The sequence below is a fragment of the Entelurus aequoreus genome, linkage group LG10, assembly GCF_033978785.1.
Source record: "Entelurus aequoreus isolate RoL-2023_Sb linkage group LG10, RoL_Eaeq_v1.1, whole genome shotgun sequence".
Lineage (NCBI taxonomy): Eukaryota > Metazoa > Chordata > Actinopteri > Syngnathiformes > Syngnathidae > Entelurus > Entelurus aequoreus.
Window position 1 is genome coordinate 28,624,041 of NC_084740.1, and position 137,500 is coordinate 28,761,540.

General features: G+C 38.2%; 3 protein-coding genes and 1 long non-coding RNA gene across 8 annotated transcripts in view; all 4 read left to right on the top strand.

Annotated features, from left to right (window-relative positions):
* The first annotated feature begins 42,505 nt into the window (after window positions 1–42,505).
* LOC133658440 (splicing factor 3B subunit 4-like) lies at window positions 42,506–69,563 on the top strand. 3 transcript variants are annotated; one of them, XM_062060492.1, is made up of 10 exons: window positions 42,511–42,708; window positions 46,209–46,371; window positions 54,478–54,544; window positions 54,630–54,708; window positions 59,161–59,326; window positions 63,846–63,912; window positions 63,991–64,069; window positions 66,865–67,031; window positions 67,106–67,143; window positions 67,212–69,563. In XM_062060492.1, exons 1-8 carry the CDS (start codon window positions 42,616–42,618, stop codon window positions 67,027–67,029), a joined length of 879 nt encoding a protein of 292 aa, XP_061916476.1. In that variant the 5' UTR covers window positions 42,511–42,615; the 3' UTR covers window positions 67,030–67,031; window positions 67,106–67,143; window positions 67,212–69,563. The 3 variants fall into 3 exon arrangements, with proteins under 3 accessions (XP_061916477.1, XP_061916476.1, XP_061916475.1); XM_062060493.1 differs by lacking the exon at window positions 67,212–69,563 and having other exon boundaries at window positions 42,506–42,672; window positions 66,865–67,187; XM_062060491.1 differs by lacking the exon at window positions 67,212–69,563 and having other exon boundaries at window positions 42,512–42,708; window positions 66,865–67,184.
* Window positions 69,564–69,682: 119 nt separating this feature from the next.
* On the top strand, window positions 69,683–83,500 carry LOC133658441 (RNA-binding protein 7-like). Of its 3 annotated transcripts, none has more exons than XM_062060495.1 (5): window positions 69,683–69,922; window positions 70,150–70,312; window positions 76,652–76,718; window positions 76,804–76,882; window positions 82,816–83,500. In XM_062060495.1, exons 1-5 carry the CDS (start codon window positions 69,830–69,832, stop codon window positions 83,101–83,103), a joined length of 690 nt encoding a protein of 229 aa, XP_061916479.1. In that variant the 5' UTR covers window positions 69,683–69,829; the 3' UTR covers window positions 83,104–83,500. The 3 variants fall into 3 exon arrangements, with proteins under 3 accessions (XP_061916479.1, XP_061916481.1, XP_061916478.1); XM_062060497.1 differs by having other exon boundaries at window positions 82,819–83,500; XM_062060494.1 differs by having other exon boundaries at window positions 69,687–69,922; window positions 82,798–83,500.
* Window positions 83,501–87,228: 3,728 nt separating this feature from the next.
* Window positions 87,229–107,588, top strand: barx2 (BARX homeobox 2). The gene is made up of 4 exons (XM_062062098.1): window positions 87,229–87,863; window positions 94,990–95,296; window positions 102,865–102,949; window positions 104,828–107,588. Exons 1-4 carry the CDS (start codon window positions 87,677–87,679, stop codon window positions 105,107–105,109), a joined length of 861 nt encoding a protein of 286 aa, XP_061918082.1. The 5' UTR covers window positions 87,229–87,676; the 3' UTR covers window positions 105,110–107,588.
* A 20,313-nt stretch (window positions 107,589–127,901) lies between these two features.
* Window positions 127,902–137,500, top strand: part of LOC133658445 (uncharacterized) — a 383,871-nt gene continuing 374,272 nt past the window's right edge. The window contains exon 1 of the long non-coding RNA XR_009827464.1: window positions 127,902–128,018. This is a non-coding gene — a long non-coding RNA (uncharacterized LOC133658445). The remainder of the gene's footprint in view (window positions 128,019–137,500) is intronic.

Consider the following 137,500-nt stretch of genomic DNA (forward strand, 5'->3'; position numbering starts at 1 on the left):
AAATATTCTTGATAAGCGTCCCATATTCGCGCCTCTTATTGGAGATGTGTAATGAATGAAAATAGGAGGAGAGGATGATTATGTTGATGCTTCCCCATTGGGAGAGGATGCCAAGCTAATGACATGGACAACACGAAGGACATGGTGGTGATAACAGGACAATTACCCACTGATGCCGCCAAGTCCGTCATTAAGATCTGAGCTGTCGGTGGTGCCGATCCATGTCAGTATTGCTAATAAGAGTGCCCCACAGCGGAGCACTTAATGGCTCTCCTTCTTAAATATTGTATGAATGTGGTTCCACATGGGTCGTTATTTTTAGCAGTAATTGGAATTACATTGAAAACACATTGAAAACACATTGTTACGGTTTGTACAGGGGAAGAAGACGGTACAGACAACCGGGACGTTGTTTAACTCGTATAATAATATATAAATAATAAATGAAGTGTGTAAATAATCCAAACTATGTGTGTGGTGTGCGACTATGTGTGGAAATTAACTGTAGTGTGTTACCAGAAGTGTTGAGCGAGAGGCGGAAGTCCAAGAGGGGCAGGCTGGCTCGGAGGTCCGTGAGAACAGGCAGGAATTTGGGGGCAATAGCGAGGCGTCAAAGTCCTTTTCCAGGTGGGAGGTCGAGATCCAAAAGGGGCAGCCAAAGAACTCGAGGGAAACACAGGGAGACGAGACACACTGCTCGTAATGCGGGAAAGGAGGAATGCTGCTGGATCGACAAGGAAACACGAGACAAATGAACACGACGGGAAAGGAACACAAAGAGTTTGAGTTTGAGTTTTGAGTTTATTTCGAACATGCAAGCATACAACATGATACATCACAATTTCCAGTTTCTTTTCAACATGTTCGAAAAGGAGTAGGAAGAAGCAGAGCTTATTTAATCCTACCCCCTTTCTTTACATAACAGTTGCAAAACTTTTTGTTCACTTCCTGTTCACAATTTTTTCACAATAAACTCCATAAGTAATCACAATAAAAATAAATAAATAAATAATAGTAAGAATTTAATAATAATAATTGGTGAAGTAAGTCATATTTCATATGATGAGATAAGTAAGATTACTTTAAGAATGAATGAATGGATGGATGAAATAAATTGAGAATGTTTGTCATGGTTCTTCTTCTTTGTACTTTGTAAACACTTTCAGTTTGAAGAGTTTCTTGAAGTGGATCATATTAGTACATTGTTTGATTGCTTTGCTTAATCCATTCCATACTTTAATTCCACATACTGATATACTGAAGGTCTTAAGTGTTGTACGTGCAAAAAAATGTTTTAAATTACGTTTTTCTCTAAGATTATATTCCTCCTCTTTTTTTGAGAAGAATTGTTGTATATTCTTGGGTAGCAGGTTATAGTTTGCTTTGTGCATAATTTTAGCTGTTTGCAAATTCACTATGTCGTGGAATTTCAGTATTTTTGATTCAATAAATAAAGGGTTTGTATGTTCTCTATATCCAACATTATGTATTATTCTAACTGATCTTTTTTGTAACACCGTTAATGAATGAAGTGTACTTTTGTAATTATTTCCCCATATTTCTACACAGTAGCTCAGATATGGTAACACTAGTGAGCAGTAGAGAATATGAAGGGATTTTTGGTCTAGAACATGTTTTGCTTTATTCATTATTGACGTGTTTCTTGCAACTTTATGTTGTATATTTTTTACGTGAGATTTCCAGTTCAATTTATCATCAATCATTATACCTAGAAATTTGGTTTCGTTTACTCTTTCAATTTCTATTCCGTCTATTTGTATTGAAGAGAGAGCATAGAGCTTGAATGACGGCTTACTGTAGGGTAGGGGTGTCCAAACTTTTTCCACTGAGGGCCGCACACTGAAAAATCAAAGCATGCGGGGGCCATTTTGATATTTTTTCATTTTCAAAACCAATACAATATACACTTTTTTTTTTTTTTTTACCTTAGGGGCTCCCGCGAGTTAGGTCCTAGGGAGGCAGAAGGGTTTCAGTCTTAAAACGGGTTTAAAACAAGTTATATATATTTTTTTTTTATTAAACGCTTGAATCTCTAATTCAACTTCAGGTGAAAATATATATACACACACAAACACACACACATTTCATGAGCTTTTTGTCAAAACCCTATTTTTGGGGGCAAAAATAAAAAATATAATATTTTTCCCAAAAATATTTTCAATGTGGAATATTTGATGTGAAGTAATTGGATCCCTAACTAGGTCAATAATTAATAGCAACATTGATTTGAATTTATTATTATTATTTAATTTTTTTTAGCAAAGACAGGTGTTTTTTAATTTCACTAAAATTCTTAGGGATCCAAAAGTGCCCCACTCATGTTTACATTCAACGCTTAAATCTCTCTATCAGCTTCAGATAATATATAGTGTAATGTAGTAGAATTTCTGACCTTTTGACCTATATTTCTTGTCTTTTAAGAATGTCCGCTCATTTTCAATACTCTTGTATTTTTGTGCCATTGAATGGACCAGTTGTGGGACAAAAGTGAATATTAAGTCGTGCCAACCTGTCTATAGAATGTGTTGACTGTCTACAGAATTCGAGTTGTTATGGAACAGATAGGAAAAGCAAAACAAGACATTGACGCATTTGATAAGGAACGATGACGCACAACAGACATAAAAAATGGGAGAAGACCGGAACTCGGGGGTGATTTTGGCTTGTGTGTGTCTTGTTGGCTCCGGAGTAACTTGTGGTTTGTCTGCACGACCAACTCAATTCAACCTGCACTTCTGATAATGGGTAAATACATTTGTTGTACTAAACTACTTTTGTTGCCTGCTTAAGCTTCGGACAATCCACTACAGTAATTAGCTTAGTTTGTTTATAATAACAATTTATATATTAATCAACGTTTTTTTTTTTGTTTTTTTCATGTTTTGTATGTCCTTTTTGTCCTTAAATCGGTCAATAATTCACAGCAACGGTGATTTTGATTAATTATTTTTTTGTGAGAAATTGTAAAAACAAATTGTGTTATTGAAGTCAACATTGCAAAGTTTTCCTCGTTGCGTTTCACCTATTTGCTCTTTTATTCCACTTTTTAATGTTTTTTAAAACATTTTTTCAGTATTTTTAGAATCATGTGCCGCGGGCCGGTAAAACATTAGCTGCGGGCCGCAAATGGCCCCCGGGCCACACTTTGGACACCCCTGCTGAAGGGGAACAGATCGCTACGTTCTGGCCCAGGATAGCAGGTTGTGCTGGCTTAAGAAGGCAGGTCTTCTCATCAGTGACAGGTGTGTTGATCGCTGATTGATGATTGAATGCAGCCGCTTGCTGCAGCCGGAGTGGAGCGCGCCGACGCGCTCTTGGCATAGATGAATGCGCACTGGTGTGCGCTCGGGCGGTGACACACGTTGTGTTATTATTGATTCGTGGGATTCATGAATTAATGCAATTAGTGTACTTGAACAAATCCTTCCTGAATATATACAGTAGAGTAGTGGGGTCCGAGGGCCATATGTTTGGAATTTGCCATTATATTCTTACCAGTGACGTAGCAGGAAGCGGCTAGGAATACGTTCGCAGTAAAATTCCATCTAAAGTGCCCTGTCATTCATCAATTGACATTTTACACGCAATTATTTTATGCGAATGGGGCACCCAATGGATTGTTGGGCCCTTTCCTGTTTATAATGTTGTTGCTGGTTGTGTTGGAATGAAAACAAAAAAACAATTTACAGGCATAAAATGGATAGAATCTACCACTTCCAGCTTGATGTGTTCAGGGTAGAAATCAAGGTTCCAGTTATAACCTGAGCTTTGTGGGCGTACGTGCATGCCCACCAGATTAAAATAATATGCTAATGCTGCACTGTAAGATGAAAGGTGAAACACTTTATCATAATTACAGTGTCAAGAGACGGAGGGGTTCACGAGTGCAGTAAATTGATTACGGTTTTAAAAAAAAAGCCATCTCAGTGGGGAAAACAGCAGGATGCAGTTGTAAAGTGACTATACTTCTTGTAACGTCACGTTCTGGTCATTAGGCATTTCCATATCCAAACACACCAGATGACTCGTTACCCCTCCAAAATCTGTTAAAAATATTTAAAATTGAACCATTAAAAACACCTACCGGGGCCATTAAGAAGCCAATTTGTAGAAGAAAAAAAAAGAATCCTGTCAGATAGACGTCAACTCCAGAAAAAAAACACACACAATTAATATTTAACCAAGTGATGAAAAGAAACTATCCTAACAAGTATGCCTTTGGGCACTGTAAAACCCTCATTAGTAAAACTGAAGTGAATAATAAAATATGCATTCGTCCCTGAGTGCAACGCTGCCCTGCAGGGTGAAAAAGTCAAAGGATATTTATTAGATTAAACCAAAGATGATCATATGCAAGAGTCTGCTTTCATAAGAATTTAATGCAAACTCGCGTAAAAAAAGATTTGATCTGTAATAATGGAACATACACACACATTTTGCTTTAAAGGCCTACTGAAATGATTTTTTTTTTATTTAAACGGGGATCGCAGATCCATTCTATGTGTCATACTTGATCATTTCGCGATATTGCCATATTTTTGCTGAAAGGATTTAGTATAGAACAACGACGATAAAGTTTGCAACTTTTGGTCTCTGATAAAAAAAAGCATTGCCCCTACCGGAAGTAGCGTGACGACACCGGAGGAAGGGCTGCTCACATCTGCACATTGTTTACACCAGCAGCGAGAGAGATTCGGACCGAGAAAGCGACGATTACCCCATTAATTTCAGCGAGGATGAAAGATTTGTGGATGAGGAACGTGAAAGTGAAGGACTAGCGTGCAGTGCAGAACGTATCTTTTTTCGCTCTGGCCGTAACTTAGGTACAAGGGCTCATTGGATTCCACAGTCTCTTCTTTTTCTATTGTGGATCACGGATTTGTATTTTAAACCACCTCGGATACTATATCTTCTTGAAAATGAGAGTCGAGAACGCGAAATGGACATTCACAGTGACTTTTATCTCCACGACAATACATCGGCGAAGCTCTTTTGCTACTGAGCTAACGTGATATCATCGGGCTTAACTGCATATAGAAACAAAACAAATAAGTCCCTGACTGGAAGGATAGACAGAAGATCAACAATACTACCAAACTCTGGACATGTAACTACACGGTTAATGCTTTCCAGCTTGGCGAAGCCTAGCAATGCTGTTGCTAACGACACCATTGAAGCTAACTTAGCTACGGAACCTCGACAGAGCTATGCTAAAAACATTAGCTCTGCACCTACGCCAGCTCTCATCTGCTCATCACGACCCATGCTCACCTGCGTTCCAGCGATCGACGGTACGACGAAGGACTTCACCCGATCACCGATGCGGTTGGCGGCCCGGAGACGGAGGAAGTCAAGGTGAGGTCGTTCGGCTAGCGCGTCTGCTATCCTCAAAGTCCTCCTGGTTGTGTTGCTACAGCCAGCCGCTAATACACCGATCCCACCTACAACTTTCTTCTTTGCAGTCTCCATTGTTCATTAAACAAATTGCAAAAGATTCACCAACACAGATGTCCAGAATACTGTGGAATTTTGAGATGAAAACAGAGCTTTTTGTATTGGATTCAATGGGCTCCGAATACTTCCGCTTCAACCGTTGACGTCACGCGCAAACGTCATCATATCGAAACGTTTTCAGCCGGAAGTTTGCCGGGAAATTTAAAATTGCACTTTATAAGTTAACCCGGCCGTATTGGCATGTGTTGCAATGTTAAGATTTCATCATTGATATCTAAACTATCAGACTGCGTGGTCGGTAGTGGTGGGTTTCAGTAGGCCTTTAAGTCGGGAGCTAAAAAACATTTGAATTTGGTTAAGCTGAAGCAACAGGGTTTAATAGATTGTCTTCTATATTTAGTTCTTCAGTCACGTGTGTTCAACGTTGGTGGCAATAATATAATTTAAAATATTTTATTCAGTATATGCATGATCAGGACTTTAAACATACTGTATGTATTTTCTTTTGGAAGTTCTGTGTTGTTTGTCTTTTTTTTTTTACAGACAATCAAACTCCTATTATTATCACAATATGAAACCACAAAGTCGGATTGAGTGGAATCTTTTTTCACAGTTTAATGTGCTACTATATATATTAGGGTTGTACGGTATACCTGTATTAGTACAGTACCGCGATACTAATGAATTATATTCGGTACTATACAGCCTCTGAAAAGTACCGCAAAAGTAAGTTTCTTACAAGTATCATCCCTGCAGGACGAGGAAGAGCTAAACATGTTTCACTACACACCGTAGGTCATCGGCTTCACAATGTAAACAAACATTATTGGTGGATCTACACCTGACATCTACTGTACAGGAGCATATCGAATTGAAACTATTATGATTACATCAATATTTTTTGGCATCACATCTTCTTTCGTTTAAAAAAAATGGATGTTATGTTTATAAACTCAGGAAATATTTCCCTGGACACATGAGGACTTTGAATATGACCAATATATGATCCTGTAACTACTTGGTATCGGACTGATACCCAAATGTGTGGTATCATTCAAAACTAATGTAAAGTATCAAACAAGAGAAGAATAAATGATTATTTCATTTTAACAGAAGAACTACTCCTTGCGTCGTTTGAGGTGGGCGGGGTTGGGGGGGGGGCGGGGTTTGGTGGTAGCTGGTGTGTATATTGGTAATACAAAGCACACGCTACCTTTTTTTAATCACATCCACGGGAGCTCGCATTCTCGTTGCCTCTCCTTCGACAAATGGACAAAGTTTTTCGTTAAGTGGAATCACAGCTGACCTGGACATTCGAAAGTTCTCTTGCCGTCTGAGAAGTGTTGTATCCCAAATAGCGTCTGTCTAGTACAGGGGTCACCAACGCGGTGCCCGCGGGCACCAGGTCGCCCGTAAGGACCATATGAGTTACCCGCGGGCCTGTTCTAAAAAAAAAAAAAAAATTAAAAAAAAAAAATTTAATTTTTTTTTTTTTTTTTTTTTTTTTTTAAATTAAATCTACATAGAAAAAACACAAGATACACTTTCAATCAGTGCATCAACCCAAACAACCTTCCCCATGCACACTCATCCACACCCACTCACACAAAAGGGGTTATTTCTTTCTGCTACCAATATTCTGGTTCCCACAACATAGACAACACATCTGCAAGGGACACAGTCCCTGAAGCACACGTGATTGTATAGGCTGCTGGTCCACTAACATTTTCATTAATTACTATTTTTTATGTAATTATTTTTATATTGTTTTACTTTCTTTTTTAGCCAAGAAAATGTTTTTTATTTATTTATCTTATTTTATTTTATTTTTAAAAAAAGGGCCTTATCTTCAACAGACCAGATTGTCAATGATATTAGATTTGTTTAAAGGGTTTTTTAAACCAGGCCCAGTCCAGGTAATGTCCAAGTCGGACTCAGCAACACACACCTTCATTCATGTACACAGAAAAAAATTAGGGAACACAACAGATTGCATATAATTTATAAACAAAATTACATTTTCAAAATAAGCATTTATGTACAGTCCAGATTATGTCCAGGTCACTCAAATTAGGGAACACAACAACATATATCATATAATCTATAAACATAATTATACTTTCAAAATAAGCCTTTGAGGACTTCTCATCTTTTTTTTAATGTTTTTTGGCATTATTATCGTTTTCAACCATGTAACTTTCTAAAGTTAGAAAATACTGAATAAATGTTTTAAAGAAAGTAATACTAAGTGAATATCTGTTTTTGGCCTTAAAAATAAACATTTTACCGAGTACTATAATTAAATTTACTAAATCATGATTGTCAATGAACTAAATAACATAAACCACATTAAGCTTCATAAACAAAACAATCCTTAAACACATTGTTTCAACTTCCACCCAAAACAAAGACACAATATGACAATACCAAAACAAATGCAGGGTGGATTCAGTCTCCTGACAACAAAATCGGCAATCATCTGACTCTGTCATATTCCATAATTTTAACATTTTCCCTGTGGGTAAGAAGTTATAAATAATGTTAATTTGAAAATAACGATTTTGCACATCGATAGTGGTTTTATAGATTAGTTTGAATATGGCATCCCATGGCAACGGGCAGTCAAAAAAGTCCTCCCATTTTCCATTAGTGTTGTATGAGGCAGCCTTCAAAGATTTCTTTATTAAATAAAAATTATATATTTTTCTATTTATTTTAGTTCCTTTTTGCCAACTACAATTTCTTATTAGAGGTTTACAAACTAATAATTTAGTAGTTCCATAATTAATTATTTGTTTCCATCTTTTCCCAATTACTCCAGTTAGTTGATAAAATGAAAAGCTTGAGCAAGCATCAACATACATAGCTCTAAATTCATCATACTTCATAATTTTACCATTCTCATTGATAATGTCATTGACAAAAATGATTCCTCTTTCAAACATATTTTTCCAAAAGAAAGGCTTTCCATCTATTACAATATTAGAGTTCATCCATATTAACTGCTGCAAAATATCGTCTCTTTTTTCTGGCACATAAAATTGAAAACACCACTATGAGTGGATTGTTTCCTTTATGAAACCCGCCATGTTTCCCAGGAGACTCTCTGGGAGGGGATCACTTGTAAAAAAGGATACAATTTATTTTGATACAGTACATGTTTTTTGTCCAACAGGACATTTGTGTACCACTCAATGTTTAAATACATCTTTGGAACAATTGATGCTTTTAAAGACAGACACATAGCTTCAAGGTTGAGAAGTTTCAGGCCCCCATATTCATACTCTTTGTACAAAACCTTTCTTTTAATCTTTTCTGGTTTGCCGTTCCAGACAAAATCGAAGACCCTCCGCTCATAAATCTTAAAAAAGTTTTGTGATGGAGCTGGTAATGACAAAAACAAATAAATAAATTGAGGAATAATTAACGAGTTGGCAATAGACATTTTACCATACAAGGTTAGGGATTTCCCTTTCCATAATTGCATAATTTTGTCCAGCTTTCTTAGTCGATTATCATAATTTACTGAGCCTAGATCTTCCAGATTTTTTGGGACAACAACACCAAGTATGTTAACTGGTCCATCTGTCCACAAAACAGGCACTTTGCATTCCATTCGAAAGGACGTTCCCTTTAGATTTCCTATCCTTAACATTTTACATTTATCATAATTAAGCTTAAGGCCAGATTGCTGTGAAAATATGTCCAAAAGATTAAGAAGGTTCCGCAAACAATGAGGAAAAATCTCATCTTTGTGAATCAGCCTTTTCTGACATGAACTTCATCAAGAACAAACACAGAACACGCCTCACTGATGCACATCTGCAAGACTCACTCAGAGTTGCAGTGTCAAGTTACACACCAGAGTACAACACACTAGTTAACAGTGTGCAATGCCAGGCTTCCCACTAACTGACAAAGAAACAGATAACAGATTTGGTGTCCAGTTCAAAGTGTGACATGATTTAAAAATTTGAGAGTTTACTTTTGTATTTTACATGAGTTATTATTTGTACAAACATGGTGCAAAGTAATTCATGATTTGTTAAACAATGTTAGTGGCTAGCTAGTTAAAATGGGATATTGTGATTTCACAAGACTGTCTTAGAAGTGATCATTTGAAAATGTTCAATTTGAAAAATGTGCACTTAGAGAAAATATAAAAATTAAGTGTTGCATATTGATATATATGTTTCTATATTTATTTATTGTGAGAAATCATTAAGATGATCAGTGTTTCCACAAAGATAAATATCATTAATTATTAATAATAACAGAGTTAAAGGTCAATTGAGCAAATTGGCTACTTCTGGCAATTTATTTAAGTGTGTATCTAACTGGTAGCCCTTTGCATTAATCAGTACCCAAGAAGTAGCCCTTGGTTTCAAAAAGGTTGGTGACCCCTGGTCTAGTAGATGAAGGAGAAACACGGGCATGTCTGGATGACTGGCCTCCATATTTCCAGTGGTTAGCTCCGAGTTATGAAACCGCTTTATTATGAAGCTGGCTGTGGCGTGTTCTTTCTGACGTCACTTCCTCTCCGAATTCAGTTTGTAAACAATCAATGAGTCCATACAAAGCTAAGAGCCGTAGATTCAAGAAATAGGCGGTGCACTTACCCGTGTAAAAAATTGTCCAATGTGGGGGACCTTAAACGATGATTTAGTGTGGCCGAAACGGGGCTTAGGCTAAACAATTATTCGTTTAATGAGTTATCCGGCTTAATGTAGACAGTGTCTAAGACTTAATCGTGCATATGACAACTGGTTTAGCATCAGCATTGTTGACTAAATGGTAATTTAGTGTAGTGGTATCGCTTGGTTGGTAGAGTGGCCGTGCCAGCAACTTGAGGGTTCCAGGTTCGATCCCCGCTTCCGCCATCCTAGTCACTGCCGATGTGTCCTTGGGCAAGAGACTTTACCCACCTGCTCCCAGTGCCACCCTCACCGGTTTAAATGTAACTTAGATATTGGGTTTTCACTATGTAAAAGTGCTTTGAGTCACTAGAGAAAAGCGCTATATAAATATAATTCACTTCACTAATTCAATTCAATTAGCTGCTGTTGTGTACAGTCACTGGGCTGCTGTGTGGTAAATCGCGATACAGATCTGCTTGTGGGTGGTCTCCTGGGTGCGCGGCGTGTTTATCTCTCTGAGGCATCATTATGGAATCAAAACATTGAAGTTGTTATAGTAAAAAAGTGTCATGTCTGTGTGATCATGTTTTGTTTTGGTTATGTTTGGTTTGGTTTTTGGACCCTTTGTGCACTCTTGTTTGTTTTGTTTCCATGACAACCCATTAGTTTTCACCTGTCCTCATGTCACGCACCTGTCTCACGTATTGCACTCGCGCACCTCTCACTAATCATGTCACTATTATTTAAGCTTCCAGTTGCCAGGCTGTCTTCCTGGCGACATCACTCTGCTTCATGTCATGTTTATGGTTTCATGCTTAGTTCACACTGCTTGTTTCATAGTCCATGCTGCCCTGTTCACGTCATCGCAAGTAAGTTTTGTTTATTAATGCCACAGTTAGTGTCTTTTGTTTTTGTCCATAGTTCTGCCTTTGTGCTGGTTTTTGTTTTTATAGCCAAGTTTTGTACTTCCGCTCTTGTGCGCGCCTTTTGTTTATTCCTTTTATTAGTGTTAAAATAAAGATGTCATTACCTTCACGCCATGTCCGGTCCAAGTTCACTTGCATCTCGGGAAAACAACCACCCCATAGTCCACGTACTGACAAAAAGTAAAAAATACATAATCTAGTTCATGTATGATCTATTAATGAAGTCATACATCATTATAAAAACGGCGTATCTTTCTCCTTCTGCTCTAGTGGGCCACTGTATTTCCATCAAACGCTGTGCTTGACACCCTCTTGACCTGCCTTATGAATAAGGAATTGATTTGCGATTAGCCCCTCGTCATTAAAATCTCCAGCTGGCCGTTGGATCTGCTGAATTCCAATCCCTCCCTGTCCGTTTGTATGTTTTGTCTTTCCCGCCTGACCTACTCAGTGGCCTAGGGGTTAGAGTGTCCGCCCTGAGATCGGTAGGTCGTGAGTTCAAACCCCCGGCCGAGTCATACCAAAGACTATAAAAATGGGACTCATTACCTCCCTGCTTGGCACTCAGCATCAAGTGTTGGAATTGGGGTTTAAATCACCAAAAAATGATTCCCGGGTGCGGCACCGCTGCTGCTCACTGCTCCCCTCACCTCCCAGGGGGTGAACAAGGGGATGGGACAGAGGACAAATTTCACCACACCTAGTGTGTGTGTGACAACCATTGGTACTTTAACTTTAACTGATGATATGCACTCACTCTCTACGACTTAAAGGCCATTCTTTGTGAATCACAAAAAGCAAAATAATCAATCATTGTTATTATTATTATTATTTTGCTGCAGCGCAAGAGCACAATGCATTTAGTGAAAGCATGTGTTCGGGCCACACGCTTTGCACACAGGTATGATTTATGGAACGATGCCTTATGTCGCCCCTCTCATCCCTGTGTATATCCACTCGCATAATTACAAGCAGCAGCGTTTTCCGCTTTTGAACCTCGGGCCGGCGTACGATTTATTTACTTTCTGACATATTTTAAATAGAAAGCATCAAAGCACAAAGTAACCTTGGTGAATCATCCGGGTGCAGTTATGGCATTGTCACGTTGAGGGAAAACATGTTGGGGGGTTTGCTAATTTATCACCTTTTCTCACGCCGGCGTCGAAGTCACAGTTAAGAGCGCAATGTTTTTATTGACCATATCATTGTGAAATATGATCGGTATGAAAATGTAATGACTAGTTGTTAGGTTTTTTTATATCTTCCTAAAAATTCTGGGCCCCCCTATCCCACCCTAAACCCAACGCTGCAACCCAATAAACACACTTGGTATGTTTACAGTCGGAAGGTAATTCATATGGTCCATTTGTTTCGGTTTACCTGACACATGAGACGTGACAAATGGGGGTGGGGGGAGAGTGTTGGATGTATTAAAATGTGTTTTGTGGCAATTCCAAATTTGACCACAGCGTCAGTTGGTATGTAGAGTGGCGCTTTTCATCATTTTCAGCAGACTGCATTTAAAAATGATGAATCCCCCTCCTTCCTCTCACACTAGATCCACTCAGTAATGGGTGTACATAAACTAAAAAACTAACTATTGCATGGATTTGGTTGAAACAAGCTTTTTAAAACATGTAAACATGTTAATTAGTTTTTTGACTTTTTAAAGAGGGGTCTAATTTATCTAGAACATATCTAAATAAACCCCCGAAATAATTTGGTGTTGTTAAAAAAGAAAAAGTGACAGCAAATTATTTGTATGAGTGGCTAAATATTATTTTGAATAGTCACACAATATGTCGTTACTCACCTAAATATTATTGTAAATGTGTCGAGTTTCCCTTTACTTCCGAGTGCAAAGTAAATATTATCTGATACTCACAGGATTATAATCAGTGGATAATGTGATTCATAAAAATATTATTACTATTTGTATTATTATTATGATTACGTTATTATTAGTGCATCTCCTGGTAGTGTCTTTAAATACGAGTGACGCCTCTGTTTCTATCTTTGATCGAGGGTCCTTGAACGCACCACAGTTCTGTGCAATTGGATGCAAAACTGAAACGTATGCATAACTTTCTACATATTGTAATGGCAGAGAAAAATATTCAAACTTTACAAAAGACCCCATCTGCAGTGGAAATTTTTGAATATGCATAACAGGGTTATCATTTATTTTTTAAACGTGTAACTCTGACAAAAAAAATAGATTAGAAACAAATAAGTTATATACTTTTGCATGTTTTGCTTACATTTGTTGGGGGGATAACCCTGTTTTAATGTCACTTTTGTTCAATTTTTCCTCAATGCAGTCTCCTGTCTATGGGTGGCCTGGAGTGGTGCCACCCCTAGAATCTAATAAGCCACCTCAGGTGCCACCCCACTCAGAGGCGGAAACATTTAAAGCAGTATTTTTTCAAACTGTGGTACAAATACTTCTCAGGCTCTATCTAGTAGTACAGTTTAATGTGTTTAATTCAGGGGTTCCCCAAAGTACAGCCCACAGATTGTCCCAAGTTTACTTTTAAAACATGAAATAGAATATTCTGTTGCCAAAATGTTGGAGAGGATAACAACAAATAATATTGACCACACCCTTTACACAGTCTAGTGTTGCACAGACTTATTATATAGGTACTAAATTGGATAACCTTTCAAACTCAGGGTCCATATAATCAGAACATTAAAACATGTGATACGAAAACACACAACTTTTATCCGGTGCACAGTGCGCGGGAAATCTTAATTTGTGCGCACATATACGGGTGGCAGGCATTCTTTTCCGATTGATGATGACCGATGATGAGCAGCTGCAGGTTCCAGACGTCCGTGGTCCTTCACTAAACCCAAGTCATTTTAGTTGCAACATATTTTTTTACAAATGCGTGTTTAAAGTGTTTAGCTGCCAACACAAGAACAGGCGCATTCATCTGTTTGGAACGTTATCTCAGTCCCACCATCTTTTGTTATTCCACTGTGATTTTAGTTTTACTCAGGTCAGGTAATTTATTTGTGTGGACATACTCTTAATGGCCGACTGAAATGATTTTTTTTTTATTTAAACGAGGATAGCAGATCCATTCTATGTGTCATACTTGATCATTTTGCGATATTGCCATATTTTTGCTGAAAGGATTTAGTAGAGAACATCGACGATAAAGTTCGCAACTTTTGGTCGCTGATAAAAAAAGCCTTGCCTGTACTGGAAGTAGCGTGACGTCGCAGGTTGAAAGGCTCCTCACATTTCCCCATTGTTTACACCAGCAGCGAGAGCGATTCGGACCGAGAAAGTAATGATTACCCCATTCGTGGATGAGGAATGTGAGAGTGAAGGCCTAGAGTGCAGTGCAGAGCTATGATAAAAACAATAGCGCTCCACCTACGCCAGCCCTCATCTGCTCATCAACACCCGTGCGCACCTGCGTTCCAGCGATCGACGGCGCGACGAAGGACTTCACCCGACCATCCGTGCGGTCGGCGGCTAGCGTCGGATAGCGCGTCTGCTATCCAACTCAAAGTCCTCCTGGTTGTGTTGGTGTAGCCGGCCGCTAATACACCGATCCCACCTACAACTTTCTTCTTTGCAGTCTTAATTGTTCATTAAACAAATTGCAAAAGATTCACCAACACTGATGTCCAGAATACTGTGGAATTTTGCGATGAAAACAGAGCTGTTTGTATTGGATACAATGGTGTACCAATACTTCCGGTTCAACCATTGACGTCACGCGCAAACGTCATCATATCGAAACGTTTACAGCCGGAAGTTTGCCGGGAAATTTAAAATTGCACTTCATAAGTTAACCCGGCCGTATTGGCATGTGTTGCAATGTTAAGATTTCATCATTAATATATAAACTATCAGACTGCGTGGTCGGTAGTAGTGGCTTTCAGTAGGCCTTTAAAGGCACACTGTGTAATATTTTAAATTATTCTGTTGCCAGCAATGTAAATAGTGTGTTTGAATGAGGACCTAATCGGTTTAAATGTCAATAAATGTTTATGAATAATACACTTTTACTTTATTAAAGAGGAAATTTGGCATACTGTATTTGTATTTTGCACCAACTGTTGCAAGTTGTCCGACGTACTGTAATAGCTCAGGTCTTTGCAATATTGTTTCATGTCAGCAATTGTCTTACAAGAAGAGGCTCCATACTGGGTAGTGGTAATTGTGGTAAACTACTGGAGTAGCTACAGCTGCTCCTGTGGTAGACTGACTGTTTGTTAGGTGCCACCCCTGCAGAACTAAGTGCCACCCCTGGGAAAAAAAATCTGTTCCGTGTTACCATATGTGTCATACATCAATGTCATCAATATGCTCCCTTCTGTTCAGCATTCCATCGACAGTATCTCCTCGATAACGTATGAACCTCAACCTTTCGTAGCCACAGGGACGTGAACCTTGCCCCGCCCCTCCCTCCCCTACCCCATCACTTCTAGATCACCAGACAGAATATAAAATGAATATTTCATAGGGCTTCAACATCCGTCAGTTAAATTTATGTAGACATCCTGCCAATAAACGGCGGAAAGATTGATGAAATATGATGTGCCCGGGTGCAGCGTGAAGCAGCTGGTATAGACCGTGTTGATACAAGCGCTATTTTTGGAGGAATCGGCGGCGCTTTTAATCTGGCGGGGCAGCGAACTGTGCCATATAAGAGTGTGGTGCAGGAAAATGTCACGTGTAAGCACTTGTGTCTTATGGCGTATAGGGACGTTTCTTTTTGTCAGAGTTACACATTTCAGGGAGGACATAGTTCTGTGACGCAAAACAAAAATGTCCACTCCAGTGGACGATGGCTCTTAGGAGGATAAACCTGTGTTATACAACCTTTAATGGGTCCAAGAGCCCAAGAAAGCTACTGGAACAACAGGGAGGTGCTCGAGTGTTGCATTTGACAAGACTGAGTAGTACAACATTTGATGGCGTTATAGTGGCTTGCTCATATTATATTGGATTTTTTCCTATTCTGGTGAAACAAAATTGTCTCTCTTAAATTTATTTGAGAAGTTCGAGCACCTCAAAAGACACATTCGCATCAGGTGAAAGGAAAAGCACGCAGAGCGAGAGACATGTCATTCGTTACACTGCAAAAAGTCAGCGTTCAAAAACAAGAATAAAGAATACAAAAAATTAAGGGTATTTTACTTGAACTAAGGAAAATTATTTGCCAATAGAACAAAAAAATTTGGCTTGTCAAGACTTTCCAAAACAAGTCAAATTAGCTAACCTCAATGAACCCAAAATACCTTAAAATAAGAATATTGTCACTAATAACAAGTGCACTTTTCTTGATAGAAAGAAAAAATATGACACCTTTTTTCTCAATATGTTGAAAAATATTCTTAGATTAAGTAAATGCTAGGGCCATTATCTTGACATAATGATATGCGCTCGGCATTACATTTCTTGAAACCAGCAAACTTATACTAAAAACTAGTTTATTGTTCTTAATGGAAAGGCAACAAGGCAACCGCTTGTTACTCTCGGGGTCTACTAGCCGCTCAGGCAAATCATATTGTCTAAAAATGCATTTTTCCATCGACAACAAGTGTGTGCTCTTTCAGTCAATTAGTGTGCAAGGAATATATATATGTGTATATATATCAGTGGCGTGCGGTGAGGTTAATGTCTGGTGAGGCACGACTGCATCATCACAGTCAGATTTACAAACATATGAACCTGCAGTGCAGGTGTACCTAATGTTGTGTCCCTGCGGTCGTTCGCGGCTCCTGCAGCGCGAGCATTGTTGTTTTTGCACTTTTTGGCTTCTTGTTAAGTTACTTTTTTTGGGTGGATTCGGTCTTGCACGTGGAGGGTTTGGGTGTGGGCTTTGGTTGGTGTGGCCGCGGTGCTCCCGTCGGGCGCTGCATTCTGCGGCGGAGGCTTGGCACCAGGAGGCGGGGTTATGAGACGAGCCTCACACAGTGTGTCTCCGCAGCAGATGTATGAATGCTCAGCACTAAAAATACGCTACACACATACAGTTGTTGACAAAATACACTGTACATTATATACCTCAGCTAACTAAACTATGGAAATGTATAGTATAATTCATATAGCAATACGCTCTCACTGCACAGCAGGCCAGCAGTTAGCCGAGTCGCAATCCATGTTGAGGCACAACGCAGTGACGTGCTTCAACTGGCTGCTGATCACTGCACCATCTCTTCTCAGTATTTGAACGGCAAATGTGAAAATAAAAATAAAAATAATCTAAAACTGGTGAAGTTAAATGGAAAATAACTTTAGTATAATCACTGGATACATATAACAATTTCATTTAATTTTTTTTTTTTTTTTTCTTTCCATGATGTCAGGTGAGGCCCCGCCTCCCCTGCCTCTAGTGACTGCACGCCACTGAGATATATATATATATATATATATATATATATATATATATATATATATATATATATATATATATATATATATATATAAATACAGCCCGGCCCCCAGCCAAATTTTTCTTTATTGTAATTTTGAAGAATTCATCTGAATGTGCATGAACTATTTCTGTTTAAAATAATCTCACATGCGAAATTTTTAAATATTAACTGTCCGTTTACTGTACTGTGCCAACTGTACTACTATATGAGTACGTATTTGCTCTTGTTTCATTGAAAATAAAACAGCAAAGTCCATTTGGCTGTCATCTGTTTTAATTATGAGACACAATTGTGCCAGTCATGATTTTTTTTGTTCATGCTTGATATAAGAAATTATTACTTTGAAAAAGCAGTTTTTTACTTGTGAGTGTTAATGACACAGCTTTGCAAAAGTTGATATTCTAGTTTCAAGCATGTTTTGCTCAATATAAGTCATAAAATCTCAGCTACAAGCTGTAATATCTTACTGAGATGATTAGTACCAAAACCCTTAAAAAAAGTAAAACACTCTAACATAAAATCTGCTTAGTGAGAAGAATTATCTTATCAGACAGAAAATAAGCAAATATCACCCTTATTTGAGATATTTAATCTTACTTAGACTTCAGTCTTGGCAGTGTATACACTACCGTTCAAAAGTTTGGGGTCACCCAAACAATTTTGTGGAATAGCCTTCATTTCTAAGAACAAGAATAGACTGTCGAGTTTCAGATGAAAGTTCTCTTTTTCTGGCCATTTTGAGCATTAAATTGACCCCACAAATGTGATGCTCCAGAAACTCAATCTGCGCAAAGGAAGGTCAGTTTTGTAGCTTCTGTAACGAGCTAAACTGTTTTCAGATGTGTGAACATGACTGCACAAGGGTTTTCTAATCATCAATTAGCCTTCTGAACCAATGAGCAAACACATTGTACCATTAGTACACTGGAGTGATACTTGCTGGAAATGGGCCTCTATACACCTATGTAGATATTGCACCAAAAACCAGACATTTGCAGCTAGAATAGTCATTTATCACATTAGCAATGTATAGAGTGTATTTCTTTAAAGTTAAGACTAGTTTAAAGTTATCTTCATTGAAAAGTACAGTGCTTTTCCTTCAAAAATAAGGACATTTCAGTGTGACCCCAAACTTTTGAACGTTAGTGTACACTGAACACAGTCCAGGTGGGGGAGAGTAGGCTCAGTTCGGAGGGGGGGGCGAGCAGTGTTCAGTTAGAAGAAAGGAGACCTTGATGGAAGGCACCTGGCTGCTTGGACAATAATATAATGAAGGAGTCGATGGTTTTAAAGGAGTAGAAAGAAGGTGGACGAGATACAGTTCACGGCGACCTGGTCAGAGTGTGCTTTCACTAACAGAATATGTTTTTGTCAGCAACATAAACTTTCGGAATGAGACTTAGTGAATATAAAAAAAATGTTGCTACACTCAGCATGAATAAAGCAAGAACAATACAATTGTAAAACATACAATGGTATATCATGTTATACGATGGCATATAAATGTTTTCCAACACAATATTATGATTATGTTCTACATTTAAAAAAACACTTCCTGTGGTCGACGTAACAATTAATGGATGTTCTTTGGTCAACATTTTGCATTGATCATGTTTTACAGACCATCTTCAAGCCCGTTTTGTGACCGGGTCTTATTTATGAATTAGAAATGGCAACAGCGGATGATGCATGTGCTGCATCCAGTCTGCCCCAAAACAAGAGGACCGAGAGAAAAAAAAAAGCTCTGTGGAAGAGGTCAGTAATTACACCTGTACCCAAAAAGTATTTTGCTAAAGACAACAATGATGTTCGCCCTGTAGCCTTGACCTCGATAATTGTGAAATGTTTTGATAAGTGCAGTCCGTGTTAGATGCATGTCAGTTGGCCTACAAACATAAACAATGCTGTTTTATGCATGTTGCACTTTGTTTCCAAGCATCTGAAAGAGCTTATTCTCACATTTTATTCATGGATTTGCTTTTAGAAAAATTGAAAGACTTTAATGTCAACGCTACCCTGATTAAATGGTTTTATTCTGTTTTGACTAGTGAAGTGAAGTGAAGGTTAATCATATGCTGTCAGACATCAAAGACTGTCATACAAGTGTTCCACAGGGCTTTGTACTTCCGCCCATCCATTTTACACTTTACACTAATGACTGCAGGAAAGTACATCCTAATAATGATATTTTTAAATTTGCAGATGACACAGTAGTTGTAAGTCCTCTGCATAAGTACTCTTTGACATACCACAATGAGATCCAGACCTTCATTAGCTGGTGTGATAAAAACCATCTCATTTTAACTGTGGCAACAACAAAAGAGATGATTTTTGACCCAACTCAGGTGACGACACTTAAAGACCAGACTATCAATCAGGTGACAACTTATAACTATCTAGGGGTCCATGTTGATAACCTCCTTAGCTGGAAATTGCATATTGATAATTTGTTACAACTGAGGCTGTATGGTGTTAACAATCAGGTCATGCTCATTTTCTACAAAGGTTATTTTAGAGAGCCTAATCAGATACGGAATTACAGCATGGTTTGGCAACCTAACGGTACAACTAAAAAAACAATTGGCTAACATGCGCGAAGATAGTTGGTATGAAACATTACGAGTCCATAGATCATTTGTATAACTAGTCAGTTATGACACAAGCTACAAACATCTCTTCAGATTCCACTCACCCACTGGCAGAGTTTTACAATGCTCCTGTTGATGTTCATTTTTAATATATCAGAGGAGGAAATGAATAATCAAATCATATTACAGGATATTAATGTAATTTACTTGTTTTCCTCAACTGATTAACTGTACATATGTACAGTCATCTTCTTCATCATCTTCAACAAAAAGTGTGAATTTAGACTAATTTCATTAATAACACCTTAAGTTAGAAGGGAATACATTATTTCAGCATATTTATGTGCGCCCAGAAGATGTGTCCCCAGTTATAAGTACAACATGAGATGTACAGATTATCAAAACAATGGACTAGGGGATAAGTGTCACAGGTTACATCAACATCATCTTTGACAATCAAGGCATGTAACAATCCACATTGTGTATCACTATTATAAGCAGTGTAAGTACGTAGTGTCCAAATACGAAAGTGTTGACACACGGCACATAGCTAAGCCCCCTCTGTTGTACAAAGAATTGCTATTGCGACATCCAGTGGACACATTTAGAACAGCAGTTTCTTTCATTCAAAATTACAGCTTATTTTTATACTTGGCAAACTTATTTTACGGGACCGATTAAACCTGTCGGTCCCGTACTTTTGACACCCCTGGATTAAAGAAAAGAAGACAAACAAAGTTCTGACATGATCCAGTTTAAGAAACTCACAGTGTTTACAAAGTACAAAGAAGAAGAATCATTACAGACATTTGGAACTTACCGTATTTTCCGGACCTTAGGGCACACTGGATTATAAAGCGCACTGCCGATGAATGTTCTATTTTTTATCTTTTTTCATATTTAAGGCGCACCGGATTATAGGGCGCATTAAAGGAGTCATATTATTTTTTTATTATTATTCTAAATGGAAAACACTTCCTTGTGGTCTACATAATGGTGGTTCTTTGGTCAAAATGTTGCATAGATTATGTTTTACAGATCATCTTCAAGCCGCTTTCGGACAGTCGCTTCAGGATGCGCCGTTTTGTGGGCGGTCTTATTTACGTGGCTCACCTTCGGCAGCGTCTTCTCCCCATCATCTTTGTTGTAGCGGTGTAGCGTGCAAGGACGGGTGTGGAAGAAGTGTCAAAAGATGGAGCTAACTGTTTTAATGACATTCAGACTTTACTTCAATCAATAACAGAGCAGCATCTCCTCATCTGGAAATAACAACAAGGCCGGAAATGTGTCCCGTGAAAAACCGTCCGATCGGAACTCTAATAACTAAAGTTCCTTGGGTGAATAATGAAAACTCACTACACCGGTATGTTTTAGCGCTTTCATGGCGAGTTTACTGACAGATATAAGTAATAACTTTACACTATTCTATATTAGAAATGGCAACAGCGGAGGATGAATGTCACATAACAAGAAGACAGACAAAAAGAAGAAGCTTATCGACTGCCCCACGGCACATTCTAAAAATATGATGAAAAAAAAATAAAAAACATAAAAAGTGGTATAAAAGAGCAAACAGGTGAAATGTAACAAGTAAATGTTGAATTATTTACTCTAATAACACAAAGCTGCCTGGCAGGCAGTTGCTTTCTTTAAAAAATAATAATTAATCAAAATCAATGTCATTATGAATTATTGACCTATTCAAGGCTCCAACTACGTCACATTCAATATTCCACTTTGAGATATTTTGGGGGGAAAATGTTGCATATTTTTTGGTTGCCTAAAACGAACAAACAAAAAACATAAACAACAATAAAACTTATAATTAATGGATAGATCTGAAGTTGATCTTGAGACTATTGTGGTAAAAGTTTTAAAAAATGTTGGATTTATTTTTTTAAACTTTACTGAGCAGTACCCTTTTAGATCCCCAATAATTTTAGTGGGACTTTTTTTTTTTTTTAAGTGTCATTGCTCAAAAAAAAAAAAGAATTAAAATCAATGTTGTTATGAGTTATTGACCTTTTTAAGACTCCAATTATTATTTTTCCATAAAAAAACACGGTTTTCCTTGACAAAAATGGCATACAACTTAAATCTTTAAAAGCGTTATATTGACAGATAGACCTAATGTGGATCTAGAGATTTAAACCTTGAATAATAATAATAATAATAATACTAAATAATGACACATTTGTAATATTTTTTTTTACCAAAACCTTTTGGGGTCCCCGGGATCAAGTCTGAGTGGAGGCCTAAATGTATCTTTTTTATACATATATTGTATTGGTTTTTAAAATAAAAAATATCAAAATGGCCCCAGCTTGTTTTGACTTTTCAGTGTGTGGCCCTCAGTAGAAAAAGTTTGGACACCCCTGGTGTAAGGGGTAGGATTCAATGAGCATACTTCTTTTGCTCCTTTTCGAACATGTTGAAAAGAGAAACTGACAATTGTGACATATGTTGTAACTGTATGCATGTTGGAAATAAACTTAAACCATAAACTTTAATAACATGTAAGAAATTGACAAAAAAATTCATAAAATCACTGGCTGATTCAATGTTGTTTAAAAAAAAATTGCCTAACAAACTTTTATCGCAATTTTTCGCAAATTCATTATTTTTTAGTAGGACAGAGGAGCTCGAGCGTAAACTTCTGGTTCTCAGGAGGATATACAATGAATGATTGTTTTCCACATCAATGTTAATGTTTTGTTTTTATTATGGTGGTCACATTGTAAGGTTGCAAATGAGCAGATGAGCAGAGGGCGTTCTCATCTGGCGACTTTGCGTGCGGAGCCAATATTTGCATGTGGAGGAATTGGCACAACATCCTGTGATCAGCTGATTACCATAGTGATGAGAAGCTTCAAAGGCAAGCGCGTTCTTCTTCTTCTGGAGTTGAGCTCCGAGTTATAGGTTATGAGCTGCAGTGTTGGCTGTCTCTGCGGGCCTGTTCCTGCTCAGCAGCAGGAATATGGGACACTCCACTGTTGATTAGAACGAAGAGTGCTGGGTGTGTGTGTGTGTTTGAGGAGGGGGGAAAAGGCTCACTTTCTTTCGAGCTGGTGAAAAAATGGCGAGGCAGTGTGTTTTGACAGAGCTCATTATCTACTCTGGAGGTATTTGGGCTGTTTAAGAAACGGCCAAGAAAAAGAGGGCAGTCGATAAGGAAACAAATAAATAAATAAGAGTCGGTGTCGGAACATCCATAAGAGATTGGAGATTTGCGATGAGATGAGCATTGTGCTGTGAGGAACCATTTCCTAATTAGTTCTCAGGGACAGTCATTTCCCCTTCCGTCCCCATAAAACAAGCTCCATATCCGGATCCTTCGCACATGCATCAGGGATGAGCGTGGTCATCAGAAATGTGCTGACACCTGCACTTCTGGAGGCAGTTGATGGGGTCGAAGTAATATGGGAAGTGGTGTAGGGACAGTTCTTTTATAGGTTTCATTCCGTCACGTGACCTTTCGAACGGAAGTAAACGAAGTGGTGGGCCACCAAGACAAACATGGCTACTGTGCAGCAAGCAGAGTGTGAACTCTCTGAGTACTGTTGCGTCAGACCAGTCTTCCTCTCAGGGAATAAAAGTCCCTGGTCAATCCCAAGTTATTTCGGATGACATACTGTATGTATGTGGCGTCAGGGGATTACTAACTCATCCCCTGTTAACTGCACTTTTTGGGGAATTTTGCCTATCGTTCACAATCATTATGAAAGACATGACGGTGGATGCATTCTTTTTAATGCATTTTAAATATTAAATAAATGTAATCAAAAGTCAGCTTACAATGGAGCTTATGAGAGGCGCTCTACTCTGCCTATAAAGCCCTTAAAAAACACCCAAACACCTCCATTAAGGTTGTATATACATGATGTAAGTATATATGTAATGTAGTAACATGCACATTAATAATAACATTTAATATTTACATATTTTGATCATTTTAAGCATACGCAGCGCATTCATTTCAAAATCACATCACAACGTTCACTTTTTTTTTTCCAACTGATTATTACTCACTGCAGACTTTATGAGAGCCAACAAACATAATAATACATCACTTACTGTACAATGTCTGATGTCATTAGAAAGCCGACTACTACGATGTTCATATATTCCCATTTAGATGAAGAACGATTTATAATCCTGCCCAAAAAATATTTTTGTGTCGTTGTCGCCATTTCTAGGCTTAAATTGGCTGTCAAATTGTAACAACTTGTCTGAATACACTAACGTTCAAAAGTTTGGGGTCACATTGAAATGTCCTTATTTTTTAAGGAAAAGCACTGTACTTTTCAATGAAGATAACTTCAAACTAGTCTTAACTTTAAAGAAATACACTCTATACATTGCTAATGTGGTAAATGACTATTCTAGCTGCAAATGTCTGGTTTTGGTGCAATATCTACATAGGTGTATAGAGGCCCATTTTCAGCAACTATCACTCCAGTGTTCTAATGGTACAATGTGTTTGCTCATTGGCTCAGAAGGCTAATTGATGATTAGAAAACCCTTGTGCAATCATGTTCACACATCTGAAAACAGTTTAGCTCGTTACAGAAGCTACAAACCTGACCTTCCTTTGCGCGGATTGAGTTTCTGGAGCATCACATTTGTGGGGTCAATTAAACGCTCAAAATGGCCAGAAAAAGAGAACTTTCATCTGAAACTCGACAGTCTATTCTTGTTCTTAGAAATGAAGGCTATTCCACAAAATTGATTGGGTGACCCCAAACTTTTGAACGGTAGTGTATTTCGTCGCCCTTTTACTATCCAGGTGAGAGGCATGATTTATGAGTGTTTTTCAAATTTTTTTGAGCCAAGAAACATTTTTTGCGTTGAAAAAATCCAGAGGCACACCACCAGCAGAAATCATTAAAAAACTAAACTCAGTTGACAATAAAAAGTCCTTGTCGCAATTGTTGGATATGACTTTAAACCATAACCAAGCATGCATCACTATAGCTCTTCTCTCAAAGTAGGTGTACTGTCACCACCTGTCACATCATGCCGTGACTTATTTTGAGTTGTATGCTGTTTTCCTGTCTGTAGTGTTTTAGTTATTGTCTTGCGCTCCTATTTTGGTGGCTTTTTCTCATTTTTTGGTATTTTCCTGTAGCAGTTTCATGTCTTCCTTTGAGCGATATTTCCCACATCTACTTTGTTTTAGCAATCAAGACTATTTAAGTTGTTTTTATCCTTCTTTGTGGGGACATTGTTGATTGTCATGTCATGTTCGGATGTACATTGTGGACGCCATCTTTGCTCCACAGTAAATCTTTGCTGTCGTCCAGCATTCTGTTTTTGTTTACTTTGTAGCCAGTTCAGTTTTAGTTTCGTTCTGCATAGCCTTCCCTAAGCTTCAATGCCTTTTCTTAGGGGCACTCACCTTTTGTTTATATTTGGTTTAAGCAATAAGTACTTTTTACCTGCACACTGCCTCCCGCTGTTTCCGACATCTACAAAGCAATTAGCTACCTGCTGCCACCTACTGATATGGAATAGTATTACACGGTTACTCTGCCGAGCTCTAGACAGCACCGACACTCAACAACAACACATAATTTGCAGACTATAATTACTAGTTTGCAAAAAATATTTTTAACACAAATAGGTGAAATTAGATCATCTCCCACGGCACACCAGACTGTAGTGTGCCGCGGCACAGTGGTTGAAAAACACTGATCTAGAATATAGTTTGTCGGGCAAGGAAACGAGGGAGCAGCTAATCAATTGATCATGTCAACATTGACACACAAGCTCTTGATCACGTCACCGCTATAAATAGTTTGTCTGCGTTAGCGCTTATAACAACAATATCACTAATACTTGGTTAATATTCAAGTCACGAAATGTAATTTGAGTTTTGTTGGCGCTTTTTGAATGTTTTTTTATTGGATTTTATGTGCGCATTAGAGGACTTCCCATTGGCTCCGCTGTAAGCGGACTTTTATATACTTTTATTTATGAGTTAGAATGCATTAAAAAAATACATCCGTTGTCATGTCTTTTATAATGACAGTGAACGATAGGCAAAATTCCAAAAGAAGTGCAGTTCCCCTTTAATGTTTGTCACCTTGCTTAAAAACAATCTTAAGTTGAATTTCTGGAGTCTTTTGTTGTTGGTATGAAGAACGCTACCGCTATACTGTAGCAAGAGGGTACATTTCTCCTTATATGCGTGAGAGGGGAAAGCATGCAAAACGCGAGAGCGCAGCTGGAAATGAACATAAAGTCGCTACGCGTCAACATGGCGACAGCCCTGATATCGAGATAACAAGCAAATGGGGTGATCCCTGCCGGCAGAGATGGCTGTGGCAGCGATCAACTCTTGTCTATTTGTGCCTGTGAGAGGGAGTCACTTCAACACACATGTCAGGATTACACAAAGTGTGGAGGAACTGATAGCAAGGACTTTTTCTATGTGTCCAAAGTAAGAACACAGAGGACTGCATAAGAAAAATGAAAAAAATCAAGGGGCCTATTGACTATTTGGGATCATTTTAACATGCCAAAAACAATCCAATATACAACAATGCATACTTGTATTATCAGTTTTATTCTTATTAACTATAACTGTCAAGAATTGTTTTAAATGACAGATTCATTCATTATGATCTGTAATTAATTGAATTAATCTATTTCTATTCTCATCTTAAAATGCTCCGAAAAACCCTGAACTTGAGGTACTTGACCTTGTGGTTATAGTGGTTGGTCGTGAGTTCAAACCCCGGCCGAGTCATACCAAAGACTATAAAAATGGGACCTATTGTCTCCCTGCTTGGCACTCAGCATCAAGGGTTGGAATTGGGGCTTAAATCACCAAATGATTCCTGAGCGTGGCCACCGCTGCTGCTCACTGCTCCCCTCACCTCCCAGGGGGTGAACATGGGGATGGGTCAAATGCAGAGGATAATTTCACCACACCTAGTGTGTGTGTGACTAACGTTGGAACTTTAACTTTTAACTTTTATTCAAATAGAATTATAACAAAAAAAGTGTCATTTCCTGTTTGTCTTTGTTGTGGTTTTCCTGTGTTTGAGGTTCTGTTTCTATTTCTGCACTCCCTTCATTGTGTTCCTTTGGTTACCATGGAGCGCTGCTTATTTTAACCTGCCTCTGGTCGGCTATCAGGAGTTTCACCTGCTCCTGATCACTAATCAGAGAGCTTTAAATGCGAGCGTCACCCTGCCTTACGTGACCGTTTGCGTTCTTGATAGAGTCATGCGAATATTTGATTTTGTTTCTACACTGAGACTCCCAGGATGCCTTCCTGTGTGCATTCCCTGCGTCATACTATCTTTTTCCAAGGATTTAAAAATCATCCTTACCCGCACGTTGCACCTTGCCTGTTCTTCTGCCTCGTGGGATCACAACACCCATCCCGACGCGACCAGAACGCGACAAAAAAGGGGCTTCATGAACTAATTTACTGTTTTCAACAGACTTGAACAGATGCAGTCTATTTTATCTACTCCAAGGAAACATCAAAAAACAGTACCATATTTTCCGGACTCTAAGGCACACTTAAAATCCTTTTTTTTTTCTCAAAACTCGACGGTGCACCTCATAACCCGGTGCGCCTGATGTAAGGAATAAGTTTGGTTGAGCTTACCCACCTCGAAGCAATTTTATTAAGTACATGGTGTAATGATGAGTGTGACCAGTAGATGGCAGTCAAACATAAGAGATAAGTGTAGGCTGCATTGTTTGATGTACTCCAACATACGAGTTTAAGTTTATTTCGAACATGCATACAGTTACAGCAGGATATGTCACAGTTGTCAGTTTCTCTTTTCAACATGTTCGAAAAGGAGCAAAAGAAGTAGGCTTATTTAATCCTACCCCTTTTACATTTCATAGCAATTACTAACAAATCATATTCATTTCCTCTTCTTAATTTTTACACAATTTACTCCATAAGTAATAAAATTCTAAAAAAAAAAAAAGTATGTTGTATTTCACAATAGTGAGATGAATAAGATTATCTCATTTTCAGTACTGTATTTTCCGGACTATAAGGCACACTTAAAATACTTTTTCTCCCCCTCAAAACTCGACAGTTCACCTTTTTACCCAGTGCGCCTAATGTACGGAATAATTCTGGTTTTGCTTACCGACCTCGAAGCAATTTTATTTGGTACATGGTGTAATGATAAGTGTGACCAGTAGATGGCAGTCAAACATAAGAGATGCGTGTAGACTGCACTATGATGGCAATATGACTGAAGTAAACAACACCAACATTTTATATGTTCCATTGAAAATATAGAACATTACACACAGCGCTCAAAAATCTATCAAAATGTTTTAGTACGACTTTGGTAAGCTATGAAGCCTTACCGCATACATACAAGTATTATTATGATGTGTGTATAAGGTAAGACATATTATCTGGCGTTTAGTTTCGTAATGGGGACGGCGTGGCGAAGTTGGTAGAGTGGCCGTGCCAGCAATCGGAGGGTTGCTGGTTACTGGGGTTCAATCCCCACCTTCTACCATCCTAGTCACGTCCGTTGTGTCCTTGGGCAAGACACTTCACCCTTGCTCCTGATGGCTGCTGGTTAGCGCCTTGCATGGCAGCTCCCGCCATCAGTGTGTGAATGTGTGTGTGAATGGGTGAATGTGGAAATACTGTCAAAGCGCTTTGAGTACCTTGAAGGTAGAAAAGCGCTATACAAGTATAACCCATTTATCATTTATCATTTAATATTATGCAAAAGCAACTTTTCTTACCTTCTGGTACCTGCTGATCTGTATTTGGGATCTGCATAATTATCGCGGTACTATACTAATACCGGTATACCGTACAACCCTACTCCTGAGTCTCATTTGCAAGTAAGCATTCATTTCAGTTTATCCTCAGCGTGTTGCTGTTGTCAAAATGTAGTCTTTGCCATTAAGTTGAATGTGCCAGTCTTGCCTTTTAACAGCTGTAAATATTGTACTTAATACACAATGGATATTTGATTGTTACGTGCATATTTGTTGTAGTTTTGAATACTACCTTTGGAGGTGTTGAAATAACCAAATAAAATCACTAGTGCTAGTCAGTAGCATGTATATGGCATATCCAATGCAAATTAGCATCAAGCCAGCACATTTTGGAAAGGGGAGCCATACTTTTTAGTGCTTCCTTCAAACGTGCTTGCATTGTTGGCATGGACAATTGCAACATTACCCAGAGGCAGTCTGCTACGAATAAGCCTGTTTCCCCTCTAAATATTTAAACCGGTGTTGATTCTGCAACTGGACGTGACGTCACGTGCAACAAAAGTACTGAAATAGGATGGTTTTATTCTACATTTGTACTGAGTAATAAGGACAGATTTAGGTCGGTGCTTATAAAAGTATCAACGTTGGTACCCGGTATTGCTCTTCTCAACGAGCATCGGGTGTTGCTCTCCCCCCGCTCCCATCTGAAGCCATTACTGTAGGCATGCATTTCCTGTTTTTTACTTACTTTTTGTCTCTCTCATGTTATTCTTCTTGGCCAATTATGCAAATTACACAATGAAGCCATTCAGATTACTGTCCTGTGGGAAACCACTGCGTCGGTATTTACATGTAATTCTTGTGTATTGAATGAATAAGTGATTCGAGACAACTTCCAAGTCTGAGTTATGCCAAACTTTATAGCAATACGGGTCTGCATGAAATCTTGCCCAATCATCATGCCGTGGGAATTAATGGGCATGAATCAAGGAAGGCCAGCGTCAGGGTTGTTGTATGTGGGAGCCGAGAGCAAGGGTGGGTGTCGGTCAAGGAGAAGGAAGTGTCTAGCCACCAGTCAATCATTTCACAGGATCAACAAACGCTCCGGGCCTGAGGTCAGAACTGCAATTGTTTGGTGAATGTCTATGAGTGTGTGTGTGTGTGTGTGTGTGTGTGTGTGCGTGTGTGTGTGTGTGTGTGTGTGTGTGTGTGTGTGTGTGTGTGTGTGTGTGTGTGTGTGTGTGTGTGTGTGTGTGTGTGTGTGTGTGTGTGTGTGTGTGTGTGTGTGTGTGTGTGTGTAACCTATTTACTATATGTGGGCCTATTCTCCTTGTAATGTCCACCGACCGAGCCCTTGAGCATTGCCCCAATTTGATCCTGTTTTCTTCCACTGGTAATTAAAAGAATGAAATGGAATGGAATCAAATATGTGCTCCTGTAAGATTTGTTCCTGTAATGATGCTAAATAACACACCGCTGTTCCAGATGATTTTTTTTTTGTTTCTTTCTGCGAATGCTATCAATTAGTGCAATGTCATTCTGATTGACCACTACTTATTTCCACTGATTAAACACATTGAGTGGGCCTTGTTTAGATTGTCAATAAAAGGTTGCACCTTCACTTCTTATCCCTTGTGCAACCGTAAGATTGAGTAGACACACTTATTATTAGGATCCAAAAGTGGTCTGCTCTTAAAAGTGTCATAAGTCAACAATATTTTTTTGTTCTACTTTCAGTGTTTGAAATATTTTAAGAACTTCAGATATAAAGTTTTTATAATATTTTTTCTATGTTCTATGGCCTTTTTTTATTTAAAAAAAACAACTTTTTTTATACTTAGAAAATGCAAAATATGCAATATTCCATAAAACATGTCGCAGAATGAAATCTTTGAGGTTGAGTAATTACAGCCTTGAATAGGGGCCTTCAGGTTGCTGGCACGGCCGCTCTCCCAACTGCGACTCCCCCAAAATTGTGTTTTTTTCCAAATTCAAGACAAAGTTATGTTTTTTTTTACTGGTGCACAAAATGAACCATGCATGAGCATCACCTTGTTCAGAGAACAAAACCAACACAGTGCATGAACTCACAACAAATTACACACCTGCAAATCAGCTGGAAAATTAGAGGGAACATTGTTTGGGGGGTACCCATAACACGCCGCTAGGAAGAAGGTTTTTTTTACACGATGAGTCGGGTGTGTCATGACCTCCGCGGTGTAGGCTCCGCCGAATCCCTGAGGCCGACTCACCGAACCCCTAGAGTTTGATCGAACCCAGGTTAAGAGCCACTGATATATATATATATATATATATATATATATATATATATATATATATATATATATATATATATATATATATATATATATATATATATATATATATATATATATATATACCGTAATTTCCGGACTATAAGCCGCTACTTTTTCCCCTCGTTCTGGTCCCTGCGGCTTATACAAGGGTGCGGCTTATTTACGGCCTGTTCTTCTCCGACACCGACGAAGAGGATTTCGGTGGTTTTAGTACGCAGGAGGAAGACGATGACACAATGATTAAAGACTGACTTTTCATATACCGGTAGGCTGGTTATTTTGATAACGTACAGGCGAGCACTTTGTATTACTTTGCACCGTTGTATTATTTGTACTCTGCACGAATGCTGTTCGCCATGTCAAAGATGTGAAAGTTTGATTGAACGATTGAAAGATTTATTGTTAATAAATGGGACGCTTTGCGTTCCCAAACAGTCATCTCTGTCCCGACAATCCCCTCCGTGGTAGCAGGAACCCCTATATACTACGCTAATTACACATCAAAACCCTGCGGCTTATAGTCGGGTGCGGCTTATATATGGAGCAATCTGTATTTTCCCCTGAATTTAGCTGGTGCGGCTTATAGTCAGGTGCGGCTTATAGTCCGGAAATTACGGTGTATATATATATATATATATATATATATATATACACACAATTATCTACTTGTCTCTGTATCAAAATTAATGTTGTCAAGAAATCTTTACCTATTCATTGGTACCGGTACCAAAATGTATTTCGAAACGTTTCAGTACTTTTCTAAATAAAGGGGACCACAAAAAATTGCATTATTGGTTTTATTTTAACAATAAATCTTAGAGTACATTAAACATATGTTTCTTATTGCAAGTTTGTCCTTAAATAAAATAGTGAACATACTAGACAACTTGTCTTTTAGTAGTAAGTAAACAAACAAAGGCTCCTAATTTAGTCTGCTGACGTATGCAGTAACATATTGTGTCATTTTCCATTGTATTATTTTGTCAACATTATTAAGGACAGGTGGTAGAAAAAATCCCCTGAAGAGCAGGGAAACCTGCAAAACAGGCTTGTAGGGATGAAATAGCCTCTGTGTTTTTTCCTGACATTAACGTATATATATATATATATATATATATATATATATATATATATATATATATATATATATATATATATATATATATATATATACAATTTTATATATAACTGCCCAACATTGTTTTTTTTGCATTTCAGCAGTTTAATGGCAGTTTCACTAGTTTACACTCCTCAAAACTCTTAGAGCTATACTCATGATTTTATGGCGCTATCTGGTTGTCAGGGGGCACAATTACACCAAAACAATGTTTTCTTGTTTTTCAATTGGCAAGAATGAGATTAATTAGGTATTCATGGGGGGGGGGCATTAATATACCAGGATTATAGCCTGTCAAAAGAATAGTAGTTGGGAGTCAAAAGGGTCGGACTAGTTCCTAAGAGAAAGGGTGTATTTTTTTTATGTTTATATCCTATTCTAACGATGCTGCAATTAAAAGCACAATTCAATTTTGTGAATAAAAGAACTGTTGAACTCCCTGGTGACATTTCAGACCACTAACCTTCAAACAGAACAATCATAGCATATAAGGAACACATGTAAAGTTCGTTTTGGCGCCATAGGGATGCACAAGTCTACTCAAGTCTTTGATGATAGACGATAGCAGTGGTGGGTCGTCAGGGCCAGCGAGGTCTTCTCTGCTGGCCTAACATAACCACAAATCATGATCATAATTAAAGACTGAAGTAATTTTGGTAACACTTTAGTATGGGGAACATAATCACCATTAATTAGTTGCTTATTAAAGTAACAAAGACATATAAGGGTCGGGGTTAGGGTTAGGGTTACTAATAAGCAATAATTCTGAGGTTATTGAGGGAAGACTCTTTGTTAATGGCTTACTGGTTGTATAATAAGGCCATGCAGAATAAGGCATTAATAAGTACTTAATATTGACTAAATAACAGCCAATATGTTCCTAATTTGCATGTTAATAAGAAGCTAAGGAATGGTGACTATGTGCTCTCCATACTAAAGTGTTACCATAATTTTTTATTTACTTTCCCAAAATATCAAAAAGTATTCATATTCTCTTTATGTCATATTATGCTCCTTCCAGTGCTGTTGTTTTTAGGATAGAGTTTTTATCCAACCAGAATTCAGCAAGCTTATGTTGCCCTGCTGTATGAAATCTGCCCGGGGCCTTCAGAATCAACAATGCAGGCGTTTGTGCACTGTAAGTGATCGGGGACATACAGTTGATAGACAGTTGCGATAGCCAATCATACCACAAGTTGTTGTCAGTAAGGCCTTCTAGAAGGCCTCGCGTTGAACGTGACATTTACGCGTCCTGTGATTGGATACTCACGTGTCACTCCCAAGTGAGTATCCAATCACAAGTTGCGATTTGCGAAAACAGGAAGTGGCACTGGAGCCATACCTGGCTAGCAAAGAAATCACCGGTACTCACTTTTTGGACCCACAAAGAAGGAGAGCAAAATGTTGATTAGGTGGCAGATATATATTTGGAAGGCCATTTTCAAGAAGGATATGACTAGATCTTGTGAGACGAGGTCGGCCGACCACGGAAGTGAGCTAAGCTGTCCCGGTGGTGAACTGGTTTGCTCGCCACTTCCACTCAAATCAACCAACTACGAGCGGTACCACTGGCTTATACGACCTCAGATGGGTTCTACAAATTGTAAGTTCAAATATTTTATTTCTTTATTATATTTAATTTTTTACAATTATTTGAATTGTGACAGCACCACGTAAGATATGTTTTCGTTGCTGATGCAAGTTTATTGATTTTTAAATGCGGAGAAAAATAGACCGTTTTGTACACTGTTGAGGCGATTAAATGGCCAGTAGTGCACCAACCATGGTCATGTGGTGACATAAAGTATGGTAATTTGAGAGGTTTTTATTGAAGTAGGACATCACTGAAGGCCTAGGTGGGAAACGCACGGCCCGCCACTGGACGATAGACATATGTATTGATAGAGTAAAACCTTGTGGAGGAGGCAGTGCGATGGTGTGAGGTGACATCGCCACGATGGGAAAAATAACGCTTGTCATCAACCTCAAAGCCAACAGATATCGATAACATGATTCTGTAACATTTGGTCGACTCATGGTTGAGTCATGTGGAATGCCATCCCACAGCAGTGTGGGACCAGGATAACAGGGCTTTTTCCTCGTTATTGATAGGACTTTGGATCAAAGCACAAAAAGATAAAAAGAATCAAGATGCAACCTTTTAATCAAATTTGAATAATAGGATATTGAGCCTGATTTGTTGGATTTAAAGATTCCTTTTTTATTTATAAATGAAATTGTAATAGGGTATTTGGTGGGTAAATTTTGAAATGTATTGTATTGTGCTGTATTTTGTATATTATATGATTATGTATATTTTAACTGTAGGTCCCTGTCCATAAGCTGTGTGCTTCAAGGGATGACCTTTTTGCAGAACGGACTTTGATATTAACAAAAGAAACAATAATGAAATACAAAACTATGTATGTCTGTAAATAAATAATAATAAAGAACATCTTACTAGAGTGCTGTCAAATATATTTAATCAGAATAATCACACCTTTGGATTTGAATTAATCACAAGTTATTACTCGCTTGCATCATTCAAAATAACTAAAAAAAGAGCCCAATATTTGGACAAAACTGCAATTTTATTCTCATAATGTCTTACATTAACATTTTTAACTGTTTTACTTGAACACACTACATTTATTCGCTCAAAACTTGCAAAAAGTTGTATCTATAATTTAGACTTAGTCTTAGACTTAGACAAACTTTATTGACCCACAAGGGAAATTGTTCCACACAGTAGCTCAGTTTCAAAGGATGGAAAGGATAATGCAGGTATTAAGTAGACTAAAAATGTACCATAGTAGCAATATAAAATATAACATATGTGTAATATTTTCATATTATATATACAGTATATAATAAATACTGATATATTATATTATTATATTGTATTATATTTTTATATAACATATACAATATATAACAAATCCCAAGTACCATGTACAATATTACAGTATGTGTAACAGATGCAGCAAAAAAAAAAAAAAAGGGCAGCATACCGTATTTTTCGGAATATAAGTCACAGTTTTTTTCATAGTTTGGCCGGGGGTGCGACTTATACTCAGGAGCGACTTATGTGTGAAATTATTAACACATTACCGTAAAATATCAAATAATATTATTTTGCTCATTCACGTAAGAGACTAGACGTATAAGATTTCATGGGATTTAGCAATTAGGAGTGACAGACTGTTTGGTAAACGTATAGCATGTTCTATATGTTATAGTTATTTGAATGACTCTTACCATAATATGTTACGTTAAAATACCAGGCACGTTCTCAGTTGGTTATTTATGCGTCATATAACGTATACTTATTCAGCCTGTTGTTCACTATTCTTTATTTATTTTAAATTGCCTTTCAAATGTCTATTCTTGGTGTTGGGTTTTATCAAATAAATTTCCCCCAAAAATGCGACTTGTACTCCAGTGCGACTTATATGTTCTTGTCCTTCTTTATTATGCATTTTCGGCCGGTGCGACTTATACTCCGGAGCGACTTATACTCCGAAAAATACGGTAAATTAGAGAGTAGATCCAGCAGAAAATATACATTATAAACAAAGAGAGGTAGCTATCATAGAAGCGGTCAGGTAATAGACAGATATATAATATATAATACCGTCAGGCTTTATTTTGAAGTGAAATTTGTCAGTGAGCACAACAATCGGAGTCTCCTCACCCATCCTTGCACTGTTGTATGCACTGACCTGATCACGGACTGTATGCAGTAAAACCCCACAGCCTTTTAGGTGGCATGTACAGTAAAAATAAATGACTGCGATATTTTTAGTGATTAATCCCATTTTGACAGCCCTAATTTCTGCATATGAATATTAAAAGGAGAAGTGATTTTCCCTGAACTGAGCAATTGTTTCACAAACACTGTACCCAAATATACAAAAGTATCAGTAGACCAATGCTGCCATCTACTGTTTATGACATTTTACACTGATTCATGCTGTATTTTGGGAGTAAACCGTTAAAATGTCCATATTTTTGGTATTTCACTGTATCATCAAACATGTTGTGCTTTGAACAGCAAATGAAGCATGTCACATTAAATTATGATCACAAAAAAACAGGCGAGGAAAATACATTAGGGGCTCCTATGGGCTGCAGAGACCACCGACAAATTGAAGCACTTCATCACCGTGTGCTGCGTTTGGGCTTTGTTGTTATGCTTTAACAACAGATTGCATTGCAGCCATGTGCAGCACTTTAAACACTTTGTCAGCAGCACACGTTTGCTCTCTGATGGGATATTCCATCAATTAAGCTGAAATTGTTCAAATATTTGCAATATGCAACCCCCCCGTATCGCCTGCAGGCCCCCAGGCATGAAGAATGAGTAAAATCATTACGGTTTGAAGGGATTAAAGGAATATGGAAGACACAGAAGCCCATCTAATTATGGCGGAAGGAGCTAAGCCTCTCATGGCGCTTAGTTGACCTCCACTGTAAGCAACGACAGAAACACCAGGAGCCGTTGGTTCCAGGCACTTGAGCCTCTGACAAAAATCAGCCACCGTGTTTAAAAAGGGAGAAGGGGAAAAAAAAGAAAAGCCTTATCAGTGAGCAGCAGCCAGGCTGTCAACATAATTGGAAATAATAAGAGTGGACATGCTAAATGTTTTTTTACTGTCACAAACTCATGATGTTGGGATCCTCTTCACTGTACAATTTGACCAAATATGCACCCATGCAATTATTTTTCTTACACTTCCATGCTATTATTTAGCTCCTTAAATCGGGTTGACTTGAAATTTTCGCACACAGCTCAACGCACTCTACCAAACATCCATTGGAAATTTTCAAGGGGTTTTGCTGTCTCACCACCAATTTGATGCACACTTTTAGGGGACTGGCAAACACAAAAACATGGCCGCCATCAAGCAGGGGAACTTGCAGGAATAGGACAATAATTGTCCTTACGTCATTGACCATTCATCTAATAGAGCAGTGTTTTTCAATCACTGTGCTGCGACACTCGTGAGATAGAGTCTGGTGTGTCGTGGGAGATTATGTAGGTTCACCTATTTGGGGTAAAAACAATTTTTGCAAACAAGTAATTATAGTCTGCAAATAATGTGCCATTGTTGAGTGTCTGTACTGTCTAGAGCAGTGTTTTTCAACCACTGTGCCGCCGTGAGATATTGTCTTGTGTGCCGTGGGAAATTATGCAACTTCTCCTAATTGGTCCAAAAAATATATTTTGCAAATCAATAATTATAATCAGCAAATACTGTGCCGTTCCTAATTGGTCTAAAAAATATATTTTGCAAATCAACAATTATAATCAGCAAATACTGTGCCGTTCCTTAGTGTCCGTGCTGTGTAGAACTCGGCTGTAGAACTGTGATCCCAATATGTAGACCACAGCGTGCAGGTAAAAAGGTATGTAACGCTTAAACCAAAAATGAACAAAAGGGAAAGGAAAAGGCAATGAAGCATAGGGATGGCTATGTAAAACGACAGTAAAACTGAACTGGCTACAAAGTAAACAGAAACAGAATGCTGGACGACAGCAAAAACTTGCAGCGTGTGGAGCAGAGACGGCGTCCACAAAGTACATCCGTACATGACTTGGCAAGCAACAATGTCCACACAAAGAAAGATAGCAACAACGTAAATGGCCTTGCTTGCTAACACAAAGCAGATGCGGGGAATAGCGCTCAAAGGAAGACATGAAACTGCTACAGGAAAACACCAAAATAACAGCACAAGACAAGTCCTAAGCACTACACACAGGAAAACACCAACAAACTCAAAATAAGGCACAAGGAGGACCTGGTGGAGTTTCATTTTTTAACGTTTTCTGCTGGTAGTGTCCCTCTGTATTTTTAGATGAAAAAAATGTGCTTGCCTCAAAAAAGGTTGAAAAACTCTGGTCTAGAGTTCAGCAGAGTAACCATGTTATACTCTTCCATATCAGTAGGTGGCAGCAGGTAGCTAATTGCTTTATAGATGTCGGGAACATGGTTTGTCGTGATCACAATATGCGGGAGGCAGCATGCAGGTGAAAAGGTATCTAATGCTTAAACCAAAAATAAACAAAAGGTGAGTGCCCCTAAGAAAAGGCATTGAAGCTTAGGGAACGAAACTAAAACTGAACTGGCTACAAAGTAAACAAATACAAAATGCTGGACGACAGCAAAGACTTACAGCGTGTGGACCAAAGACGGCGTCCACAAAGTACATCCGAACATGACATGATAATCAACAATGTCCCCACAAAGAAGGATAGCAACAACTTAAATATTCTTGATTGCCAAAACAAAGCAGGTGCGGGGAATAGCGCTCAAGGAAGACATGAAACTGCTACAGGAAAATACCAACAAAACAGGATAAGTCACCAAAATAGGAGCGCAAGACAAGAACTAAAACACTACACACAGGAAAACAGCAAAAAAGTCAAAATAAGTCATGCCATGATGTGACAGGTGGTGACAGTACACCTACTTTGAGACAAGAGCTATATTGATGCATGCTTGGTTATGGTTTGACGTCATACACAACAATTGCGACAACGACTTTTTATTGTCTTCTTAGTTTCATTTTTTAACGATTTCTACTGGTGGTGTGCCTCCGGATTTTTTCAATGCAAAAAATGTGCCTTGGCTCAAAAAAGGTTGAAAAACACTGTAATAGAGTAATTATACAACTTTGGGGATATAAACAAAACCCAGAAAGTTAATTTATGTTCATGGCCATCTTTTACCCTCCAAGATAAATCATAAACAAAAATACAATTAATGTCGTTGCTTTGCTTGTCTATATTTAATGTCTCTACTTTAACGTAAAAAAATATTAGTAAATTATTAATTGTCATTTCTTTATTACATGTTTTATTTTATTTGTTTCCTTAGTTTAGGCCGGGGGTCAGCAACCCGTGGCTCTAGAGCTGTATGCGGCTCTTTAGCGCCGCCCTAGTGGCTCCTTGGACCTCTTTCAGAGATGTGTGAAAATGGAAAAAGATGAAGAAAAAAATATATGTTTGGTTTTATTATATTTTATGTATAGTAGAACAAACATGACACAAACCTTCCTAATTGTTAGAAATCCCACTGTTTATGTTATACATGATTCACTGATGAGAGTATTTGGCAAGCACCGTTTTGTCCTACTAATTTCAGCGATCCTTGAACTCATCGTTGTTTGTTTACATGTACAACTTTCTCCGATGCTGCCACAGAAAGACGTGTTTTATGCCACTCCTTCTTTGTCTCATTTTGTCCACCATACTTTTTATGCTGTGCGTGAATGCACAAAGGTGAGCTTTGTTGATTTTATTGATTTGCTGAAGTGCTTATCAGGCATATTTGGCCAATCCATGACTGCAAGCTAATCGGTGCTAACATGCTATTTAGGCTAGCTGTATGTACATATTGCATCAGTATGCCTCGTTTGTAGGTATATTTGAGCTCAATTGATTTCCTTTACTTATGTCCTCTGTGTATTTAATTTATATTTGCATGTCTCATGACACATTATCTGTATGTAATATTGGCTGCATTTCTGATAGTTGTTTGTGTGCCATGTTGTTCCAGACCACAGCAAACGTTACCCAGCTCGCAAAGACTGTAATAAATCCTTTAGAAGAAGACAGCCTGCCTTTTCCTTAAACTTGGACACAAACATCTATACCTCTGGCCATTCTGAGCCAGTAATTTCCAGAAGTAATCTCATCATGTGAGAAGCCTCCACTTTACTAATGATTTCCAATGTTAAATGGTAAAATGGTAAATGGGTTAAACTTGAATAGCGCTTTTCTACCTTCAAGGTACTCAAAGCGCTTTGACACTATTTCCACATTCACCCAATCACACACACCTTCACACACTGATGTCGGGAGCTGCCATGCAAGGCCCTAACCACGGCCCATCAGGAGCAAGGGTGAAGTGTCTTGCTCAAGGACACAACGGAAGTGACGAGTTTGGTAGAAGGTGGGGATTGAACCAGGAACCCTCAGGTTGCTGGCACAGCCACTCTCCCAACTGCGCCACGCCATCCCCATGTTGCAAAAATGTGTAGAATAAAAATTAAAATACAACATTTCTGTCAACAAAGATTTGCGTCAACCTTTGATAGTAGGCTGATATAGCTAATATAGACACTTACATCATGCGTTGCCTTCCTTATAACACGTACAGTATATAAGGCTTTTCATTTTTTGTGGCTCCAGACAGATTTTTGTTTTTGTATTTGTGGTCCAATATGACTCTTTCAACATTTTGGGTTGCCGACCCCTGGTTTAGGCGTATGTTGTTTTATTATTGATGTAGCATATTTTATTTTATACCAGTAGTTTTAAAATGAACTAATAATTATTTTTTATTATGTTATTCTAATATGTCACTGGTAATGTACTAACTCGTGTTCACGCTCACGTTCACATTTTAGTTGTTTATTGTTAATATTTTTAGTCAATCGTTAGTAACCAGCTCAGTGGCCTATAGTGGTTAGACTGGGAGGTTGTGAATTCAAACCCCAGGCCGAGTCATACGGGACGGGGTGGCGTAGTGGGTAGAGCAACTGTGCCAGAAACCTGAGGGTTGCAGGTTCGCTCCCCGCCTCTTACCATCCAAAAATCACTGCCGTTGTGTCCTTGGGCAGGACACTTCACCCTTTGCCCCCGGTGCCGCTCACACCGGTGAAATGAATGATGAATGACAGGTGGTGGTCGGAGGGGCCGTAGGAGCAAATTGCAGCCATGCTTCCGTCAGTCTACCCCAGGGCAGCTGTGGCTATGAAAGTAGCTTACCACCACCAGGTGTGAATGATTGATGGGTTCAGGAAAACATGTTAAGTGACTTTGGGTACTTAGAAAAGTGCTATATAAATCCCAGGTATTATTATTATTATTATTATACCAAAGACTACAAAAAATGGGACCCATTGCCTCCCTGCTTGGCACTCAGCATCAAGGGTTGGAATTGGAGGTTAAATCACCAAATGATTCCCGGGCGCGGCCACCGCTGCTGCTCACTGCTCCCCTCACCTCCCAGGGGGTGGAACAAGTGGATGGGTCAAATGCAGAGGTTAATTTCACCACCTAGTGTGTGCGTGTGACTATCAGTGGGACTTTAACTTTAACTTTTTAATTATTGTTTACATTGAACAAAGAGAACACAGTCCATCAATCCATCCATTTTCTACCGCTTGTCCCTTTTGGGGTTGCGGGGGGTGCTGGAGCCTATCGGGCGGAAGTCTACCAGGTCAAATTGTTTGTGTTAAACATACATGGCCAATAAAACTGATTTAAAATGAGAAAAAAAAAACATACCATAAAACAGTGTTTTTCAACCACTGTGCCGCGGCACGATACAGCCTGGTGTGCCGTGGGAGATTATCTAATTTCACCAATTTAGGTTAAAAATATTTTTTGCAAACCAGTAATTATAGTCTGCAAATTATGTGTTGTTGTTGAGTGTTCTGTGCTGTCTAGAGCTCGGCAGAGTAACCGTGTAATACTCTTCCATATCAGTAGGTGGCAGCCGGTAGCTAATTGCTTTGTAGATGTCAGAAACAGTGGGAGGCAGTGTGCAGGTAAAAAGGTATCTAATGCTTAAACCAAAAATAAACAAAAGGTGAGTGCCCCTAAGAAAAGGCATTGAAGCTTAGGGAAGGCTATGCAGAACGAAACCAAAACTGAACTGGCTACAAAGTAAACAACAACAAAATGCTGGACGACTGCAAAGACTTACTGTGGAGCAAAGACGGCGTCCACAATGTACATCCGAACATGACATGACAATCAACAATGTCCCCACAAAGAAGGATACCAACAACTTAAATAGTCTTGTCTGCTAAAACAAAGCAGGTGCGGGGAATAGCGTTCAAGGAAGACATGAAACTGCTACAGGAAAACACCAACAAAACAGGATAAGTCACCAAAATAGGAGCGCAAGACAAGAACTAAAACACTACACACAGGAAAACAGAAAATAACTCAAAATAAATCACAGTGTGATGTGACAGGTGGTGACAGTACACCTACTTTGAGAAAAGAGCTATATTGATGCATGGTTGGTTATGGTTTAAAGTCATATTCAACAATTGGGACAACAACTTTTTACTGTCAACTGAGTTTCGTTTTTTATGAAAAAATGTGCCTTGGCTCAAAAAAGGTTGAAAAACACTGCCATAAAACATACATACGTTTTAAAATACATTTCCAGAAAATCTTCTTTTGTGCCGCTAGATGGCAGTAACACCGGGTCTAAAACGGATGCCACTGCCGTAAAGCAACAAAAACCCCGCCCTTGTTTTGTTTGAATTGAAAGCATCACGACGCGTAGTTATGACGTCACGGGCCTAGCCAGGGTTTTTTTTTTTTTATCAGAGTAAAGCTCGTGCGAGCATCGCCGTGGAAAACAAATCTGCTAGACGTGACAAAAAAAAGACATAAAAATGGGGATCGAAGCGGAAGCTGAACGAACGCTTTTTATCAGGAACTTGGATGCACGGGTGACAGAGGAGCTTTTATTCGAACTGTTCTTGCAGGTGATGTTGTCTTTCGGGATAGCATAGCACGGCAGTAGCACGTGCTATTTTGATTGATTGAAACTTTTATTAGTAGATTGCACAGTACAGTACATATTCCGTACAATTGACCACTAAATGGTAACACCCAAATACGTTTTTCAACTTGTTTAAGTCGGGGTCCACTTAAATTGATTCATGATACAGATATGGGGCGGCGTGGCGAAGTTGGTAGAGTGGCCGTGCTAGCAATCGGAGAGTTGCTGGTTACTGGGGTTCAATCCCCACCTTCTACCATCCTAGACACTTCACCCTTGCTCCTGATGGCTGCTGGTTAGCGCCTTGCATGGCAGCTCCCACCATCAGTGTGTGAATGGGTGAATGTGGGAAAACTGACAAAGCGCTTTGAGTACCTTGAAGGTAGAAAAGCGCTATACAAGTACAACCCATTTATCATTTATTTATTTATATATACTATCAGATATATACTATCATCATAATACAGTCATCACACAAGATAATCATCAGAGTATATACATTGAATTATTTACAATCCGGGGTGTGGAATGTGGAGGTTGGGGGGGGGGGGGGGTTAGGTTTGGTTGTTATCATCACTTCAGTCATCAACAATTGAGAACAGAGAAATGGACATTGAAACAGTGTAGGTCTGACTTGGTAGGATATGTACAGCAAGTAGTGGACATAGAGAGAGAGCATAAGAAAAAGTATCTACATTTGATTATTTACAATCCGGGGAGGGTGTTAGTTTAGGGTTGAAGTTGCCTGGAGGTGTACTTTTATTGCGGTTTTGAAGGAGGATAGAGATGCCCCTTCTTTTACACCTGTTGGGAGTGCATTCCACATTGATGTGGCATAAAAAGAGAATGAGTTAAGACCTTTGTTAGATCGGAATCTGGGTTTAACGTGGTTAGTGGAGCTCCCCCTAAGGAAGTAGTTTGACATGTACTTCGGTATCAGGGAGGTGTAGCGGATTTTATAGTCTAGGCTCAGTGCAAGTTGTTTTACTCTGTCCTCCACCCTGAGCCAGCCCACTTTGGAGAAGTGGGTAGGAGTGAGGTGTGATCTGGGGTGGAGGTGTAAAAGTAATCTGACTAGCTTGTTCTGCGATGTTTGGAGTTTAGATTTGAGGGTTTTGGAGGTGCTAGGGTACCAGGAGGTGCATGCGTAATCGAAAAAGGGTTGAACGAGAGTTCCCGCTAGAATCCTCATGGTGCTTTTGTTGACCAGAGCGGAGATTCTATAGAGAAATCTCGTTCGTTGGTTGACCTTTTTGATTACCTTGGTTGCCATATTATCACAGGAAAGATTAGCCTCTAGAATGGAACCTAGGGAGGTGACCTCATCTTTCCTGGTGATAACAATGTCACCCACTTTTATAGTGAATTCATTGACTTTCTTAAGGTTGATGTGGGACCCAAACAGGATGGATTCCGTTTTACCCAAGTGTATAGATAGCTTGTTGTCAGCGAGCCAGGTGCCTGTTCTACACTGAGGATTTTCTCCACCTGTGACTTGTCCTTGTCTGATACCAGCAGGGCCGAGTCATCCGCAAACAAAAACAATTCACAGTCGCATGCTGATGAAAAGTCGTTTATGTATATTAGGAACTGTAAAGGCCCTAATATGCCGCCTTGGGGGACTCCACAGCTTACTGAGAGGGGGGGCGGTGCCGTTCACCTGTTCCCTCCCCTCCAAGTAAGATTGCATCCAGCTCGATGAGGTTTTGTCAAATCCGATTGCTCTGAGCTTATCCAACAGTATAACGTGGTTAACGGTGTCAAAGGCCCTCTGAAGGTCCAGCATGACCATGCCGCAGTATTTGCCCGCGTCCACCTCATGTTTGATGTGGTCGGTCAGATAGAGAAGGCATGTGTCAGTGGAGTGGTTAGTTCTGAAGCCGGATTGGAATTTGTACATGAGTTTATTAGTAGCAAGGTAACTATCGACCTGTTCATAAACTATTTTCTCCATTACTTTCGAAATGGAACTGAGAATAGAAACAGGTCGGTAGTTGCCAGGTTCCAATTTGCTTCCTTTTTTAAAGAGGGGAGTTACTCTTGCTATCTTAAAATCTTTTGGTACTTGGCCTTGTGAAATTGAGAGGTTTATTATGTGCGAGATGATTGGGGCAATGATGGAGGCAGAGTCCTTGAGAAATCTGGAGGGGATATTGTCGAGGCCGGTGGCCTTGTTTGGGTGGAGCGCGCTCAATTTTTTAAGCACCTCATCAGCCGAGACCATTTCTAATTTGAAATCGTTGTTGGATACTCCTAGCTTTCTGTAGAAGGCTTAAATGTGTTCTACACCAAAGCGACCAGAGTGGTGGGACAGCTTGTTGACAAGAGTTGCGGCTATGCTGGTGAAAAAGGTGTTAAGTCTGCTTGCTACCTCCATTTTGTCTGTAACGAGGGAGTCACCCTCCTTGATGCTTATGTTGGTGAGTCTGGTTTTAAGTTTCTGGCTGCAACCGGGAAGCTGGTTGTTGAGGATTTTCCAGAGCTCACGTGGCTTTTTTGTGTTTTCCTCTATTTTGTCGCAAATGTAATTTTTATTTAAGGATTTAGTCAGGTTGGTTGTCTTGTTTCTTAATTTATTGCATTGTTTTTTGAGAGTTGATAGGAGTGATTTGAGGTTATTATTGGGTTGTTTATCTACTTCAGTTTTACACTTTTGGTATTCTGAGTATTTTCTGTCTCTGTCTTTTATGGCAGCTAAAAGGTCCGGATTCATCCATGGTTCAGAACGGGCTTTGATCCTGACTGTTCTCACGGGAGCCATGTCATTTAGTATCTTTAGGAACGCTGTTTTGAAGCGATCCCAAGCAACATCGACCAGGTTGCTCGTGAGCACAGGGGACCAGTCCCATTCATCTAATTTTAAGTTGAAATTGTCACTTGTATTTTTTAAGGGATCTGGATTGGGCTGTTATGTGGCCATTGGCTTTGGGTTTAGCAATTTTGCGGGTGCAGAAGGTTAGATAGTGGTCGCTAAGACCACAGATCATGACCCCACTATTTTTTATTTTAGGCCGGTCTGAAGTGAGAATGAGATTTATGGTTGACTGGGTGGAATCACACACCCTTGTAGGTAGTGCTATTAGCTGGGAAAGACCGTGTAGATGACAAAACTTGCTGTAGGACCTGAAGACAGGCGCATCTCTGCGTTGAATATCTGTGTTCAGATCTCCAGTTATAATTTTCTCCACGTTATCTGCCCCAGCCAAGCACTCCTCAAGAGCCCCATAGAAATCACTCTGATTAGGGGGTCTATAAACAGTCCCTATCAGTACCGGCTTAGCGTTTTTAAATTTGATTTTCGCCCACACACGCTAACTCTTAGCATCACTGGACAGCGTAAATAAACACACTCAAACGTAACAGTAGAGTTATTATCCAATCATGCATATAACATTTAGTGGCAACATGTGTATTTGTGTAAGCTAACGAGCGGTATACATGCATAATACATGCGTACAGCCTTTAACCAGCTTCTCTCAGCAGGCAGGACCTCTGATCAAAACAAAGATCCCTAAAGACATGGATGGCAAGCAGAAGACTTTCGGTTTCGCTGTGTACAAAGACGAAGCGTCGGTGCCCTACGCCTTGCAGCTGTTTAACGGCTCGTCGTTGTTCGGAAGAACCATATATGTGCACTTCCGCTCAGGTAAGGCTTATAAACTATATCATTTGTTGTAGATGTGACGTCTTTAGGCTGCTCTTTTGGGCCATTGAACACATCACCTTGGTTTTTTTTCCAATTGCATCTACACGTTTGTTGAATTCGGTAACAGTGTGAACGTATTAGGACAGTAGGCAGGTGCGCCCTATTAAGATGCTAATTAAGGAGCAGGACTTTCTCTCTCAGCAGTGCCTTGAACGCATCACAATGGCAGACCACGGCAGTGTGCAACTCTTCTCCACTCACTGACAGTACAGGATCCATTAGCGTTCACTAGCAGCCTTAGGCCCCGTTTAAGGTTATCCAGGGTAAATCCCACCTAACCTTATCCGTGTCCACACACAACAACGCCACCGTTTAAGACCCCCTACGTCCGCCGGCGCATTGCGAGCAAATACGCATGCACGGAAAATGCGCACGTCATAGTCACTTCCAGTGTTGCTTTGTGTGCAAGTTCTTAAATTTACCTTATCTGAACAATATACAGTGTTGTGGTATTTCAATTAACTGGAATCCAGTGTGCTGTGGGGCCCTATTGTAGTGAATCACACCTGAGCCATCATAAATTAATCAAATCTTTATTAGACAGGTAAACAATGTGATAAAGAACATTTTACGTCAATCAATCTAGGGATCTGGATATCTGGTCAGGACACTCCTCACTCTTTTGCCTTCACATTCATTGTCCATTCGTTTTTTGGTGACTTTATATACTCTGGACCTAGACGTTGAGTCTGCGACATACATGGCGGACAATAACTGATACAGTCTGCTTTGCCAGTCCAAAAGCATTCGCCGTTTTCCGTCTTCACTCGACGGCCAGGTAATACAAAGAACATGCTACCTTTTTTATCACATCCACGGGAGCCCGCATTATCGGTGACTCTCCTTCGACTAATGGACAAAGTTTTTCAGTAAGTAGAATCACAGCTGACCTGGACATTGCAAAGTTCTCTTGCCGTCTGAGAAGTGTTGTATCCTAAATAGCTGCAATCACTTTCTCTTAAGGTATTCATGTGTGATTTCCACAAGCGTCTGTACATGTAGAAGAAGGAGAAACACGGGCATGTCTGGATGACTCGCCTCCATATTTCCAGTGGTTAGCTCCGAGTTACAAAACCGCGTTCTTTCTGACGTCACTTCCTGTGTGTGGCGCAGTCTTTCTGGCGTCATTTCCTCTCCGAACTCAGTTTGTAAACGATCAATGAGTCCATTCAAAGCTAAGTGCTGGAGATACAAGAAATACACGGCGCACTTACCCGTGTAAAAATTTGTCCGAGGACCTTAAACAATGGTTTAGTGGGGCTGTAAAGGGACTTAGGCTAAATAATTATTCGTTTAAGGGGTTAAATGACTTAGTGTAGACATAGCCTAAGCAGTAGGGCTGCACGATTTTGAGAAAAAAAAGTAATTGCGGTTTTTCTCTGCAAAATTGCGATTCGATTTGCGATTTTCTAATTGTATTCATAAAAATGCATTATTAAACTGCGAAAAATAACGACTGAAGGAATACATGTTACTTTTAGACTGTAAACATATTATTTTAAGGTGCCACAGAACATTTTACAATAATTTACTTTCATAAATATTTGACTTTCTGCCGACAGACGCAGGGCTTTTGTCTACACCAGGGGTGTCAAACTCATTTTAGCTCAGGGGCCGCATGGAAGAAATTCTGTGGACACGCGGGCGGACTATTAAAATCATGGCATTAAAACTAAAAAATAAAGACCACTTCAGATTGTTTTCTTTGTCTTACTTTGGCCAAAAATAGAACAAACACATTCTGAAAATTTTACAATATAAATATAGAAAAAACTACCGGCAGTGTTAACGTTTAGATCTATGAAGGAAAGAAGAAAGTGAATGAATATTTATAACTGAATACATTTACATATGCATAAAAATTAGTTTTCTTTTGTATTATTTTTTAAATGAATTAAGTAACGTTTATGACAACCTTTTTCCAAAACACAATATAGAATGTGAGATTAACAGAATAATGCATACATTTATCATTTGTTTTCAAAACGGTTACAAAAAAGTGGGACCCCAAAAATTTACTGTGGGACCCCATTTTTATGACTTGATGGGGTCTCTGGGACCCCATTTTGAAAATTCCTAGCGCCAACACTGAAAGAGTATTGGTGCGTGTAAAACAGCAGCAGGCGGCTGTGGCCTGCGGGTCGGTTCTAATACTAATCATATATCATCCTGGGGGCCATAGATAATTCATTCCGGCCCGCGGGCCTTGACTTTGACACCACTGATCTACAAAGATACAAAGAATTACTATAGCGACATCCAGTGGACACATTTAGAACAGCTGTTTCTTCCATTCTAAAATTTCAGGTTGATTTTTATACTTAGCAAACTCATCCTGCGGGCCAGATAAAACCTGTTCGCCGGCCTGATCCAGCCCTCGGGCCATACGTTTGTCACGTTTGCTCTTAAACTGAATAGATAATCTATACAGACTATATTGTCTATAATGTAATCATAGTATATGATTATTTTAGTAATGAAGCAAGTAACTATTTAAAAGGATATACACTTTTATTTCTCACTACTGTATAATTGTTTACTGTTGGACTGTAATCAGAAGCTACATAACTTTATCCTAAATATAAAATAAAATGGGACTAATTTCTGTAAGCAAAAATTTAACTGAAATAAATATTGAAAATCTAAGAGTGCATTTTTTTCCCAGTTGAAAAAACTAGTTCGGACGTTGTCTTTTTGTTTATTGCCAGCACGTGATCACAGCATTCTCGTTCATGTTGATTGGCTAATAATGCACATTTGATTTGAAGCTCGACATTTTTGTCGTCATATTTTTATCTTTCCAATTTGTGTTACTTTGCAGCGAGTAGGGAGACTGTCTGCACGTGCCTCCTGTGTTTGTAAAGCTAGCGCCCTGCTCTCCACCCACCGGCGAGACAAATATTGTGAATGACAGAAAAGAGCGGTCACTGTGTTCAGTTAAATCTACTGTTACATAAACGCACTTAGGTGCTTAGAGCGATGCAAAGAGTAAGACCTCTTTCTCCCTGTTTGAAGCGAGAGACAAACAAACGCATGGCTCAGAAATTCTGATTGGCGATTATGCCTGTCACTCATATGCCGGTGACGGCGGAGAGAGAAAACAAAAAAACAAAACAAAAAAACTCAGTCTCTTGGGTTACGTAATAGCCCTAATTACACTTTGATGTTGATTAATCGTGCAGCCCTACCAAGCAGTAATTTCAGTAATTAAATTTCCATGCATTAAATCTGATTTCTCAAATTTGGGTCAAAATAAGCATGCTACAACAAAACACCTTAATCTGATCGTGTTTGGCTTTTGAAAAGTCGGACAAAACACACCTTGATTATCTGCGATTGAAAACTTTGCAATTCGTTTGATTACGTCCCTACCATACAGCAATATCCTGACAGTCCCTCACGACTGAAGGCCTACTGAAATGATTTTTAAAATTTAAACGGGAATAGCAGATCCATTCTATGTGTCATACTTGATCATTTCGCGATATTGCCATATTTTTGCTGAAAGGATTTAGTAGAGAAAATCGACGATAAAGTTCGCAACTTTTGCTCGCTGATAAAAAAAGCCTTGCCTGTACCGGAAGTAGCGTGACGTCACAGGAGCTAGTATTCCTCACAATTCCCCATTGTTTACAATGGAGCGAGAGAGATTCGGACCGAGAAAGTGATGATTACCCCATTAATTTGAGCGAGGATGAAAGATTCGTAGATGAGGAACGTTACAGTGAACGACTTGAGAGGCAGTGATGGACGTATCTTTTTTCGCTCTGACCGTAACTTAGGTACAAGCTGGCTCATTGGATTCCACACTCTCCTTTTTATATTGTGGATCACGGATTTGTATTTTAAACCACCTCGGATACTATATCCTCTTGAAAATGAGAGTCGAGAACGCGAAATGGACATTCAGTGCCTTTTATCTCCACTACAATACATCGGCGAAATGCTTTAGCTACGAGCTAACGTGATAGCATCGTGCTTTAACTGCATATAGAAACAAAAAAATAAACCTCTGACTGGAAGGATAGATAGAAAATCAACAATACTATTAAACCGTGGACATGTAAATACACGGTTAATGCTTTCCAGGCTGGCGAAGGTTAACAATGCTGTGCTAACGACGCCATTGAAGCTAACTTAGCAACCAGACCTCACAGAACTATGTACTCTCTCCTTTTTCTATTGTGAATCACGGATTTGTATTTTAAACCACCTCGGATACTATATCCTCTTGAAAATGAGAGTCGAGCACGCGAAATGGACATTTAAAGTGACTTTTATCTCCAAGACAATACATCGGTGACACACTTAGCTACTGAGCTAGCGCGATAGCATCGTTCTCAAATGAAGATAGAAACAAAATAAATAAACCTCTGACTGGAAGGATAGATAGAAAATCAACAATACTATTAAACCGTGGACATGTAAATACACGGTTAATGATTTCCAGGCTGGCGAAGGTTAACAATGCTGTGCTAACGACGCCATTGAAGCTAACTTAGCGACCAGACCTCATAGAACTATGTACTCCCTCCTTTTTCTGTTGTGAATCACGGATTTGTATTTTAAACCACCTCGGATACTATATCCTCTTGAAAATGAGAGTCGAGCACGCGAAATGGACATTTAAAGTGACTTTTATCTCCAAGACAATACATCGGTGACACACTTAGCTACTGAGCTAGCGCGATAGCATCGTTCTCAAATGAAGATAGAAACAAAATAAATAAACCTTTGACTGGAAGGATAGATAGAAAATCAACAATACTATTAAACCGTGGACATGTAAATACACGGTTAATGATTTTCAGGCTGGCGAAGGTTAACAATGCTGTGCTAACGACGCCATTGAAGCTAACTTAGCAACCAGACCTCACAGAACTATGTACTCTCTCCTTTTTCTATTGTGAATCACGGATTTGTATTTTAAACCACCTCGGATACTATATCCTCTTGAAAATGAGAGTCGAGCACGCGAAATGGACATTTAAAGTGACTTATCTCCAAGACAATACATCGGTGACACACTTAGCTACTGAGCTAGCGCGTAGCATCGTTCTCAAATGAAGATAGAAACCCATCAACAGCCGTGCTCACCTGCATTCCAGCGATCAACGGCACGACGAAGGACTTCATCCGTGGGTTTGGCGGCAAGCATCGGCTAGGCGTAGTAAGTAGTCCTTGTTGTGTTGCTGTAAGTATTGTAATGCCCCGCAGTGGAGAAGGAGTCACACAGACGAGGAAGCGCTGCTCAATCGCTTTATTAAAAAGCGGTAACTGGTTGTAGTTCAAAAAGTAACGCACACACATACACGAGCTGCTGTTAGCCAAAACTTACGCTCACACACACAAGTTCTCTGCCAACCCACTCGCGCATGCGCGTTCCCCAAACCCTTAAAGACAGTACACTAATGCAAATATCACAGATATTATAGTATTGTACTTAGCCGCTAAGACACCGATCGATCCCACCTACAACGTTTTTCTTTGCAGTCTCCATTATTCATTAAACAAATTGCAAAAGATTCACCAACACAGATGTCCAGAATAATGTGGAATTTTGTCGAAGAAAACAAGAGGCTTTTCTATCGGGTCCGATGGGGTCCAACCACTTCCGTTGCTTTTGTGACGTCACGCGCATAAATCATATCCAAAGGAGTTTTTCAACCGGAAGTGCGGCGGGAATTTTAAAATTGCACTTTATAAGTTAACCCGGCCGTATTGGCATGTGTTGCAATGTTAAGATTTCATCATTGATATATAAACTATCAGACTACGTGGTTGGTAGTAGTGGGTTTCAGTAGGCCTTTAACCGAACACTGGATTGTTGCTATGGATACATCCCAGAGGTTTACAAAGACCGCCTCTCGGAAAGTCTGATCACAATGTAATTCATATTTTGCTTAAATACAAGGTTGTACTAAAACTAATAAACCAATTGCCATAACCTCCACAGTATGTAAAACTATGGATAGAGTGTGGGTTGATATATTGATGAACAAAGTGGTGAACTTGATAGTTTGCCTCTAAGAAGTAAAGGGGTACAACCATCTGTCAGGAGAGCATAAGTACCGTCTGCCCACAGAGTAGTGTCCTTTCACGTTTGCTCTTTTCTCTCTTTTTACAAAGGAATTGGCACTTCCAATAACAATTTTAAACTAAAGCCTTAGTTGGCTTGCTTAATAAATTGGACCCTACTGGTGAGGCCTGATATCTTGCCCGCACTAAGGCTCTTGAAGGCCAGTTAATAATGAATGTGTCAAACAATGGACTTTGTTTGTTTTCCACAAAAATTGACAATCAAACCAGTTTCACTTGATGGCCACCTTGTTGAAACTGTGGAAAAATGTAAATATATTGTAACAGTCTTTGATAGTCATCTGAGCTTCTCTGAAAACAGATTTTATCTTCAACAAATGTTCACAGCAACCTAGTCTTCCAAGAAGATTAAGCTGTTTTGGTGTCGATGCTGCAGATGTGAGAGCCTATGTATTGTGCACATACAGAAACTCAAAACATTTGAATATTGTGCAAAGGTTTGTTTAGTCCAGCAATTAGATTTGCAAGGTGAAACTAATATATGACATGGGCTCATAACATGCAACTCAAGATATTTCAAGCCTTCTTTTGAAATACTTTTAATGATTACCTATAAAAAAAATTCCCAAAAATGTGGATTATCAAAAACTTTACACATTGATCATCAAAATTTTAACAAATACAAGCTTGACTTATTTCACTTTGTATGCAATGAGTTTATATAACATATTAGTTTTGCATTTGAACTTGAATTGCAATAAAAGCAATAGTGTTTACACACTATTCCATTTTTTTTTACCTGTAGAGTATTTTGACATTTCATCTGATCCGTAATTAACCACCTTGTACTTCAACTCAAGGTTCATAACCTTTTTGACCTCGGGGCCCAACTTTTCCACTACAGAGGGGCCCGGGGCCTATTCAAATATTAACTCTGAAGTCGTACGCTTACTCTTGATTTCAATTGCATTCAATAATATGTGTATATATACACTATATTGCCAAAAGTATTTGGCCACCCATCCAAATGATCAGAATCAAATGTCCTAATCACGTGGCCTGGCCACAGGTGTATACAATCAAGCACTGAGGCATGGAGACTTTTTCTACAAACATTTGTGAAAGAATGGGCCACGCTCAGGAGCTCAGTGATTTCCAGCGTGGAACTGTCATAGGATGCCACCTGTGCAACAAATCCATTCGTGAAATTTCCTCGCTCCTAAATATTCCAAAGTCAACTGTCTGCTTTATTATAAGAAAATGGAAGAGTTTGGAAACAACAACAACTCAGCCACGAAGTAATAGGCCATGTAAACTGACAGAGAGGGGTCAGCGGATGTTGAAGCGCATAGTGCAAAGAGGTCACCGACTTTCTGCACAGTCAGTTGCTACAGAGCTCCAAACTTCATGTGACCTTCCAATTAGGAATTAGTAATGGGATGGCACTTCAAGTTCCTATGTGAGTCAAGGCAGGTGGCCAAATACTTTTAGCAATATAGTTTATGTAAGTGTGCGTTTCTTAAATATTTCAATTACAATTGAAGTGCTAATGAATGTATAGCTTCCCCACTTTAGTCATAATTTTTGCGCTTAAGAAACTTCTCTGACTTTAGCTCCCGACTTCTTTTTTGTTTGATATTGTCTTTACTGCAACAAGTGGTGGAGAAGTGTATTACAACTGAGTACCACTACGGCCCTTACGGACCACACCTGATAAAACAGAGGGCGCTTGCGGCCCAACAGTGGGCCAGGGCCCCCTACGGTTAAGAAACACTGCTTTAACTTTACAGGTGAGTGTAGTAATGTGATACATGGTGAATCATAAAGGTCATTACTGCTACCTAGTGTACAATTGGTGGTACAGCGTTTATTCAGGGGGACAATGAGAACAGGTGTGGCCTCTATTTGAGGAAATACAGTGATACAAGTATGGATCTGCAATAGAATATGAAGTACAGGACGATCGTAGTTATTAATACAATTCTATATATTTTTGTCCCTTCTCAGGTAGCAGTCCTAGCAATAGTACGGGAAATTTAAGTCCGACAAGTACCCCAAATCCCCACGGCGTGAGGTGAGACCATCGTTTTATCGGGTCACAGTCCCACCTTTTGTGTGTGTCCAAGGTAAAAAGTATTTGGCTGTATTTGCTCTTCCAGGATACCACCCCAGTTCACCACTCCAGCCTCCATGCAAAGGTCCTTTTCGGCTCCTGATAATCTGCAAAAGCGTGCCATGGTAACAACCCCTTTGTCCCATATATGGTATTTTTAAACAATTCTAATGTAATGGAAGTGTCTTACCCAAAATCTAGCCTTGATGCTAGAATTGACAGTTTAAAAGTGCTTTAAGTAAGCCCTGTCTCTATAGCTTTATTGCCAATGAGCTGTGTCTGACATGGTGTGTGGCTCAAAGAAGTGTTGCGCACTTTATCCATGTATTTACATGTACACTGTAACTCTGCTGCGCTTGTCCAACATAATACATGCTTTATATCACAACGCAAGCACACAATTTTCTTTTTTTATGCATTCTAACTCGTAAATGTTAGCAAGAGTCAGCTAACAATGGAACTAATGTGATTCGATCTAGTGCACCTATAAAGCGCTCTAAAAACCTCCACTGTTTTATTTACATGCTGTAAGTATATTCTAATGTAGTAATATTAATAATATATAATATTTACATATTTTGCTCATTTTAAGCATAGCGGCATATTAAAGGCCTACTGAAATGATTTTTTTTTATTTAAACGGGGATAGCAGATCTATTCTATGTGTCATACTTAATCATTTCGCGATATTGCCATATTTTTGCTGAAAGGATTTAGTATAGAACAACGACGATAAAGATTGCAACTTTTGGTATCTGATAAAAAAAAGGCTTGCACCTACCGGAAGTAGCGTGACGTAGTCAGTTGAACATATACGCAAAGTTCCCTATTGTTTACAATGATGGCCGCATGAAGTGAGAGAGATTCGGACCGAGAAAGCGACAATTTCCCCATTAATTTGAGCGAGGATGAAAGATTTGTGGATGAGTAAAGTGCAAGTGAAGGACTAGTGGGGAGTGGAAGCTATTCAGATAGGGAAGATGCTGTGAGAGCCGGGGGTGACCTGATATTCAGCTGGGAATGACTACAACAGTAAATAAACACAAGACATATATATACTCTATTAGCCACAACACAACCAGGCTTATATTTAATATGCCACAAATTAATCCTGCATAAAAACACCTGCGTGTTTGTTATGCTAGCTCCTAGCTCCTCTGCTAGCTCCTAGCTCCATAGAACACGCCAATACAATTCAAACACCTGATCAACACACACAATCACTCAGCCCAAAAGACCGTTTACCTAACCCAAGGTTCATAAAGCTTATATATTTTTAAAAAGTTACGTACGTGACGCGCACATACGGTCAAGTTATCGAATGTTTAGCAGCCAAGGCTGCATACTCACGGTACCTGATATTCAGCTGGGAATGACTACAACAGTAAATAAACACAAGACATATATATACTCTATTAGCCACAACAAAACCAGGCTTATATTTAATATGCCACAAATTAATCCTGCATAGTAACACCTGCGTGTTTGTTATGCTAGCTCCTAGCTCCTCTGCTAGCTCCTAGCTCCATAGAACACGCCAATACAATTCAAACACCTGATCAACACACACAATCACTCAGCCCAAAAGACCGTTCACCTAACCCAAGGTTCATAAAGCTTATATATTTTAAAAAAGTTACGTACGTGACGCGCACGTACGGTACGGTACGTGTTATGCTAGCTCCTCTGCTAGCTCCTAGCTCCATAGAACACGCCAATACAATTCAAACACATGATCAACACACACAATCACTCAGCCCAAAAGACCGTTCACCTAACCCAAGGTTCATAAAGCTTATATATTTTTAAAAAGTTACGTACATACGCAAAAAAAAGCCAAAGCTGCATACTCACAGTAGCACGTCTGCGTCTTTGTCATCCAAATCAAAGTAATCCTGGTAAGAGTCTGTGTTGTCCCAGTTCTCTACAGGCGTCTGTGTATCCAAGTCAAAAGTCCTCCTGGTTAGAGTCTCTGTTATCCGAGTTCTTCCATCTTGACTGCATCTTTCGGGAATGTAAACAAAGAAGCGCCGGCTGTGTACTGTTGTGGCTGACTACGTTAGAAAAATACGTCCATTTCGCACCGACAACTTTCTTCTTTGCTTGCTCGGCTTCCTTCTCCATAATGCAATGAACATGATTGAAACAGATTTACAAACACAGATGTCCAGAATACTGTGGAATTATGAAATGAAAACAGAGCTTTTTCGTATTGGCTTCAATGTGGAAGGCATACCCGTGTTCGCCGGTCTACGTCACGCGCATACGTCATCCTCAGAGGCGCTTCGAACCGGAAGTTTAGCGGCAAATTTAAAATGTCACTTTATAAGTTAACCCGGCCGTATTGGCATGTGTTATAATGTTAAGATTTCATCATTGATATATAAACTATCAGACTGCGTGGTCGGTAGTAGTGGGTTTCAGTAGGCCTTTAATTAATTAGTTTCCTTCCTCATCATTAACAGCAACTGCAACTACTACTAATCATGGCAGACTTTATGAGTGCCTTCGACGACTACTTTGGGACAAATGATGATCCAGAACCTTATAATTTTGAGCCTGAATATACGGAGGATGAGCTACAGGTTTTAGAAGCTGATTTCTAAGCAGATCCACCGAGTAGCACTATTTCTAAATGCTAAACACGACACACAAACTACGAACACAATAAATAATCACTTACTGTACAATGTCTGCTTTTACTGGGATGACGATTAATGTGATGTTTATAGATTCCCCTTTAGATGAAGAATTCATCATAATCCCCAAGAAGGTATTGGGAAAAAAATGGTTGCAAACGAGCGTCTTTTCGGGTCTTTCTTGCAATCTGCGGGAGTAAATTGGATGTCAAAGTTGACCAACTTATCGGTTTATGGCCACATCCTTTTACTATCCAGGTGAGAGGCGTGATTTATAATCTAAAATTAACTTTCACCAACTCAAAGGCGATGCAGCAGCTCACCGGCTCAGTATGTCAAAAGCTGCATAAGCTAGTTAACTCTCTGTGATCACGGCGCCGCTAAAAGTAGTTCCTCTTCTTTTGCGTTAGTGCTTATAATAACGATATCGCTAATACTGTACTTGGTCAATATTCAGGTCACGACAGGTACATATAGTATTGTTGACACTTTGTGGATGTTTTTATAGTTTTCTTTTTTTTAATGGCGCGTAATAGATGACTCTCATTAGCTTCATTGTTAGCCACCTCGTATTGCCATATATTACAAAGTAAAATGCATAAAAAGTTTGTTTCACATAAAAAATGTGAATCATAGACAAAATGTAAAAAACAATACCATTACCGTAACTATGTGAGTTCCAGTGCTAACATTAGTCACATTTTAACATCAATTTAATGCTAGGTTAGCCTATTTGTTGAAAATAGGCTTACCTAAGCTCCTGTCCCCCCCTCTGTAGCTGACTGACGCATAGTTGACAGCTCAATGCTTTATTTTAGGATGTGTGGTGAAGCCTGTTTTATATTTTTCCACACTGTAAAAGTTTGTCTAGCTAGGAGTAATAGTGTGCGACATGGAAAAAAATGTATATCTCGTAATAGGTCATTTTTAGGGCTGTCAAATATAACAAGTTATTGCATGTGATTAATCACACAATTTATTTTGGTTGCACCTGCTCCTTTATCTTAACCACAGTTAAAGACCTGAAAACAGTCACAGGTTGTTACACAGTCAGTGATCAGGTCAATACATATGGTAGTGCAAAGATGAGTGAGGAGACTGACGGGTGTTAGATTTTGCTTCAAAATACACCCCAATGCTTTTGAGGCAGCGGTAACCAAGAAAGCTACCGGAAGAGACAAGTGGTAGAAAATGGATGGATGGATATAAATTATAATATATTTTTCTTGAAATTATATATATATATATATATATATATATATATATATATATGAAAAGAAGGCTGATTTTGCTTATGTTTTCATTTTATTTATAAAGCTTATTTTTATATACAAAATAGACAAGACAATAAAAAAAAAACTAAATGCCATAAAACATACATACATTTTAAAATACATTTCCAGAAAATCTTCTTTTGTGCCGCTAGATGGCAGTAACACCGGGTCGAAAACGGATGCCACTGCCATAAAGCAACAAAAAACCCCGCCCTTGTTTCGTCTGAATTGAAAGCATTACGACGTGTAGCCATGACGTCACGGGCCTAGCCAGGGGTTTTTAATCAGAGTAAAGCTCATGTGAGCATCGCCGTGGGAAAAAAAATCTGCTGGAAGTGACAAAAAAGTACATAAAAATGAGGATCGTAGTGGAAGCTGATCGAACGCTTTTTATCAGGAACTTGGATGCATGGGTGACAGAGGAGCTTTTATTCGAACTGTTCTTGCAGGTGATGTTGTCTTTCGTCTAGCATAGCACGGCAGTAGCAAGTGCTAACTCTTAGCAACACTGGACAGCGTAAATAAACGCACTCAAACGTAACAGTAGAATTATTCTCCAATCATGCACATAACATTGAGTGGCAACATGTGTATTTGTGTAATCTAACGAGCGGTATACATGCATAACACATGCGTACAGCCTTTAACCAGCTTCTCTCCGCAGGCAGGACCTCTGATCAGAACAAAGATCCCTAAAGACAAGCAGAATGGCAAGCAGAAGACTTTCGGTTTCGCTGTGTACGAACACGAAGTGTCGGTGCCCTACGGCATGCAGCTGCTTAACGGCTCGTCGTTGTTGGGAACACCCACACATTTGCAGTTCCGCTCAGGTAAGGCTTACAAACTACAGAATGTGTTGTAGATGTGACGTCTGTAGGCTGCTCTTTTGGGCCATTAAACACATCACCTTGTTTTTTTTCCAATTGCATGTACACGTTTGTTGAATTCTGTAACAGTGTGAACGTATTAGGACAGTAGGCAGGTGCGACTTATTAGGATGATAACTAAGGAGCAGGACTTTCTCTCTCAGCTGTGCCTTGAACGCATCACAATGGCAGACCACGGCAGTATGCAACTCTTCTCCACTCACTGACAGTACAGGATCCATTAGCGTTCTACTAGCAGCCTTATGCCCCGTTTAAGGTTATCCAGGGTAAATCCCACCTAACCTTATCCGTGTCCACACACAACAACGCCACCGTTTAAGACCCCCTACGTCCGCCGGCGCATTGCGACCAAATACGCATGCGCGGAAAACGCGCACGTCATATCAATCATCAATCAATCAATGTTTATTTGTATAGCCCTAAATCAAAAGTGTCTCAAAGGGCTGCACAAGCCACAACGACATCCTCGTTTCAGAGCCCACATAAGGGCAAGGAAAAACTCACAACCCAGTGGGATGTCAATATGAATGACTATGAGAAACTTTGGAGAGGACCGCAGATGTGGGTGACCCCCCCCCACCCCACCATCTAGGGGAGACCGGATGCAATGGACGTCGAGTGGGTCTAACATAATATTGTGAAAGTCCAGTCCATAGTGGATCTAACATAATAGTGGGGCCAGCAGGAGACCATCCCGAGCGGAGACGGGTCAGCAGCGCAGAGATGTTCCTAACCGATGCACAGGCGAGCGGTCCACCCCGGGTCCGGACCCTGGACAGCCAGCACTTCATCCATGGCCACCGGACCTGTGCCCCCCCTTCCACAAAGGAGAGGGGGTCAAAAAAGAAAAGAAACGGCAGATCAACTGGTCTAAAAAGGGGGTCTATTTAAAGGCTAGAGGATTCTTAATAGGACTAGTTGTTAAAGATCCCTAAATATTCAGCACAACAATTAAATGGGGTTGGAGATGTCCTCTTGGGTGGGGTGGAGTTTGGCAATAATCATGTGGTGCCACCAGTACAACACATATTCAGTTGTGTATACAAATGAGTTTTAAGATGGGACTTAAATGCTTCTACTGAGGTAGCATCTCTAACTGTTACCGGGAGGGCATTGCATAGTACTGGAGCCCGAATAGAAAATGCTCTATAGCCCGCAGACTTTTTTGGGGCTCTGGGAATCACTAATGAGCAGGAGTTCTTTGAACGCAGATTTCTTGCCGGGACATATGGTACAATACAATCGGCAAGATAGGATGGAGCTAGACCGTGTAGTATTTTATACGTAAGTGGTAAAAGCTTAAAATCACATCTTAAATGCACAGGAAGCCAGTGCAGGTGAGCCAGTATAGGCGTATTATGATCAAACTTTCTTGTTCTTGTCAAAAGTTTAGCAGCCGTCATAGTCACTTCCAGTGTTGCTTTGTGTGCAAGTTCTTAAATGTACTTTATCTGAACAATATCCAGTGTTGTGGTATTTCAATTAACTAGAATCCAGTGTGCTGTGGGGCCCTATTGTAGTGAATCACACCCGAGCCATCATAAATTAATCAAATCTTTATTAGACACGTAAACAATGTGATAAAGAACATTTTACATCAATCAATCTAGGGATCTAGATATCTGGTCAGGACACTCCTCACTCTTTAGCCTTCACCTTCATTGTCCATTCGTTTTTTGGTGACTTTATATACTCTGGACCTAAACGTTGAGTCTGCGACATACATGGCGGACAATAACTGATACAGTCTGCTTTGCCAGTCCAAAAGAATTCGCCGTTTTCCGTCTTCACTCGACGGCCAGGTAATACAAAGAACACGCTACCTTCTACCTTTTTTATCACATCCACTGGAGCCCGCATTCTCGTTGACTCTCCTTCGACAAAGTTTTTCAGTAAGTAGAATGACAGCTGACCTGGACATTGGAAAGTTCTCTTGCCGTCTGAGAAGTGTTGTATCCGATATAGCTGCAATCACTTTCTCTTAAGGTATTCATGTGTGATTTCCACAAGCGTCTGTACATGTAGAAGAAGGAGAAACACGGGCATGTCTGGATGACTCGCCTCCATATTTCCAGTGGTTAGCTCTGAGTTACAAAACTGCTTTATAATGAAGCTGGCTGTGGCGCGTTCTTTCTGACGTCACGTCCTGTGTGTGGCACAGTCTTTCTGGCGTCACTTCCTCTCCGAACTCAGTTTGTAAACGATCGATGAGTCCATACAAAGCTAAGTGCCGGAGATGCAAGAAATACACGGCACACTTACCCGTGTAAAAATTTGTCCGAGGAGGGGGACCTTAAAATGGTTTAGTGTGGCTGAAAAGGTACTTAGGCTAAATAATTATTCGTTTAAGGGGTTAAACGACTTAGTGTAGACATAGTCTAAGCTAGTAGGGCTGCACGATTTTGAGAAAAAACGTAATCGCGATTTTTCTCTGCAAAATTGCGATTCGATTTGCGATTTTCTAATTGTATTCATAAAAATGCATTATTAAACTGCGGAAAATAACGAGTGAAGGAAGACATGTTACTTTTAGACTGTAAACATTATTTTAAGGTGCCACAGAACAATTTACAATAATTTACTTTCATAAATATTTGGCTTTCTGCAGACAGACGCAGGGCTTTTGTCTACACCAGGGGTGTCAAACTCATTTTAGCTCAGGGGCCGCATGGAAGAAATTCTGTGCATACGCGGGCAGGACTATTAAGTTGTTTCGTGTCGATGCTGCAGATGTGAGAGCCTATGTATTGTGCACTGTATTGTATTGTGTAAAACTAATATATGACATGGGCTCATAATATGCAACTCAAGATATTTCAAGCCTTCTTTTGATATACTTTTAATGATTACGGCTTACAGCCTATAAAAAACCTATAAAAAGTTTCCCAAAATTGTGAATTTTCAAAAACTGTACACATTGATCATCAAAAGTTTAACAAATATAAGCTTGACATATTTAACTTTGTATGCAATGAGTTTATATAACATATTAGTTTTGCATTTGAACTTGAATTGCAATAAAATCCATAGTGTTTACACACTATTCCATTTTTTTTTTTTTTACCTGTAGAGTATTTTGACATTTCATTTGATCCGTAATTAACCACCTTGTACTTCAACTCAGGGTTCATAACCTTTCTGACCTCGGGGCCCAACTTTTCCACTACTATATTAACTCTGAAGTCGTACGTTTACTCTTGATTTCAATTGCATTCAATAATATGTGTGTATATACACTATATTGCCAAAAGTATTTGGCCACCCATCCAAATGATCAGAATCAGGTGTCCTAATCACTTGGCCTGGCCACAAGTGTATAAAATCAAGCACTTAGGCATGGAGACCTTTTTACAAACATTTGTGAAAGCATGGGCCGCGCTCAGGAGCTCAGTGATTTCCAGCGTGGAACTGTCATAGGATGCCATCTGTGCAACAAATCCAGTCGTGAAATGTCCTCGCTCCTAAATATTCCAAAGTCAATTGTCTGCTTTATTATAAGAAAATGGAAGAGTTTGGGAACAACAGCAACTCAGCCACAAAGTAATAGGCCATGTAAACTGACAGAGAGGGGTCAACGGATGCTGAAGCGCATAGTGCAAAGAGGTCACCGACTTTCTGCACAGTCAGTTGCTACAGAGCTCCAAACTTCATGTGACCTTCCAATTAGGAATTAGTAATGGGATGGCACTTCAAGTTCATATGTGAGTCAAAGCAGGTGGCCAAATACTTTTGGCAATATAGTGTATGTGTGTGTGCGTTTCTTAAATCTTTCAATAAAAATTAAAGTGCTAATTAAAGGAGAGCTTCCCCAGTTTAGTCATGTTTGCTCTTAAGGAACTTCTCTGACTTCAGCTCCCGACTTCTGGCGGTATAGCTCGGTTGGTAGAGCGGCCGTGCCAGCAACTTGAGAGTTGCAGGTTCGATCCCCGCTTCCGCCATCCTAGTCACTGCCGTTGTGTCCTTGGGCAAGACACTTTACCCACCTGCTCCCAGTGCCACCCACACTGGTTTGAATGTAACTTAGATATTGGGTTTCACTATGTAAAGCGCTTTGAGTCACTTGAGAAAAAGCGCTATATAAATGTAATTCACTTCACTAATTCACTTTTGTTTGATATTGTCTTTACTGCAACAAGTGTTGGAGAAGTGTATTACAACTGAGTACCACAGCTGATAAAACAGGGCGCTTGCGGCCCAACAGTGGGCCAGGGCCCCTTACGGTTAAGAAACACTGCTTTAACTTTACAGGTGAGTGTAGTAATGTGATACATGGTGAATCATAAAGGTCATTACTGCTACCTAGTGTAAATTGGTGGTACAGCGTTTATTCAGGTGGATAATGAAAACAGGTGTGGCCTCTATTTGAGGAAATAGTGATACAAGTATGGATCTGCAATAGAATATGAAGTACAGGATGATCGTAGTTATTAATACAATTCTATATATTTTTGTCCCTTCTCAGGTAGCAGTCATAGCAATAGTACGGGAAATTCAAGTCCGACAAGTACCCCAAATCCCCACGGCATGAGGTGAGACCATCTTTTTATAGGGTCCCAGTCCCACCTTTTGTGTGTGTCCAAGGTAAAAAGTTGTATTTGCTCTTCCAGGATGCCACCCCAGTTCACCTTTCCAGTCTCCATGCAAAGGTCCTTTTTGTGTCATGATAATCTGCAGATGCATGCCATGGTAACGCCCCCTTTGTCCCATATATGGTATTTTTAAACAATTCTAATGTAATGGAAGTGTCTTAGCCAAAATCTAACCTTGATGCTGGAATTGACAGATTAAAAGTGCTTTAAGTAAGCCCTGTCTCTATAGCTTTATTGCCAATGAGCTGTGTCTGACATGGTGTGTGGCTCAAAGAAGTGTTGCGCACTTTATCCATGTATTTACATGTACACTGTAACTCTGCTGCGCTTGTCCAACATAATACATGCTTTATATCACAACGCAAGCACACAATTTTCTTTTTTTATGCATTCTAACTCATAAATGTTAGCAAGAGTCAGCTAACAATAGAGCTAATGTGATTCGATCTAGTGCACCTATAAAGCGCTCTAAAAACCTCCACCGCTTTATGTACATGCTGTAAGGATATAGTAATATTTATAATATATAATATTTACATATTTTGCTCATTCTAAGCATAGCGGCATATTAATTTCAGACGCATCACAACGTGTGCTGTTTCTTTCCTCATCATTAACAACAACTGCAACTACTACCAGTGTTTCCCACACATTCATGAAAGAATTACGTCCGCCACATTAACAACAACTGCAACTACTACCAGTGTTTCCCACACATTCATGAAAGAATTACGTCCGCCACAAATAATTTATTTATTTATTTTTATTTTTTTGTCCTCTCCAGCTTCTCAGGCAAATCATATAGTTGATGTAGATGCCCATATCGGCTGTTCAGATTTACTTTACAAAAGAGAAGTGTAGGATACTTCTCTTGTTGCCTTATTTGTATTAGACTTTATTAAATGTATTTATATTAGAAACACAACATGTGTATATAACACAAGGTGCAAAGTCTGCAGGCAGTAGGAAACACATGGTTAAGTGTAGGGATTAAAACTGATGGCAGTCTAAAGTTCAAGATTTTTGGAGCTCTATGTTCAGTGGATCAGATGTTTGATGAAGCTCTGTGCCTATCTACCACCACTACTGTTTTCTGTTTATTTGTTACGGGACGGCGTGGCGAGGTTGGTAGAGTGGCCGTGCCAGCAATCGGAGTGTTGCTGGTTACTGGGGTTCAATCCCCACCTTCTACCTTCCTAGTCACGTCCGTTGTGTCCTTGGGCAAGACACTTCACCCTTGCTCCTGATGGCTGCTGGTTAGCGCCTTGCATGGCAGCTCCCGCCATCAGTGTGTGAATGTGTGTGTGAATGGATGAATGTGGAAATACTGTCAAAGCGCTTTGAGTACCTTGAAGGTAGAAAAGCGCTATACAAGTATAACCCATTTATCATTTATTTAGTTACTGACTGTGGCAGGACACCTCTGCCTCTGTTTCACTTTATGTTGCTGGTAGTAGGCTAAAGTTAAATTATTTAGTATGCACTAATTAAAGGGGCAGAGCTTTATGAGACATTTTAGCTTTTATATTTTATAAGATATATTTTTTGTAAGAACCACAATTAATAAATATATTTCAGTGAATAACTTATTGTTCAAATCTGTATATAAATATGTACATAAAGTGTTGTAATTATATTGTAAAATGGATGGATGGATGGACGTTTAAAACAAAACTGTTATTATTAATTAGTAAGTATACATTTTTTGAGCCTTTTTAGAGAAAATCATATCATTGTAGTAAATTATGCAAATTGCTCGATGATGTCATAGTGACCACGCCCATAGCCACGCCCCCACCGCCACAGGTATCTTGGCAGTTTATGGGAAACACTGACTACTAATCATGGCAGACTTTGAGTGCCATCGACGACTACTTTGGGACAAATGATGATCCAGAACCTTATAATTTTGAGCCTGACTATACGGAGGATGAGCTACAGGTTTTAGAAACAGATCCATCAAGTAGCACTATTTCTAAATGCTAAACACGACACAAACTACGAACACAATAAATAATCACTTACTGTACAATGTCTGCTTTCACTGGGATGACGATTAATGTGATGTTTATAGATTCCCCTTTGGATGAAGAATTCATCATAATCCCCAAGAAGGTATTGGGGGAAGAAATGGTCGCAAACGAGCGTCTTTTCGGGTCTTTCTTGCAATCTGCGGGAGTAAATTGGATGTCAAAGTTGACCAACTTATCGGTTTATGGCCATATCTTTTTACTATCCTGGTGAGAGGCGTGATTTGTAATCTAAAATTAACTTTCACCAACTCAAAGGCGATGCAGCAGCTCACCGGCTCAGTATGTCAATAGCTGCATAAGCTAGTTAACTCTCTGTGATCACGGCGCCGCTAAAAGTAGTTCCTCTTCTTCTGCTTTAGTGCTTATAATAACGATATCGCTAATACTGTACTTGGTTAAAATTCAGGTCACTGCAGGTACATATAGTATTGTTGACACTTTGTGGATGTTTTTATAGTTTTCTTTTTTTTTAATGGCGCAATAGATGACTCTCATTAGCTTTGTTGTTAGCCACCTCGTACTTGCCATTTATTACAAAGTAGAATGCATAAAAAGTGTTTGTTTCACATAATTATAGACAAAATGTAAAAAACAATACCATTAACCCAACTATGTGAGCTCCAGTGCTAACATTAGTCACATTTTAACAGCAACTTAATGCTAGGTTAGCCTATTTGCTGAAAAACAAAATGATCAAACCTACAGCTCCTGTCCCCCCTCTGTAGCTGACTGACGCATAGTTGACAGAGCTCAATGCTTAATTTTAGGATGTGTGGTGAAGCCTGTTTTATATTTTTCCACACTGTAAAAGTTTGTCTTCTTTCTTTCTTTAATCCTCTTGGCCCCCTTGGGAGCATAGGGCGTCTACCATGGATCTCCACCTCACTCTCTTCTGTGCGAGGGTCTTCGCTTCTTGCCAGGAGATCCCAATCTTGGCCAGTTCATCAAGAGTGGACCGCCTCCAGTTGAGTTTTGGTCTCCCTGGCTTCCTCTTGCCATGCCTGGATTCTCGGATCCTTACTAAGTGTATGGCCGATCCATCCCCACTTTCTGCTTTTGATTTTATTTAGAATTTGCTCTTGGTTCATGCGTCTCCACAGGTCTACATTTGATATCTTGTTGGGCCACCAAATCCTCAGTATGTACCTGAGACAGTTGTTAATAAACACTTGTAGTTTATGCATGATTGATTTGTTGGTTTTCCAGGTTTCACAGCCATAAAGAAGGACAGATTTTACATTTGTATTGAAGATTCTGATTTTGGTGTTTCTGGAGAGCTGGGAAGAGAGCCATACAGGTCGGAGAGTTCCAAAGGCATGTCTTGCTTTGCTGATGCGCAGCTCGACATCTTTATCAGCTCCTCCATCTGTGCTGATGTTGCTTCCCAGGTAGACAAACTCGACCACATCTTCCAGGGGGTGCTCCTCGATTGTGATAGGTTGATAGGATTTGGTGTTGAGCCTCATGACCTTGGTCTTCCCAGTGTTTATCCTGAGGCCTATCTGTTTACTGTGTTCATGCAATCTGGTGGTCTTGCGTTGAATGTGTGTGTTCCTGAGATCAGAGCCAGGTCGTCAGCAAAATCAAGGTCTTCTAGTTCAAAAGGGTTCCACTGTTATCCTGTCCTCTGGCCATCCACTGAAATTTTCATTGTCCGGTCGATGGAGATAAGGAAGAGGGGTGACAGTAGACAGCCTTGCCGTACTCCTGTTTTTATAAGGAGGGTGTCCGAGAGCTTACCATTTGAGATGACTTGACCTGTGAATCCATCATACATGCATTTGATAATGTTGACCAGTTTTATTGGAATTCCATAATGTCGGAGCAGTTTCCATAGGATGTTTCTGTCTAGACTGTCGAAAGCCTTTTCAAAGTTGACAAAGTTTATGAATAGCGATGACTGCCGTTCGATGCACTGTTCGACAATTATTCTGAGTGATGCAATGTGATCTGTACAGGAGTTGTTTTTCCGGAAACCTGCTTGTTCCTTCCTGAAAATCTTATCCAGTGGTTCTTGTATTCTGTCCAGGGTAATTTGGCAGAGGATTTTGCTAGGGACTGAGAGGAGTGTGATGGCTCTCCAGTTTTTACATTCGCTGAGGTTTCCTTTCTTCGGAACTGTGACAATTAACCCAATTAAAAGTTTATCTAGCTAGGAGTAATAGTGTGCGACATGGACAAAAATGTATATCTCGTGATAGGTCATTTTTAGGGCTGTCAAATATAACAAGTTATTGCACGTGATTAATCACACAATTTATTTTGGTTGCACATTCTCCTTTATCTTAACCACAGTTAAAGACCTGAAAACAGTCACAGGTTGTTATACAGTCAGTGATCAGGTCAATGCATACGTCAGTGCAAAGATGAGTGAGGAGACTGTTAGATTTTGCTTGAAAATACACCCCAATGTTTTTGAGGCAGCGGTAACAAAGAAAGCTACCGGGAGAGACAAGTGGTAGAAAATAGATGAATGGATATAAATTATAATATATTTTTCTTGAAATCTGTGCTGCTCACTGCTCCCCTCACCTCCCAGGGAGTGGAACAAGTGGATGGGTCAATTGCAGAGGTTAATTTCACCACACCTAGTGTGTGTGTGTGTGACTATCAGTGGAACTTTAACTTTTTAATTATTGTTGACATTGAACAAAGAGAACACCATCCATCCATCCATTTTCTACCGCTTGTCCCTTTTGGGGTCGCTTTTCAACCACTGTGCCGCGTCACGATACAGCCTGGTGTGCCGTGGGAGATTATCTAATTTCACCAATTTAGGTTAAAAATATTTTTTGCAAATCAGTAACTATAGTCTGCAAATTATGTGTTGTTGTTGAGTGGTCTGTGCTGTCTAGAGCTTGGCAGAGTAACCGTGTAATACTCTTCCATATCAGTAGGTGGCAGCCGGTGCTAATTGCTTTGTAGATGTCGGAAACAGCGGGAGGCAGTATACAGGTAAAAAGGTATGTAATGCTTAAACCAAAAATAAACAAAAGGTGAGTGCCCCTAAGAAAAGGCATTGAAGCTTAGGGAAGGCTATGCAGAACGAAACTAAAACTGAACTGGCTACAAAGTAAACAACAACAAAATGCTGGACGACTGCAAAGACTTACTGTGGAGCAAAGACGGTGTCCACAATGTACATCCGAACATGACATGACAATCAACAATGTCCCCATAAAGAAGGATAGCAACAACTTAAATAGTCTTGACTGCTAAAACAAAGCAGGTGCGGGGAATAGCGTTCAAGGAAGACATGAAACTGCTACAGGAAAACACCAACAAAACAGGATGAGCCACCAAAATAGGAGCGCAGGACAAGAACTAAAACACTAGACACAGGAAAACAGAAAAAAACTCAAAATAAATCACGGAGGACAGAGGACATAACAGAGGTGATGTGACAGGTGGTGACAGTACACCTACTTTGAGACAAGAGTTATATTGATGCATGCTTGGTTATGGTTTAAAGTCATATCCAACAATTGCGACAACGACTTTTTACTGTCAACTGAGTTTCGTTTTTTTATGAAAAAATGTGCCTTGGCTCAAAAAAGGTTGAAAAACACTGCCATAAAACATACATACATTTCCAGAAAATCTTCTTTTGTGCCGCTAGATGGCAGTAACACCGGGTCGAAAACGGATGCCACTGCCGTAAAGCAACAAAAACCCCGCCCTTGTTTCGTCTGAATTGAAAGCATTACGACGCGTAGCCATGACGTCACGGGCCTAGCCAGGGTTTTTTTTTTATCAGAGTAAAGCTCGTGCGAGCATCGCCGTGGAAAACAAATCTGCTGGACGTGACAAAAAAAAAGACAAAAATGGGGATCGAAGAGGAAGCTGATCGAACGCTTTTTATCAGGAACTTGGATGCACGGGTGACAGAGGAGCTTTTATTCGAACTGTTCTTGCAGGTAATGTTGTCTTTCGGGCTAGCATAGCACGGCAGTAGCAAGTGCTAACTCTTAGCAACACTGGACAGCGTAAATAAACGCAATCAAACGTAACAGTAGAATTATTCTCCAATCATGCAGATAACATTTAGTGGCAACATGTGTATTTGTGTAAGCTAACGAGCGGTATACATGCATAATACATGCATAATACATGCGTACAGCCTTTAACCAGCTTCTCTCAGCAGGCAGGACCTCTGATCAGAACAAAGATCCCTAAAGACACGGATGGCAAGCAGAAGACTTTCGGTTTCGCTGTGTACAAAGACGAAGTGTCGGTGCCCTACGGCATGCAGCTGCTTGACGGCTCGTCGTTGTTCGGAAGAACCATACATGTGCAGTTCCGCTCAGGTAAGGCTTACAAACTACAGAATGTGTTGTAGATGTGACGTCTTTAGGCTGCTCTTTTGGGCCATTAAACACATCACCTTGTTTTTTTTCCCAATTGCTTGTACACGTTTGTTGAATTCGGTAACAGTGTGAACGTATTAGGACAGTAGGCAGGTGCGACTTATTAAGATGCTAATTAAGGAGCAGGACTTTCTCTCTCAGCTGTGCTTTCAACGCATCACAATGACAGACCACGGCAGTATGCAACTCTTCTCCACTCACTGACAGTACAGGATGCATTAGCGTTCAACTAGCAGCCTTACGCCCCGTTTAAGGTTATCCAGGGTAAATCCCACTTAACCTTATCCGTGTCCACACACAACGCCACCGTTTAAGACCCCCTACGTCAGGGGTCGGCAACCCAAAATGTTGAAAGAGCCATATTGGACCAAAAATACAAAAACAAATCTGTCTGGAGCCGCAAAAAATTAAAAGCCATGTCACATACAGATAGTGTACGTGTCATGAGATATACATTGAATTAAGAGGACTTAAAGGAAACTAAATGAGCTCAAATATAGCTACAAATGAGGCATAATGATGCAATATGTACATATAGCTAGCCTAAATAGCATGTTAGCATCGGTTAGCTTGCAGTCATGCAGTGACCAAATATGTCTGATTAGCACTCCACACAAGTCAATAACATCAACAAAACTCACCTTTCATGCACAACCTTAAAAGTTTGGTGGACAAAATGAGACAGAAAAAGAAGTGGCATAAAACACGTCCTAGAAAGTCGGAGAAAGTTATACATGGAAACAAATTACGGTGAGTTTAAGGACCGCCAAAATTAGTAGGACAAAACGGCTCTCGCCAAATACTCGAATCAGTGAAGCATGTTTAATATAAACAGTGTGATTTATAACAATTAGGGAGGTTTGTGTCATGTTTGTCCTCCTACAGAAACCATATTAAAACAAAAAATATATTTTTTTCCCCTCATCTTTTTCCATTTTTCATACATTTTTGAAAAAGCTCCAGAGAGCCACTAGGGCGGCGCTAAAGAGCCGCATGCGGCTCTAGAGCCGCGGGTTGCCGACCCCTGCCCTACGTCCACCACATGCGCGGAAAATGCGCACGTCATAGTCACCTCCAGTGTTGCTTTGTGTGCAAGTTCTTAAATGTACCTTATCTGAACAATATCCAGTGTTGTGGTATTTCAATTAACTAGAATCCAGTGTGCTGTGGGGCCCTATTGTAGTGAATCACACCTGAGCCATCAAAAATTATTTAAATCTTTATTAGACACGTAAACAACATGATAAAGAACATTTTACATCAATCAATCTAGGGATCTAGATATATGGTCAAGACACTCCTCACTCTTTTGCCTTCACCTTCATTGTCCATTCATTTTTTGGTGACTTTATAAACTCTGGACCTAGACGTTGAGTCCGTGACATACATGGAGGACAATAACTGATACAGTCTGCTTTGCCAGTCCAAAAGCATTCGCCGTTTTCCGTAGTCTTCCCTCGACGGCCAGGTAATACAAAGAACACGCTACCTTTTTTATCACATCCACGGGAGCCCGCATTCTCGTTGACTCTCCTTCGACAAATTGACAAAGTTTTTCAGGAAGTAGAATCACAGCTGACCAGGACAATGGAAAGTTACCTTGCCATCTGAGAAGTGTTGTATCCCAAATAGCTGCAATAACTTTCTCTTAAGGTATTCATGTGTGATTTCCACAAGCGCCTGTACGTAGTAGAAGAAGGAGAAACACGGGCATGTCTGGATGACTCGCCTCCATATTTCCAGTGGTTAGCTCCAAGTTACAAAACCGCTTTATTATGAAGCTGGCTGTGGCGCGTTCTTTCTGACGTTACTTCCTGTGTGTGGCACGGTCTTTCTGGCGTCACTTCCTCTCCGAACTCAGTGTGTAAACGATCAATGAGTCCATACAAAGCTAAGAAATACACGGCGCACTTACCCGTGTAAAAATTTGTCCAAGGAGGGGGACCTTAAACAATGGTTTAGTGTGGCTGAAAAGGGACTTAGGCTAAATAATTATTCGTTTAAGGGGTTAAACGACTTAGTGTAGACATAGCCTAAGCAGTAGGGCTGCACGATTTTGAGAAAAATTGTAATCGCAAATTTTCTCTGCAAAATTGTGATTCGATTTGCGATTTTCTAATTTTATTCATAAAAATGCATTATTAAACTGCGAAAAATAACGACTGAAGGAATACATGTTACTTTTAAACTGTAAACATATTATTTTAAGGTGCCACAGAACAATTTACAATAATTTACTTTCATAAATATTTGGCTTTCTGCCGACAGACGCAGGGCTTTTGTCTACACCAGGGGTGCCAAACTCATTTTAGCTCAGGGGCCGCATGGAAGAAATTCTGTGCACACGCGGGCGGACTATTAAAATCATGGCATTAAAACTAAAAAATAAAGACCACTTCAGATTGTTTTCTTTGTCTTACTTTGGCCAAAAATAGAACAAACACATTCTGAAAATTTTACAATATAAATGTTGAAAAACTACCGGCAGTGTTAACATTTAGATCTATGAAGGAAAGAAGAAAGTGAATGAATGTTTATAACTGAATACATTTACATATGCATAAAAATTAGTTTTCTTTTGTATTTCTTATGATTTAAGTAACGTTTATGACAACCTTTTTCCAAAACACAATATAGACTGTGAAATATAACAGGATAATGCGTACATTCATCATTTGTTTTCAAAACGCTTACAACAAAGTGGCACCCCACAATTTTACTGTGGGACCCCATTTTTATGACTTGATGGGGTCTCTGGGACCCCATTTTGAAAATTCCTAGCGCCAACACTGAAAGAGTATTGGTGCGTGCAAAACAGCAGCAGGCGGCTGTGGCCTGCGGGCCGGTTCTAATACTAATCATATATCATCCTGGGGGCCATAGATAATTCATTCCGGCCCGCGGGCCTTGACTTTGACACCGCTGATCTACAAAGATACAAAGAATTACTATTGCGACATCCAGTGGACACATTTAGAACAGCTGTTTCTTTCATTCAAAAATTTCAGGTTGATTTTTATACTTAACAAACTCATCCTGCGGGCCGGATAAAACCTGTTCGCGGGCCTGATCCAGCCCTCGGGCCGTACGTTTGTCACGTTTGCTCTTAAACTGAATAAATAATCTATAAAGACTATATTGTTTATAATGTAATCATAGTATATGATTATTTTAGTAATGAAGCAACTAACTATTTAAAAGGATATACACTTTTATTTCTCACTACTGTATAATTGTTTACTATTGGACTGTAATCAGAAGCTACATAACTTTATCCTAAATAAACAATAAAATGGGACTCATTTCTGTAAGCAAAAATTTAACTGAAATAAATATTGAAAATCTAAGAGTGCCTTTTTTTTCCAGTTGAAAAAACTAGTTCGGACGTTGTCTTTTTGTTTATTGCCATCACGTGATCACAGCATTCTCGTTTGTTCGTCCATGTTGATTGGCTAATAATGCACATTTGATTTTAAGCCCGACATTTTTGTCGTCATATTTTTATCTTTCTATTTTGTGTTACTTTGCAGCGACTATGGAGACTGCACGTGCCTCCTGTGTTTGTAAAGCTAGCGCCCTGCTCTCCACCCACCGGCAAGACAAATATTGTGAATGACAGAAAAGAGGGGTCACTGTGTTCAGTTAAATAAACGCACTTAGGTGCTTAGAGCGATGCAAAGAGTGAGACCTCTTTCTCCCTGTTTGAAGCGAGAGACAAACAAACGCATGGCTCAGAAATTCTGATTGGCGATTATGCCTGTCACTCGTATGCCGGTGACGGCGGAGAGAGAAAACAAAAATAACCTCAGTCTCTTAGGGTTACGTAATAGCCCTAATTAACACTTTGATGTCGATTAATCGTGCAGCCCTACCAAGCAGTAATTTCAGTAATTAAATTTCCATGCATTAAATCTGATTTCTCAAATTTGGTTCAAAATAAGCATGCTACAACAAAACACCTTAATCTGATCGTGTTTGGCTTTTGAAAAAACGGACAAACACACCTCGATTATGCGATTGAAAACTTTTGCAATTCGTTTGATTACGCGCCTACCATACAACAATATGCTGACAGTCCCTCACGATTTAACCGAACGCTGGATTGTTGCTATGGATACATCCCTCTCGGAAAGTCTTATCACAATGTAATTCATATTTTGCTTAAATACAAGGTTGTACTAAAACTAATAAAAAATTGCCATAACTTCCACAGTATGTAAAACTAGGGATAGGGTGTTGGTTGATATATTGATGAACAAAGTGGTGAACTTGATAGTTTGCCTCTAAGAAGTAAAGGGGTACAACCATCTGTCAGGAGAGCATAAGTACCGTCTGCCCACAGAGTAGTGTCCTTTCACCTTTGCTCTTTTCTCTCTTTTTACAAAGGAATTGACACTTCCAAAAACAATTTTAAACTGAAGCCTTAGTTGGCTTGCTTAATAAATTGGACCCTACTGTTGAGGCCTGATATCTTGCCCGCACTAAGGCTCTTGAAGGCCAGTTAATAATGAATGTGTCGAAAACAATGGACTTTGTTTGCTTTCCACAAAAAGTGACAATCAAACCAGTTTCACCTGATGGCCAGCTTGTTGTAACTGTGGAGAAATGTTAATATCTTATAACATTCTTTGATAGTCATCTGAGCTTCTCTGAAAACAGATTTTATCTTCAACAAATGTTCACAGCGACCTAGTCTTCTAAGAAGATTAAGCTGTTTCGGTGTCGATGCTGCAGATGTGAGAGCCTATGTATTGTGCACATACAGAAACTCAAAAAATTTAAATATTGTGCAAAGGTTTGTTTAGTCCAGCAATTAGATTTGCAAGGTGAAACTAATATATGACATGGGCTGATAACATGCAACTCAAGATATTTCAAGCCTTCTTTTGATATACTTTTAATAATTACGGTTTCCAGCCTATAAAAAAATTTCTCAAAAATGTGGATTATCAAAAACTTTACACATTGATCATCAACATTTTAACAAATACAAGCTTGACATATTTCACTTTGTATGCAGTGAGTTTATATAACATATTAGTTTTGCATTTGAACTTGAATTGCAATAAAATCAATAGTGTTTACACACTATTCCATTTTTATTTTTACCTGTAGAGTATTTTGACATTTCATCTGATCCGTAATTAACCACCTTGTACTTCAACTCAGGGTTCATAACCTTTCTGACCTCGGGGCCCAACTTTTCCACTACAGAGGAACCCGGGGCCTATTCAAATATTAATTCTGAAGTCGTACGCTTACTCTTGATTTCAATTGCTTTCAATAATATGTGTGTATATACACTATATTGCCAAAAGTATTTGGCCACCCATCCAAATGATCAGAATCAGGTGTCCTAATCACTTGGCCCGGCCACAGGTGTATACAATCAAACACTTAGGCATGGAGACCTTTTCTACAAACATTTGTGAAAGAATGGGCTCAGTGATTTCCAGCGTGGAACTGTCATAGGATGCCACCTGTGTAACAAATCCAGTCGTGAAATTTCCTCGCTCCTAAATATTCCAAAGTCAATTGTCTGCTTTATTATAAGAAAATGGAAGAGTTTGGGAACAACAGTAACTCAGCCACGAAGTAATAGGCCACGTAAACTGACAGAGTGGGGTCAACGGATATTGAAGCGCATAGTGCAAAGAGGTCACCGACTTTCTGCACAGTCAGTTGCTACAGAGCTCCAAACTTCATGTGACCTTCCAATTAGGAATTAGTAATGGGATGACACTTCAAGTTCATATGTGAGTCAAGGCAGGTGGCCAAATACTTTTGGCAATATAGTGTATGTGTGTGTGCGTTTCTTAAATCTTTCAATAAAAATTGAAGTGCTAATGAAAGTATAGCTTCCCCACTTTAGTCATAATTTTTGCGCTTAAGTAACTGACTTTAGCTCCCGACTTCTTTTTTTGTTTGATATTGTCAATACTGCAACAAGTGGTGGAGAAGTGTATTACAACTGAGTACCACAGCTGATAAAACAGAGGGCGCTTGCGGCCCAACAGTGGGCCAGGGCCCCTTACGGTTAAGAAACACTGCTTTAACTTTACAGGTGAGTGTAGTAATGTGATACATGGTGAATCATAAAAGTCATTACTGCTACCTAGTGTACAATTGGTGGTACAGCGTTTATTCAGGTGGACAATGAAAACAAGTGTGGCCTCTATTTGAGGAAATAGTGATACAAGTATGGATCTGCAATAGAATATGAAGTACAGGATGATCGTAGTTATTAATACAATTCTATATATTTTTGTCCCTTCTCAGGTAGCAGTCATAGCAATAGTACGGGAAATTCAAGTCCGACAAGCACCCCAAATCCCCACGGCTTGAGGTGAGACCATCTTTTTATAGGGTCCCAGTCCCACCTTTTGTGTGTGTCCAAGGTAAAACGTATTTGGCTGTATTTGCTCTTCCAGGATGCCACCCCAGTTCACCTGTCCAGCCTCCATGCAAAGGTCCTTTTCGTCTCCTGACAATCTGCTGAAGCATGCCATGGTAACAACCCCTTTGTCCCATATATAGTATTTTTAAACAATTCTAATGTAATGGAAGTGTTTTAGCCAAAATCTAGCCTTGATGCTGGAATTGACAGTTTAAAAGTGCTTTAAGTAAGCCCTGTCTCTATAGCTTTATTGCCAATGAGCTGTGTCTGACATGGTGTGTGGCTCAAAGAAGTGTTGCGCACTTTATCCATGTGTTTACATGTACACTGTAACTGCTGCGCTTGTCCAACATAATACATGCTTTATATCACAACACAAGCACACTATTTTTTTTTTAATGCATTCTAACTCGTAAATGTTAGCAAGAGTCAGCTAACAATGGAGCTAATGTGATTCGATCTAGTGCACCTATAAAGAGCTCTAAAAACCTCCACCGTTTTCTGTACATGCTGTAAGTATATACAAACCCCGTTTCCATATGAGTTGGGAAATTGTGTTAGATGTAAATATAAACGGAATACAATGATTTGCAAATCATTTTCAACCCATATTCAGTTGAATCTGCTACAAAGACAACATATTTGATGTTCAAACTGATAAACATTTTTTGTTTTGCAAATAATCATTAACTTTAGAATTTGATGCCAGCAACACGTGACAAAGAAGTTGGGAAAGGTGGCAATAAATACTGATAAAGTTGAGGAATGCTCATCAAGCACTTATTTGGAACATCCCACAGGTGAACAGGCAAATTGGGAACAGGTGGGTGCCATGATTGGGTATAAAAGTAGATTCCATGAAATGCTCAGTCATTCACAAACACGGATGGGGCGAGGGTCACCACTTTGTCAACAAATGCGTGAGCAAATTGTTGAACAGTTTAAGAAAAACCTTTCTCAACCAGCTATTGCAAGGAATTTAGGGATTTCACCATCTACGGTCCGTAATATCATCAAAGGGTTCAGAGAATCTGGAGAAATCACTGCACGTAAGCAGCTAAGCCGTGACATTCGATCCCTCAGGCTGTACTGCATCAACAAGCGACATCAGTGTGTAAAGGATATCACCACATGGGCTCAGGAACACTTCAGAAACCCACTGTCAGTAACTACAGTTGGTCGCTACATCTGTAAGTGCAAGTTAAAACTCTCCTATGCAAGGCGAAAACCGTTTATCAACAACACTCAGATACGCCGTCGGCTTCGCTGGGCCTGAGCTCATCTAAGATGGACTGATACAAAGTGGAAAAGTGTTCTGTGTGTCTGACGAGTCCACATTTCAAATTGTTTTTGGAAACTGTGGACGTTGTGTCCTCCGGACCAAAGAGGAAAAGAACCATCCGGATTGTTATAGGCGCAAAGTTGAAAAGCCAGCATCTGTGATGGTATGGGGGTGTATTAGTGCCCAAGACATGGGTAACTTACACATCTGTGAAAGCGCCATTAATGCTGAAAGGTACATACAGGTTTTGGAGCAACATATGTTGCCATTCAAGCAACGTTACCATGGACGCCCCTGCTTATTTCAGCAAGACAATGCCAAGCCACGTGTTACATCAACGTGGCTTCATAGTAAAAGAGTGCGGGTACTAGACTGGCCTGCCCGTAGTCCAGACCTGTCTCCCATTTGAAAATGTGTGGCGCATTATGAAGCTTAAAATACCACAACTGAGACCCCCGGACTGTTGAACAACTTAAGCTGTACATCAAGCAAGATTGGGAAATAATTCCACCTGAGAAGCTTAAAAAATGTGTCTCCTCAGTTCCCAAACGTTTACTGAGTATTGTTAAAAGGAAAGGCCATGTAACACAGTGGTGAACATACCCTTTCCCAACTACTTTGGCACGTGTTGCAGCCATGAAATTTTAGGTTAATTATTATTTGCAAAAAGAGCATATAGTTTATGAGTTTGAACATCAAATATCTTGTCTTTGTAGTGCCTTCAATTGAATATGGGTTGAAAAGGATTTGCAAATCATTGTATTCCGTTTATATTTACATTTAACACAATTTCCCAACTCATATGGAAACAGGGTTTGTAGTAATGTAGCAAGCGGCGCATTCATAATATATAATATTTACATAGTTTGCTCATTCTAAGCATAGCGGCATATTAATTTCACAGACTCATCACAACGTGCGCTGTTTCCTTCCTTCTGTTTTCTTTCCTTCTGTTTTCCTTCCTCATTATTAACAACTGCAACATGAGTGCCATCGACGACTACTTTGGGACAAATGATGATTCAGAACCTTATAATTTTGAGCCTGAATATATGGAGGATAAGCTACAGGTTTTAGAAGCTGATTTATAAGCAGATCCACCAAGTAGCACTATTTCTAAATGCTAAACACAAACTACAGACATAATAAATAATCTCTTACTTTACAATGTCTGCTTTCACTGGGATGACTATTAATGTGATGTTTATTACCCCTATTTACCCCTTTGGATGAAGAATTCATCATAATCCCCAAGCAGGTATTGGAAAAAAATGGTCGCAAACGAGCGTCTTTTCGGGTCTTTTTTGCAATCTGCGGGAGTAAAACGGATGTCAAAGTTGACCAACTTATCGGTTTATGGCCACATCCTTTTAATATCCAGGTGAGAGGTGTGATTTATAATCCAAAATTACCTTTCACCAACTCAAAGGCGATGCAGCAGCTCACCGGCTCAGTATGTCAATAGCTGCATAAGCTAGTTAACTCTGTGATCACGGCGCCGCTAAAAGTAGTTCCTCTTCTTCTGCGTTACTGCTAATAATAACGAAATCGCTAATACTGTACTTGGTTAATTTTCAGGTCACGACAGGTACATATAGTATTGTTGACACTTTGTGTGGATGTTTTTATAGTTTTCTCTTTTTAATGGTGCAATAGATTACTCTCATTAGCTTCATTGTTAGCCACCTCGTACTTGCCATATATTACAAAGTAGAATGCATAAAAAGTGTTTGTTTCACATAAAAAATGTGCATCATAGACAAAATGTAAAAAACAATACCATTACCATAACTATGTGAGCTCCAGTGCTAACATTAGTCACATTTTAACATCAATTTAATGCTAGGTTAGCCTATTTGCTGAAAAACAAAATGATCAAACCTACAGCTCCTATCCCCCCTCTGTAGCTGACTGACGCATAGTTGACAGAGCTCAATGCTTTATTTTAGGATTTGTGGTGAAGCCTGTTTTATATTTTTCCACACTGCAAAAGTTTGTCTAGCTAGGAGTAATAGTGTGCGACATGGACAAAAATGTATATCTCGTAATAGGTCATTTTTAGGGCTGTCAAATATACCAAGTTATTGCTTGTGATTAATCACACAATTTATTTTGGTTGCACCTGCTCCTTTATCTTAACCACTGTTAAAGACCTGAAAACAGTCACAGGTTGTTATACAGTCAGTGATCAGGTCAATGCATACGTCAGTGCAAAGATGAGTGAGGAGACTGACGGGTGTTAGGTTTTGCTTCAAAATACACCCCAATGTTTTTGAGGCAGCGGTAACTAAGAAAGCTACCGGGAGAGACAAGTGGTAGAAAATGGATGGATGTATATAAAAAGAAGGCAGATTTTGCTTATGTTTTATTTTTATTTATAAAGCTTATATTTTATATACAAAACAGACAAGACAATAAAAAAAAACAACTAAAGTTTTGTTAGTACCAGCCCTTCTTTTCGGTTGACGACTGACTATTTTTTAATCCAAACAAAGGTGTTCACCTTTTTTCTTATCCTCTTCGGATGTTGTTGGTTTAGCTTCCATTGTGGTCTGTCTTTGGAATGGTGTTGACATCCTTGCTCTTGCTGTAGTTCTTTCAAATGACGTAAAAATGCTACCGCAAAGTAGCATTGTTGCTGCAGTTACATCAGCTGCAGCCTAGACGTACATTTATGATAGGAACCACAGACATTTTTAGGTTGAAGCAATTAAAAGATGCAATTAAGGCAAGCATATGAGCGCCTTTTTTTGTTTTGTTTTTTTAACCCTTATTTACCCTGGAAAGTCCCATTTAAATTGTTCTCAAAAGTGGAGCAAGCAAGTGATGAAGACAAACTCTAAAGACACATTAACCTTTAAAGCATGGATGTCAAACTCTGGCACGCGGGCCAAATTTGGCACGCGGGCCAAATTTGGCCCGCCGTGTAGTTTCACTTGGCCCTTGAGGCGATATCAAATTAACACTAGAGCTGGCCCGCTGATTATATTCAGCGGCGGTGCCGCGGTAACACTGCATTCACCGCTAATTCTCATACTTGCAACCCTCCCGGGAGACTCAAATTTCGGTGCCCCTCCCAAAAATCGTCACGTCCGCTTTTCACCCAGTCCAGCGAATGCTGGCCCAGTCACATAATATGTGTGGCTTCAGCACACACACACACACACACACACGTGAATGCAAAGCATACTTGGCCAACAGCGATACAGGTTACACTGACGGTGCTCGTATAAATAACTTTAACACTGTTAGAAATATGCGCCACACTGTGAACCCACACCAAACAAGAATGACTAACACATTTCGGGAGAACATCCGCACCGTAACACAACATAAACACAACAAAACAAATACCCAGAATCCCATGCAGCCCTAACTCTTCTGGGCTGCAATATACACCCCCGCCGCACAACCCCGCCCACCTCAACCGACGCACGGAGGGAGGGAGGAAGAGTTAGTGCTGCAAGGGGTTCTGGGTATTTGTTCTGTTGTGTTACGGTGTGGATGTTCTCCCGAAATGTGTTTGTCATTCTTGTTTGGTGTGGGTTCACAGTGTGGCGCATATTTGTAACAGTGTTAAAGTTTTTTATATGGTCATCCTCAGTGTGACCTGTATGACTGTTGACCAAGTATGCATTGCATTCACTTGTGTGTGCATGCTAAAGTCGCACATATTTTGTGATCGGGCCGGCACGTTGTTGAAATGGATGAAAAGCAGACGTGACGACAGCTCGTGGAGGACGATAAACGCAGTGCCTTTAAAGCACGCCCCCAAGACTGTGGTCCGGGTGGCCTACAAGATATAATGACTGATGAACAACTTCGTTCGATAATGAAAGATGCCTCAACTCAAAGCCTGAGCCCCGACATTAATGAACTAGCATCCAAGAAAAGATGGCAGGTATCTGGCTTGGGCACATCAGATTAGATCAGTGTGTTGCAAACTGAGCAGTTTAAAGTCCTGAATGGTTGGTTTATTCATTATCTTATTTTCTAATTTATTAGCCTGAAAAAAGCTAATGTTGATATTTACCTCAGAAGGCTGCAAATAGAAAAGAGGCATTACATTTTTATTTAAATTGTATTTGATATGCCATTGATATTTTTTAATTATTATTATTAGAAATTCTGATTTTGCATGTCACTATAAAGGTATATAAGCCTTGCTTGTTCAATATTCAATGCAAAACTTGTTTGGGTCCCTATTAAAAGGTTAATTTTTTCACCCTAGGCCCGCGGCTTTGTTCAGTTTTAAGTTTTGGCCCACTCTGTATTTGAGTTTGACACCCCTGCTTTAAAGAGTCTATTTTATATTATAACAAGGGTATCTGTGGCGTCTTAAAAAGTCGAAAATCCAATCATTTGAAATAAAGGCCTTTTAAAATGTCTTTAAAGTTTATCAGAATCTCATAAAACGTCTTAAATATGACAATGAAAGGTCTTAACATTTTAATAACATTAGGGCGGTTCAGGACCAAAGTCATAAGGGGCAGTGTTTGTAAACATTGTGGTGAAAGTGAACTGAACGATGATGAAAAAGTATTGATACTTGGTACAAGTCCGAGTGAAAATATGCTAAAATGCCACAAACACCTGCACAGCTGTATGGGGATCAACTAGTCCTTTTCTTTGTTCACTATGGTCTTTAAAAAGTATTAAATGTGACTTGTTGAAACCTGCAGAAAACCTGAATCGGGGATCTTTTTGAATAACTAATTTCTATAAAATGTATTTTTCCGTTCTAAGATGAACATGATGTGTCAGCAGCCGGACGGCCTCTCTTCCAAGCAGAGGCACCCGCCTGCAGGGGGCGGAGGCAACTTTAGGCAGCACGACGGCAACCCCAGCCGGCCCTACCCATCCCAGACCGACAGCTGCAGGAGAAACCAGCGCTACCCGGACGACTCGGGCCACCATCAGCAGCACAGGAACAACTACCAGCACCAGCACCAGAATGCCTGGGGGGGCGGCAACCGTCAGGGCGGCAACAGGCATTACGACGACAGGGGCGGTAACCGTGATTACCAAGATAGCAGGTGGAGACGGTACTGATGCAAAGAAATCATCCCGAAAAAAGGACTTCTTTATGTGATCACTTGGACATTTTCTAGCATACTCAGGTTGTTTTCTACATGACCCCAGAAGGGTTAGCATCTTAACATTTTTTTTTTTGCTTTACTTTTACAGTGTTTTTAAATTTATACTTAATCAGGCCAAGGACAATAATGTTAGACAAAAAAGAGCCTTTTGGTCTGCTTTTATATCAGCTATTTAATTGGTGCGCAGAGTAGCTACGTAATGTTCAGGTATAAAAAAAATAAAATAATAATGTATATCTACCAGCACCACTTTTTTCCTCTAAATATCTTTAATTTTTTAAATCTTGGTTTTGTAAGACCATTTTGGAATGTTTTAACTGACCATTATGATTATAAAAGATCTTTTGACTTAACGCTTGCATCCTGTTTCATCACGGCGCAAACCATTGTGGGGACGCGTGCGCCACATGTCCTCGTGTGCACCTATAAATGTCCCGCTGTGTAACTAATACGCTTGTGCTGCGGGTTAGGAAGTAATCTACAGGTGGCGCCACGCATATCCATTCAATGAAGTCCAATTACCACGGTAACATAATAGCCGCCGCCACATGATCAGCTCCTACATGTGACCTTTCTATTTAGGATGTTTTCAAGGCTTGACGCGGATTTGTCACCCACTCTGTTCACGTCCACGCGTTGCAATTATGTGGAGGTGTTTCTTGTTACCCAAACATGGCCGCAGTTAAGACCCCCCCCCCCCCCCCCCCCCCTGTGCACCACCTTCCTATTCCGGGACAATCCTCCCAGAATAGGAATGACTTTGATCCGCATTTCATGTTGCTCTCATTCCCTCAGCATCCCTGCCCAGGTGTCTCCGTGACAAAGTGATGATCCAAACCCGTAGCGTCTAACACTATGAGGTCATAAACTGGACCCTTCCAGGAAAGCTCAAATCCATCCTGTAAAGCTGCATTTACACTAACCATGTTTATTTATGATATTAACATTTCCTCTTTGTGTTTTCAGAATTGTACCCAAGCCGGATCCAGTGCTTAATCAGTTCTATCCTTTGCAGGGTGTCAGGAGGAAGGCTCTCCCGCTTTATTGTTATTATTATCATTATTATGACAAGTGTGCATGTGGTGGCATTACTCCTTTAATTGCTTGATCTGCTTGGCGTCTCCTGCTGCTCTGGAGCAGCCGTGCAGATAAGACCGCCTGCTTGTTTCGGTAGCTGCTGGATCCACTTCCATGCACACCACAGCCCTACCCTCAATGACCCGAACACACGACCTGCCCCAAAACTCCCACTGCACACGCACACACGACCAAAATCTGATGAAAATACATTTACCATTTAATCTTAAATAGTTTGATGCTGATGAAATTAGTCTTAGTCTCAATTTGCAGTGGATATCATGAGATTGTTGCAGGCGTACAACTTTTTGCAGTGTACAGTTCCTGACTGAACCCCTTTTGTTGACTTGCAGTACAGTAATGAGATCATAGACAGTACTTGTTCATTTCACTTCAGCAATCAGTATAATATGAATGAAAAAATTGTTTAATGTAATTGTTCGGGAGTTGTGTACGAGCCCCCCCCCCCCACACACACACACACACACAAACTTCTCAAAAACATGTTTGTTTTTCAAAAAAAGAAAAACATCAAGCTATGGGACAAAATCAGTGGTATAATTGGTAGACTATGCAGCTATGTCATTAAAAATAAATTCACTTAAAAGTGAATATATATATATATATATATTTTAAAATCCTGTATAATTTTACATGTTATTTAATCAATACACATTATGATCGAAAATAGCATTTATTTTACTATATTTTAATGGGACAAAGACAGTGATTCATATGTGGGAAATGCACTGCTAAGCCATTGCAATAAGTATTGTATAATCATTTAACATACATTTTTAATATTTAACAGTACAAAAAATAACCACATTTATTTTACTCAATCTGTATTATAATTTTTAAATTAATTTATAGATTAGACAAAAACAGTTTTAACGGAAAAATACACTGCTAGACCATTGAAATATAAAATACCTTTAAAACGTACGTAAAAAAGCATGGTAAGATCATTTAGATGTTTCATATCGAATTAATACCAAAAAAATATATTGATAGCATTTATTTATTTTACTAGTATATTAATCACTTTTAACATCCACAAGATATGGGGTCAAAACAATAGCATGCGTTTATGATACTTGCTTAGTTAATTTATAGATGGGCCAAAAATAAAGTATAGATTAAATAAAAAAATTATGAGTATTTAAAAGATATATATATATTTATATTATATTACATTTACACACACATACATATGTATAACATGTATATATATATTATACATATGTATGTGTGTGTGTGTATATATATATATATATATATATATATATATATGTATGAGTTTTATATATAATATATATAAAAGGGACGGCGTGGCGAAGTTGATGGAGTGGCTGTGCCAGCAATCGGAGTGTTGCTGGTTACTGGGGTTCAATTCCCACCTTCTACCTTCCTAGTCACGTCCGTTGTGTCCTTGGGCAAGACACTTCACCCTTTGCCTCTGATGGCTGCTGGTTAGCGCCTTGCATGGCAGCTCCCGCCATCAGTGTGTGAATGGGTAAATGTGGAAATACTGTCAAAGCGGTTTGAGTACCTTGAAGGTAGAAAAGCGCTATACAAGTACAAACATTTATTTATAATTTACACACACATAGATATGTATTACATGTATGTATGTATGTATATATATATATATATATATATATATATATATATATATATATATATATATATATATATACATATAATACATGTGTATGTATATATATTTATATGTATGTGGGTTTAATATATATAATATTTACACATACATATGTATGTATATGTGATATGTATATATATATATATATATATATATATGTATATATATATATATGTATATATATATATATGTATATATGTGTGTATGTATGTATGTATGTGTATATATATATATGTATATATGTGTGTATGTATGTGTGTATATATATATATATATATATATATATATATATATATATATATATATATATATGTATATGTGTGTGTGTATGTATGTATGTACACTACCGTTCAAAAGTTTGGGGTCACCCAAACAATTTTGTGGAATAGCCTTCATTTCTAAGAACAAGATTAGACTGTCGAGTTTCAGATGAAAGTTCTCTTTTTCTGGCCATTTTGAGCGTTTAATTGACCCCACAAATGGGATGCTCCAGAAACTCAATCTGCTCAAAGGAAGGTCAGTTTTGTAGCTTCTGTAACGAGCTAAACTGTTTTCAGATGTGTGAACATGATTGCACAAGGGTTTTCTATTCATCAATTAGCCCTCTGAGCCAATGAGCAAACACATTGTACCATTAGAACACTGGAGTGATAGTTGCTGGAAATGGGCCTCTATACACCTATGTAGATATTGCACCAAAAACCAGACATTTGCAGCTAGAATAGTCATTTACCACATTAGCAATGTATAGAGTGTATTTCTTTAAAGTTAAGATGTTTAAAGTTATCTTCATTGAAAAGTACAGTGCTTTTCCTTCAAAAATAAGGACATTTCAATGTGACCCCAAATTTTTGAACGGTAGTGTATATATATATACAGTATATATAACAACTCACCAACTATGAAATGATATAACAAACATACATGTTGCTTTCTTTCAGCAGCGACAGCTGTTATACATCATGTGTTACTAATGTTTTAAACAGCTTTAACCTGTTCTAGATAAAGGGTCAAAACAGTGGAAATCTACATTTATTTTCTAATTAATTTATAGCTGGGATAAAAACTGATCATTAAAATGCAGCAACGCTGCTATAACTTTGAAACAGAAGCACTTAAATGTTAAACACTCTGTATAATCATTTAACAGGCATGATTAATATCCATCCATCAATCTATTTTCTATATATAATCAGTAAAACAAATATTGACATGAATAGCATTTTTAATTTGTTAGTAATATTTAACCTGATTTAAATGTAGTAATCATTTCATATTTCTGACTTTACAACACCTCTTGTATTGGCTCTCATTAGATAGATAGTACTTTATTTTTTTTTTAAATTATCCTTCAGGAGAGTTCCCTCATTAGTGTACCTAATGAAGTTCCCCATTGTTACAATATATATATACCACCAAAACGAACAAATACAATAAATTACACATAAGTCCCAATACATTAAAATAATTTTAGATGATTTTTTTATGTGCAAAATTTAACCAGTAATAAATAGGAAGAGGTGTTGATTTGGGTGAATGAATGGGAGTATGGCGTCGGTGTGATTGAGTGTCCATCATGGCGGAGGGCGTGTACTAATGGAGGCGAGAGAGATGTTTATAAAGACGTGGTTGTGAGTACACTTCTCATTCACTCTCCTACTCCGCAACACAGAACATTCACACAATGATTGTGTAGTGTCGTAACCTCTCCATTAGTTGTCGTTTTATATATGCGCAAGGTGCACTGTCTTGTATCGACACTACCACCACCACCACAGAGCGAGCCGTCATGCACTGCCAAGCCGAGGTGAGGCTCTCCTCCCCGGGCCAGCTGAAGGCTGCCAGGCGGCGCTACAAGACCTTCATGATAGACGAGATTCTCTCCAAGGAGGCTTGTGATTACTTTGAGAAGTTCTCCCTTTACTCCGTGTGTCCGTCGCTCATCGTACGGCCGAAGCCTCTGCACTCTTGTTCGGGTAAGAAATCCCTTTTAACCCACCTGATTCATGCAAAAATAACCATATTAAAGTCATGTTTGTGCATAATTAGTGGAATTTCTAAGTAAGTCTCTGATAGCTGCTTGTGGTGTAAAAACTATCTTTAAAGTTGGTTTGATAGAAAAAAAAATCCCTGTGCACAATGGGCTTATTGACACTGCCTCCATCATGTTGACAATGAAATGGAAATTTACTTGAATTATGACATTTCTACTGCCTGCTGACTCACTTAGGATGCTGTAAATCACTGCAGTTAAGTATTTAGTGTTGAAAACAACTGACAGGGAAGAGTGCTTGAGGGCTTCTTCTGATGACAAACGACTGGAAATGACATTTATTTTGTCAGCGTTTATGATACATCTTAGGTGAGATAACTTTAAAAGAGCGCGTCTTTCCTTTTTCGTTTTAAATTCAACAAACTAGCACATTAAATTAGGGGGTGTCCAAAAATCCGGTCTGGGGGCCATTGGTGGACCGCGTCTGGGTTTTTTTCTGGTTCGTTGCGTATTACAATAATACAATCAAACGCGGAACAAAAAAGTAAGAAGAGGAAACTATTTCCAGATGATAAATATTGCAAGAATGTTTTGTTGGATATCAAGCAAGTAATGGCTTTTTTTAAATCTCCTAATCGGAAAACGTGAATACGTAAAGCAGGAGTCATTTGTGGGCTACATCTATCATAGGCTCAAGGCATATGAATATAATATTAAATAGGAAACATGGCTTTCTGGTGACTTAGTGTTTATGGCCTGCATCTTAGACGTGATTTGTTTACAACATATTTTTAAAAGGTGGTTATTCCTAACCATAAAACATTAATACACATATTAAATGTAAACAATGGTTGGCCAGAGTTTATCTCAGTGGCCATTTTTGGCCCTTGGTTTGTAGTTTTATTGACCTGGAGCATAATAACAATGACATAATATAACATTGTGATTGTTTTTCTAAAAGGGTTTATCCATAGTCATAAAACAAAACACTTGTATTAAATGAAAATAGGGGTGTTTAAAGTCCGTTTTTCATTTTTATTGTATTTTTTTAGTGTGATTAATAAATAACTAAGAATATTTAAGTGGGGTTTCAAATGAGTTATTACAAAAAAATAGTGCGAGTGATATCCAGCTGTAAACGTTTAGAGTATGTACCCATTAAAGCTAATTGCCATAAAGTCTGCAATAATAACTACTGCAATTTGATAATGACACTGCAGGTTTTGGAAGAGGGTTATGGCGGCGGCGCCGGCAGTCAAAAATAGGAGGCCTCATCCCTCTGATATGATGGAGGGTTCCGTTGGATAGAGTAACCCGCTCCGGGACGCCTCGTATTTGGATCCGCATGGGTGTGAGACACACTATATTCCTAACATCCATTGACTTTAGTGCTTGATATGGCAGAAGGCAGCCTACTGTAAGTAGTGATCAAGAGGGGCTGCAATGACCCTCTGCCGCCAGCAGAGGCCGCTAAATCACTCATATGCCACCAATGTGACCATTAACTACTGTTTGCATCAATACGTGCTGTCAGTAAACAACGTAATGGCACCTTGCATTACTTAGTTTGCTCTTATTGTGCAAGATTAATATTCACTGTACTGCAACCCTTATCTGACCTGACAGCGTGGTGAAAAAATGAAATGAAGTAGAAGTGGGAGTGTGTGTTTGTGTATGCAGGGCTCAAAGTGGAACGACTTTTCATCCCGTCTTAAAGCCTAAATGTGTCACACAATAAAGCCTCCCATTTAGCATAATGCAGCCTTGTTAGGCTTGATTACACCCATGTCAACACACAGTGAGGTATGCACACACTTTTCAGTTAAGACTGGGTTGGATGAACTAACCTTATTCATTCAGCTAAGACACGATGAGTCGACGTGATTTAGCAACACTGCACTTTGCTGTTTGTTTCCACACTTAAAAGATTTAATAAGCTACGTGACCTGTTTATCATCATGTTTACATTTCGCTTCCATTCCAACGCCAACATTTTTTTATTTAAGTTTTGCTCAACAATAGTTTTTAACTTTCAGTAGAAGATCTGCCCCCCTGTCCCCACTCGAAAAAAATAAAAAATAAAAATGCAGCTTTAGCAACATTTGCATTTAAAAACACAAACGGACTAAAAATACTTTTGTCATGCAGTTGCAAAAAAAAAAACGTAAAAATAATCTTTGAAAAGCTGTGGAATTATTGGATTTGCTACAAACTTCACTTTATTTTCTAGAAAATTACTATGCATTTTTTTTTTTTACTCTTTATTAAGAAAACAAAGAGAACACAACATGTCTGTCTATATATTAATATTGCATATGTGTCTTTTCTCTAATATATATTTAAAAGTGGAGATTCAATAATAATGCATTATTTACATTTTATTTTGGAAAACATTTTTATGTACATTATATTTTTCAATGTGGAGACAGTGACAAGTATTAATTTATATTATTTCATTTCCTTTTATTGGCAAAACAAAGATAAACGTTTTTCAAAATGTCTTGTATATTATTTAGATATTTGTGTATATTGTATGTAAAAAAATAAAAATACAATTAATATATATATATATACAGTATATATGTATATATATGCCCTTACATGCCCTTTTGTAGAAAAACAATTAAATAAATGTAACACAGCAAACACAATTTGCACCATCAACATTAAGAAAAAAAAATACAACATTTTTTAATACAATTTATAAATAAATAATAATAATAAATTAATAAAAAATATTTAAAAAAAAATAGTTAAAAAGAATTAGATCAAATAATGATAATAACTAACCCAGAATCACAACATGGCCATGATGACAGATACTTAATTTCAAATATACTTCATATTAAATAAGTCATTTGTTTCTTTTTGTTAACATTATGTACAGTTGTAATGTGTAAAAAAGGAAATTCAAAATGTATTTATTAGAATCACTTTTGGAAATATTTTTTTCTGTAGCATTTCCTACTAACTTCTTGCACGGACGCGACACTAAACACGTTTGTGTCCAGTAGATGAAATGTTGTTGATGGCGTTGGTAATAAAATCAAAATAAATTGAAACGTCTTGATCTATTCTTAGGCGTAATGGTTAGCATAAGCATTTCCTACATGGCGACCTTGATTATCAAGAGTATCTGTTGCACGAGGCGGCGTTATGCTCTTTGCAGTTCCTTAAACAGTTTATTTGTAGCCTATTGACGGGACGAGTGCTTGTCAACAACAACGTGTCTGATGTGAGCTCATGAGAGTCAACTTTCCTGTATAGTATGTGGACATTTCAACACATTTTTCTTTTGCTGGCATTATTTAAATACTGCAAAGGTATATTATCACTACATTGGTCCAAGGCACACTCACAAGGTATTCCTTCCAAAAAGTGCCATTGTGAGTGATTGATGGTGTGAAACACATTGTGATCAAATGTAACTAGTAGTTGTGCACAAGAAAATGACTAAAAAAGGATCTTGTCTCTGCTTGTTGGAATCTGATGTTGGAGGATTAGTAATGACCTCAACACCTTGACATGATGTCATCATCAGCCGCAGGCTCTGTCATGATGCTCGGCCTGGCAGCTTCCATCTAATGATGAGCGCTTTATATCTTCAATAGCTGCACTACCACTATATTTTTGTTTTATTGTCCTTATAATAATGCACTTTTATTCTCAAAGTATGACTACTTTTTTGTATGAATGCAATGCATTATTATTTTATTTTTTTATTTACTGAACTTTAACTTGCAAAATCATTTATTTTTAATGGAATATTATGACCTTGTTCCTGTTCAATTACATCTTATTTTCCAACATTTAATAAAAAAAATAAATAAATAGTTAAGTTAATAAAATAGAAATGATCATGGATAATACTTTATTTTTAATGAAGTAAAACAATCAAAATACGTATTATATATTTTTCAAATTGTAAAATACACTTATGCTTTTTTATGTAAAATGACTACCTTTTTTAATTTATTTTTTTTGTAATACTGCCAAATCATTCTATTAAAATAATAACTTTTCGGCACAAAAACTTCACCTAAAAGTATTTACTTTTCTCACAACTGTTTTTTCTTCTCATATTCCAAAATCACTATTGTGATAGTCACCTTAATTGTCGTTTAATAGCTGCTTTTTATCGTAATTATACAACATTGTTCACCTAAAATTTTAAATATATGTTTTTTCTAAAATAGTTACTTTTTCTTGATATATTACAATACAATTCTTGTAAAATCACAACTCTTTAATGTAATTTGAAAAAAATCTTGCAAAATGGCAACATTTTCTTGCAATATTACAATTTAATCCATAAGAATAATAATGGTAATACTCGTCATGACAGCTTCTATCTAATGTCAGATTATGCACTGCATACTTATTCAATAAGTACACTGCACCTTTCTGTATATAGTTTTTGTACAATTATATCTCATTGTCCTTGCAATAATGCACTTCTATTCTCATAGAATCATAATGTTTTTACAATTATTGTATTTTACTTTTTTTTTTCCTATTTACTGAACTTTTTTTTGCTGAATTTTACATTATTCATTTTATTCATTTTCCACCTATTTTCAAAATGATATAATAAATTAATTAAAATAAATACAAATGATCATGAATAATACTTCATTTTTATGTAATCAAATGTAATGTAATGGGTTATACTTGTATAGCACTTTTCTACCTTTTAAGGTACTCAAAGCGCTTTGACACTATTTCCACATTCACCCATTCACACACACTGATGGTGGGAGCTGCCTTGCAAGGCCATAACCACGACCCATCCGGAGCAAGGGTGAAGTGTCTTGCTCAAGGACACAACGGACATGACTGGGATGGCGGAAGCTGAGGTTCGAACCAGGAACACTGGGGTTGCTGGCACGGCCTCTCTACCAGCTTAAATACTTATTTTATACTTTTTTTTTTAATTACTGCCTTTTTACTACCATTTAAAAAAAAAAAAATTACGATACATTTTTTAAAAATAAAATTACAATACATTTGGCACAACATTTCACCTACAATTATTTACTTTATTGTCAATATTTTTTCCCCCTTTTTATATTCTGACTTCACTGGATGTTTTTTTTGTAATATTACAACATTAAATCATCTGTTCTCTAAAAAATCTTTTTTTTTTAATTTTGGTATTGCAAATAAATTAGCATATAATCAAACTTTTCATCAAAATAGTAAATTTTTACTTGCAATATTTAAACTTTGTACATCCTTTTCTTTTTTTTTTCTTCTAAAATTTTTACTTTTTTCTTTTGATAACTTAATTCTTGTAAAATCCAAACTTTTTACTTTAACAAAAAAATCTTACTTTTTCTTGTAGTATTACTCCTTAATTAATACAATTTAATTAACAATAATAATGGTAATGATAATAATACAACTTTGATGTAACAAGACCCATCATTTGTCATCATTCCTATTTTATAATTTTTTTTGTACCCCCTCTACACACCCGCACACAAAAATAAAATAAAATTAATAAAGAATAAAAAAATAAAATAAATTACACACAAAACAATTCATTAATAAGACATTACAGAAAAAATAAAAATAAAAGAATAACACCCCCCCAGCCCACATTTCAGTCACAGTGGGTAGCAATGTACTGCCTTCCTCTTCACCACAAGCAGAAAGAGAATCACACGAACCGACTAAAATAAAATAAAAAAGTGAGTGAGTGTCACCTATAGTGTCTTTAATTTAGCTATGTAACTAATCATACAACCCCAGGTCAAGTCAAATTGTTTTGGTGTACCCCTCAGATTATATTGAATTTTCTCAAAATCTAAGAAAAACATGAGGTCCTTAAACCATAGAGAGGCCTAGGGGGCAAACTGTGATTTCCACTCCAATAAAATCCTTCTACGAGCTATTAATGGTGCAAAGGCGATACTATCCCTAAAAGTCTGCTTGATTTTTTGATAATTTGGTGAAATTCCAAAAATAGCCAATTCTGCACAAGGCGTCAATTTAAAATTTAGTGCATCTGCAAGATGTTTAAAAATATTAGTCCAGTAGGCTTTCAGACAGGGACAGGACCAGAACATGTGTGCAATGTTTGCAGGAGTCAATTGACATCGATTACACGTGTCTGCAATATTGGCATACTTTTTGGAAAGTTTAAAGTTAGTCAAATATATGCAATGGACAACCTTAAACTGTATTAGATTAAGCTTTGAACAAAATGTGCTATCATTTATTTGTATCAATGCAGATTTCCAGTCATAGTCATCCAAAACCTTGCCAAATTCTGCTTCCCAGTCTTTTCTAATTTTGCCAAGAGATGTCTCTTTAAGATGGAGAATTAGGATATACATTTTTAGAAATGATGCCTTTCTGATTCCTACTTTATTCTTGTAGAATTGCAATGTTTATTCTTTTTTTCCCCTTAGTCTCTTTCATAGCACCGCCCTCAATATTCCCAACTTTTTGTTTGTAAATGTAACTCGGTATGACTTTTCTTAAAATATTTCTGTTGGATTCTTTATGACGTCGACTTTTATTGGGCTGCCACATGCATTCAGCCAACCCCTCGAGCTCCGACCCCCTCCTCTTCCTCCCTGGCGGCTCCAGACAAGTGTTACTTTTTATTGATTCTGGCGTCTCGCTGCTCCTGTGCGCTCACACAGAGGGCACGACTTAGTGTGTGTGTGTGTGTGTGCGCATGTGTGTGTGTGTGTGTATGCATTATACAAGAGAGCAAAGAAGTTGTGTTTGACTGGGTTGTTGAGCTTTTATTGGAGCTGATTCAGTGTGTGTGCGTGTGTGTGTGTGTGTGTGTGTGTGTGCGTGTGTGTGTGTGTGTGTGTGTGTGTGTGTGTGTGTGTGTGTGTGTGTGTGTGTGTGTGTGGAAAATAATCATTCATGTGAAGGGTCAAGAGCAAGTGGTGTAAAACACAAGCCTGCGTCATCGGGGTCGCTGCCTTTAACAAGAAGGAGGTCAGAAGTAAAACACTTTTCACAGACAATTAATAATTGAGCAATTACACTCGATCAATAATTGCACTTTTATTAATTGAGGGTATCATAACAGGCGTTGCACTTTGCGGCTGTGTGTGACTTTTATATTCTGTTTGTCCTCTCAGGGCCCTCGCCACTTCGCGCCTACCCGCTCCTCTCCGTCATCACGCGGCAGCCTCCCAGCTTCCCCCGGCCGCCGTCCCCGGGCGGACTCCCGCCGCACCTGCCCCTGCTGTCGCCGCAGCACGGCCGCGGCTCCGAGGCGTCGCCCTGCAGCCAGGCGGCGCTCAGCGTCAGCAGCGAGTCGGAGGCGGAGCGCGGCACGCCGCGCCTCAAGAAGGCCCGTCGCAGCCGCACCATCTTCACCGAGCTGCAGCTGATGGGCCTGGAGAAGAAGTTCCAGAAGCAGAAGTACCTCTCCACGCCGGACAGGTGGGTGTCATTCCTCACTTTTTCTGTAGGGAAGGGAGTCCCCCATTCTTATAAAAGTGTAAGTTTTCTGAACAAAAACTTCCTAAAATTAACTTCCTAAAATTAACTTCCTAAAATTATTGACTTTTCTCACAATTGTTTTTTCTTCTCATATTCCAAAATCCCTGTTGTAATAGTCTCTGTCACGCCAAATTTCATTTACTTCCGGGGTAATTTCCTCTTACGTCATTTCCTCTTACGATAGCACTTCGGCTTTGACTGCCCGTCGCTGGAAGGATACTTGTTTTTTTTATTTATTTTTTATAATATAGCGTTAACAAAACGTCTGTATTAATCGGACAAGTATTAATCGGACAAATTAACTTGAGGATATTCCCGACTGCACATTTGACTCGTGGACATATGCGGAAATGAATAACAATGTACAATAAGTTAATTCATTATCAATCAACATGATCAAACTTTATTAAAACTACATTTATTCGTTAACTTCAGTTTTTCTTAGTTCTCTGTGTAAGTGATCTAAATTAAAATGACATTTATGTGAACTTAAATGTTTTTAGTTTCATTCGTTGTTTTTACGTCAGCACTCATGTTTCCCATAAATCGTGTTACTTTGGGAATGCATATGTGAACAAATACTCATTGCACATTTGACTACCGTACAGGACGGAGAATTAAACGATTTTTGATTCGTTTTCCACGGGTCAACACTACTTCAGGGTTAATTTCGATCGCTGTCAATAACGTAAGAGGAAATGACGTAAGTAAGAGGAAAAGACCTCGGAAGTAAATTGGGGGGGGGGGGGGGGGGGGGTTGTAGGGGGAAGAAATTTGGCGTGACAGTTCCTTAATTCTCGTTTAATAGCTGCTTTTTAATCGTAATTTTACAACATTGTTCACCTAAAATTTTAAATATGTTTTTGTAAAATAGTTTTTGTTGAGATATTACAATAAAAATTATTGTAAAATCACAACTTTAGTGTCGACAACGCTGTGGATACTTCCTGGGGGTTTCAAACCACACATTGCTTTCTTTGGACTCATATTTAGCTAGCAAAACTAGAAAAATGCTGTAAAAAGGGTAAACATTTGCTGTGCTGACTGAATGACCAGCCCAGCCCACAATGGATGTGCTGCCGGGGACAAAATGGCTGCTCTCCGAGAAATACAATGGATGGATGAAATGTTCATACACCACAGGATATTTTTATTTGTAAATTGAGAAGATTGCACAATGAGGGTGTCAGTAAAACATAAAAAAAATGGTGTAGTGCTGAGATCGTTACCATTAATGGACTTACGCGGTTCGGATTCCGTTGCTAGCCAAAACAGCAGCACTTATAGTAAACAAACACCATCTCAGACCATTTCAAGTGTTTAGTCTCGTCAGGTAGCCACTCAAATGTTGTATTCCTTACTCCACATCAAAGATAATCGTGCATTCCAGACACTCGTTAGTTCCTAGGGCCGTTCCACAATGTTGTGTGCGTATACATAGGCGCTGATCTACGTTTCTGCCAGTGGGTGTTCGGTGTGTGTGTATTAGTGTTGTCCCGATACCACTATTTTGGTACCAATACCGGTACCAAAAGTATTTTGGTACTTTTCTACATAAAGGGGACCACAAAAAATGTCATTATTGGCTTTATTTTAACCAAAAGATATTAGGGTACATTAAACATATGTTTCTTATTGCAAGTTTGTCCTTAAATAAAATAGTGAACATACTAGACAACTTGTCTTTTAATAGTAAGTAAACAAACAAAGGCTCCTAATTTAGTTGCTGACATATGCAGTAACGTATTGTGTCATTTTCCATTCTATTATTTTGTCAACATTATTAAGGACAAGTGGTAGGAAATGAATTCTTAATCTACTTGTTCATTTACTGTTAATATCTGCTTACTTTCTCTTTTAACATGTTCTATCTACACTTCTGTTAAAATGTAAGAATGACTTATTCTTCTGTTGTTTGATACTTTACATTAGTTTTGGATGATACCACAGATTTGGGTATCAATCCGATACCAAGTCGTTACAGGATCATACATTGGTCATATTCGAAGTCTTCATGTGTCCAGGGACACATTTCCTGAGTTTATAAACATAAAAAAAATAAATAAAAAAAAATAAGATTGTGTGATGTGGCTTTGTTAATTGCACCTGGGGATAGGTTGATTGGCAACACTAAATTGGCCCTAGTGTGTGAATGTGAGTGTGAATGTTGTCCGTCTATCTGTGTTGGCCCTGCGATGAGGTGGCGACTTGTCCGGGGTGTACCCCGCCTTCCGCCCGAATGCATCTGAGATAGGCTCCTGCACCCCCCGCAACCCCGAAAGAGACAAGCGGTAGAAAATGGATGGAGGATTTGTGACTTTTATATTATGTAAAACGGACCAAACTCGTCACAAAATTAACAACAACAAGATTGATTTTAAAAATTATTATTATTATAAATTATTATTATTATTATTATTTATTATCATTTAAAAAAAATATTTTAAAGATTTAAAGTTGCCGTGGGTGCTCGGACCCCGAAGCACCCACGGGATCGGCGCCTATAAGCGTTTACAGTGTAAATACCAGGGAGCTATGAAGCCTTTATAGTTGTAGGATTATGATAAACTAGAACATTTTGTCGAGATGTGGTGCAATTATGGCGAGAATCTGGCACAAAGGTTAAGAATACGGAAATGTATTCAGCACCGCCCGTCTTAATTGTTGTCCTCCTCGAACCAGGAAGTAGCCTCGCCAACCAACTTGTAAACAGTTGGGCTCCATTTCCACTTTACTGGCACTTGACTAAACACGGTACCGCGCCTAAAAATGGCAACGACTTTTTGGGTGTCAATCAAAACTAAACTCGGTGCACGAGCACCAAGTCGAGCGTGTCGTTTTGATAAACCTGCATACCTGGCATAGAGGACATTTTCAACGTGCAACACACACACACACACACACACACACACTTCAAAACAAAGCCACAAATGCAATTATCAAGCCGTGGTTCAAGGTAGCGTCGTAAATTAATTTTTTTTTATCCGTCCCGCGGGGAGCGTCTCGTGTGATGCCAATTTTTTGGCCGCGAAGCCGACAGTATTACCTCAGCGTTCTAGTTCAGACACGAGTAATGCTCTCACCCCCGAGCGCTTGAACGGTAAAATAGGGAGAGGAAAGGAACACAGACACATTCATGAAAAGGAGGACGGCGGCCAATGCGAGCAAGTGTATTGTGAATGAATGAATGAAAATGAATGAATTTATTTATTTATTCCGGCAGACATATATAGCAACACTTCATCACTCTTTGTAATTTGACAGACGTGCAACGGCACCCACCGAAAAGGGATACAGGAAAAAAAAGCAAGAATGCTTATCCATGTCCCGCCCCTAATTTACAATCAACTTATATGTTGGTTATAAAGTCCAAGTTTCAACAGCAGATTTGATGGATACATGACAATTTCAGAACAAGAATAACATATGCTGGAAAACACTTTGTCAATAGCAGTGAGCGACCATGAGATTTGTCTTCCGAAGCCTTGTCTGGTGTGTTATGTCCCTTATTCCACAGTGAGTTCTTTTGCACCTGTGTCCCACAGTTGAGAGTCCAAACAACTAGTCCTTTTTTTGATAGTTTCCCAACAACACATTTTTTTTACCGCAAGGTTGAACACTCTTAGGCTAGAAGACCGTTTAAATTCTCCGCTCACGTTGTCCCACAGTTACAAGCTTAGTAAGTAATCAAACAAAGGCTTCTAATTTAGTCTGCTGACGTATGCAGTAACATATTGTGTCATTTTCCATTCTATTATTTTGTCAATGTTATTAAGGACAAGTGGTAGCAAATTAATTATTAATCTACTTGTTCATTTACTGTTAATATCTGCTTTCTTTCTCTTTTAAAATGTTCTATCTACACTTCTGTTAAAATGTAATAATCACTTATTCTTCTGTCGTTTGGATGCTTTACATTAGTTTTGGACGCCGTGGATAACGTTTGAGCCTTGAATGTGGAATTCGCCATGTTATGTTTGAATTTCAGGACACCCCTGAGTTCATGTGGACCATCTCTGAGTGAAAACAGACTGTATATTTGCAGGTATAGCCCTTTGTGAGGCCATAAACATAACTTGAAGGCTAGTGTATTGGATTATATCATGTAGTTTAAGAAAATGACTCATTATGAACAGATCATTGGTATGTGCTCTATAGGGGGCATCATTTTTCTGGAGCTTAAATAGTGGTTCAATAGTGTCCTGTAAATGCGGCAATAAAAGAGCTAAGTAAATTGTTCTAAGTGAATTTTGATTTAGTAATTTCTGCATTTTCCACAAAATGGAGACACCCTTAGCCAATGTATGGTTAATTATGGAGCAGCAGGTGTATAGGAATAAAACGTCTTTACTTCCTCTTTCTTTTCTTACTGTATGCTCGTTACATATACGTGCGTGTGTTTGTGTGTGGTGGGGAAAATCCCTTCATTTTTTTCATTAAATATCTCATTTTAACTTGCCTAGAGGTGTTGAGAAAGTCACTCTGTCTTATTTGAAATCACTACACAGCTCAGTGATCAAAACCGCCGTCTGTTTACGCCCAGCTGGGCTGCAGGATTTGGTCCTGACGATGACATCATTCTGTCAGTCTCCGAGTATTAATAACCCACCGTGATACCTTGTTTTCCCGTATGATTCGGTTTTCAACAAAAATGGATGCTGAAATTTCGCCCCAGTTTCCGTACAGCTGAATATTGCATAGTGTGACAAATGAGTTTATTCGACAAAATTAAGTTCCTAAATAAAGAATTCCACCTTCAGTCCCTGTGCTTTTTTTGTGGTGTATGACTGCAAAATAAGCCATAATATGGGGCCCTAAGAAGGTGTGAGTGCCAGCACTTTGTTAAAAATAAATGTGGGAAACATTATTGAATTCAAGAAAGTTTAATGGCGAAACAGGAGTCTTCAAAAAAAAAGTTAATGTATTTGTATTTTCCATTATTTCCTGTATTTAAAACTATAATTAGTCCCTATTAAATGTGTTTGTATTTGTGTGTGTCTGGAGCAGATTTATTAGATCTTCCTTATTTCTTTGAGAACATTTTTTGAACATATAACATATATGATGTTTCATGTTATTTTGGTATCATATCACTTGCGAGTACAGCCCTCGTATTTAAGCGAGCATGTTTATGATGCTAACAAATACCGGTACCAATTTGTGGTACTTCTGTGTGTGTTCATGTATTAATACATCTTGATTTTAAATAATACAAATCTTTTTTTGTTTTTCTTTTAACATTGAACACTGAACTGATAATGCTAACTGTACTGTCCAGTTGTTATATATATTTTTTCTATTACAAGTATGCATTCATTTAATTTTGTCCTCGTTATATTGCTGTAATCAGGGAGTAATCTTTGCCATTAAGTTGAATGTGTCCGTCTTGTCTTTTGTTAAAGAGTTTGTGCTGTAGATCAGTAGTTCTCGACCACCTCAGGAAACACTTGGCTCTCCAAGTACCACCATAATGGCCAACATTAGAATATCGTAGCATAGTAGCCTAAGTATTCATTAAAAACAAGGCAGAGGTTTTATTGAACAATTATGTTTAATATTTTTGGCCACTGTAACACTGCACACAGTTTGAACATTAACGCTGTGTTTGGATATTTAATTAAGTAATTATTTGGCGTACCACGAGTGGTGCACATACCACAGTTTGAGAATAAATGCTGTAGATATCGTATTCATTACACACCAGCTGTTTGATTGTAACATGCAGTTAGTCGTGGTTTTGATTAACAAATTTAGGTGTTGAAATCGCCACAAAAATACGCTAATGCTAATATCTGTAGCATGTCTATGGCATATCCAATGTAAGCTTGCATTGAGCTAGGGCATTTTGAAAAGTGGAGCCTTACTTTTGAGCGCCATCTATAAGGCATGCTCATACTTGCCAACCTTGAGACCTCCGAATTCGGGAGATGGTGGGGTTGGGGGGGGGCGGGGTTTGGTGGTAGAGGGGGTGTATTATGTAGCCCGGAAGAGTTAGGGCTGCAAGGGATTCTGGGTATTTGTTCTGTTGTGTTTATGTTGTGTTACGGTGCGGATGTTCTCCCGAAATGTGTTTGTCATTCTTGTTTGGTGTGGGTTCACAGTGTGGCGCATATTTGTAAGTGTTAAAGTTGTTTATACGGCCACCCTCAGTGTGACCTGTATGGCTGTTGATCAAGTATGTTTTGCAGTCTCCTACATGTGTTTGTAGAAACCTCATACAATATGTGACTGGGCCGGCATGCTGTTTGTATGGAGAAAAAGCGGACGTGACGACAGATTGTAGAGGACTCTAAAGGCAGTGCCATCACGGCACGCCCTCAATATTGTTGTCCGGGTGAAATTCGGGAGAAATTCGGGATAATTTTTTCCCCGGAAAAATCGTAAGGGTTGGCAAGTATGGGCATGCTTACTTTGTTAGCATGGACAAATGTAACATTACCTGAAGGCAGTACACTTCCAATACGCCAGCATGCCCGCCAAAACCGGATAAGTATCAAAAGTATCGACATAAGTTACTGTTTGATTTTACGTGAATTGCTACCCGGTAGTACAGACGGAATTAGGTTTTTGCCGATAAAAGTGCCAAATTCGGTACTCATCCCTATTTGTGGTATTTATTTATTCAAGGAGCGATCCAATAGAATAGAGAAGTCAGTGTACAGCTTGAAAAGCCATATTGATTTAAAATCCACTGAAAATAAGTCAACACAGAGCCAGCTGTCAAGTATATCCAAATAAAGTATGGGTATAATGACATACTGTCAGCCATTAGAATGTGTGCATGCTAAAATGGTGTAGTATGCAAAACAGTAGTGATTGTATGCAATGTCACGGCTGCCATCATCATTGTGACTACCATTAATTATGTTCGGTTCTACCCAACACACAAGACAATCGCCACCTTTGTCCGAGTATAAAGGTTGTGCGTTAGTAAATTAAAATGCCTAATTGCTTGTGCAAGCAGACTTTGTCTCTGACAAAAAGTTGTGTTTTAGCAGGGGTTTGCAATGATGAGATTTTGGGGCTGATCCGGATCACCGTCTGGATTCCGGATTTTTTTTCAACCATTGTTTCCTATTGCGAGATCGGGTCTTCCAAGTTATATGAGCCGTCCTGAATAACGTTTGTCTCCTGCGAAAATCGTCTGAGGTATCCGATTGCACGGCAGCCAGTAGCGCTGTGAGTCATGTGACACACACACACACACACACGTGGTGGACGCATCATGGAAACGTCTGCTCAGCAGCCGCTGATTACATTACTGGCCCCGCTGCAGATGTTTCAGCAGACTGCAGATGTTCGTGTTCGCGTGTTCATGGCAGGTGGTTACTGTTGTCTGTACTTCTCCACGTGTACCTGCACTAACCTATGAACTGTTGCACACTTTGGTGTTGGCGGTTGTACCTTTTATCGCATTGAAATGAAGAAGAAGAAGAAAAAGAAAGATTGGATCTTGTTTGAGTAGCGGAAAAGAATGTTAATTGAACTGAAATGTGTTTGTCTTTCAGGTTGGACTTGGCTCAGTCCCTCGGCCTCACACAGCTGCAGGTGAAGACCTGGTACCAAAACAGGCGCATGAAGTGGAAAAAGATGGTAAATATCTAAAGCATATATTTTATATATATATTTTAATTTATGTATATATATATATGTATATATATTTATATATATATATATATATATATATATATATATATATATATATATATATATATATATATATATATATATATATATATATATATATATATGTCAATATATATATATATATATATATATATGTCTATATATATATATATATATATATATATATATATATATATAGACATATATATATATATATATATATATATATATATATATATATATATATATATATATATATATATATGTATTTTTTTTTTTTTTAGATTTTGCTATACAAAGTAATTTAAATTAAAGTAATCTGGTAAAATTGTCTATATCGTTTGTCCTCACATTTGGGTCACATGTAAGCTGAGGCCTCCCCAGCTGCCTTCGGGCATGAGGTATTAATACATTTATATTTAATTTCAGTATTTATTAAATTTTTGTTTAAAAATGCCGTTTTATATATATATATATATATATATATATATATATATATATATATATATATATATATATATATATATATATATATATATATATATATATATATATATATATATATATATATATATGCATGTATGTCTGTATATGTGTATATTAAGTTAAAGTACCAATGATTGTCACACACACGAGGTGTGGTGAAATTTGTCCTCTGCATTTGACCCATCCCCTTGTTTACCCCCTGGGAGGTGAGGGGAGCAGTGGGCAGCAGCGGTGGCTGCGCCCGGGAATCATTTTTGGTGATTTAACCCCCAATTCCAACCCTTGATGTATATATATATATATATGCATGTATGTCTATATATATATATATATATATATATATATGTCTATATATATATATATATATATATATATATATATATATATATATATATGTCTATATATATATATATATATATATATATATATATATATATATATATATATATATGTCTATATATATATATATATATATATATATATATATATATATATATATATATATATATATATATATATATATATATATATATATATATATATATATATATATATGTCTATATATATATATATATATATATATATATATATATATATATATATATATATATATATAGACATATATATATATATGTATATATAGACATATATATATATATATGTATATGTCTGTATATGTCTGTATAAATATATGTGTATGTATGTCTGTATATACAGTATATGTGTGTATATATATATATATATATATATATATATATATATATATATATATATATATATATATATATATATATATATATATATATACACAGTATAGGCCAAAAGTTTGGACACACCTTCTCATTCAATGCGTTTTCTTCTTTTTAATGACTATTTACATTGTAGATTGTCACCGAAGGCATCAAAACTATGACACCTGTAAAGTGAAAACCATATCAGGCGACTACCTTTTGAAGCTCATCGAGAGAATGCCAGGAGTGTGCAAAGCAGTAATCAGAGCAAAGGGTGGCTATTTTGAAGAAACTAGAATTTAAAACATGTTTTCAGTTATTTCACCTTTTTTTGTTAAGTCCATAACTCCACATGTGTTCATTCATAGTTTTGATGCCGGGCAAATTTTGCATTCCACTGTATTTCTGTGTTGATGACACGTCCAAACAAGTCGGTCGGGGTAAAAAAAAGGACCCGAGGGCAAAAGTAGCCCGTGAGTGATGGTGAGCAAACACTTGGTGGAAGGTCAACAAGTGAGATTGTTAACTGCGAAGATAAATGAGTGCAAAAAGGGCAGCCAGCAATCTTCTCTTAACAACGATCATGCACAGCCATTTATTAAAGCAGCTTGCGTGTGTGTTCCTCTAGGTGCTCAAAGGAGGTCAGGAGGCGCCCACCAAGCCTAAGGGAAGACCCAAGAAGAACTCCATCCCCACCACCGAGGAAATCGAAGCCGAAGAGCGGCGGCTGAAGCAAGAGGAAGAAGAGCAGCTGGGGGGCACGGCAAAAACCCAAACCACGCTTCAACTCCAGCCCGAAGACCTAAGCTCCGGCCCCATCGCGACCCCGCAAAGTCACGGTACGGCGCGGGTGATCGGGGAGCGAGCGGCGCCTCTCCTAATAACCTCAGAGACTCCTGCAGAGAGCTAAGCGGCAGCAGCAACACAACCAAAGACTGATACCACAACACCTGGAAACAAATAGTGCCTCAGGATCGCTGTAAAGGAAACGTGCCATGCCTTTAAGGTCGTTTGTGACCCACAAACACGCAATCCTTGTCACACGTGCTGGCTTTTTGTGCCACTCGGAAATATAAACACAAAACAAAGGCGCACGCGTAGACAAATGGACAAGTCGACGTTTTGCTTGATGGCGGCCATGTTTTGCAGCCAATCTTGCTCACATTTTAGACACTAAATTCAGCATTACTCGGCAAAACACCGGGAAGTTACTGCGGGAATTTTTATTTATGTATTTTTTTTACACTCTCAAAAATAGTAGTACCAGTGCGTTACCTAAAAGGACACGGTGGGTATCTTTTTGTAAGACATTTTTGACATCTTTGTACCTTATTATTATTACCAGTTAAACTACAATCAGCCAAAATGTTTCGCCTCTCAAATAGTTGATAGTGCCAGGATGACGCAAACTTGTACTTGAACCCTTCATTAAATAAGAAAATAAACACTCTATTGGGCCTGGGTCGATCCATAAATTAATTAATGGAACAATAATTAAAAATAAACTGGAATAATTACTATTGATCATCTTCGTCTGTTGCTCTGCGAGAGGGTTCACTCGGTGCATCAAGTCTGAGCACCTGAGCCCATTTGTTCAATAGCAGAATTAAACTAACAGAGTGAACCATCTTGTCATCCATCCACAATCTTTGTCTCCGTGGGCGAAGGCGGGACTACAATATATCAGCTTCAAACAGAATGAGCGAGTATAATTTTTGCTGGCAGAAATTGAGAGTCCATGTTATTTTTATGCTTGTTTACTTATGATAATTAAAAAATATTGACCTTCCACTTACAATGGTAAAAAAATACTAATGGTAAAAAAAAAAGGAAGTATTCCATTCGGAAAGGTAACTTGCTTTATTATTATTATTCGTGCTTGAGATGGTCTCGAAATAATGCTGACAATAATATTTTTTTATCTGCAATAATTTGCTCAGCAAAACGTATTATCGGCCCAGGCCAGAGCTCATTACACAACAGTAGGTCAAATCATGAAGGATGCAATTGAAGATAAAACACGATCATTTAAAAATGAGGAATAAAAGTTAATAGGATAGAGATGACAGCAATAGAAAAATGTGTTATTGATATTACAGTGGGGAAAATACTCATAGGGGCCCAATTATTGGGTGTATTTCGCCTGGGGGGAAGACGGAGTTAATGCAGTCTGCTGAAAATGATGGAAAGCACCGTTCTTCATAGCAACTGATGCTGTGGTCAAAGTTCAAATTTGCCTCAAAACACATTTTAAGATATATAACACTCTACTGCCATCTGGATAGTGCATTCCCCTAATTCGTCACGATTCATGTGTCAGATAAACTACTATTAGTATGCCTTATCTAAAATACTAGTAACATGTACTGTCAATGAGCTAAACATATTTGTAATGCAGACGGAACCCAAGCACGTACTTTATATCACCTTTTACTCTTTTTGGTTTATACAAATAAATACTTCTGGCCTTGGAAAGACCAAATATTATACTTTGTACAAAACATTCTTGAAAAATGTCCTTATTGGTACAGAAATCTTCTTGTCTTTTTATTCTATTTTTGAGAGTGTAGAGAAATTTCAAGTCAGCAAATAATAGCACAGGCAACACAGTAAAGGTGCGTGTTTCGACCAATTTTTACCACTGTGTGTGCATACCTCCCCCTGCCTCTTGGAGGTTGCATTGCAGCGGTGAAGCTGTTTGTTACCTTCCAGGGGAAACAAACCCACCTCATTTATTATTTATTCACATAAAAAAAGTCACGCGATAGAACAAATAGTGTGTTGACCCGTCACTACGTGATATTTATTGTTGCAGAATCCACCGATTGTGTCACCGATCTTGCCTCACGTGATGCTCATGCCAAAAATATTAGAAATTGCCTTACTATGCTGTAACCATGTAGCACTGCCAAAAACGATATATCAACATATAACAAATGGCTATTGTGCCTTGTCGGTCTCAAAGGGAAGCATTTTTTGTGGGTGGAACAAATACACTGTATCATACTGTAGAAATATGTGTACATGATAAGCTGTATGTGTACTGCAGTATTTTAACTGCTGTTTGAAAAGGGATGATTATAAATAGTTTGTATATGTCTCAGACTTCCAGCCCTTCTCTTTGCGGTGTCAGGACGGCTCCTCTTTTCTGCCACAAAAAAAGCCATTAGCGACTTTTTAAGTTGTCGAGATTTCTCCGACGAAATAAATCACAGCCTCTTGCCTAACAGTCGACATTTTAAGTGTCAGACATTCTCAGCCTGCAGGCTCTTTGTTGTTTTTGTTGTTGTTTTTGTTTCTTTACACCGCTCGTGACCGACTTTGCTTCCCCTCTCCTCCTTGTAAACTTTTTGAGTTCCGTATGCACAGATGCAGTATTTTTCTGATTTGTAAATAAATAAAGCTTGTTTGTTGAGATTGTTGTCTTTAAAATTGAAATACCTACTCAGGTACCTACTCAGGTACTGAGGGCGGTAGGTTGTGAGTTCAAACCCCGGCCGAGTCATACCAAAGACTATAAAAATGGAACCCATTACCTCCCTGCTTGGCACTCAGCATCAAGGGTTGGAATTGAGGGTTAAATCACCAAAAATGATTCCCGGGAGCGGTCACCGCTGCTGCCCACTGCTCCCCTCACCTCCCAGGGGGTAAACAAGGGAATGGGTCAAATGCAGAGGACAAATTTCACCACACCTTGTGTGTGTGACAATCATTGGTACTTTAACTTTAACTTAACTTAAATTCCCTTTTTATTCGGATGGATGAAATGTTGTTTTTGCGCCAGTATCTTAAATTAACAGGGTTACCTAAAATAAAGCCCTTAAATGGCATTAAAAAGCATTAAATTCCAGATGCATTAAAAAAAAAAAAAAAAAATCGGGTAGTCAAAAGCTCAATTCATGTAACAATAAATGAAAATAAACTTACCGGAAATTCTGGACTATAAGCCGAAATATTTTTCCTACACTTTGTAACCTCCAATTTATGAAACAATACGGATCATTTATGGATTTTTCATAAAACACAAGAAAATACATCAAAAATGTGTTATTGTTTGTGCTACGGCGCCATCTTTTGGAGGAGTTTGCTCACTTCAGATGCTGTGGGGTGAACGTCTACAGTATTTCCCCCTGTTAAGTGCTTTTAACCGGAAGCACAAGTGCCGTTCCGCCGTTTAATCATCCATAACGTTTCTACTCGTATTGATTCTTTATTCTTTACTCCAAGCAACGTTTGTAAGTTTTACAATATAACTACAACTATTCATACTTACTAAAGTATGAATAGTAGGGTTTTCATGCATATGTGTGCGTGCTATCGTAATGTAATCAAGCTGGCGCCGTTAGCATGAGTGAATACGCTAAGACGTTTAGTAATATCAACTTACAATGGCATTATTTTCATATTGTTTCAGTTTCACAAATTCTTTAGTAAATCCACCAGTGGAGTTATTATGGTAAATGGTTTATACTTGTATAGCGCTTTTTTACCTTCAAGGTACTCAAAAAGCTTTGACACTATTTCAACATTCACCCATTCACACACTAATGGCGGGAGCTGCCATGCAAGGCCCTAACCACGACCCATCAGGAGCAAGGGTGAAGTGTCTTGCTCAAGGACACAATGGACGTGACTAGGATGGCGGAAGAAGGGGATTGAACCAGGAACCCTCAGGTTGCTGGTGCGGCCACGCCACCAACCGAGCCACGTCGCGTTGAGTCTGTTTAGCAGCTAGTGGGTCCGTGACGATGACTTCTGTTTTGTTTGAGCAGCCATTTTACTGCCGTGTTACAGGCACCGTTTGGATCGGAAACAATTAAGGTACGTAAATAAACATTTACAAAATATTTCTGTGTAAATAGCTCATTTCACAACATATATATTTGCGGTTCATAGTCCGGTGTGGCTAATATATGGAAAAATATGTTTCTATTTGTTAAAATAATTATGTATATATTATCACACAACTTTATGCTTAAGGGCCGTTGCTATGGTTATTATCAATTGTGCTGAAGCTGTATTTTTCTATCTGTGCAAAGCTGGCAATCCAAAAGATTGCAAGCTAGTCTCGTATCAGTGTTTGTTTCCAGAATCAGCCTGCTGACTGCCAAGGCCGAACATCGAGTACCGGGACACAGACAGAGACGGGGCGATATCACCAGCGTCAACAGATTTGCATTTTTGTATAATCATTGTGTCTAACTGGAGCTGTCGAGATTACCCCCTTCCCTCAGCGACAGCTTCAGTGATGTAACCAGGGACCTCCCAAATAAATAGAGGAAGCAGGTGGGCTAGACTTTAGAGCGTTTTTTTGGATCTGTAACTAGAGCACAGCCCAAATAACGTATTTCCTCAATTGAGCAAAATGTAACTCTGTCTCTGCATGATTCCTTGCTTCTAGTCTGTTTAATAGATGTCATCAGTGTTTGAACCTGACTAGAGATGGCCGATATTATCGGCCGATAAATGCTTTAAAATGTAATATCGGAAATTATCGGTATCGTTTTCTTTATTATCGGTATCGTTTTTATTTTTTTATTTATTTTTTTATTAAATCAACATAAAAAACAGAAGATACACTTGCAATTAGTACACCAACCCAAAAAACCTCCCTCCCCCAATTACACTCATTCACACTCATTCACACAAAAGGGTTGTTTCTTTCTGTTATTAATATTCTGATTCCTACATTATATATCAATATATATCAATACAGTCTGCAAGGGATACAGTCCGTAAGCACACATGATTGTGTGTGCTGCTGGTCCACTAATAGTACTAACCTTTAACAGTTAATTTGACTCATTTTCATTAATTACTAGTTTCTATAAAACTGTTTTTATAATGTTTTACTTTCTTTTTTATTCAAGAAAATGTTTTTAATTTATTTATCTTATTTTATTTTACTTTTATTTTTTAAAATGACCTTATCTTCACCATACCTGGTTGTCCAAATTAGGCATAATAATGTGTTAATTCCACGACTGTATATATCGGTATCGGTTGATATCGGTATCGGTAATTAAGAGTTGGACAATATCGGAATATCGGATATCGGCAAAAAGCCATTATCGGACATCCCTAAACCTGACACTATTCTTCTAAAGTTTAGTGGGTGTGGCTTATATACTGGCGCGCTCTACAGGGTAGTTCAGAAAATACGGTTGTAATGAGTACTTGAGCATGTTTATTCGAAAGGTGGAATTACATGAGATTACACAAGAGAGTGACAGTAAATGTAAACTCTTCAACATTTCAAGATTATCATTGTCAAAAGCTTACAAATGTCTCATAAAGTCAATTGTATGGTTTTATCTATCTTTAATAACTATCTGCAGTAGGACATGGGTATTAAATGTGTTTTAAGTGGCATTAAAAAAAAACATCAAAAAGCATTAAATTAAACTTGCTGATACCTGCATGCAAAAAGCCTGAATAAACATATTAAAGCTCAAACAGTTAAAAAAAAAAAATATATATATATATATGAATTCGTTTTTTTTGTAATAATTAATTGTGCAGTAAAAAGTATAAAGGAAAACAGCTGTTTTTGTGGGGTTTTTTTTACAACATGGTCATTTATTAGTATATTGCAACACAGCTGCAACAGAACCAATGTTGTAATAGCGCTAAGGAGCAAACTGATCAGTCAGCATTTATACTGCTGACAAGTTAATTTTAAACAACTACCATGAATTGATTAACGTGGACCCCGACTTCAACAAGTTGAAAAACTTATTCGGGTGTTACCATTTAGTGGTCAATTGTACGGAATATGTACTGTACTGTGCAATCTACTAATAAAAGTTTCAATCAATTCAATCAATCAAAACAATTTTTAATTAAAGCGCATGCAGAGATGGTATGAGCTGTGTATGATACTTCAAATTCATCTGCTGCCGTCTTGTTGAGTTGATCGGAAAAAAATGACAACTACTTGTTGACAGTAGCCAATCCAAGTAGCCTGATGTTAATGAGACTGATTGGATACTCACTTGTCATTCCACAGTGAGTGGAATCACAAGTTGCAACTTAGCAGGAAGCAGGAAGTGTTGACCCACAAAGAAGGAGCACCAAACGTTGATTAGGTGGCAGATATATATTTGCAAGACCATTTTCAAGAAGGATATGTAAAGAGAAACTACATCTTGTGAGACGATGTCGGCGATGAAATGTGGAAATGCCCGCCATTTCCACTCGAATCAACCCACTACGAGCGGTACCACTGGCTTATACAAATTGTGAGTTCAAATATTTTATTTATTTATTTTTTCACGTTTAATACGTTTTTTGCAATTTACATTTTGACGGTACCACATAAGATATGTTTTAATTGCTGATGCGGGTTTATTGATTTTCAAATGCGCCAGAAAACAACCTGTTTTGTACACTGTTGATGTGCTTCAATCGCAGTAGTGCGTAAATGTGTTTCTGTATAGTATTTCTCCAGCAATGGTCATGTGGTGACATCAATTATGGTATTTTGAGATATAATCTTTGAAGTCGTACATCACTGAAGGCCTAGGTGGGAAACACACCACTGAATTTAACATATGCCTTTGCTAAACGGACAGCCACTGCATTTAGGACATCTAACATCTGTCCTGCAAGAAGATGTCATTCATATCACCACAGCTGATCTGTCGTACACCACCTAGGGGAGGCACAATTACAGCAAGGATGAACCAACTGTACTACACAAACAAGAGCCTCAACTTGCAGCTACAGACTAAATTAGAATTTATTTTGATTCCTGGACATTTGTAAGTAGTCACGAGCTGAGGTCACTTTGTACCAAAAAACGAAATCATCATCTGAACAAGGTAAACAAACGTGTTTGTTTTAACAACTGTTTAAACCAGGGGTGTCAAAGTCAAGGACTGCGGGCTGGATCTGGCCCGCGAATGAATGATCTATGGCCCCTGGGATGATATTTGATTAGTATTAGAACCGGCCCGCAGGCCACAGCCGCCAGCCACCTGCTGCTGTTTTTCACGCACCAATACTCCATTAGTGTTGGCGCTAGGAATTTTCAAAAGGGTGTCTCTTGTTGGACCCCATAAAGTCATAAAAATGGGGTCCCGCAGTAAATTTTTGGGGTCCCACTTTTTTGTAACCGTTTTGAAAACAAATGATAAATGTATGCATAATCCTGTTATATATTATTCTATATTGTGTTTTGGAAAAAGATTGTCATAAACGTTACTTAATTCATTAAAAAAATAATACAAAAGACAACACATTTTTACGCATATGTATTCAATTATAAACATTCATTCTCTCATTTGTTCTTTCCTTCATGGATCTAAACTTTACCGTTGCCGGTATATTTTTCTGTATTTTTATTGTAATATTTTCAGAATGTGTTTGTTCTATTTTTGGCCAAAGTAAGACAAAGAAAACAATCCGAAGTCGTCTTTATTTTTTTGTTTTAATGCCATGATTTTAATAGTCCGGCCTCTCGTGTCCACAGATTTTCCTCCATGCGGCCCCTGAGCTAAAATGAGTTTGACAAACCTGGTTTAACCTAAAGAAAAGTAAATGGTGCACTATGTTAAGTTGTTTATGAGTGTGTTTACTACATTATCGATTGGTAACTGTACTTTGTTTGCAAAAGTATTGCTTTTTGAGCAAATCAATGACTTCCAGTCCAGTAAAACATTTAAAAAAAATTTCTGTATAATGTGAAGTGAATTATATTTATATAGCGCTTTTCTCCAGTGACTCAAAGCGCTTTACATTGTGAAACCCAATATCTAAGTTACATTTTTAAACCAGTGTGGGTGGGCACTGGGAGCAGGTGGGTAAAGTGTCTTGCCCAAGGACACAACGGCAGGGACTAGGATGGCAGAAGCGGGGATCGAACCTGGAACCCCCAAGTTGCTGGCACGGCCACTCTACCAACCGAGCTATACCGCCCCGATGTTCTGACTACTAAATTGCATTTGTACCCAAATATTGGGGTTTAGTCCTCAGCAAATGTTTATGCAAGCCATAATAACCTGTGATTAATCATGATTAATCACAGGTTCAGAGTGTGATTAATCTGGTGAAAAAAACGAATCACTTGACAGCACTAATATATACTGTATATATATATATATATATATATATATATATATATATATATATACAGTATATATATACATATATAAAATTGTAAGACGCGTGTAATAGAGCTCCAGTAGTCACAAGCCATAAATCACACGGAAGGGAACAAAGCATTTAGCAGTCCCGTGTTGCAACATTTATCATCTTTATCTGTACAACCTGTAGCGCACCTCAAGGGGCTCACACTCTGACCCCCGAGCAAGCGAAGACGTCTCTAAAGTGTATTTTTAGTAGCAAACGCCGGACGTGAACAATTTCTAAAGCAAACAGTGCGGGTTAGCAGTGAGTGATGAGCTTTTAACGCCTTAAGTAAACACTCTTATTCTTCATAAGTGTGCATTTAAACAACGCAGCTCCTATCACTGCTTGGAAGTAGGAATGAATACTCTTGTAGTTTTATTTTTTTATTTAAATATTGCTTTTATATGATGTACAACTTGAGGATGCCCGGTTGTGGATGTTGTAGTCGCCTACAGCCACACAGTTTCAATTTTATTAGACGTATTAATGCCCAGTTATTTTTTTTAGAGATGGCCGATAATGGCTTTTTTGCCGATATCCGATATTTCGATATTGTCCAACTCTTAACTACCAATTCCGATATCAACCGATAACGATATATACAGTCGTGGAATTAACACATTATTATGCCTAATGTTGTTGTGATGCCCCGCTGGATGCATTAAACAATGTAACTTTACCATGAATTGATTGATTAACGTGGACTTAAACAAGTTGAAAAACGTATTTGGGTGTTACCATTTAGTGGTCAATTGCACGGAATATGTACTGTACTGTGCAATCTATTAATACAAGTTTCAATCAATCAAAAACAAGGGTTTTCCAAAATAAGAGAACAACTTCAACTCCAGTTATGGAAAAAAGTGCCATACTTTGACTTTCACAAAGTGCATTATTTTTTATTTTTTTATAAACATGCCCCAAAACAACAGCTACAAAAACAATGAAGGCACACAGGTTCAGTCCATAGTATACTAGACTCTAGTATAAAATATATATATAAAACACGGACGTAGGGCATACTTGCCAACCCTCCCGGTTTTACCGGGAAACTCCCGGAATTCAGCGCCTCTCCCGATAACCTCCCGGAAGAAATTTTCTCCCGATAAACTCCCGGAATTCAGCCGGAGCTGGAGGCCACGCCCCCTCCAGCTCAATGCGGACCTGAGTGGGGACAGCGGCAACAGTCTGTTTTCACGTCCGCTTGCCCATAATATAAACAGCGTGCCTGCCCAATCACGTTATAACTGTAGAATGATCGAGGGCGAGTTCTTGGTTTCTTATGTGGGTTTATTGTTAGGCAGTTTCATTAACGTCCTCCCAGCGCGGTAACAACACACAACAACAGCAGTCACGTTTTCGTCTACCGTAAAGCAGTTCGTCTGCCGTAAACAGCAATGTTGTGACACTCTTAAACAGGACAATACTGCCATCTACTGGATAGCCTCCGTAACACTGAAATTCAAGTATTTCTTTTATTTATATGTATAATAAAATATATATATATATATATATATATATATATATATATATATATATATATATATATATATATATATATATATATATATATATATATATATATATATATATATATAGCTAGAATTCACTAAAAGTCAAGTATTTCATATATATATATATATATATATATATATATATATATATATATATATATATATATATATATATATATATATATATATATATATATATGAAATACTCGAGTTGGTGAATTCTTGCTGTAAATATACTCCTCCCCTCTTAACCACGCCCCAACCACACCCCCGCCCCACCCCACCCCACACCCCCCACCTCCCGGAATCGGAGGTCTCAAGGTTGGCAAGTATGACGTAGGGCCTATGTTCGTGTTTTACCGGATATGTACCGCTCCGTACAGCGGCGTTTTAAAAACTCATTAATTTTACTTTTTGAAACCGATACCGATAATTTCCGATATTACACTTTAAAGCATTTATCGGCCGATAATATCGGCAGGCAGGAGATATCTAATTTTTTCAATACATTAGCTGCATTCTTACTCTTTTGGACATACATTTGTCATCCAAACAGTAGAAAATGTAATAATGTGCAACTTTTGGATCCATTTTTAGAAGTAAAATATGTTTTATCACCACTTTTATACAAAAAAAATGCAAACGTGAGTCAATGATACAACTTAATGGAATAAAATCAATTGACTACAATGACATAGCAATCATGATAATGTCTTTTTTAACAATCTCAAGCAAAATGTGCACTTTTTTTGGGGGGCATTTTACCTATCATTCACAATCCTCACGTAAGACAAGAACAAATATGTCTTTCTGTTTTAAGCGGTGGAAAATGGATGAATGTTTTTTATGCATTCTAATTTGTGAAATACGGCAAGTACAAGGTGGCTAACAATGAAGATCATGGGAGTCTAATATCTATAATCAATATTGCGCCCGTAAAGGCCTCGAAAAAAACATCCAAAAACCACCATCTACCATGAATTGATTAACGTGGACCCCGACTTAAACAAGTTCAAAAACTTATTCGGGTGTTACCATTTAGTGGTCAATTGTACGGAATATGTACTGTACTGTGCAATCTACTAATACAAATTTCAATCAATCAATCAAACCAACAATAATCCATTTACATCTCTTGACCTGCATATTAATCAAGTATTAGTGATATAGCAATTACAAGTGCTGACACCGAGGAACTACTTTTAGCGGCGCCATGATCAGAGAGAGCTGACTGGCTTATGCTGCTATATTAACATATTGAGCTGGTGAGCTGCTGCATCGCCTCTGAGTTGGTGAAAGTTAATTCTAGATTATAAATCACGTCTCTCACCTGGATAGTAGAAGGTTGTGGCCATAAACCGGTGAACAAGAGGATGGGTCAAATGCAGAGGTTAATTTCACCACACCTAGTGTGTGTGACAATCATTAGTAATTTAACTTTTAACTTTTGTCACACCGTGGTGAGGGAAGTCCTGTTTTGGGGTTGTCTGGCACATTTCCTGTTTTATTTTGAAAATTCTAATCCTCCTCTCGTTTCAGGCCACTTGCCCTTCCTCCTGTGTCACTGGTCTGATGTATCTCCTGATTGCCTGATTGTGCCCACCTGTGTCACCCTCCCTCATGTGTATATAGTCCTCGTCTTCCCCTGTCTTGTTGCCAGAGTATATCGTCTCGCTACGTACCTCCAGCCTTGTCCACAGCCTTGTTCACAGCCATCAACCAAGTTTGATAAGTATTGTCTCGCCTTGTTTATTGATTCCTTTGTTCCCTCTGAGAGAGTGATTTTCTTTTGCTAAGTTTTTTTGGTCAAGTCTTTTTGTATCAATTTTCATAGTGCCTTGTCTTCCTTTTTTTCCCCTCCTTCTGGAGCGCTTTTAGTTTTCAGGCTTCTCAAATACTTTATACATTCTGTTTATAGCGTCTCAACTTTTTAGCATGAGAGAATTTCCTTTTTGTAGATTATTATAGATTGTTGGTTTTTTTTGTGTATTCGACTCATAGAACTTTTTGGCTATTGCCTGTTCCTCCTTATGGAGTGATTTTCTGTTTATTGCCTTATGTCCTATGCTAATACCCTATAGGTGCTTGAATATATCTTAGATAGATTTTGTAGCCACTTTCTTTAATCACTCTGTCCTAGAGATAGCAAGGAATTATTTAAATAAAGGTCTGAGTCAATTGTCACTCCTCTGCATCTGAGTCCTCATTTACGCCCAGACATAACTTTAACTTTGACGTTCTACTTATACGCTCATTTACGTCCACTTTTTTTCTTAATTTGCTTAAAGATAATCGGGAAGATATAAACATCCCGTCAGTCGGCATCGTAGGGAGCAGATATTGTACAGTAAGTGATTGTTTTATTAAGTTCGTAGTTTGTATATCTTGTTTAGCACTTAGCAATAGTGCTACATACTGAATGTGCTTGTCACTCCAGCTCATTCTCATTACATAATGGTTAAACAATAAAAAGTTGTCTATCCTCATTTGTCCCAAAGTAGTCTGTGTTGTCTCTCATAAGTTCATGATTAGTAGTAGTTTTTGTTGTCAAAGGAAAAAGCAAACGGTGCGATGCATCTGTTGAAATATGTACGTAAATATTACATGTTTTGTTGAATGGGCCTGTTCCTATATTACTTATTCACTTACAGCATGTAAATGGCTTTCGGGTGTTTTTTTTTTAAGAGTGCTTTTTAGATGGATTAGCTCCATTGTAAGCTGACTTTTGCTAGCATTTATTTACGAGTTAGAATGTATTAAAAGAAGAAAAATGTATATATTCTTGCCTTACATAAAGATTGTGAATGATAGTCAAAATAAAATAAAAAAGTGCTGTGTGCCACACCCTTTATGCCATAATTTATATAATTTATTTTTGATTTTTTTATTGGCACACTTCTGGACAATTATCAGTATGTCACTCGTTTGTACGCTTTCACGAGAAATACTGTTAACATTATCTGGTACTGTTCCGCCATCATCTGGAATGCGTTGTGACAAGGTAGGGCCAATATTTACAAAGTCATTATTGAAGTTTTATTGTAAATGTCAATAATATTCCCTGTAAAATAATTCGTTTTTACCATGCCTTTTTGCATGACAGTACTTATAACGCTCCACGTGCCTTGTGCACTATTTGTTTTTGTCTAACAATTTATTATAGTCATAATTTTTTTGCTTTTTATTTTTTATTTTTCATTTTTTTACATAACTTCAGCATCTTTGGTTCTTGAATGTCCCAAACAAACAACCCATGACCAGCAACTATTTATAGCTACTGTAGCTAATGTAAGCATAAAATTAAGTGCTATTTGTTGTAGAATGTTAAATAAAAAATACAGATTTAATGTGATATTCCTAGTTTAGGAAGCTTTTATGTTTAGGATTAGAAAAAAAGAAAAATGTAAATCCTCTGATGTTCTCTGCACATATTGAGCTTTGTGTGAGTTTAGAGCCATATGCACAGGGCTACAGCTCCAAATAAATCCTGTGGCATACCCCAGGGATTAATACCAAGACCTAAATTGTTCAATCTGTCCATTTCATTGATTTCCCAAAATGTGTTGTGTGTACCACTAGTTGTACGTGGGCTCTATCGAGTGGCATGCCCAAAAAAATCACTTTATTAAAGTACAGTGTTTTATTTGTCCTATATTAAAACACAGTGTTACTGTTCAAACTGTGTCTAATGTAGTGTTGTCCCGATAGCAATATTTTGGTGCCGGTACCAAAATGATTTCGATACTTTTCGGTACATTTCGATACTTTTCTAAATAAAGGGGACCACAAAAAATGGCATTATTGGCTTTATTTTAACAAAAAAATCTTAGAGTACAGTAAACATTTGTTTTTTATTGCAAGTTTGTCCTTAAATAAAATAGTGAACATTCAACACAACTTTTCTTTTAGTAGTAAGTAAGCAAACAAAGGCTCCTAATTTAGTCTGCTGACATATGCAGTAACATATTGTGTCATTTATCATTCTATTATTTTGTCAAAATTATTAAGGACAAGTGGTAGAAAATGAATTATTAATCTACTTGTTCATTTACTGTTAATATCTGCTAACTTTCTCTTTTAACATGTTCTATCTACACTTCTGTTAAAATGTAATACGGTAATCACTTATTTTTCTGTTGTTTGATACTTAACATTAGTTTTGGATGATACCACAAATTTGGGTATCAATCCGATACCAAGTCGTTACAGGATCATACATTGGTCATATTCAAAGTCCTCATGTGTCCAGGGACATATTTCCTGAGTTTATAAACATAATATCCATTTTTAAAAAACGAAAGAAGATGTTGTGATGGACCGGTACTTTTCAGAGGCGGTATAGTACCGAATATGATTGATTTTTAGACTAACACTGGTATACCGTACAACCCTAGTCTAATGTGACAGTGGCCAAAAATGATACAACTACTTGTTAAATAAAAACCTCTGCTTAGTTTTTACTGAATACTTAGGCCTACTACGCTACTGTATTTTAATGTCGGCCATCATGGTGGTACTTGGAGAGCCAAGTTGGTGAAAAAAGTTTCTTAATATAAATGGCATTTGTACTATTTGGAGACGATACGAACAACATAAGGTGGAAATAAATACTTCAATAATGAATTTAAAAAAATAATCACTTTATATTCTCAACTGCTTTGTGCTATTGCATAATGCAGTATTCTCAACCTTTTTTCAGTGATGTACCCCCTGTGAATTTTTTTTAAATTCAAGTACCCCCTAATCAGAGCAAAGCATTTTTGGTTGAAAAAAAGAGATAAAGAAGCAAAATACAGCACTATGTCATCATTTTCTGATTTATTAAATTGTATAACAGTGCAAAATATTGCTCATTTGTTGTGGTCTTTCTTGAACTATTTGGAAAAAAAGATATAAAAATAACTAAAAACTTGTTAAAAAATAAACAACTGATTCAATTATAAATAAAGATTTCTACACGTAGAAGTAATCATCAACTTAAAGTGCCCTCTTTGGGGATTGTAATGGAGATCCATCTGGATTCATGAACTTAATTCGAAACATTTCTTCACAAAAAAAGAAATCTTTAACATCAATATTTATGGAACATGTCCACAAAAAATCTAGCTGTCAACACTGAATATTGCATTGTTGCATTTCTTTTCACAGTTCTTTTTGACAGACATTTAAAAAAAATCTCACGTAGCCCTTGGCATACCTTCAAGTACCCCCAGGGGTACGCGTACCCCCATTTGAGAACCACTGGCATAATGTACTGCAAACTGCTACTCGTGAATGTACAGCAATTATTCTATTTAATTTGAAACGGAAAGGAGTAGGATTAAATAAACTCTGACTCCTCTTCCTCTTTTTCGGACGTGTTGTAAATATGCGATGCGTCATCTTGCGACTGAATGTTCGAGACAAAACCGTAACCATAATTTCCCCGCCAACGTTACCGATACACTGAAACTGATACAAGGATGTTTTTGTTTTTTTTAAGCACTTATAGTATCAGCGGCATTCGTTGTCGTTTGCAGACAAACATTCCCCTGAGAACGCCGATGTTTTGGCCTGGCAAGGTTGCAACATTGTGCACTTTGCAGGTCTGTGCAGGAGAGGCCCTGCAGGCTAATTGTTGTGCTGCGAGGTAAGACACCAGCGAGAACCTGTTATTTTCTCACAGGTCCAAGTTCATCTGCAGGTCACCCTGCGCCTGAGAGCCCTGACCTGTCCCGTCCCCTCCTCTCCCAAGTATCCACCCAGCCAGCCACCCACTTAGACATCCATCGCGCACCTTCACCTGGCAGCTAAGCTCGGGCAATTAGTGGCCGAGTGACACACTAAGTGGGCGTAGCACGACTCCTTTGACAGAGGAAGTTGTTTCTGAATGTTGACTCTGGACGATTTTGACTTGAGTAAATAAAGGCGGATGCTTTCTGACAAAGCGGCCCATTGTTTTTTGAAGCTTGAGCGTCGCCTCTTTTCACGAGCTGCGTGGCCAGTGAATGAAGCTGAGGAGGACGTGTCACTCTGTCGTCACCCGCCTGGCAGCGAGTCGCTTCTTTTTAAAAAAAAAAAAAAAACATGTGAGGCTGTGACAAGTTAAGCCACACCGACCCTGCAGGATGCTGGACTGAATTATGGGTTTGCTAATCCACCAACGAATATTACACTCCTCCTTTGTGCTCCTGAGTCAGGGCTAAAACTGTACTAGAGTGCAGATTTGTTTTCATTTTTATAGGTTCAATAAGTAATTACGGGTTGTACTCTGAATATATAGTTAGGCTTCTTTTTTCAGGATAGTTTTTAAGATAAATCAGAGGAACTTTACTTTTTCCATGACAATTCTCCCTCCAACAAGCGCATTTGTGAAATATATTATTCATTCGAACATAAGGCGATTATTAAAATACAAAAAAAAACCTTTTTCAATACCTATTTTGAGACAAAATCAAATACATATGTTTTACTTTGTTGAGCAATATTTAATTTCCCACAAGCACAATGGTGAAATACTGCATTGCCATATTGATCCGAATATACGGCAAATACTAGAATATAAGACGACATAATTTTTCAGGAAACAAAACACACTTTTGGGGCAAAATCAGCGGCACTTTTCTCTTTGAAAAACATTATTACCGCCAACAAACTGTGAAATATGTTATTTATCCTAATATGAATGAATGAATGAAATAAGTTTATTTCGGTCATAAAATCAACCATCAACCATTAACCATTTTGTGTGACCAGTTTAAGAGTACAAATTATACATATATAACAATCATACACATTTACACACAAAAGGAAAAGAAAAGAAAAGAAAAAGCATGACCGAAAAAGGAATAGGCTGAAGCCAAGGCTTATATTTGCCTATCCTATACCTTCACTGAAAATAAGATTACCTGGAACATCGTTAAAAAGAAGAAAAAAAAATCAATGGGATGAAAGTAATCGTTGCTATATATAATATAATATAAGACGATTATGAGAATACCAGACAACTCTTTTTCAAGACCTGCTTTTGACATTGTTTGCCAAAACAAAATCAAAGTTGTACTCTGTTGAACAACATTATTGCTTCCACCAAGCATGAGGAATTAAAACTGTTTATAACTATATTGATCCAAATATAAGGCAAATACTAGAATTTTAAACAACATAATTTTTCAGGAAACAAAACATATTTTTGGGGAACTTTTCTCTTTTAAACAACATAATTACCTCCAACAAGTGTGACTGAATTATATTATTGATCCTAATATAAGACAATTATGAGAACACAAGACAACTCTTTTTCAAGACTTGCTTTTGACATTGTTTTCAAAGACAAAATCAAAGTTGTACTCTGTTGAACAACATTATTACTTACCAAGCATGATTAATTATAACTGTTTATTACAATATTGATCCAAATATAAGGCAACTACTAGAATATAAGACAACATAATTTTTCAGGAAACAAAACATAATTTCGGGGCAAAATCAGAGGTACTTTTCTCTTCAAACAACATTATTACCTCCAACAGGTGTGACTCTGAATTATATTATTGATCCATTATAAGACGATTATGAGAATACAAAACAACTCTTTTAAGACCTGCTTTTGACATTGTTTGCCAAGACAAAATCCAAATTGTACTCTGTTGAACAACATCATTACTTCCACCAAGCATGATGAATCAAATCTGTTTATTACCATATTGATCCATATATAAGAGAACTACTAGAATATAAGACGACACATGTTTTCAAGACACAAAACATATTTTTTAAGCTCAATCAGAAAATCTTTACTTTTTACTTTTTATTGCCTGCAACAAGCGCAATTGTGAAATATAATATTGATCCGATTATAAGGTGATTACGAACAGAAAAGACATCACATTTTCAAGACCTATCTCTAAAATGTATTTTCCAAAACAAAATCAAACACAGGTGTTATACTCTTTATAACCTTTTACCTGCCCCAAACACAGTGGTTCAAGCACACCTGTGAAGTGAAAACCATTCCAGGTGACTACCTCTTGAAGCTCATCGAGAGAATGCCAAGAGTGTGCAAAACAGTAATCAGAGCTAATGGTGGCTATTTTGAAGAAACTAGAATAGAAAACATGTTTTCAGTTATTTCACCTTTTCCACATGTTTTGATGCCTTCAGTGACAATCTACAATGTAAATAGTCATGGAAATAAAGAAAACACATTGAATAATGAGAAGGTGTGTCCAAACTGTTGCTGTATGTATGCATGTATATATATATATATATATATATATATATATATATATATATATATATATATATATATATATATATATATATATATATATATATATATATATGAAAGTAACACTCCAATGTCCATTAGTGGAGCTGTACACACACACCCATATATATATATATATATATATATATATATATATATATATATATATATATATATATATATATATATATATATATATATATATATATATATATATATATGACAGACATATATATATATATGTTAAAGATGAATAATATACATATATATATATATATATATATATATATATAATTAATCTGACTAATTAATTGCGATAAAAAATATGACTTATAATTTGACTACTAGGAGATGAGACTTTCAGCAATTGTATTGTATGTACTACTCTATATTGTTTATGTCCAAATGCATTATCATTATAATTATTAAGCAATTTAATCATGCAAACTTTTGCCATCCTGGTAGTATTTTTTTAACAAATGTTATGTACTTCAATCTTCCTCTAGGCGCTTTTAAATTATTAAGTCATTAAACAGTTATTTGGTCTTTCTTTCAAGTCAAACAGTATCCATAGAGTGTGTCATTTACATTCAAGAAACTATACTATTATTATTTGTTATATTAAAATACAAACATTGGAAATGAAGTTGTCTTGTGTCTTTAATGTTGTAGGTTATGGACAATAGTATGCAAGCATGAACAAATGCAATATGACCATGATGCAACAGCCGATTAAATATAGAACTGCCTTGGAATTCAAATATGTCGAGCATGTGCCACAAAGGAAGTGTCGCCGTGAGCAGTGCAAGTTAATTGCCAGCCAGCTGCGCCTTATGCTGACACAAAAGCGTGCCTCGCACGTCACGATCGGACGCAATAAGTATCGCTTTTTGACAACTTGTCAAGAGAACAGGGCGTCTATTATGTGGATCGAGTACAACAGTGAATGAAGGTTGAGGTGACACCAATGTCATGGACGTAGAAACAACAACCTCAACTCCATTTGCCAGGCTGCTGACCCATTTGGGCCCAATTCAAGTAGACTGTAACGGAAAAGGACAAGACACACTTTTATCCAGATCTGCACCCAAATTGTGCATATTTTACAGTAAAACCTTGTTTATTGCTGTTAATTGATGGTAAATTAATTAATGCAAAGTAAGAATGAATAATTATTAAACAAATAGGTTCATAGCTAGAGCATTTGGAGCTGTTAATAACCTTCTAAATATGGTTTTAACTAGTGATGTGCGATTTCTTTCCGATTCTATACCGAGTAAAATTCAGGCTGGTATTGACGATAACGAGCAGATAACGATACTTTGTGCAAATGTATATGTGTCTGCTAAAATAAATGAAAAAAAGTGTGTTTTCAAATAATAATAATAAAAAACAACAGTAAAAATGTAACAAAAAAGAGCAACAAATCGAAATGTAATGAGAAAAAGCTGACAAAAAAAAATAATACAAAAATTATAATAATATACTTAGTTAACTATAACACAAAATATGTTCTTTAAATATATATTATATCCTTTTTTTTTAGCATTTAAAAGTTTAGACAGCCCAGAGCTAAAGTATTAGAAGCTCTCAAAATACAAATAAAATACATTTTAAATACAAACAAAGTTTAGTTAGTTGAATAATAAAAAAACCCCAATATAACTAAGTAATCAATTTGAAAAAATTACAACAACAAATATAAACACTGTAAAATATATAACGGAACATTCATATTTTCGTACAGGCAGCATTTTTGACACACCAGGCTTTGCATTTACGCAATTATATTCTTCTTATTATTATTATTTATTCTAAAGAATTAAAAAATCGGTATGTACTAAAAAAAGCTTAAATGTTCTAACTAATAATTAATAATAACATACTCAACTATCATACATAATTTTTAACCAACTATTGGGTCAAGGAGCGCTAAATTGCACAATCCAATAGTTGGGTTTGGAACATTGTAATGAGCATAACTCAGCTTTTGTGTTAAATAAATTCAACCCAATAGTTGGGTTATGAATCAACCAACATTGAGTTAGCATAACTCAACATTTAGAATAAATAATTCAACCCAATAGTTTGGTTGGGAAGAACCCAACATTAAGTTATCATAACTCAACTTTTTGGTTAAATAATTCAACGCAAAAGTTGGGTTGAAAAAAAATAACCCAAAACTCAAATAAGGGGTTCGTCCTTTTCTGAACCAGCAGTTGGGTCAAAATTGGGTTATTTTTTAACCCAACATTTTTTTGTGTGTGAGGTAACCATAATATCAATATTGCCAGGATTCATAAATCATGATTGAATAAGGTCTAAAAAATATTTTAAAAGAGCCAATCCAAACAAATAATCATAACATTATAATATATTGACTGTATATATATATATATATATATATATATATATATATATATATATATATATATATATATATATATATATATATATATATACAGTCGCGATCAAAAGTTTACATACACTTGTAATGAACATATTGTCATGGCTGTCTTGAGTATCCAATAGTTTCTACAACTCTTATTTTTTTTGTGATAGAGTGATTGGAGCACATACTTGTTGGTCACAAAAAACTTTCATGAAGTTTGGTTCTTTTATGAATTTATTATGGGTCTACTGAAAATGTGACCAAATCTGCTGGGTCAAAAGTATACATACAGCAATGTTAATATTTGGTTACATGTCCCTTGGCAAGTTTTACTGCAATAAGGCGCTATTGGTAGCCATCCACAAGCTTCTGGCAAGCTTCTGCTTGCATTTTTGACCACTCCTCTTGACAAAATTGGTGCAGTTCAGCTAAATGTGTTGGTTTTCTGACATGGACTTGTTTCTTCAGCATTGTCCACACGTTTAAGTCAGGGCTTTGGGAAGGCCATTGTAAAACCTTAATTCTAGCCTGATTTAGCCATTCCTTTATCACTTTTGACGCGTGTTTGGGGTCATTGTCCTGTTGGAAGACCCAACTGCGCCCAAGACCCAACCTCCGGGCTGATGATTTTAGGTTGTCCTGAAGAATTTGGAGGTATTCATCCTTTTCATTGTCCCATTTAAAGAATTAGTTCCATTGGCAGCAAAACAGGCCCATAGCATAATACTACCACCACCACCACCACTATACTTGACGGTAGGAATGGTGTTCCTGGGATTAAAGGCATCACCTTTTCTCCTCCAAACATATTGCTGGGTATTGTGGCCAAACAGCTCAGTTTTTGTTTCATCTGACCACAGAACTTTCCTCCAGTAGGTCTTATCTTTGTCCATGTGATGAAAGAAAAATTTAGCTTTTTGGCCACAATACCCAGCAATATGTTTGGAGGAGAAAAAGTGAGGCCTTTAATCCCAGGAACACCATTCCCACCATCAAGCATGGGGGTGGTAGTATTATGCTCTGGGCCTGTTTTTCTGCCAATGGAACTGGTGCTTTACAGAGAGTAAATGGGACAATGAAAAAGGAGGATTACCTCCAAATTCTTCAGGACAACCTAAAATCATCAGCCCGGAGGTTGGGTCTCGGGCACAGTTGGGTGTTCCAACAGGACAATGACCCCAAACAAACGTTAAAAGTGGTAAAGGAATTGCTAAATCAGGCTAGAATTAAGGTTTTAGAATGACCTTCCCAAAGTCCTGACTTAAATGTGTGGACAATGCTGAAGAAACAAGTCCATGTCAGAAAACCAACACATTTAGCTGAACTGCACCAATTTTGTCAAAAATTCAACCAGAAGCTTGTGGATGGCTACCAAACGCGCCTTATTGCAGTGGAACTTGCCAAGGGACATTTAAGCAAATATTAACATTGCTGTATGTAAACTTTTGACCCAGCAGATTTGGTCACATTTTCAGTAGACCCATAATAAATTCATAAAAGAATCAAACTTCATGAATGCTTTTTGTGACCAACAAGTATGTGCTCCATCAATACTCTATCACAAAAAAATAAGAGTTGTAAAAATTATTAGAAACTCAAAACTTTTGATCGCAACTGTATATATATATATATATATATATATATATATATATATATATATATATATACATACATTTAAAAAAATATATAAACATGAATAAATAAACACACTATAAATAAAATAATAGCCACCACAGTGCTGCAAATAAATTTATCAAGCATTTATCAGGGCAATTTAAAGCTTTTGAAGCATATAATGTACATTTGCAATATTATTTATTTTTTAAGTCAGTTTCAAAAGCATAGTTTCCAAGCACCGGATGAATCCAAATTGTAAGCGTAAATCATGTGCCAGTTTATCCTTATTAATGCACTGAGGGACCCTTTGTGCTTAATGCATTTAAGGAGCTAATAGCGGTGCTGCCCGCCTCTCTGTCTGCTTTGATTGCACACTTCTGTCTGAAAACGACACTGCTTTCCACTCCTGCCTGTAAATCAACCTGCCGTATCTCTCTACTGAATGTATATGAATGAACACAGGTCTTCAAAGGTAGGAAGTCAATATTTGCAGGGTTTAATGAGGAGGTCGTGAGGAAGTCAACGTTTGAAACGTTGTTGTTCCATCCTCGTCCTGTAAGTGGCGCCAGTGCTCATTACACAATGGTGGCACGGTGCTAATCACCCGAAGAGTAAGAAAACACGGCTGCCTTCTTATTTGGATGTTTATAAAATGAGAAATAACTTAATATGTTACCTTATCTGTTGTGATAGTAAACATGCACCATTACATGGCCTCCAACATCGTTCATACTTAATGTTTGTTTGGGCTTTCATGTTGCCCTTTGTGTCTACTTCCTGTACAAACAGGAAGCAGGAAGTACATCAGCCATGTGGTAACACTCCAAGGATTACTGGACATGGGTGAAAGAACACATCAAATACATTATTTTTAATGAGCACAGATAGAGACGGAACAATGATGACACTATTACTGGTAAGTCTTTATATTTACATATTTTTTTATTATTATACTGTTTAATGATTTGTATTAATCTTAGTTTGTTTGCGCCGCTTTCATTTGTTTCCATGTATGCATTGTGTTCACACCATTTATAGTGCGCATCTTAATTAACAGCAAAGCGGTTTTGTCACATATGATCTTTGACTCGGTCCTAAAAACTGCACGTTATTCCTGTTTAATAGAAGATCTTTGACCAGGATTATTTTTGCTATGCTGTAGGACGTTTAAAGACAACCACTCACTCCTCTCATATAGGAGATCTTTGACTAGCCCTATTTACTGTTTGACCTTAAAAACCGCAGTGTGCTCCTGTCATTTAGAACAGTGTTTTTCAACCACTACTGTGCCGTGAGATACAGTCTGGTGTGCCGTGGGAGATTATCTAATTTCACCTATTTGGGTTAAAAATATTTTTTGCAAACCAGTAATTATAGTCTGCAAATGATGTGTTGTTGTTGAGTGTCTGTGCTGTCTAGAGCTCAGCAGAGTAACCGCGTAATACTCTTCCATGTCAGTAGGTGCCAGCCGGTGCTAATTGCTTTGTAGATGTCGGAGGCAGCGTGCAGGTAAAAAGGTGTCTAATGCTTAAACCAAAATTTAAACAAAAGGTGAGTGCCCCTAAGAAAAGGCATTGAAGCTTAGGGAAGGCTATGCAGAACGAAACTAAAACGGAACTGGCTACAAAGTAAACAAATACAAAATGCTGGACGACAGCAAAGACTTACAGCGTGTGGACCAAAGACGGCGTCCACAAAGTACATCCGAACATGACATGATAATCAACAATGTCCCCACAAAGAAGGATAGCAACAACTTAAATATTCTTGATTGCCAAAACAAAGCAGGTGCGGGGAATAGCGCTCAAGGAAGACATGAAACTGCTACAGGAAAATACCAACAAAACAGGATAAGTCACCAAAATAGGAGCGCAAGACAAGAACTAAAACACTACACACAGGAAAACAGCAAAAAAGTCCAAATAAGTCAGTGTGATGTGACAGGTGGTGACAGTACATCTACTTTGTGACAAGAGCTATATTAATGCATGGTTGGTTATGGTTTAAAGTCATATCCAACAATTGCCACACCGACTTTTTACTGTCAACTGAGTCTCGTTTTTTAATGATTTCTGCTGGTGGTGTGCCTCCGCATTTTTTCAACGCAAAAAATGTGCCTTTGCTCAAAAAAGGTTGAAAAACACTGATTTAGAGGATCTTTGAATAGTGTCTTTTTCATTTAAATTTTTTTTTTTTTTTTACAGTCGGTCCTTAAAAACAGCAACGGGTTCTTGACATATAGAGGATTGTTGACTAGCATTTACATTTCCTTCAAAAACAGAAGAGTGCACCTCTCATAGAAGATCTTGGATTTTTTAATTTTTTTTTTATTTGTGTGAATGCTCCAAAGCATTTGATTCAAACCGTTCCAACTTCAAACTGTTCAGCCTATTCGGGAATCGCGGGCTTTCCCTTGACAAAATTCCCAGAATTCCAGGTTTTCCGGGACATTATCCCCATTCAGAAGGAATTTGGCCATTTTTCAAACTTCCATCATTTTACAAATTTTTCAACCGATTCAAGTCATTGCACCTTCAACATATTCAACTCATCCTGCACATTCAAACTATCATTTTTTTCAGGTTCCAAAAAATTCCAGGAATTCCCAGAATTCCCGTTTTTTGCAAACCCTTTTTTCCCACTTTTTTCTGTCGACTACTCCTTCCACATTTTTCAACCCACTTCAACCTGACAAATCATTTCTCCTAAGCAGGACAAAAAACAAAGTTGTTTTTTGAACTGGAAAAATTCCCGGTTTTACCGAAATTCCAGGAATTCCGTAATACTATTTCTCAAATAAAATGTTTCCCACTTCAACATTTCTCGACCGATTTTGAAAAATTCCAACACCAATCATTCAGAAAATTCTAATTTTTTTGCATTTTCAAAAACATTTCCCTCTTTTCCCGAAATTCCCAATGTTCCATTAGATTAATGTAGATAAATTAGATATTTTTCAAAGTTCCACAACTCCCACATTTTTTTATCCGATTCAAACCGTTTCAACTTCAAAATATTCAGCCTGTTCAGAAATTGTGTGCTTTTTTTCAACAATTGTAAAAAAAATAATTCCCAGATTTCCTAGAATTCTCAGTTTTTAGGGCCAATTTCCCCATTCACAATGAATTATCCATTTTTCACACTTTCAAAATTCCCACATTTTTCAACCTATTCAACACATTCCACTCACCCTGGACATTCAAATAATACTTTCACAAGTTCCAAACCAAATTCCGATTGACCTGGAAATTCAAATGCTTCAACATTCAAACAATTCCAACATTCAAATTATTCTTACATTCATACTACATTCTGTCAGCATTTCAGTTCAACTTCAGCATTGGAGCATTCACACGCAATTCCTTCAGGAATTGCCTAATCTAGTCTATATATATATTTTTGTTATACAGTAGGTCCTTAAAAACAGCAGCGGGCTGTTGTCTCATTGGGGATCTTTATCTAAAATTTTGACAGTAGGTCCTAAAAAAAAAAAGCAGATTGCTTCTGTCAAATAGAATATCTATTATTTGGTGTTTTTTTCACTTGGCCTTAATAACTGCAGGTGGGCTCTTGTCATAAAGAGGATCTTTGGCGAGCATTTTTTTAATGGTTGGTCCTTCAGAACGGGAGTAGAAGCTTGGATTAAGTCTGTAAAAATAGCAGTGTGCTCCTGTCATTTAGAGGATCTCTAATTGATGTTTTTTTTTTACAGTATGTCACTAAAAACAGCAGCGGGTGTTGTTTTATAGTGGATCTTTGATTGGTGTTTTTCTTTAGTAGCTCCGTTAAAAACAGAGGGCTCTTGTCATATGGAGGAATTTTTGACCAGCATTTTTTTTCAGCAGATCCTTCAAAACATAGATTATATAGATTATATTTAACTAATTTTTTTTATCACAATAGGTCCTTTGAAAACATTAATATGATCCTGTCAAATAAAAAAACTTTGATTTACGTATACAATTTGTTTTTACACTATATCTTTAAGAACAGCTGTAGAGGATTGTAGATTATTTTTTACAGCAATGGTTGACAGTATTGTTGGACCTTTTAAAACAGCAGAGTGCTCCTGTCGTATAGAAAATCTTTGACCTGCACCTTTTGGACTAGGTCTGTAATTTAGGCCCCTTCTACACTAAGCCGGCTGAGGTTATCCAGGGTAAATCCCACCTAACCTTATCCTTGTCCACACACACACACACAATGGTCGTTTAAGAACCCCTCCGTCAGCCGGCGCAACGCAACTTAACACGCATGCGCGGAAAATGCGCACGTCATAGGCCCTGTTTACACTAAGCCGGATAAGGTTATCCAGGGTAAATCACACCTAACCTTATCTGTGTCCACACACAACAATGCCACCGTTTAAGACTCCAGCTCCGTCCGCCGTCCACCGGCGCAACGCGACCTAATACGCATGCCCGGAAAATGCGCACGTCATAGTCACCTCCAGTGTTGCTTTGTGTGCAAGTTCTTAAATTTACCTTATCTGAACAATATCCAGTGTTGTGGTATTTCAACTAACTGGAATCCAGTGTGCTGCGGGGCCCTATTGTAGTGAATCACACCTGAGCCATCATAAATTAATCAAATCTTTATTAGACACGTAAACAATGTGATAAAGAACATTTGACATCAATCAATCTAGGGATCTAGATATCTGGTCAGGACACTCCTCACTCTTTTGCCTTCACCTTCATTGTCCATTCGTTTTTGGTGACTTTATATACTCTGGACCTAGACGTTGAGCCCGCGACATACATGGCGGACAATAACTGATACAGTCTGCTTTGCCAGTCAAAAAGCATTTGCTGTTTTCCGTAGTTAGTTTTCCCTCGACGGCCAGGCAATACAAAGCACACGCTACCTTTTTTATCACACCAACGGGAGCTCGCATTCTCGTTGACTCTCCTTCGACAAATGGACAAAGTTTTTTGCTAAGCAGAATCACAGCTAACCTGGACATTGGAAAGTTCTCTTGCCGTCTGAGAAGCGTTGTATCCCAAATAGCTGCATTTGCGTTCTCTTAAGATATTCATGTGTGATTTCCACAAGTGTCTGTACACGTAGAGGAAGGAGAAACACGGGCATGTCTGGATGACTCGCCTTCATATTTCCCAGTGGTTAGCTCCGAGTTATGAAACCATCTTTTATGAAGCTGGCTGTGGCGTGTTCTTTCTGACGTCACTTCCCGTGTGGGGCGCGGTCTTTCTGGCGTCACTTCCTCTCCCAACTCAGTTTGTAAACGATCAGTGAGTCCATACGAAGCTAAGTGCCGGAGATTCAAGAAATACATGGCGCACTTACCCGTGTAAAAATTTGTCCGAGGAGGTGGACCTTAAACAATGGTTTAGTGTGGCTGAAACGGGGCTTAGGCTAAATAATTATTTGTTTAAGGGGTTATCCGGGTTAGTGTAGACATAGCCTTAGAAGACCTTTGATTGGTGTGTCTTTTTTATTTTTTACAGTAGGTCTCTAAAAACAGCAGATTCCACCTGTTAAATAGAATCTTCAATAGGTCCTTTCAAAACAGAAGAGGGCTTGTCAAATAGAAGAACTTTGATTTATGATTTAAAATGTTTTTTACAGTAGGTCCTTAAAAATACATGAGAGCTCTTGTCATATAGAGTTCACTTTTTTTTTACAGTCGGGTCTTTGAAAACAGTCGAACGCTCCTGTCAAATAGAACAACTTTAATTTATGTTTAAAAATTGTTACGTTATGTCCTTAAAAAAAGCAATGGGCTCTTGTCTTGTAGAGAATCTTTGGCTAGCATTTTTACAGTACTGTTGGACCTTTAAAAACAGCAGAGTGCTCCTGTCATATATAAGATCTTTGACTAGGTCTGTAATACAGACACTTTGATTTGTGTTTTTTTTACAGTAAGTCTCTAAAAACAGCAGATTCCTGCTGTCAAATAAAACATCTTTGATTGCTGTTTTTTTTTAAGTAAGTCTTTAAGAACAGTGGAAGGTTCTTGTCATATACAGGATCGTTGATTAGCAATTTCAGAGTTTGTGCTTGAAAAGAGAATAGACCTATTGACAAATAGATGATCTTCGGCTATCATTTTTGTACGGTTGGTCCTTAAAAACAGCATCAGGCTCTTTTCAAATAGAAGATCTTTGACTCGCTCTTTTTTCACACCGCTGTAACAATTTAAAAAAACTGCAAAGCGCTCTTGTCATGTCAGGATGTTTGAATATTGTTTTTTTCTTTTTAACAGTAGGTCCTTAAAATGACACATTCCTGGCATGTAGAGGATCTTGGACATGCAATTTTTGCTAAAGGTCTTTAAAAAAAGTGGCGTTTTCCTGTTATATAGAGGATCTTTGACAGCAGTAAACAGTGATTCTGTTGTCATTTTATTTATTTTAATTTGACTTATTTATAACTACCTTTATGATTTTGCACAACATATTCATACTGACTTAGACAAACTTTATTGATCCACAAGGGAAATTGTTCCACACAGTAGCTCAGTGACAAAGGATGGAAAGGATAATGCACACAAGGGCACAAAAAGAGGGCGAAAACAAATGGTAAAAATGTACCATAGCAGCAATATAAATTATAACCTATATGTAATATTTACATATTATATATACAGTATATAATATATACTGATATATTATTATATTATATTATATTTTTACATGTACAATATTACAGTATATGTAATATACTGTAATATGGACTGGACTCTTGCACTATTAACTAGATCCACTCGACGTCCATTGCATCGGTCGCCCGGGGGGGGGGGGGGGGGGGGGGGGGGGGGGGGAATCTGAGCCGAGGATGTCGTTGTGGCTTGTGCAGCCCTTTGAGACACTCATGATTTAGGGCTATATAAATAAACTTTGATTGATGGATGTAACAGCTGCAGCAAAAAAAAATAAAAAAAGGCCAGCATTAAATAGAGTATACATTATAAACAAAGAGAGGTAGCTAACATATAGAAGCGGTCAGGTAGTAGACAAACATCGTCTATTGTTGTATGTCGAGTGATTATACAGCCGGATGGAGTGCGGAATGAAGGAGTTTGGGAATATATATAATGGTGTGACATGTCAATGTGACAAGTGATGGGGTTTACAGCGCATGCATATGCTGCCAGCTGTGTCAAGTAGGCCAAATGACTGAGCCATTGTTTATTTTTTGAAAGCCTGCTGCATAGGTCAGACACATTTCTACACGTACAGTATGCACTGTAAGTGTGTGAGCTTATCACTGGATGCTGTCAATAAAGTTTTTGACATAAATCCTGCACGAGGATGATTTCCTGTGCTGACAGAAAGGTCTTCCTGTGTTGCCATGGGTGAACACTGATGATAAGCCTGTTTGTGTATCTGTGTGTAAAGGCTTAACGTCACTTTTAAGCGGGATGGCTTGAGCCAGCAGGCAGGTAATGATCTCAGCAAAGCCAATTCCAGCGCCCACCCCCCGTCCCCCCTCTTCAAATATTTCCACAGTGGAAGAAAAATATGACGACTTGTTCTTATCTGGTGATTGTCACCCTGTAAGGAGCTTTTATTTTTTTAGTTCTCCCATGTCAACGCCGCTGACAGCGGAACATGTCAGCGATGCTTTGGGAGCAGCCGGGGGTCAGCTGGCAACATTTGAGAGACGTGGTCTACCTGAAAGGGGCGGGGACATGTTTTTATGAATGACAAAAAGATAAACAGGACATTTTTATTCCACTGCGATGCAATCATGATGATTTATGATTGATTGTTTTTGTGCCGTTTCTGAGCCGGCAGCTTAGGTATGCATGACTCACCTGTTATTTATTCAGAAGAAAAGTTACCACTTGTTACTTAATTGCCATGAACAACAACCGTCGACTACATGTCATACAGCCTGACGGGATTATTTTCGTCGGCTAAATGGGGGGAAAAAAATACCCTGCTTGTGCTTTTATAATGCGGGCAATTACAACAATCATGCAAAACGTTTTGATTGATTGATTGATTGAAACTTTTATTAGTAGATTGCACAGCACAGTACGTATTCCGTACAATTGACCACTAAATGGTAACACCCGAATAAGTTTTTCAACTTGTTAAAGTCTGGGTCGACGTTAATCAATTCATGGTAGTTCAGTGTGTGCGTCGTGAGACAAGCGAGTGGAGGACATTGCAGGAAAAACAATAATTGTAAGATGGGAAATGGTTCGCATTCGGTTTTGAAAAGTATACGTACATGCTTGATGCATTCATTTGTCCTTTGTTTTCTCCACCACGAGCTTATGTAATTGTTGGCGTGGATTTGTCTGTTAATTAGTTAGTAAAATAAAACATATGGGTGGATTTTCATAAACTTTCAGGAAATGTTCAAAATGGGATACGAAATAAGTGATTCAATTTTTGGGTTTATCTGGATTATTTTTTCTATTTACGTTGGGTGCCTCAACTTCTATGTGTTTAAGCTAGCGGCCCCGCCTCCACCCACAGAGACAAAGACAGTGGGTGACTGACAAGAGTCTTCACCGTGTTTCTCTCATTCTGCTATGAATGGCTCAAAAAGGTATGGGCAGATTTTTATCTACCTTCAGAAAATGTCCAGAATTGGATAAAGAACGAGTGGTTACAATTTGGGGCTGATCCGGATGACAGTCTGAATCCAGGACTTTTTTACGACTGGGAGCTAGGACCTGGCCGGAGTCTGTGCTCTCTGAGTTTGTTTTGTTATTTTTTAGTTTAAAACCGTGTTTCTCAACCGTAGGGCCTTTGTTGGGCCGACAGCAGTAATTCACTTTTTTTTTTTACCACTTGTTGCAGTAATGACTTAGGGTGTTAAAAAAATATATATTTTTGAATGAATCTCTATTCTTTTTTTGTCACGATTCTTAATCGATTAAAAAAATAAAAATAAAAAATGGATTTAGGCAAATCATACTGTTGATGTACATGCCCATAACTAATAATTTTCCAATGCAGTCTGCTGAAAATGATGGAAAACGCCACTTTACATAGCAACTGACGCCATCGTCAATGTTGGACTTGCCACAACATATATTTTAAGATATTCGGCACTTAACTGCCATGTGGCGGCTAAAGTGGATAGTGGACCCTCTTAATCATCACTTTCCATGTGTCTGATAAATTGTGACAAATGGGGCCATATGAATCCCCTTCCTACTGTATTTATATAAATATTTATCCATCCATCCATCCATTTTCTACCGCTTGTCCCTTTTGGGGTCGCAGGGGGTGCTGGAGCCTATCTCAGCTGCATTCGGGCGGAAGGCGGGGTACACCCTGGACAAGTCGCCACCTCATCACAGGGCCAAAACAGACAGACAGACAACATTCACACTCACATTCACACACTAGGGCCAATTTAGTGTTGCCAATTAATATCTATTTTATTTTATTTATTTTATTTTATTTTATTTTATTTTTATTTTTTTTATTTTTATTTTTTTAATAATGTCCTGCCCAGCTTCTCGGGCAAATCATATAGCAGATGTAGATGCCCATATCGGCTGTTCAGATTTACTTTACAAAAGAGAAGTGTAGGATACTTCTCTTGTTGCCTTACTTGTATTTTGACTTTATTAAATGTATTTATATTATCATTTGGTGCAGCCGGGCCGGAGCAGGAGGGGATAGAAAGAGAGAAAAAGGAAGACAGAGGGGGGAATTGTGGGGACAAGAGGGGGATTAGACAGAGAGACAAAAACAACAACAGCAAACACAACAACAACAACAACAACAGAGCAACATCAGCAAATACGACATGTACAAATATGATGGTAAAAGTAATAGAAAATAAGCAGTTAGCGAAAATTAAAAAAAAAAAAAAATACAGAAATGACAATGAGCATTATTACACTAAAAATGGAGCAATATGAATACCAATAGAAATAGTGCTATTGATAATAAACAATACCAGTACTTTACCTTTATTATCAACAATACGATTGTTCAAATGCAACAATACATATACGTAATGATAACTTGAGATACGAAAGAATGCAGAAAAATGGAGGGGAAGAAAGAGAAGCAACCTTAACCTTGTAGATTGTTATAGTAACCATCCCCGAGAACCCATCCCACAAACAGTAGGTGTGGTGCCCAGGGAACCAGGGGCCACCGCCCCCACGCAGCCAAGCCGGACAGCGACAGGAACCCCAGAGCCTGGCCCACCGTTCCGCCCACAAGGGCCAGCAGCAGGCCGCAGACAGACGCACCCGGCAGAGGACAAGGCACGAGAAAAACAGGGGGAAGCCAGACCCCAAGCCAGCGAGAGACCACACCCCACACGGACAGAAAGGCGGGACGCCCCGCCCGAGGGGCCCAGAGACCCCCCGCAACCGGACGGGAAGACCGCCCCCGCCCCACCGGCAACAGGGCCCCCACGAGCCCCCCCCCCACCCCCGGAGAGCGCGGCGAG

Bases quoted from the DNA above. Each gene is read 5' to 3' on its own strand.
- LOC133658440 (XM_062060492.1), top strand. From the start codon at position 42,616: ATGGGGATCGAAGCGGAAGCTGAACGAACGCTTTTTATCAGGAACTTG. The intron at 54,709-59,160 runs GTAACAACCCCT...TTCTCTCCGCAG, and splicing joins ATCTGCAAAAGCGTGCCATG to GCAGGACCTCTGATCAGAAC. The intron at 64,070-66,864 runs GTAACGCCCCCT...TTGGGAGCATAG, and splicing joins ATCTGCAGATGCATGCCATG to GGCGTCTACCATGGATCTCC.
- LOC133658441 (XM_062060494.1), top strand. From the start codon at position 69,830: ATGGGGATCGAAGAGGAAGCTGATCGAACGCTTTTTATCAGGAACTTG. The intron at 69,923-70,149 runs GTAATGTTGTCT...TTCTCTCAGCAG, and splicing joins TATTCGAACTGTTCTTGCAG to GCAGGACCTCTGATCAGAAC. The intron at 76,719-76,803 runs GTGAGACCATCT...TTGCTCTTCCAG, and splicing joins CCAAATCCCCACGGCTTGAG to GATGCCACCCCAGTTCACCT.
- barx2 (XM_062062098.1), top strand. From the start codon at position 87,677: ATGCACTGCCAAGCCGAGGTGAGGCTCTCCTCCCCGGGCCAGCTGAAG. The intron at 87,864-94,989 runs GTAAGAAATCCC...TTGTCCTCTCAG, and splicing joins GCCTCTGCACTCTTGTTCGG to GGCCCTCGCCACTTCGCGCC. The intron at 95,297-102,864 runs GTGGGTGTCATT...TTTGTCTTTCAG, and splicing joins TACCTCTCCACGCCGGACAG to GTTGGACTTGGCTCAGTCCC.